At 37.0% G+C, this 144,179-nt stretch overlaps 1 non-coding gene across 1 annotated transcript; it reads left to right on the top strand.

Moving 5' to 3' along the window:
• The first annotated feature begins 55,102 nt into the window (after positions 1–55,102).
• On the top strand, positions 55,103–55,264 carry LOC129406956 (U1 spliceosomal RNA). Its single transcript, XR_008631363.1, has one exon. It is a non-coding gene; the product is annotated as a U1 spliceosomal RNA (small nuclear RNA).
• Positions 55,265–144,179: the final 88,915 nt, after the last annotated feature.

The following is a 144,179-nucleotide window of genomic DNA, read 5'->3' as shown; positions in this document are numbered from 1 at the left end:
CAGCCCGGGAATCACTCCTAGTGGGGCATAAGATGCTAGGGATCAAGTATAGGTCCATACCTGCTGTCCTATCACTCCAGCTCCAATAACTTACAATACTTTTTGCATTTATCTTTATTGATATAACATTTATTTAAAGGATTATAAGTATTATGGTCATAGGTTTATAAACATACCTGGACTGGAGCAATAGCACAGAGGGTAGGGTGTTTGCCTTGCACGCAGCCGACCCGAGTTCCATTCCTCTGTCCCTCTTGGAGAGACCAGCAAGCTACTGATAATATCCCGCCTGCATGAAGAGCCTGGCAAGCTACCCGTGGCATATTCGATATGCCAAAAACAGTAACAACAAGTCTCACAATGGAGACATTACTAGTACCCCGCTCGAGCAAACCAATGTACAACAGGACAACAGTGTTACAGTGCTATAAACATAATTAATATATACCAGTCAGAGGTATAGCACTACCACATCAAAATCCACTATGCACTGGAATAAGCATTTTATGCTAAGAAAATATTCTAGATAACACATGGGAGAGCCTTACAAGCTTCCCATGGTGTATCCATATGCCAAAGCTAGTAACAAGCTGGATCTCATTCCCCTGACTCTGAAAGAGCCTCCAATGCAGCATCGTTGGGAAGACCAAGTAGAGAGAGGCTTCTAAAATCTCAGGGATAGGATGAATGGAGACGTTACTGAGACTGCTCGAGAAATTCGATGATCAATGGGATTTCGTGATTCGTGACACAGGTAGACCAAAGCATCAATGACCAATGTCCTGTCAAAAAGTGACTGTACCTCACAGTGATTCACTAATAAAAAATGTAAAAAATAAAATAATATAAAAAATGGCATGGAGCTGGAACAATAGCACAGCAAGTAGTGCATTTGCCTTGCATGAGGCTCACCCATGTTTGATTCCCAGCATCCTATATGGTCCTGAGCACCACCAGGAGTAATTCCTGAGTACATGAGCCAGGAGTAACCCCTGTGCAATGCTAGGTGTGACCAAAAAAAGAAAAAAACATAATAAAGGCAAGGGGAGATTGAAGGTAAAATAAGGGGAGACATAGGGAATAAGGATAGTAACAGTCAAAGTAAAGATAAACATGAATTATCTGCGGTGGAGATGTTAAGAAGAAGCAAAGCTGGAACTGCTGCTTTGGACTGGCCCAATATATAGATCTTATAGTTAACCACTCCATATTGAAAGGCATGTGATATTTGTTATACATTTTTGTTTGTTTTTTTAGTATTTATATGCTTAATGAAATAATCAGTTAGTTTACCTAACTGCTGTTAAAATTTTATTATAGTTGTAGAATTCTAAGAGCACACTTGGAAGAATAATGGTTTAATGATACATAAATGCAATGAATTACCACTAGATGGGATGGATTGAAGCATCCATTTTATTTTGATCAATTATTTTCTGAGTCAGAAATCTAGGAGTATCCGGGATAAGTAAGTCGTCCAACTAGCTTGATTCAGCTGAACAGTTATTTGGTTTAGGTTTAGATTTCAGGCTCCTCCCTCTCTCTCTCTCTCTCTCTCCCCTCTCTCTCTCTCTCTGTCTCTGTCTCTCTCTCCTCTGTCCTCCCTCTCTCTCTCCTTCCCTCCCTCCCTCCCCCGCCCCCCAGGCAGACTCTCTTATAGGGTTACTTTGGATTTCTCACACATATCAGTTTGGGGATCTCACACAGATCTACCAGCTTCAATCTCGTTCCACAAGTATCCTTACAATGGGTTTTATATTGAGATTTTATTCCTCTTCCTAATTCTTTAAAATTGGCTACTTACCTCATTTTGAATATATTTCTTATTTGTATTTAATTCATCACAAATATGATTTAAAAAATCCCAGACCACTCCCCCACTCCATATACTGCCACAAAATTTTGTTCCTGAGTCTTAATACAAGATATACTTTTAGATTACAACTCTCACCCAGCCTCATCTTCTTCCAGAGACAGGCTTTTATGCAGCATCTTATCAACATAGAGCAGAAAGAATAATGAAAAGAAACCACTAAAATAGAATTTTTCTTTGCACTTCTTCTTTGTAAAACCCAACTCTTCAATGCATGTGTCTATTGAAAATAATATATTTATACTTTTTGCCTTACCACAGAAAGGGGAACTATATATATACATATGTAAATCATTGATATAGATTAGTTTTAATAGGTTTATTATCAATATATTAAGGTTATATTGATTAATATGTACTTTATTTATTAAATGTATTGCAAAAATTAGGGAAAAACTAATATATGTGTTTGATTAACTGACAGCCTAGTAAAACAAGTGAATAGAGGAAAGTCTGTACAAGAGAATTAAATTAATGAGAGAATGAAATGATGGGTATTGGAATTTAATTTTTAGATTATACATCCACAGACTATAAAAGGAAAGCAAATTACTATCTTTGCCCTTTATTTTGTTGAGCTTTATGTTGAAGTATTAACATTCTACTACTTGTAATCTGCACCATTTACAGGGAAAATATACCCCCTGTGTCCAGATAAAATCCTCAGTAGAGTGATAGAATATTTGAAGTGAGATTTGAGTCAGTGACTGGGGAGATAGTTTAAAGATATAATACCTTGCATGTAAAAAAACCTAAGTTTGCTCAGTTGGCAAAGTATCACTGGGTGACCTAAACATGTCTTACAATGCCCCTGCAATGAAGTAATCAATATGAATGTGTGTATAAAATTGTGACTTTCAGATTGTTGTATATAACCCCCAGAGAGCATACACCCACTTTTGAAAACTACTACAAAAGGTTCTGATGTCAATTATCAAAGTATGACTTTATTTGCTTTGATTAGTTATTATCGGAGGAGGACATACCTGGCTGTACTCAAGACTTACTCCTGACTTTGTGCTCAGGGATCACTCCTCATAGGTCAGTGGACTGTATGTATGCAAGACAAACATATAGTACCAGCTGTACTATCACTCTGGTCCCCATCGTATTACTTTAATTGTTTCCATTTTCAATCTTGCTGTGTGAAGCACTATTTGGTTCTCATTATAGACGCTAAGCCAATTCAATATGGTACCCAGATGAGATGTCTCCTGTTTAACAGAAGCATTCTTTCAGTAACTTCCAACCCTAAGTCATTCATATTCCCTGGCTTATGGTCTGGCATCATTATGAAATCAGTTCTCATTCATTTTCAATTTATATTAACTTTCAATAGCAAACCAATGACATTTGGAGACAAGAATCCCAAAGAATATGTTTTTAAAGTTTCTATTTAAGTATTTTGAAAGACTATGTAATTGAATGCATTAACGTTTTAACAGTCTGCATTGCATAGCAAAGCTATCTATAATCAAGTTGCTGGTGAATAAATTCTTGGCACTCCCACGTAGCTTACTGTAACAAATAAAATAGATGTATTTCTGGAATAAACCTTGACCACTCAAGCTAATGGGAATCCAGTTAGGTTTTTGCCAACCTCAGGAAACATCTATTATCTATAGTTGCTGAGAAAATTATATTAGAAATAAGTGTTTTAGAGAGAAAATAGAAAGTACCTCAAAGTTGACAGAAAATAGAATATGTGATGCTATTATGATTGATTTTGCAGAGAAATAGTTGTAGGAGCTTAAATATGTGAATTTTTAAAAAATATTTTAGTTTGTAAAAGGAGATATTATTGACTGGAATGTACAGAGTATCTCGATAACTTGTGATTCACATATAAATACATATTAAGAGTCTGTTTAAAATTCATATTATTGATCTAATTGATTTCAGCAGCTCCAAGGGAATCATTGAACATTTTGTAAATAATATATTTGGTAAAGATTGAGTCGGTGTTCACACATTTGTGAGGCATATATGAATTTCATTCTGGAAGTTATGTGGTATTACATAAAGGATGGATAATACTAGTGATAAGAATCACTGTAAGTACACATGTTTTGCTTGAATAAATATTTCTAATGGGGAGGTTTCTATGGAACATTGAAATCAGTTTTGAAAGCATCCAAAATACACAACGAAATGTTACCTACCTTAATATTTTGTTTAGTATCTCTAGATTGTGGAGAAATGAATTTAGGGTTAGGTTTTTATGCTTACTCATCTTTAATTATATTTTACAACTTGAATAGATGAGGAAACAGTATCTTAATTTGATTATTCAGAATATTATGAAGTTGCTATTACAAAAGAAACACATAAATTGTATTTTTAACTTTTTAAAAATGTTTCTTATGAACTGTGAGTAATTTGCAAACTTTGCATGAAGCAAGATCAATTTAAGAAAGCACAAAACTAAATGTTTCAAATCCCCAAAAAAATTACAGTACCCAGACCATAACTTTACTTCCAGGAACTATTTAACTTCAACAATTAGTAAATTTGTACTTCCAACTTCTGAAAATAAATACAAGAACCATAATCCTATTTTCCCATTCTACCTCTCATAAATGTAGAAATGAATTAAGCAAAGACTGTGCCCACATTATCCTATGCATAAAACCATAATTGGATTTATAAAATCAAATTAATTTAGGGGGACTATTTAACAACTGGCAAAACTTCAGGCTTGAGATTTTCAGTATTAAGTATTTGACTTAATACTATATTGACCTTTAAGTTAAACCTGGAAAAGATGGTTTCCTGGATATGTTATGTGAGAATTATTTTTTCTTTATTGGGAATGATGTGAACCAATCCAATTGTAGAAAATTTTGTAATCTATGTTCACTAAGGAGAATTCACCTCTGTATGATTAAAAAAAAATTAAAGTTTAAGCTTAAATCCAAGCCAGAGAGACTGTATAGGGATTTATGTACTTGCCTTGAACATCATGGACTTCGGTTCAATCCCCAGCACCAAATATTGTCCCCCAAATGTTACCAGGAATGATTCCTGAGCACAGAGCTTGGGGTAAGCCATATGCACTGTTGAGTGTGGCAAGCTAGAAAGAAAGAGGGCGAAAATAAAAGAGAAACTTAAAACCAGTTAAGATTTAACTGATTGGAAGCTTAAGTTCTGACTTCATTTTCAAGACTTCAGTACTGCAGAAATCATTTCCCCTTTCTTATACTGCAATGGTAGAAATGAGAGGTTTGAGTTAGGAAAAACCCGAAATAAACACAGGTGTTTTCTGTTAAGTTGTTTTGTTTATTTAACTGCATACTCTGAGTTCTAGTGACCAGATAGTTATTGCCACATAATTCTGAAGCTGCCTTAATTTTGAGATGTTAAGGTTATGGAACAGAAAATGTTCAATGATACTGAGTCGGTAAAATGGCACGGGTGTGTGTAAAAAACATCTGGGTTTCAGGGGGTCGGTCTCTGGCCGCTCGCCCAGCCAGAGCAGCCCGGACCATGGGGCAGATGGAGGAGGAAACAAGGGCCAAGCTGGTTGATTGATCAGTTTCTGTTTATTCTATTCACTCCGGTCTCTCTCTGCTTCTTCCCATTTCTCCTCTCTCCTTTCTCTCCCCCACCACTCTTCCTCTCCAGCTCCTCAATCCTCCATCCTCACTCTCTTGATTCTCTTCTCTGGATTCTCCTGATGGATTCTCCCCTTCACTAGTCTCTCCTCCTACTTGTCTCTCTCCACCTGGCCCTCTAGGCAACACACCATCAGGTACAAAATCAACATAAGAAAACCCTTCCTGAGGGCCTGGCATTCCAAGCCCTTCCTGACTGCCAGCAGGCAAAATACCTCTTATGGTTTTTTTCCTTTCCTTAGTCCAAGAACTCATTAACATCCTAATACTAGTTATTTTGTATGGACAAAAGAAATACATTCTTACACAGTAAGAAAAACATTGAAGCTTGTAGGGCAGCTCTCCTGGCAACATCTTGCCACAGACTCAGACTGCAGCACTCAGGCCAGATGAATCATTCCTCACCCTAGACGGGTCTGAATCTAGTTATTACTTTTTGGATCATGACCAAAGCATTTGTCCATGACCAAGCTCTTAACTTAGAGTTAAGCATTAGGCACTTTGGCCAGGCCCATCTCGATGCCAGGGTAGCACATAACTTACCGCTTGCCCAGGGTCTGTCCCTCCCTCATGGGGACCCTGCTTTTAGGGGTGCTAGGAAGTAATGGCAGCTGAGGCTTAGGTCCAGAGAACAGATGCCCAGGAGGAAAATATCATGTAGAGTCAAATGACTCCCAGGTTATAATAGCATTTGCTATTGTAACAATAGCATTTGCTACAGTAGCATTTGCTACAGTCTTCCTGTGCCCATACAAAAGGACTTGGCTCTGAATAAACTACGCAAAGGACTCAAGGAGAAGAGAAAAACAATATTTACAAGTCAACAGCACTCAAAGAAAGAAGTTACAAATAAATACAGAGGAAAGGGAGCACTGTGATGGGAGTAACCCAATAAACCTAACCTACCTGAGGCTATGTTTTCCTACGGTGTGATATTTAAATATCATTCCTTTTCTTTTGAATATTCTACAATGAGTCAACAAATTCCCTTGAAAAGTTTTGTTTATTTTAAATCCAAATAGTCTTAATTTTAAAAAGTCAGATAAGTTCATTGAATAAGTTGCTCAGAACAATTTTGAGTATTTATTTCTCATGATCAGAACAATATTACAAGACAACTACTGAGGCTCTGTTCTTTGTATAGGAGAATGCGATATAATTCTTGCAATTTCTTATACCACTCCTGGGAATATATCCCGGAGAGGCAAAAAGGTATAGTAGAGATGACATCTGCATTTCCATGTTCATTGCCGCTCTGTTCACAATAGCCACAGTATGGAAAAAACCAGAGTGCCCGAAAACATATGATTGGCTAAAGAAACTCTGGTATATTTACACAATGGAATACTATGTAGCTGTCAGGAAACATGAAGTCATGAAATTTGTATACAAGTGGATCAACATGGAAAGTATCATGTTGAGTGAAATGAGTCAGAAAGAAAGAGACAGACATAGAAAGATTGCACTCATATGTGGAATATAATGTAACTGAGAAGTACAAGTTAGCAACGATGCAACTTCTGGCAGATATCTCTCTGGACTTAGTTACTAAAATACTAAATTACAGAAACCCAAAACTGAGAGGCTGATAAGTGTGGTCACTCGACCTCATACCTCTTCATCCTCAGCAATGGAAAACAAATTATCTAATGCTTCCTTTTCAGCAGGTCTGACTTTAGGGGAGAGTCTCTCCAAACAATAATAGTGAGTTTTGTTGAAATATTGTATGCAATCAAAGTGAAAGTAAAGTGAAATTTATTAGTTACACAGGCGGGGGGGGCTCAGGGTGGGGGGGCTAGGGGCGTGGGGGGGGTTGGGGTGTGAGGGGGCGGGGTGGAGCTATACTGGGATTCTTGGTGGTGGAATATGAGCACTGGTGAAGGGATGGGTATTCGAGAATTGTATAACTGAGATTTAAACCTGAAAACTTTGTAACTTTCCACATGGTGACTCAATAAAAAATTTTAAAAAAATAGTATATTCAATAACAATAAACTGACTTGTTTTAATATGTGGCAAAGGTGTTTGTCCATTTGGAACAACACAGGACTGGAGGAGCTCATACTGAGTATTGTAAGTCAAAAAGAGAAAGGAGAATTATGGTTTGTGAAATGTAAATAAACAAAGCAAAAACACCCAAAATAATATAAAAGAAGCTTTAGTCTCAGAAAACCAAAAGAAGGTTATGCTTAGCATGGAGCCTGATGCTGATATAGGGTGTCAGTTGGTGGTGGTGAATGATGATTGGGCATATTTGAACATTGTATTGGTTTTTACATGTGCAGCTTCTCACATGAGCAACTGTATATATCATACTACCGCACTACCCTCTTCTTAATAAAATATTATTTTAAACATAAAAAAATTTTTCCTTACATAACACCATATATTTATATGACAAATTAAGGTATAATAAAATGGTAACTATTCTACAGTAATCACATTAGAATAAGTGAATTTCAGGGACAAATAACAACTACAACAGCTAAATATGTACTCAGTAGTAGCTTGGCTAATTACAACAGAAACCTGTCAACCATTCCTGTGTGGGTAAGGTCATGTCACATTATTCCAGATCATATATGATTCTACCATTTACTAGTTATGAGATTGAATGAAATCCTGATATATCAAGATACGAATAATCGTAGTATTTAAACCAAACCAGGGAAATAGTAGAGGGTTTTATGCACTTACTTTGAACATAGTAGACTCCTGTTCAATCAGTGATGCTTTTCATTAGGCTTTTGTACATAGAAAAATTATCTAAGAATTTAAGAAACATTCCTGTCAAAAAGTAACTTTAAATATTGAATGCCATTGATATTAGGATTTGTATTATTACTGCTAAAACTTACTATTGCATATTAGAGAGAATGCAGTAGAAATAATTTACATTTTCCCGGTAATACGGATACTAAAATAAGAAACACAGGGGATAGCTAGTATATGTATTATGATGTTAATAATAAAAGGAAGACATTGCTTTGTGCTTTTCTCCTTGTAACTTTTCTGAGATTTTGAGAATTACTCCAAGTAAAAAAATTACAAGTGGAACAAATGAAATTATTTGTAATGCAGTTGTGCCCTGAGATCAAAAGTATATTTCTGTCATCGTTTTGCATATTAAAAACATAAAAGTTAATAGCACTGTAACCATGTTACCTAAACGACAACAGAAATGAAAAAAAGAATAATTTCTACTGAGAGTATCCTGCCCACACAGCAGAGCCTGGCAACCTCCCGGTGGCGTATTCAATATGCCAAAACAGTAATAATAACAGGTCTCATTCCCCTGACACTGAAAGAGCTTCCAATTGTTGGGAAGGACGAGTAAGGAGAGGTTGCTAAAATCTCAGGACTGCGACAAATAAAGACAATACTGGCACCTGCTTGAATAAATCAATGAACAACGGGATGGCAGTGATACAGTGATACAGTTAAAAATGCTATCACAGGGCAGGGATATGGCTAAATAGTACATTATGTGCCTTATATGTATGAAGGCTCTGCTTCAATTTCCATCACTTTAGAAAACAAAAGCTATCACACTGGATATGTGTATGAGCTTGATTCTATTAATCATGTCACAATATACACACACAGACTGAAACACCAAATTGTGCAAGCTAAATATATTTTTAAATCCCTATGACTCAGTTAAATGAGTAAAATTAATCATCTAATTGAAAAAATCACTAATATGCAGCGAAAATATTCTTGTTAGGCAGTGTGCTATAATTATGTTTATATTCAGTGCCTCATATGATGCTCACACTACAGCAAGGAGATATCGACTGGAAGTTTACAAGCCTTGCACAGTCTAGCTTCATATATGCAGTGAAATTTTTCACAACACTGATGACTTAGACTGATTGAAATTTTATTTAAAATCAAGAAATCTGAAATATTAGGTGTGATTTGAAATCTACTAGGTTTCTCAATTTCTACTCTTGAATTGACTCATTCTGTGACATTATCCGCTTCCTGTGTAAGAACAGAAATGGTCTGTTTTGTAGTTTACGAGGATCTAATGATTATCTGCTGAGTACCTTGCTTGTTTCCTATTCTTTGCCTTCCTGAAGCAGTGCAAGGTTTCCTAATTCACTGGGGACTTTTTCCAGCTCTTATCTCTCCCACCAACTATTAGTCCCCTTTCTCATTCCTCTACTTCTGGAATTCCTGCGATTCTGGTATCGTATCTCTTGCTATTGTCCATTAAATATCCTAAATTTTCTTCTGTTTTCAAACTCATTTTCTATCCTCTCTTCTTTATTGAGATGTAGTGTGCCTTGTCTTCAAGGTCACTGATTTGATTTTTGGCTTCTGCCATTTGGCTGCAGAATCCCCATATCCCTAGCTCCTTTTGTATGTAAAGAATCTCATTTGTCGGGCTGGAGCAATAGCACAGCAGGTAGGGCATTTGCCTTGCATGTGGCTCGACCTGGGTTCCATTCCCAGCATCCCATATGGTCCCCTGAGCACCGCCAGGAGTCATTCCTGAGTGCAAAGCCAGGAGTGACCCCTGTGCATCGCCAGGTGTGACCCAAAAAGCAAAAAAAAAAAAAAAAAAAAAAAAAAAAAAAAAAACAAACCTCATTTGTTTCTCTGAAGAAATCATCAGGCAGTGTCAAAGAGCTGAGCCAGCCTTTGACCCAGCTTGATCTCTTTCGTGAAGTTCTCAGTTCCAGGCAGTCTGAGCACTGATTCCGTACTCTCTCATTCCTAATACCAGGCTTGGTGCCTGTGACTCGGCTGTTTTCTTTTTTTCTTTTTTAAATCGGTAGTTTACCATGTGATTTATAATCATCCCAACACCATACCCAGATTTCTGATAGTCATGGATGCCTTATAAATTTTCTACGTAGGACCAGCAGGGGTACAGCAGATTACAGCTTTCTCTTGGAGTAGGGTCAGCGGGAGACCTTGCAGGGCTCACCGCGTGGGACTCATAGGGGTGGAGCTAGGTCTGGATTTCTTTCCATGTGACCTGTGTCTTAGCACCTCCTCTGAAGAGTCACCTTGTGGGGCTGCTGGAATGCTGGGTTAGTTCTGGCACTTGCCTCTCTGTGTGTGTGATGGAGAGTAGGTGGGGAAGAATAAGGTTAGGAGAACGGACTAGCTGGTTCCTCATAGATTCCTCCAGGAACTCACCTGATAAGGTTGAGGAGGCACAAAATGAGAGTTTGCTATATGACATCATTAATTTCTACCTTATATTGAGATAGCGTCAAAAGCACCTAAAAGGTGCACCTAAAAAGCACCTTTACTTTCTTGCTTTATTGTAATATGAAACAGAATGATACAAAATCAGAGTTATACACATAATATATATTTTATATATATTTTGTTTGTTTCCCATTCTTTGACCTTTCTTTATAAAAGTCATATGTATATGAGACCTAGTATGCAAATTACTCAGATAATTGATTTGAATATCAGTATTAGACTGAGAGCATCAGATTTTTACAGCCTTATTTTAAAAGCATATACTTTTAGAGAGAGATAAAAATAAGCAGGTAGGCAGAATTCTTTCAAATCTATAAGGGGGTCATAGAAACTGCAACATTTTTGAGATGATTTGAAATTGGCTGTTTTTGTGAAAAAAATTCACCTACCACTCCTGAAGGAAAAAAAAAATGTTTTGGACAACTACTGAATGATCTTACTGGTATTTGGATATATAGACACACAGAAAAAGGAATAATAGCCAAAGACAACGTCCCTCAGATTCTGCTTAGAGAAATGAATCTGCTAAGAGTGGCAGTAAGGCAAGGGATACTAGGAACCTAAAGATAGTGGTGGAGGGATGATGACGTTCTGGTTGTGGGTGTGGTATAGTGAAGCTGTATGTCAAAGCAATTTATGAATTATAAACGCAGTGCCAAAATAATATTTTAAAGTTTTAAGGTCAAGATAGAACAAGGATAAGGTGCTTGCCTTGCAAGTTGCTGACTGCAGTTCAATTCCCAGTTCTTTATTTGGTGTCCTGAACAACCAAAACAGGGCCCTGAGTACAGCTGGGTGTCACTCATATTCCAACCTACTTTTTAAAACTTTCGAAGAATTTTATTTAATTACTGCAGCGAGTTCTTATTTCTCTCTGGAAAACTCCTTATCTTCTTACTGTGAGGCTTCAACAAGGAATTGGTAAGTTATTCAAGTATTTTCAAACTTACAATCTTTATCACGTGTTTCTAAGTATAATCTAAAGAGTAAACATTTTCTGATTTATTTTTCCTTTTAAAGATATTCAGGTAAGAACCTTCAGAATAATATCTCAGAATTGGAAGGTATCCTATGGAGAGAAAACCATCCATCTCCTGTATAAATTAGATTGCATTCAAGAAATGCACTTGTATCTCTGGCTTCCAGAATCTCTCTGGTACAGTTATCGTGAAGCGAACAGACATGTTAAGTATAAAACTCTTCCTAATCAGGAATAATTCCTGGGTGATCATTGTCAGTGGGTTTGATGCCTACATCGATATTAATTGCACAAATTTCAGGCAGGATTAGGCAGAATGTAAGAAAAAAATCAGATAGACCAAGAGGAAAAGGTTTCATAAGCTATTTTAGCAGCTTAGAAGTAAATCATAAAATGTCAAGCTACAAAAATTGGCTCCGATAAATATGATTTTTCCCCTGAATTAGTTCACTAAGCTTTTATCCTTTCTGAACATTTTCAATCAATCCTAAATACTTTAAATGCCAAGCTTAATATTGAACAGTTATGCTACAGCACATATAGAAGATTGAAAGCAGTAGTTATTCTAGATGAGAATGAGTTATTGCATCTTCATTTAGACACCCAAATGAAATAACCATCATGCAAAGAATGTTGTAAGGAACTCAATACTTCTAAAGAAGCCAAGGTGTGGCTACCAAACAGGAAAATACATGTTATAAAGAAGGTATAATTGTTTCAACCAAGTTTTGTCTATAGGTTTCTGCTCCACACTCCCACACCCACCCTGAGAATGATTGTCTGACATCCTGTGAGAGAATATATGATTCTAATTGTAATTTAATCTTACATTTTATCTCGGGGAATTTAATCCTGACAGTGACTATAAAACCTACATGCCAGCTGTCATTTGGCTCACATTCCAGTGTGGTCTTTGCTTGATACACATGAGTATGTCACAATAACACTTACAATTTCCAATAACACTTAGGAAATTTATTTTGCATTCCTAAAACTCTTTAATTTTGAATATATATATATATATGCATGATCTATTTTCCAAGCTTTCAAAAAAATATTCTTATCATTTAAATTGTTATTTGAAAATTAGAAAACAATCTTGTGAGACCTTAGAAATGTTGCAAATTTGGAAGTCGGAGGCATGGATTCAAGGACCAGATGTGGTAACTGTATAACTGTAGATGACTCTGGTAATATTTTAGGAATTTTTCTAAAATTTTTATTTATTTTAGGAATTTTTCTGAAGTTTTTCTAAAAACTAAATTTTCTGAGATCAGTAACCAGGTCAGGCTTATTGTTCTATTCATAGAACTTAATACAAAGTTGGTAAATATTTCTTGAAAAATTGAATATTGGTACTACAGTGTATCAGAGAAATTTACAACTTCTTATCCAACTGAACAGGAATGTTTAGAATATGACAAAATTCCAGTGCACATTCTATTAAAGGACTCCCTCCATTAATTTTAGTGGCATGGAATACAGCCTAGGCAGGAATTCAAACTTGGTTTAGAAATATGATGAAATCAAATAGATTATTCTTTGTTTAATGTTCATAAATGTCTAGCAAATGTGCTATTTGTAATCAAGCAGCTGTTGTTTTATCCCAAGTGACAGTATAATGTTTCAATGGTTTGTTAGGAAAGGGCCCATTGATAGCAAAGTTGCATAGTTTTCCAGAATTTGTGTCAATATGTATAAGTAAAGTGAGGAATCAGGGAATCATTGTGGCTTACCCAATGAAACATAGCTTCCAAAAATGTCTGAGTCATGTTTTTCTTTTAATTTCCCAGTCTAATCTTGGTATCTGAGGCACACTAGGGGCTAAAGAGTATCAGTGCCTTAAATTAATACCATGAAAACAAAATGAGTTTTTAAAGAAAACTTAAGATCTGGATATAACTCAGCTATAGAATAACTACTTGGCATGTGTGTCACCCTGGACTTTGCATTTGGCACCATATACACAGACAATTACAGTAAAAATAAAAGTCATTCATAAATATTAGCAGTGTTAACATTAGATAGTAGACAAATACTACATAATGTTAATTCAGAATTTTTTTAAATTATATTTTAAAAGTTTTAAGAACTGAAAAATGTGAAATAATGATGACTATTCATGTATATGTTGCTCAACGAGGTAGGATCACATAGTTGAATGTCTAATCATTATAAATTTCTTTTCCCATTAATGAATGTAATCTCTCATTTACCTTCTTAGAAATTATTGAAGTATTACTGATTACATTTAAATTCATCTAAGCCCCCCTATCTATAAAAGTCATAGAAGTAAAGGTAAATAATTAAAATCACCAAGCAAGTCAATAAATTATGAGCACAGATTTTCTGATTTGGGCATGTATTTTATTCAACTAGTAACCTTATTCTGTAAAGGTTTTTTAAAAATATCCAATAATGTTTTCTAGGTCAGCACCATCTCTGGCCTTCTTAAACTTAAGGTCCCTTCTAAAGAAAAATATTAAATGTCTAAAAATTTTCATTTTTTTTAGGAAGAAAGTAAGATTTATCTTTGTAAGAATACCTTATGTTATCATTGGGGGGATTAGTTAAACTAAATATTGGGCATTCTTTTTTAAATCACTTTCTCTATCTTGATTTGAATATGAAGTAAATATCATACGGCTCTTTAATAAAATAATTTAGAATTTTTAATAATTTTAATTCAAATTTTAAATAAATTTTCCTAGCAAAATTTTTAAATGCAGTTCATTTCTCAGATTTATATGAGACATAATCCTTATTGAACAACTGTGAGCAATTTTTAACAAAAGCTCAGCTGTTGATGGTTTTATTGAGAGAAGAATTATTTAATATACTTCAGAATTCTTGACTTCCATATTAGACTTGTTTTCCCTAAAGCATTTCTCAAGGTAAAACCTGCTTGCATTCTCATTATTCCCACCTCACCTTATTACAGTAAGAAAGCAAATATTATTAAGTTGGAAAGAGGGACCCAAAATAAATAGTGAGAACATATTTGTTTTTCCAGATGTTTTCTTTTTTTAGACACACAACGTTCCCCCATTCTTCTCCATTACATATTTAAAGTTTGGTGTTCTCTAAGTCAATAAATCTCTTCAATAAATTAGATTTAAAGAGCAAGTGGAATATTCAAGTGTTAGAACCCAACTAAATAAAGTGGTATTGGAAAACAAGAGTGTTCCACATCCCAGTGTGAAATTGGCCTCTCCTGATTGGCTGGAATCATAAGCTAGTTGCACTAGTGTAAAGTAACACTCAACCCGGAGATTCTTCTTGCAACGATTTATTAAGAAACCTTCTCATGCAAACATAAAAGAAGACGAACGAAGGAAGAGGGACCAGGGGAGAACCCACTAGCTAGGCAGCTTCCCTCCTTATATACCTCTCGCTGTTTGTTTACGCCCAAGTATCTGCAGCTGATAGGCTAGTTACACCTTGTGGGCGTGACAGGACATCCTGTTTTCTTACACCTTGTGGGCGTGACAGGACATCCTGTTTTTCAAAGTACGGTGAAATTAACAAGAACAGGTGTTGTTTATGAAGCACCCGGTCCTGTGGAGGCTCTCCACACACTAGGGCAGTCTTGGTTGAAATATGCACTGTAACACTGTAGCACTGTCATTCTGTTGTTCATCGATTTGCTAGAGCAGGTACCAGTAACGTCTTCATTGTGAGATTTGTTACTGTTTTTTGCATATCGAACACGCCACGAGTAGTAAGAAATTGTGGTTAGCCAAGCCAAACTTTGTAAAGGAAAACCAACGTCCACGTATGGGGTTCTTTCAGGCTAATGGACCATGAGCCATCTTAGTCTGATATTTTGTTTGCTTGCTTGTTTGGTAGCCTACATCTTGTAGTTTCCAAGGGTTGTTCCTGGCAGTGCTATGGATGAAACCCAGGCTTCCTATATTCGGGGAATGCACTCAGCCTTGTGAGCTATTTCCCTGGCAGTCTATCTTTGCTTGAGACTGGGAGCGTTATCTGCATGAAAGGTTTCCTTTAAAAACCAGGACAGCGATTTGAGGACATCAATGGTCATGATCCAGAGACTCACAAATGAATCTTGGAACTGAGCAGCCTGCTGCAGAGATGCCTCCGACCCCAATTATTTAAAATTTTAGAATTTCATCTCATGCTATTCATAACGAGCAATACAAAATAAATTACCGAGAGTATCCCACCCACATGGCAGAGCCTGGCAAGCTACCCGTGGCATATTTGATATGCCAAAACCAGTAACAAGTCTCACAATGGAAACGTTACTGGTGCCCGCTCGAGCAAATCAATGAACAACAGGACGACAGTGCCAACAGTGCTGCCTGTTGGGCAGGCTTGAATGGTGGTGGGAAGGTGTAATGGTGTTGGGATTCGTGTTGAAATATTGATTGTAATCCATTATTGTGAACAACTTTTTGAGAGTAGGCAAGAAGCCTTATCTTGGTGTAACTATGCAACCCATAATGTCAAAATACTCTTCTCTTTGGGACCTCGCATTTATCAGACCCTGGTATCCCATATACACTGATCACTGCCTAGTGTGGTCCAAAACCCCAAAGCAAACAAAAAAAAGTTTCCACTATTGTCTCTTACAATTATTGTTTCTTACAATTTTCTCTTACAATTGTCTCTTACTATTGTCTCTTACAATTGCTAAAAAAAAGGGGGGAGGATATAAAGAAACTTCCTGGTTGATTAGGTTTTTCAGTCATTTAAAAAAATTATTATTATTGGGGGGCCACAGAAGAGCCTGGCAAGCTCCTCGTGGCATATCTGATATGCCAAATACAGTAAAAATAACAGGTCTCATTCCCCTGACCCTGAAAAGAGCCTCCAATCATTGGGAAAAATGAGTAAGGAGAGGCTGCTAAAATCTCAGGGCTGGGACGAAGGGAGATGTTACTGGCGCCCACTCGAGTAAATTGATGAAAAATGGTATGACAGTGATACAATGACATTTACTTAGTTAAAATGTTGATGGTGTACATAATTTCTAAACTAATACCCAGCAGTTGTCTTTAGAGTTTCTATTATAATACCTATTAAAGTCTTTAGATATCCTGAAATTCTTAAGCAAATTAAATGAAAAAGTAAATGCTGCAGAACATACCGAGCTTCTTGTGGACATTAGAGATGCCCAGGCAAGTAAATATAGTTCTTCAATTTGAGAAATTTATTCCATTATATATTGTAAAAGAGTCCTCATTTTCCTTTTGGAGCTGTTCATATTTTAGAGAAAAAATGCAAACATTGATCTTTAAAGCATTTTCAGACATATGCTACCAATTAAAAGAGTAAAGCAGGTGATAATTGATTGCTTTCTGACCTATGATAACTAATTTGGGGCATAAACATGACTTTCATTAAATATCACATCCCAAAGACTCAAATAAAGCATTTTGTTAAAAATCACCCATTTTCATAAAATTTAGAAGAAACTTAATCTGGGAATTAGGGAGAGGAATTTTGCTTCTAGAGGTAAAAGGAAATTCTGAAACTTTTTCTTTCCACAATGCTCAATGTTTTTTCCTGGCTCTGCACTCAGGAATTACTTCTGGTGATGCTTGGGGGACCATATGTGATGCCAGGGATTGACCCCATATTGGCCCAAGACAAACACCCTACCTGCTGTATTATTGTTTCTGCCCTGACTTTGTTCATTTAAAAATATATGTATTGTAGATGGTAAAAATAAGACTCTGATCAGATAAATGTTATTTCCTAAGCCATTTATGCATTTTCTTTAAGTTTTACTGTAGGATAACATAGCCTCACGTAGTTTAGGTTTATTTGGTTACTCCCATTACAGTGCTCCTGTTCCTCTTTGTTTATTTGTAGCTTCTTTCTTAGTGTTCTGTTGACTTGTAAATAATGTTTTTCTCTTCTCCTTGAGTCCTTTGCATAGTTTATTCAGAGCAAGTCCTTTTTGTATGGACACAGGAAGACTTAACAAATGTTATGCTTTTGTAACCTGGGAGTCATTTGACTCTACATGATATTTTCCTGCAGGGCATCTGTTCTCTTGACCTAAGCCTCAGCTGCCCTTACTTCCTAGCATCCCCAAAGCAGGGTCCCGATGACGTGGGACCAGAAGGACCCAGGGCAAGCGGTGAGTTGTGTGCTACCCTGGCATCGAGATGGGCCTGGCCAAAGTGCCTAATGCTTAACTATAAGTTAAGAGCTTGATCATGCCTAAAATTCATATGGAATAACAAACGTCCAAGGATAGCTAAAACAATTCTTGGGAAAAAGATGATGGGAGGCATCACCATCCCCAACCTCAAACTTTACTACAAAGCAGTAACAATTAAAACAGCATGGTACTGGAACAAAGGCAGAGCCGTAGACCAATGGAACAGGGTGGAATATCCCTACACACAACCCCAAATGTATGACCATCTAATCTTTGATAAGGGAGCAAGAGAAGTGAAGTGGAGCAAGGAAAGCCTCTTTAACAAATGGTGCTGGCACAACTGGACAACCACATGCAAAAAAATGGGTTTAGACCTTGACCTGACACCATGCACAAAAGTCAGATCAAAATGGATTAAAGACCTCAACATTAGACCACAAACCATAAGGTACATTGAAGACAAGGTCGGCGAAACCCTCCACGATATTGAAGATAAGGGTATCTTCAAAGGTGACACGGAACTAAGCAATCTAGTAAAAACAGAGATCAACAAATGGGACTACATTAAACTAAAAAGCTTCTGCACCGCAAGAGATACAGTGACCAGAATACAAAGACTATCCACAGAATGGGAAAGGATATTTACACAATACCCATCAGATAAGGGGTTGATATCAATGGTATATAAAGCACTGGTTGAGCTCTACAAGAAGAAAACATCCAACCCCATCAAAAAATGGGGCAAAGAAATGAACAGAAACTTTACCAAGGAAGAAATACGAATGGCCAAAAGGCACATGAAAAAGTGCTCTACATCACTAATCATCAGAGAGATGCAGATCAAAACAACCATGAGATACCACCTCACACCACAGAGACTAGCACACATCCAAAAGAACAAAAGCAACCGCTGTTGGAGAGGATGTGGGGAGAAAGGGACCCTTCTTCACTGCTGGTGGGAATGCCGACTGGTTCAGCCCTTCTGGAAAACAATTTGGACGACTCTCAAAAAATTAGATATTGAATTCCCATTTGACCCAGCAATACCACTGCTGGGAATATATCCCAGAGAGGCAAAAAAGTACAATCGAAACAACATCTGCACATGTATGTTCATCGCAGCACTGTTTACAATAGCCAGAATCTGGAAAAAACCCGAATGCCCCAGAACGGATGACTGGTTGAGGAAACTTTGGTACATCTATACAATGGAATACTATGCAGCTGTCAGAAAAAAGGAGGTCAAGAATTTTGTAGTCAAGTGGATGGGCATGAAAAGTTTCATGCTGAGTGAAATGAGTCAGAAAGAGAGAGACAGACATAGAAAGATTGCACTCATCTATGGTATATAGAATAACAGAGTGGGAGACTAACACCCAAGAACTGTAGAAATAAGTACCAGGAGGTTGACTCCATGGCTTCGAGGCTGGCCTCACGTTCCGGGGAAAGGTCAACTCAGAGAAGCGATCACCAACTACATTGTAGTCGAAGGCCATGTGGGGGAAGGGAGTTGCGGGCTGAATGAGGGCTAGAGACTGAGCACAGCGGCCACTCAACACCTTTATTGCAAACCACAACAGCTAATTAGAGAGAGAAAGCAGAAGGGAATGCCTTGCCACAGTGGCAGGGTGGGGTGGGGGGGAGATGGGATTGGGGAGGGTGGGAGGGACACTGGGTTTACGGGTGGTGGAGAATGGGCACTGGTGAAGGGATGGGTTCCCAAACTTTGTATGAGGGAAGTGTGAGCACAGAAGTGTATAAATCTGTAACTGTACCCTCACGGTGATTCTCTAATTAAAAATAAATAAATTAAAAAAAAAAATAAATAAAAAAAAAAAAAAAAAAAAAAAAAAAAGAGCTTGATCATGGACAAATGCTGTCATGATCCAAACTGTGATACTAGATTTGGACCCTGCTAGGGTGAGGAATGATTAATCTGGCCTGAGTGCTGTGGTCTGAGCCTGTGGCAAGATGTTGCCAGGAGAGCTGCCTTGCAAGCCTCAATGTATCCCTTGCTATGTCCATACAAAAATAACTAGTATTAAGATGTTAATGAGTTCCTGGACTAAGGAAAAGAAAAAAACCTTAAGAGTGAGGAAGGGCTTTGGAGTGCCCTGCCCTCAGGAAGGGCTTTCTTATGTTGATTTGGCTACCTGGCTGGTGGTAGCCTAGAGGGCAAGATGGGAGAGACAAGTGGGAGGAGAGAGAGAAGCGAGAGAGAGGCAGCTGTTGAGCAGTAGATCCAGAGAGGCCGGAGCTGGGAGTGCGGGAGATGAGAAAGTTTGAAGATTGAATAAACGGTAACTAATCAGCAACCACCTTGGTCCTCGTTCTTCCTTCGCCTGCCCTTGACTACCGGCCATCCCGATCCAGTCCACACACTGCGGTTCCAGAGCACCGAACGCAGGTGGTGAGACAGAGCCGCCCGGAGAGCCTGCGAGTGCACTCGCCCCTCAGCGAGCTTTAGTTTTTTACATTTTACAATTTGTAAAACAGTTTATTTTTTTTAAAATCGTATTGGGGAAGATGCTATTCTTCAAACATGAACATGATCTTGTATTGTATTACTTTGACTAACAAACATAATAATTAGATCTCCTCAGAATGAAAGACATATATGCTTTGTTTCATCCATTGGAAGCAAAGAAAACTAATTGAGTTTACAAATAATTTTCTATTCAAAGCTGATATTTCTCGGTGGGAAATAGTGTCATATAGGAGCTAGAAAGAGTGAGTAGGGCGCTTGCCTTGCATGAGGTGAAAGCACCTTCAATCCCTGGTATCCCAGAAGTCCTTCAACACCGCAGAGAGTGATCCTTGAGCTCAGAGCACTGCGGAGTGTGACCCCAAAATCAAAAAAATAATGCTATGTAAATTACTAAAGAAGAAATAATTATTTCAGCAAAGATTTAAGATTATAAATAAGGTGTGTGTGTGTGTGTGTGTGTATGTGTGTTGAAAGACGCACATTCCAACCAGAAATTTCTATTTGTACCCAATTGTTGAGGTTACGAATTGCTTTTCAGATGGCTACTAACTTGACCTGGAAAAATTGGTTGAAGCAGTAAACCATTGATATCTTAAAAGCAAATAAATAAATGAATATGAACTACTGAAAGTGAAATTAAAAGAAAACGATAAAAAATCATGGACAACTTTTGACTTCATAACATGTTAAATATAGATAAAAATTTTATGAAATTACTGATTATAGGTCAGAGAGACAATACAAGGTTCAAGATTTTCCTTGCAGTCCTCTAATCTCAGTTAGATACCCAACACAATAAATGGTGACTTGAGTGCCACTGAAAGTGATTCCTAAGCACCGAGCCAGGAGTAAGCTCTGAGCACAGCCTAGTAAGCCCCAAAAGTGAGAAAGCAAGGAATTATTTATTACTTGTCACACTGACCTAAATTACCAATTAACACTTGAAAGCAAAAAAAAAAAATAGTCTATTAATCCCAACATCTTCATTACTGAAATTTTATGTGCAAGGGTCACAATTGATGAACAGGAAGAGACATTCAGTCCGATTTTAGGATCCCCAATTCTATCCTCATCTCGTCTTATGTCTATATGATTATTTCCATTCTCTTCTCATCATCAATTCTTGCTATCAGTCTACATTATGATGGCTAATTTGAAGGACAAAAGGTGTTCCTGAACCTCTGGAACCAAATCCTTCTTACTATACCTTTCCAGGCTCACTGCTTCTTGTGCATACTTCCTTGTGATCTATCTCAGACTCACTAAATAGTTCCACTCAACCCATTCTTGTGTTCTGTTCCTGCCAATTCCCCTACTGAAAGTATCATTCAACATGCATCAAGTTAATCTGTAACTCATGGCTCAACTGTCACTTTTTAATACTTCTCTAAGTAAATATAAGGGTAAGTTAATTCCTTGTGATAGAGCCATGGGATTTTATAGTCATGAAAACACTCTGTAATTTTCCTAATGTAATCGGTAAGCATGAATATTTTGGTCTTCTCAAAGCCTGATTGCCTTGAGGATGATGACCAGAATCATAAACCTATCTGCAGGCTGTTCCATGGTATTTTTCATAGAATTTAGCTTTATATATATATATATTTCTTGGCTTGAAAGTTAGTTAAGCAGTCCTGAGCAGATCTCCCAGTATAGGAGAGGAAAATATATGGCATTTGAAAATTTGCACTCTATTAATGTTTTATGCCAAGAATGTTATCCTAGTTTTGAAAAGAAAACAATAAAAGTCATACTTCACTTGATCACTTCTGAGAGTACAAAGCAAATCTATTATATATTGTTAAGATTGAAAGCCATTCTTTGGGATACTGAATGTTAACATTCCTTTGCAGAAATGCTATTTTTAACATATTTTAGGCAAATAAAAACTAAGGTCACTCTGATGTGTATTAAGCAGAGGAATTTAAAGCCACGTATGATTTAAAATATTGTCTTCTATAAAAATTGATGGAATATTTGAAGAACTTTACTTAATTGTCGGTTAAATTAAGATATGTTTTCCTCTTTCTCTATTAAATGATATTTTGTCCTTGTAACATTTTTCTATAAGGCATTAGCTTGCAGCAGTTGTCTCTTATCAAACTAGACAAAGCTTTCAGCATAATTGAATTTGAAAAGTACAAAGATTGAGCTGACTTAACCAAAATGCATGCGGTAGCTTTAAACACATAAACAAAATGGGTGAAATTGGCACGTTGGCTTCAGTATACCAGTTGAGTTGAAGGAAAGGTATAGTAAAAGAAAAATTTAATTAAAGATAGAACAGTCAATAAAAATGAGATTATATAGTCAATGACATTTTGGATAATGAGCTTAATTTAGATCTTAAAAAAATATCAAGTTACATATACCATCTCTGAAAGTTTTTAATATATGTACATTGGAATTCATCAATAAATATCATTATGTAGAAGCACTTGTTAAAACAATAGTTCCCCAAACCATTAGAAATTCACATAAGCACAGAAAAAGTAATTTAATTTAAGGGAGATAAAGAGAAAAATAATCATCAGGCATGGAACTTGAAAAAGCCTGTTATCTACACAATAATTATACTTCAACATGTGTGAGCTTAGCAAAATTGCTAAAAATTTTAGATCCCAATATTGTTTAGCACCTGAATTGAATGTCTTTCTTGTTGAAAGTAGATATCCTCTAGCTAAATTAATCTTATGGAAGTTAATAAAAGCCTATGAAAAAAAGCTGTGTACTTTTTCTCAGAAAATTTCTTATGATAAAGAATTTCTTTATCTGCTATATCTCTGATTTATAGGTAAGGAAAATAGGATGTAAAAAAATAGATGTTGCCAGAAATTCAAGAAGAGTTATGATACACATTTATGTATAAGAAGCATACAGCTTATATATTAATCTATCACTGTCATCCTGTTGCTCATTGATTTGCTCAAGTGGGCACCAGTAACGTCTTCATTGTGAGACTTCTTGTTACTGTTTTTGGCATATGAATACACCACGGGTAGCTTGCCAGGCTCTGCTGTGTGGGCGGGATAATCTCGGTAGCTTGCTGGGTTCTCCGAGAGGGACTGAAGAATTGAACCCAGGTCAGTCACGTGCAAGGCAAATGCCCTACCCACTGTGCTATCTTTCCAGTCTATCAATCTATCTATTGTGTTATCAATCTATATTATAGGTAATACACAAGTAAATATTACACATGCTATATACTGTAATATGGTTGCTACATTTCTGTAGAGGTCTTTGTATTGACATATGCCTTTATCTTGTGAAAAGGTTATATTTTATGATGGAGTACATTAACTTTTAAAGTACAAAATGTTTATGTTATTTCACATGTTCAGTAACATTTAAAATTTATAGTTGTTTTGCACACTGTAAGCATTTAGTATGGTCATGATTTAAAAATTTAATAGTAACTAGTACTTTGTTATGATTTTAATTTTTTGCCATAATGAGTAATATATTGGATATCATTTTATATACAACTTGTCACTATATATCTTTCATTCATACCAAAATTTTGACAATTTTAAATGTAATTTTGTCTAGTTGATTTGTACACATTATTTTTACCTCCTATATTTTAGTTCAATCATGAATAAGTGTTTGAAAAATATTTTATCCTGTACTGATGTTTGCACTTCATGTTTTTAATGTTTCCTTTAAAGAGTCAAAGGTTTTAATTTTTAAGTTCAATTACTTGCACATCTATTTTCATTATTCCTGTTTATTTACTACTTCTAAAATCTTTGCCTAGGCAAATGTCACATTATATTTTTCTAGCTTGTAATTTCCTGTAAGTTTAGGGCATAAAGGAATGATCAGGCTTCTGTTTATTATACTGCTAATTGTTCAGCAACATTTATTTAAGTTCATCATCATCCCTTATTAAATTATATTGGCATCTTGGGCAAAAATTAATTTTAATGTATGTCTAAGTATAGCTCAGATTAGTTTATTCTATTTTATTGATGATTATGAATAATTTTCAGTAATACATAAGTGTTCAGATTAGTTTGAACGTATAATATTAAATAAATGGTGTTATTCTAAGACATTTCTTCCTTTCAAAGATCTATTGTTTTTATTAGTTTCCTAGTGTTTACTTCATGGCAGATTATCAGAAACTTAGTGGCTTTTAAAAGCCATTTATAATTTCATAGTATTCCTTTGTCAAAATATTAGCTAGATGTTAAATTTCTGTTCTCAATGCCAAATCAAGTGCTCTCCTAGGACTGTTTTCTCATTTGGATTTTTAAGTCCCTTTCCATGATCATTCAGATTTTTAGCAGGATTTTATTTCTTATGGTTTTAGGGCTTAATTATCTCTGTTCTTGCTGACTGGTTGGCCAAAGACCACATTAAACTCTTATTTTTTTAATTGAATCACCATGAGATATAGTTACACGCTTTCATGTTTGAATTACAATCACACAATGATCAAACACCCATCTCTCCACCAGAGCACATTCCCCACCACCAATATCCCCAGTATACCCCCCCTTTTCCATCCTCCCACTGCCTCCATGGCAGACAGTATTTCCCATAATCTCTCTCTACTTTTGGGCATTATGGTTTGCAATACAGATACTGAGAGGTTATCATGTTTGGTCCTTTATCTACTTCAGCACACATCTCCCCTCCCGACTGATTCTTCCAACCCTAATTTTCTTAGTGATCCTTGTTTTATTCCTGCTGCCTTCTCCAATAGCCAAAATCTTGAAACAACCCAAGTGCTCAAGAACAGATGACTGGTTAAAGAAACATTGGTACATCTACACAATGGAATACTATGCAGTTGTTAGGAGAGATGAAATCACAAAATTTGCTTTTAAGTGGATAGACATTGATAGTATAATGATAAGTGAAATGAGTCAGAAAGAGAGGGACATATATAGAAGGACTACACTCATTTGTGGACTATAAAATAACATAACATGAAACTGACACCCAAAGACGGTAGATACTTGAGCCAGGAAGATTGCTCCATAGTTGGAAGCCCGCCTCATGAGTGGTGGGGAGAATAGGTTCAACTCTTAATGATCATTGTCAGGTTGTTTCCATATAGCCACTTCCATAGATCATCATACATGCTTCAGATGTATTACTTCATGAAAGTCCGTTCTCTGTTAGGGGTATTTCATACTAGATAAGATCCATCCAAGATCATTACCTTTTTGATTAACTCAAAGCCAACTACCACAGGATAATTGAGATTATTACAGTTATCCAATCTTGTTACCTTTGCCATGTAATGCAATCTAATCCAAACATTAAATTGATAATTGTATTAACCCTATCCACAATCAAGAGTTAGGAATTATGTATGGGAGATACAAGTATGGAAATTTGGGCAACTTCGAATTTTCTTGTAATCATTAATTACTTTCATTTATTGTTCAAAATGTTAGAATCATATTTTTAGTTCCTGAAGAAAAAAAGTGTGTTATCTCTTCAGACATTAATTTAATCTATAGGGCAATTTGGAGAGAAATAATCTGTTAAGAAAATCAAGTCTTTGAATCCATGGGCGGTGATTTCCTATTAATATTTATTTAATTTATTTAAAAAATTTTAATTTTTATTATAGTGGTTATATATTCCCTTTAACCCATTTATTTGCCACTTTAATGATTTAACAAATTCTTAGTTGTTACTCATGGTGGCATTTTTTAAATTAATTTTGTTTTATAGGGTAACATAGAATGGTGTTCAAGAGTACTTCTTGAGGAATGCTCAGGAATCATGGGGTACTTAGTATAGATATAACCAGGGATTCTATATTCAAAGATTGTCTTCTAACACTTGGGATGTCTTCCTGAGTCCTGTATTGCAAAATTAATGCAGACTACTTTAGAAAGTTTTTTTTTACTTTGTTTTATTTTTATCCAAAAATTTATTAAAACACTATCTGCTGCAAAGTTAATCATAGTTTTTGACATACAATTTCCCATTGTCAATCCCACCACCACTGTCAACTTCCTTCCACCAGTATTCTCAGGTTTTCTCTCTTATACCTGTCCCCCCTACCTCTCCGAACTCAGATGACACCCCCCTCCAATCTGCATCTTGATAAAGACCTTTTATGTTTGGTTATTAAAGTTTGGGTCTCACAAAATCAGTGTTGCTGACTATGTGGTTTGGACATGTAGCTCAATTATTCTTTAACATCACCAATGTACCTAAATCCCCTTGGCTCCTGATCTTTGTGGCTTTTCCGTCTACCTCTTTTCCACTTCCTCTTCATGCTCTGAGATCAATGGTGATGCAGACATTTTCCCTCTAAACTGTTGTAGTTCCCCATCCAGTTGTTGTAAATACTATGTATAAGTGATATTGTCCTGTGTCTTAATACTACTCAAAGAAGAGGCACAAATAAGAGAACTTAGGTATTACTAAAGTAATAAATCCCCTGCAGAGAAATTTGTCATTATTGTTTTCTGTGGTGACTGAATATATTTTGTTATATCCCTGTTATATTTTGATATATCTATGATGGGTATATATTCAAAGATCCTAAAGAAAACATTACCAAACTTAATATAGCATACAATGAATATAAAAGATCATATGTATCAAAAAGGTCATACACCACGGTGACCACATGGAATTAATTTCTGGGACACAAGTATTGTTTAATGTATCCAATTAGCATAATACACCAAATAATGAAAAATAAAAATCACATAATATGCAGAGAAATTCACAAGACCCAACCACTATTCATGATTAAGACTCTCAATAAAATGGAGATTCTAGGAATTTTCCTTAATATAGATAAATTAAGGAAATTATCTATATTAATCTATATTAATTTGCCTTAATATAGATAAAAAACATTTCCCATGTGCCCATGTGAATGTTATACTCAGTGGTGAAAAACTAAAATCCTTCCCTCTGAGATCAGGAGCAAGACAGGGCTGCACACCTTATACAACTCATTCATTTTAGAATTAGAAGTCCTTGCCATAGCAATTAGACAAGAAAGAGATATTTAGGACATCCCTATTGAAAAAGTATAAGTCAAACTCTCACTATTTACAGATGGCATGATGGCATGCTATTCTTAGAAAACTCCAAAGACTACAAAAAATGATTATAAAATAATAAACTTGTAGTGTAAAGTGGCTGGTTACAAAACCAACATGCAGAACTATGACATTCTTATATGAAAGCAGAAAATAGAAGAGAGAAATAAAAGAAACAATAATCCCATTCACAATTGCACTTTACAATTTCAAGTACCTCCAGTGCAACAATGCAGTACGTAGGGCACTTACCTTACACACAGTTGACCCAGGTTCAAGTCCTAACACTTGATATGGTCCTTCATATCCTGCCAAAGTGATCCCTGAGCAGAGTCAAGAGTAAGCCTTGAGCACAGTTGGTTGTGCCCTACTCCCAATTCTTTTTCAAGTACCTGGGGATCAGTGTAACAGATGAGGTGAAAGACATATATAAAGATAACGATATCTAACTGACTAAAGTAATAAAACGTAAGGAGACAGAAGCACATATCTTGATCATGATTTAAAAGAATTAATATTTTCGAGATGACAATCCTTTCCAAAGCAATATACAGATGCAATGCAGTTTTCATAAAAATACCCCTGACATTTTTTAAAGACAGACCATATGCTGCTGAAATTTACATGGAATAATAAAAGCCCTTAAAAAGCCAAAGCAATCCTAGGGTAAAAGAAGATTGGTTACATTTCCGAACTTTAAATTATACCATGAAGCCAGGGTAATCAAGGCAATGTGGTACTTGAACAAAGACAGACTCTCTGAGCAAAGGATTAAAATCCAAATTCCTCTGAACTGAGATAGAGTCTGAAGTATATAGTACTTGACAAAAGAATTGCAAGTTTGAACTAGAGAAAGGAATGCCTTTTCAAGAAATAATTTGGGAATTGCACACACACACAAACACACACAAAAAATGAATTCAGACCCATTTCTCATTTCATATACAAAAGTCAATTCAAAATGGATTAAATGATTTTGATATCAAATTGGATATCAAACCTGAATCCCAAAGCATATCAATGAATATATAGGCAAAGCCCTTCATGATGCCAAATCTAGAAACATATTCAACAATTTGTTGCCATTTAAAAGAGAAGCCAAGATAAACAAATGATTCTGTATCAAATTAAGAAGTTTCTTTGTTGTAAGAGAAATGATGACCAGAATAAAAAGACACCCTAGGAGTTGGAGAGGATATTTGCTTATGACTCTTCTGAAAAAGGGTTAATTACCAAGATATATAAGTGACTTTTAAAAAATTAGCAAGGAAACAAAAACAGTCAACACATTAAAATTTAGGAAATGTGCAGAAAGATATATAGTGAGGTGAGTGAGGTGCTTGCCTTGAATATTGCTGATCCACAGTTGAACCCTGGCATCCCATATGGTTCCCAAAGGCTGCCAGAAGTGATTCCTGAGAGCAGATCCAGAAATAACACCATTGCTACAACACCAGGTGTGGCCCCCAAAGGAAAAATAAATAAATAAATAAATTAATTAACTTGCACTAATCTGAACAGAACACATCAAAGACATACAAATGGGTGTTACATATATGAATAAGTGTTTTATATCACTTGTCAGAGAAATTCATATCAAAACAACAATGAGATGCCATCTCAGACCACTGAGACCAGCACACATCAAAAAGAATAGAAACAACCGTTGTTGGCATGGATTTAGCTAAACAGGAACTCTCATTCCCTACTACTATGAATGTTGACTGGTTCAACCTTTTTGGAAAACAACATGGACAGATGAAAAAACAGTAACAGTCAATCTTCCATATGACCCACTTCAGGATGTTTCACTTCTGGACATCTACTCTAATATCTCAAAAGTTCTATTCAGAAAGGACATTTGAGCTTCTGAACTCATTGTGCACTTTACACAGTAGGCAAATATTGGAAACAACTAATTATTCATAAACAGATGACTTAGAAAGAAATTATAATATATGTCATCACTGTTACTCTCATCCCATTGCTCATCGATTTGCTTGAGTGGGCACCAGTAATGTCTCCATTTCGAGACTTGTTACTATTTTTGGCTTATCGAATATGCTATGGGTAGCTTGCCATGTGGGCGGGATACTCTTGGTACCTTGCCAGGCTCTCTGAGAGGGGTGGAGGAATTGAACCTGGGTCGGCCGCGTGCAAAGCAAACGCCCTACCTGCTGTGCTATTGCTCTATATAGTAATATTCCAAATATATAAATATATTTGAACCTATATGATATATACATATATACTCGTATATATTTCAAACACTACTTGACTATAAAAAAAGACAAAAGCATGTGATTTGCTGCTACATGGACAGAATTAGAAGGTATCATGATGATTGAAGTCAATCAGGAGAAAGAGACAGGTACAGAATTATCTCTCTCATGCAGAATGATTTTTAAAAAATGCATACTGGGGAATAATAAAATGCCCAAAGCTAAAACATTTAAAAACTGGTCTACAGAACTGTATTTACCATGGCAGTGAGATGAGTGCTGGGGGTGTAGTTGGTGAGGGGGAGTCTTTCGGGGGGCTGGAGGATTCAGTGTGTTGAGGCTGGGTTGGTGATGAGAGAAACGCCATGGCAGTGGTGGAGAGCAATGTAGTAGAGAGAGACATGGTACTCAGTTGAGGGGAAGGGTGGTGTTGAAATGTTGCATGTATGAAACACTGTCTTTGACAGTATCATAAATACTATCAAGTATGGTGACAAAAGCAAAACAAAGAAACAAATAGTAGAGGGATAGAGAGATATTACAGTTGGTAAAGCGTTTGCTTTGCACACAGAGGATCCGTGCTTGATCCCGGGGACCTCCAGGAGTGAGCCCTGAGTGCTGCCAGATGTGGCATGTGGAACAGAGTTTTAAACTACACATAGACAAAGCTATAGATCCAAACTATTGACTCATGAAGTTTTTAGAGAGGCCTTCCAATTGATGACCCGAATCTTTTTCCCTTTTTAGTGTTCACTCCAGAATGCTTGTCCCTAGGTAAAAAAAAAAAAAAAGTCATCACAGCAGGAAAGCAGGAATACAGCCTGACAATCCAAGTATCAATAAAAACAATTCAGCAGAACAAAAAGAGTAATTTTCTTCTATTTTTCTCATCAGTGTTACATATTTTACATTTTTTGACACATTGACTCAGAACAAGAGATAATAGAGGTGATGGAAATAGTGAGAGCTTCCTAGGATAAATCAAGGTCAAAATGAACAGAAGTACAATTTTAAAGCTGAAGTCAGAGAAGGAAACAAGGTGAGGATATTGAACGCATATAAAAACAGGAATAACCTGAAACCAAAGCAGGGCTAGTGAAGGTAGGTGTCAGGCTAAGGAACTTTTAAGGCAAATGGAGAAAATGTAGTGCTTACAGTTCATAGGCATCTTGAAATTACAAGCTGAGCACAAACTTTGAGCAGTTTTCTGCTGGAGTGAAAATGTTATAAACTTCTGCCTACCAGAAGTACTTAATGCTTTCCACACTAAAATGTCGGGCAGAGGTTGTGAGGGCAGGTAAGATATTGATGGTGGGAAATGTTCATTGGTGTTGAAACACTCTATAATTAAACTCAGTCATGAACAACTTTGTAACTGTATATCTCATAGTGATTCAAATTTGTAAAAATGAATGTGGTTCTCATATCGGGTATCCATGATACTTTCTCACATATTTGTGTGTGTATGTGTGAGGAGGGGAGACCAGTGTCTTGGGCCACACTTAGCAGTGCTCAGGGATTACTTCTTGCTCTTTACTCAGGAATCACTCCTAGCAGACACTGGGAAATATATGTGGTGCTGCCAGGGATTGAGCCTATGTCACTGACATAAAGAATCCTACCCACTGAACTATCTCTGTGGCCCCCAAGTTTCTTCTCTTTCTCACATGTTTTGCAATGGCATAGCCTTATGTATTTTGTTGGTATTTACTGACAACAGACTTCAGAATAATTTCTTTCTTTTTTCTTTTTTCTTTTATTGAATCACCGTGGGAACAGTTAAAAAGCTTTCAGGTTTAAGTCTCAGTTATACAATGATCAAACACCCACCCCTTCACCAGTGCACATGTTCCACCACGAAGAACCCCAGTATACCTACCTCCCACTCCCCACCTTTCCTGTGTGCAGATGATTTTCACTTTACTCTCACTTTACTTTGATTACACTCAATTTTCGACAGGAAACCCACTATTATTATTTGGAATTTTCCCCCAACAATCAGACCTGCCGAAAAAGCATCATTAGTTAATTTATTTTCTGTTGCTGATAATGAAGAGCATATGATGTCACACGGCCACAACAGCAGCCACGCGGTTTTGGAATTCTGGTATTTTAGTAATTAAGTCCAGGGATATTTCTGCCAGCAGCCGCTGCATTTGAGATTGGTTTATGTGCCTCTGGGATCATGGCCATTCAGGAGTGGAGGAGCCATTCATGGACAGCCGCTTAGGGTCCTGTCTGCCACCACCTGCACCACCACCACCACACCCCCCATTGCAAGATTTCCCACTGCAAACTCCTACCTTTGTGTCCAATTGGCTCTGAAAGGTGGCAGTAACCATGCTGCCGCAAAGTGGAAAAGGCTGAGGGACAAAAGTCCTTCCTTTCCCTGGGCTGTAGCTTAGTTCACGGTCCAGGAGCATTTGTGCAAGCAGATGCTGTGTTTCCAAGATTGGTTTGTGTGCCTCTGGGATCATGGCCATTCAGGGACAGAGGAGCTGATCCTGAGCGTTTTGTTTGTTTGTTTGTTTGTTTGTTTGTTTTTCTGTATATCAGGAAAAGTTGCTTCTCTTCACAGCTGAGTGTGGCAAGATCTTCAGAGTAATTTCTTCTAAGTTTGTATATCCCCAGGTCTTTCTGTGTACTTGACAGTTTGTCTTTCGCTACATGTCTTCATGTCCTTAAACCTGAGTTCTCTCATTCACAAAAAGCCTTTTATTGTCCTGAGAATCAAAGAAGACATCATATCACATTTAACCAATTTAAATTGCACATAAATACATACTAATTGCTTTCCACAAAAGATGTTGTTGTCCTAATTTTTAAACCTAGAGTATGATATTACCATTTATCAAAATAAATATCAGATCTTGTTATATGTCAAATAAAGTATTATCTGCAGACCAGGTATGAAACCTGGAAGCAAAATACCTTGATTTTATGAAAATTACATTCCAGTAAGGAGAGATTGATATCACTCATGTAATTGACACTGTGGGGAGTTTCTGAGAAAAATTCATAAGAATACTAGAGATTAACAGGTGGGGCCTAATATAGATAATATACCCAGCGAAATACCATCTCTCTGAAAATTAAACCCCTTAGAATTTTTTTCCTAAATAAGCAACATATTCAGGAGTTTTAGTAATCTTTTTTGAAAACAGAAACTTGCCAAGGGAAAATTAAATGGTAATAGCAATTCCCACCAACACTGACTATAGAACAACATAGATTGGGATTCTGGTCAGCAAGTTAAAGGTAGATCTTGATCATTTTTTAAGACTTAAAGCTTTTGACCCAAAGCTGACACATTGTAGATTCTTCAAAAATGCTTAATTGCTTTTTAATGCAAGTGAAGAAGAGAAGGGTAACACTAGACATGTTATAATATTATCAGTTTATTAGATTGACCCAGTGGAGTTGCCGTAACACATACACTTGGGAGAATCCACAAAATCCCGTTGAATTAAAGGATTCCAAAAGGTTTAGTATACTTTCGTATATCAGAAGCTTTCTTCATCCTAATATAAAAACAAACAAGCAATTCGTTCCATTTTGCTACCTTTATCACTGACCACTGGCAACCAGAGTATTGCAGAAATACTCATTACTAGACAAACCCATGTTTTCTTTCAGAAACACATTTTCAAAAAACAGGACACAATGTATAGAGTATTATACATACCCAGTTAGAAAAGTGATTTCTTTGTGATAATTGTAACCTCCTGAGAACTTTATACATATTCTCAGGAAGTTAGAACTGTTGATGTATGATTGTGAAAGAAAAGAAACACAGAAAATAAGATTCTTATTATACATTAATTGTTATCATTAATATTTGTGTGTTTGTCTATATATCTTAATTAGGTTTAAAATAATGCTTAAGGTTAGAAAAGACAAAATTCTATTACTATCAATTTAGAGGGTTTTTTTTTAATGTTAAGCATATTCTTAGTTAAAGATGCTGCGACTGCCATATTTTGTACCTTGTATATAATTTTATAAACTCTGAGATAAAACATGGAAACTAAATTAAAATATCTCTTTTAGGAGATGTAAGGCTTTTGTTAAAATGGCCATCGTATTCAAATTAATTTATGGATTTTATACGCATAAAAATTCTTTACTCATGGAAATAGGCCAACATTGATGAAAATTGCATAAACCATAAAAGACTCTGAATACACTCAACCATGTGAGAGAAAAGTCTATGGGAGATATCAAAATCCCAAATATTAAACAATAGTATAAATCAATAGTGATGTAGCATTAAAATAGAAATACGTAACCAAATAGAATTGAGAACCATAAATAACCCCACCCACATATTGGCACTTAATTTATGACAAAGGAATCAAGAATATACAATGGATAAAGGAAAGTCTTTAAACTAATGGTGCTTTGGATCTATATCCATGTGTCAAAAAATAAAACATCATCATTTTTATATGGTATGAGAGGATAAAATTTAAAAATTAACTCAAGATGGTTTAGATTCTTGGATGCTAAATCCAAGTCCATAGAACTCATAGAGAGAAAAACAGACAAACCCCTCCATGATATTGACTTCAGTCATGTCTTTCACAACTTGACACCAAAGAACACAGAAATTGTGTTTGTTATTCACAAATCAACAGAAAAAAATATGGGGACTTCCTCTAAGACCTTCAGGTGGCCAATAAGTGTCTTAAGAAATGTTCTGCGTTAGTTACCATAGGGGAAATACAAATAAAAACAACAATGAGATATCACTGGTACACATTCAAAAATATAAAGAAACCATGTTGGTATGAATATGTGTAAAAATATACTCATTTTTAAAAAATAATATTAATGTTTCTCAAAAAACTAAGAAATCAACTTCCATGTGACTCTGCAGTTGAACTTCTCTATGACTCAGCAATTCCACTTCTTTGCATCTACTCCACAGGCCACAAAACTATTCCAAAAAGACATTTGTACTCCCATGTTCACTGCAGCAAAATAGCCAAAATCTGGAAACAACTGGTGTTCAAAAGCAGATAGGTAGATAATTAAACTATGGTATATAAACGATTGGAGCGATAGCACAATGAGTAGGGCATTTGCCTTGCACACGGCCAACCTGGGTTCGATTCCTCCATTCCTCTCGGAGAGCCTGACAAGCTACGGAGAGTATCCTGCCTACACGGCAGAGACTGGAAAGCTATCCGTGGTGTATTCAATATGCCAAAAAACAGAAACAACAAATGTCACAATGAAATGTTACTGGTGCCCGCTTGAGCAGAATTGATGAATAACAGGACAACAGTGCTATATAAACACAATAGAATACTACGCAACTATAAGAGAAAAATCAAATCATAATTTGGTGCCACATGGATGATCTGGAGAGAATCGTGTTGAGTGAAGTTTGATGGAAGAAGAACAGACAAAAAAATGATGTCTTTCATATATGAGACAAAGAGACATATGAAGAGAATAATAAATGGCCAAATGCAATAGAACTTGAGACCTGTTCTACAGATCTGTGCTTACCCTGGAAGTGAGTGAGCTGGGGAAGGGAAGAATTGAGTTCAGGGCCCCCTGTACATGTTAAAGGTAAGTGGAGGGTGTGATATTAAAATATTGTAGGCATGATATCCTATCATTTACTGTACTGTAATTTATGGTGCCAAAATTAAAAAAAAATAAAACAAAAATAATTTAAAGCTCCTACATAGTGAAAGGAGTTGTCAGTAAAGCACACTTTACTAAATGGGAGGAAATATTTGTACATTCTATTTTTGACAGGAGGCTGATACTCAAGGTGTATAACAGATTCATAAAACAACAATAATGAACAGAAAAGGTTAATAGACATTTCTCCATTAAAGACTTACACATATCCCACAGGCACATGAAAAGTGCATATCATTACTTTCTATCAAGAAAATGCAGATAGAAATTAAAATCACTTCATACCATTGAACAGGACTATATCACAAAAACTTGAAGCTGGGGGCTGGAGAAATAGCACAGTGGGTAGGGCATTTGCCTTAATTTGTCAAATGGCTGACCCGGTTCAATTCCCAGCATCCCATATGGTCCCCTGAGCACCACCATGGTAAATTCCTGAGTGCAGAGTCAGGCGTAACCCCTGTGCATCGCCAGGTGTTACCCAAAAAGAAAAAAAAATCTTTGAAGCGAGGAGTATTGGTAAAGGCATGGAGAGAAATGAATACTCATATGTCATTAGAGAATGTAAAAATGTCCATTATTTTTAAATCAGTATTTACATTTTTTATGAGGCTACAATAGTTACCATATAATCAGCAACTCCACGTCTATATATCTCTTTGAAGAATATTAAAGCACAAACTCAAAGGGACATCTGTATTTTTGTATTCAGCATAGCACTGCTTATAGTAACCAAGAAATTGACTTTGTCTTCATGTTTTTTGTTTTTGTTCGAAGGCATGCTCTATAAGCTCAGTGTTTACTCTTGTTTCTGAGTTCAGGGATCACTCCTGGTGATGAGTAGGAGTTCATATGTGGCGTGGAGCCCTCACCTTAGTCAGTAGCAGGCAGGATGGGCACCTTACCCTCTAGACTATCTCTTCAGCCTGAGAAAGGCTCTAAAATCTTTCACTTAACAAACATTAGATAGGGTTGTATAATATAACCAGATGTTAACTAAGTGGGTGAAGAACTTACTACTTAAATTTGTTAGATATGCATAAACAAGAGTATAATTGGGACCACTTTAGTTAATGATAAGTGACACTGAGAAAATAAAACAACTGGTTGTGGTAGTGACTGTGATTATATTGGCAGAAAACAATTCAATGAAGCAGGGAAAAATGAGTCGAATCTTAGGAAGTAAGACCAGGGCCAGCATGGAAAGTTTTAAAATGAGCTGCCCCACGTGACTCCTTCTCCTCTCTCCTCTCCCCCTGACTCCTATGTCAAGTTCTGTGTCTTCTCCTCCCTTACTACTTTTGACCTTGATATCAATGTTTTGAGTCCAAGGAAGTGGTCCCTGGGATGAAAGTTGGCATGATGAGTGCTCTTGTTGGCATCTACATTTGTAGGATAGAAAGAAGAGGAAGGGAAAGTGGGCAGAGGAAAACTTTGAGCAGAGATGCAATCTCAACAAAAGCTGCTGTGGCTTTGGCTGCCACGGTCATTTTGGAAATAAGATGGCCCTTCTGCCTAATTGGATCCAGACTACCCAGGGAAGGACACGGTATCTAGAGCAGAGCAATTACTGAAGAGGGTATAAGGCCAAGACTGCCTACCAGCAGCAAGTAAAATAAACTCTTCTCCTAAATGGGAATCTGGGTGGCACATTGAAACCTTTACTACAGTCCACATTGCTTTGTCTAAATTCCGTAAGTGTCAGAGGCTCCCCAACTTATGTCACTAACCACTTTAGATTCCTCATGTGGTAGGCAGTTAATCAGTCTAGCAAAAATGTTGTTCATCTCTTAATCTTAAGAACCTGTGAATACATTACATTAATTAGCAGAAGGGATACTTCAAGTGTGACTAAAATAAGGGTCTTAAAACAGTGAGATTAACCTGGTGAGACTAATGTGTTCCAAAATTCCTTGTAAATAAGAGAGCAGGGGCAGAGGATTTAGAATTAGAATAAAAGCTGTAACAGAGAAGTAAAGACAGAATTATATGATGTGCTTTGGGGGCTCGGAACCAAAAGGGGGCCATGAGCTAGGAATTTACTCAGCTTCTGAAGCTAAAAATGGTTAGGACCATGGATTATGCCCTTATGACTCCAAAAAGAAATGCAGCTGAGCCAGCACCTCACTTTCAGCTACAAGACAACCATATGTGTTTAAGTGTGGGCGGGACAAGTGGAAACTGGGGAAATTGGGTGACACCTGCTTACAAAGGGGACTATTTGATGCCAGTATCAAACCAGGGTTAGCTGTATGCAAGACAAGCACTTTAACCCCTATACTAGTATAACAGAAGATTTTGGACTTTGCAACCATAATACTCTGAATTTTTGTTGTTTTAAGCTATTGGTTTGTGATAATTTCCTGTAATAGCAATAGGTATTAATATACTCTTCAAGTCAGTCTTTTCCTGTCTTGTGAGACAGGTCTGGTGAGAAGGCTCTAGTTCCCCATGGTCTCTGACCTCTACTTGTCACTCTCATTTTGAAATCCTCTTAGTCTAACTCTATTCATTCATATTAGCAAGATATTCAACTTGGTTCTCAAACTTTGGGAGAAATAACAGGTGAAGAGAGAATAACTTATTTGTTAAGAAGATTTGTCAAAAATCTCATAACACCCACATAGGTATTTTGCTTTAATGAACTGCATCCACCATGTAATACTGCTGGGAGGAGGATATAATGGAATTATTATTTAATGCATCCATCCATTCAAAATAAATTTACCACACTTATATAATGTACCAGTTACATTATACTCACTGAGGGTAACTCACTAGGCAATACAAGTCACAGTATAGCTCTAATATTATAGGACAAACCATGCGTCTTTCAAATAAATGGTGCATTTCAAGAATAATGCATTTATTAGGTAGAAGCTAGTTGTTATATGAATATAAATGTCAAGGAAATTTTTTTTTAGAAAGAGGAAGACAATTTGGAACTGAGGATGAAGTAGAACTAAAGAAAAATGTTAAGTAGTTAGTAGGGACATAAAGGAATTTTCTCAAATGGGGCATGATACTGATTATGTTCTTTATTCTAATGCCACTAGGAAAAAAGCTGTGTATTTTAAATAAAGGAGGATATCCAATTGTACATGCATTTTGAGACACTTGATCTAAGTAGAGCTGGCAGTACCAAAGTAATTAAAGATTAAATTGGAAACAATTTTAAAATTAATATATATATATATACACAATGATAATTGAAGTCAAATAATGGTATTAAGTGGTTTTTTGTTGTTGTTGTTGTTTTGTTTTGACAAAATTTGGTAAAGGGAGAACTCCACTTTCTCATTTTGTTCCATCTTTTGTCTTCTCTCAATCCTTTTTCACGTGAATGCCTCACCTGGATAGACCATGTTCTTTCTCCCTTTGGCTTCTGACTGAGTCCAGTTTATGAACAGAAACAAAGGAAAACTTAGAGTCTAGGACAACATAAAAATATTTCATCTACTGCCTGTCTCCCTTCAAAGTCACACAAAAAAGTCACAATGGATAACTGTATTTCAATAATACCTCCTGTGTCTATCAGACAGCGGAAGTCTATCAGAATCTTTAGTTATGGATTCCTATGCCCTGTTTTGTAGAAGAATCTCCAAACACTGCATTGTTCCTTATGATAGGCCTACACTGTTCACACTTCATAAAGAGTTCCATAATTAAAGTATTGTATAATTTTTCTTATGAGTGTGCCATCTGTTTCCTGTAGGTCCTGTGACTGATAGAGTGGGTGAAAGAGATTAATATCAAGGATGAGTCATGGGATTTGGGGGTACATAAGAGGTTCAATCATGGTGTCATTCACTGAAATTAAAAATCCAAGAGGACAAGTGTTAAAAAGAAAAATAATGTCTAGATGAATGAATTTGGGTCATGTTGAGTTATGACTTCCTTTAACACAGACATATAGTTATATCAAATAATTATTTAATGTAACCACTATTTACTGAAATTATTTAACTAATGCACCTATATATGACTAAAGTTAGGCAAGGACACAGCATATAATTTCCTGCTAGACATCCACCACACATAAAGGGGTCTTGGAAGGCAATGGAATCAGAGTGCTTCGAGAAATTTAGGATTTGGAGTTGAGGAAGAAAAATAATCTTGGGGGAAGTGGTTCTGCCCTCTCCCCAAATAAAGTTGAAGTTTCTTATGGGACAGGAATATGTGTTTATCTTTGTGCTCCTCTTTCAATAGTATATGTTGATTTTATTTATATTGCTTATGGTGTAGAAGCAATCCCCTAACACCATGTCTAACATAAACTAGTTGCAGTGTAAGTGTCGTCTGAGTAAATGAATTTTGTATTATATGTGGATTTTAATTATCCGCAATACAAGTGAACATGGAAAACACAGAGAAAGCATTCCAAATAACACCCCACAGACTTAGCTACAACTTTAAAAGTGCCTTTAGTGTTCTGTTAGAGAACATTAACTTGCTTTTCTGCCTACACTGCCATTCCAGCCGGAGCAATCTTGTAAAGTCATAGAGTCTTCGTCCAAGTTTTCAGTCCTCAGCTGGAAGTTGTAAGTCTTTAAAGTTTAAACTGACTCGTTTTATATTAAGAAATTAAATATTAGAGCCGTCAAATAACTTGCTCCTGGAAACTAAGTGAAGCATCAGAATAGGCACTTCTATTCTGTGGGGACCAGGGGAATTGGGTCACACCTGACTACAGAGGGGACTATTTGGTGGCAGTATCAAACCAGGGACTGTTGTATGCGAGACAAGTACCTTAACCATTATATTATCCAAGAGAAGATATCCATTTTGGACTTTGGAGCCATAATATAGTGAATTTTTGTTGTTTTAAGCGATTGCTTTAAGCTATTTTGACTAGGAAGGACTAGTAAAGCTAGACAGAGTAGCGAGTGCATTTTCTTCAAGTGGATTTCTTTCTCTCCTTTTTTCTTTTCTTTCACTTACATAACAAAGAAAATCATGTATTTTTTAGAAAGTGAAAATACCAAAAAATACATAAATTTAAAAAATTCAATCTGGGTATAAATAAGTGGTAAATGAAAGCATTTGATAAATAAATAAATAAGTTATCCTTAAAGATATTAAGAAATTTTATTAACTGTGAAAGTTAAATGATGTTCCCTTAAGTGTGTTCATGCCCTAATCTCAGAACCTTTGTTTATGTTCCCTGAGGCAAAGTAACTTTTCAGAGGTGATTAAAATCCAGAATGTGGTTCTGGAAAGATTCAGCATCATCATTATCATCCCATTGATAATCGAATTTCTCGAGTGGTCTCAGTAATGCCTTCCATTCGTCCTAGCCCTGAGATTTTAGCAGCCTCTCTTTACTCGTCCTTGCCAATGGTGCAGCAATGGAGGCTTTTTCAGGGTCAGGGAATGAGACCTATTATTGTTACTGGTTTGGGCATATGAGTACTCCATAAGGAGTATTCTCTTATGTGAACAGGAAACTCTCGGTAGCTTGCCAGGTTCTCCCAGTGGGAGAACTAGGCTAAAAGATGTCACACAGCCACTTTGCGGTCTCGAACTTCCAGGAGCTTGGTTTTATAGTCTCTGGATATTGGCCTTTGGTGGTATTACACGGCACCAGGGGCAGTCTCTGGGTGTGACCGCTTAGCTACTGGAAAATGGGGAATCTGGGCAGAAGAGGCCCAGTCTCCATCTGAGCAGGCTTGGAGGTCTTAGCCCCAGGTTCCACACACCTGGGTTTCTCTGCCGGTTCCTTCATGTGTGAGGCTCATCTGAACGTGTAAAGTGGGGCCTCGAGCATGGCTGTGGCTAGACTCCGGATGCCTTTGGGAACTCTGCTCGGGCAAAGAGGGAAACTGGAGCCCCACTCCCTCTCAAGGGCCCTGGGGAAGACAGCCAGGTGAGGGGGCAAGAGACTCTCTGCCTGGAAAGATTAGTGTGGCCTCAATGTAATAGGGAGGATCCTGTAAGTGAATGAAGGATGAAGAAATGGAAATTATAAGGCAATTTGAAGATGATGTTCTTCAGGGTTAGGTGATTTCTTCCACTTTCCATTGACCGAGGAAGCAGAAGATATTTAGAAACTGCAGAAGGCAAGAGAACAGACTCCCCCTTAAAGCTTTCAGGCATGCAGGCCTGCAGACACCTTGAATAGCCATTTTAGACTCACCTCCAGAACTGTATGATAATACTTATTTTAATTTATTCATAATCATTTATTTTGACAGCAACCGACAACCAACTCATTTTTTCTAATCATGTGGCTTCTTAAAAGTGGTGAATATTTCCTGACTGTCTTAAACACAGAAGAATAACACGGGGGACCCAAAGAAAAAAAATTTAAAAAGAGGGAAGGTAACAAACAACTACATTCTAATATTTTATATGTAGTTTATTCGTTTGTTACTCTAGAAAGAACATCATATTTATAAAGATAGGTGATTTTTACAAGGATTATTTTTAGGGTGCCAGAGGGAGAGTAAAGCAGTTAACGCACTTGCTTTGTGCACGGCTGACATGGGTTGGATCCCAAGCACCCCTCATGGTCCCACAAACACCTCCAGGAGTGATCCCTATACCTTGACCCCAATGTAAATAATGAACACCACTGGATATGGCCACCCAAAAACAACCCCAAAAATATTTTTAGGTTCATTTATATAATGTTTCTAACTGATTTATCATTAATATATTTTTGTCCTATGAGGTATGGGCATATTTGAATTTTTACTGGGAGAGGCGCACCCAGGATTGCACAAGACATACTTCTTGCACTGCTCTCAAGAATCACTCCTAGGATGACTCAGGGGACTATGTGAGGTGCCGGTTTCAAGCCTGGGTCAGCCTTGTGCTAAGCAAGCACCCACCAGCTTCCCTGTCACTGCAGCCCCGCAATTCTTTATACCAACAAATGCTATTTGTATAATTTCTTAATTTTTTGAAAACCATTTTTTTTTTCTTTTTGGGTCACACCTGGCAATGCACAGGGGTTACTCCTGACTCTGCACTCAGGAATTACTCCTGGCGGTGCTCAGAGGACCATATGGGATGCTGGGAATCGAACCTGGGTCTGCCATGTGCCAAGGCAAACGCCCTACCTGCTGTGCTATTGATCCAGCCCTTGAACCATTTTTAATGAAACTGAAGATCAAGGTGTTATGTACTGTAACAGTTTTTTGTTTATATATATTTTATTTTTAATTCAATGCTTAAAATAATTATAGGTACAATAATTGCTAGTTAATCCATATTTTTAAAAAACTTTTATAACTTTCTGAACCACTCATTTCTTCTTTTTGCATTTGCAACCTAAAAACATTTACTTAATTTTTTTTAAAAAATACACTTTTCTCCAATAAGTCTTTTCAAATTTTAGACATTATTGTACATAATCAACATATTTTAATATCTAACAATACATTTACTCTTTAAGGTTTTTTTTCAATTATTTCTATCCTTTCATATATTTACATACCCAAATAGTTACAAAAACAGTATCTAATAGCAACAAATTCTCAAGGAGTGAAAGGATGTTTAGGAATGAATACACTTTTTACACAACTTTTTTTTTTTCTTTTTGGGTCACACCCAGCGATGCTCAGAGGTTACTCCTGGCTTTGCACTCAGGAATTGCTCCTGGCAGTGCTTGGGGGACCATATGGGATGCCGAGGATCGAACCCGGGTCGGCCACGTGCAAGGCAAACGCCCTACCTGCTGTGCTATTGCTCTGGCCCCGGAATTAATACACTTTTTAAAAAATATATTGGACCACACATTGCTGTTCTCAGGGTTTATTTATAGCTCTGTGCCCAGAGATCACTGCTGGCAAGACCCAAATTAAAATTTTTCAGACCCCAAATTTAAAAATTTTAACTTAATTTAAAATATTGCCATTTTCTATGTCATTTTCTTATTCAAGAGCTCAAAGTGCTTTTCTATTTGTCTTCTATAAATATCCACTAATAATGCTTTGTACTTTTTTTTATAAGAACTGAAGCAATAGCACAGCAGATAGGTCCTTTGCCTTGCACGTGGCCGACACGTGGCCGACCTGGGTTCGATTCCTCCATCCCTCTCGGAAAGCCTGGTAAGCTACCGAAAGTATCCCACCTGCACGACAGAGCCTGGCAAGCTACCTGTGGCATATTCGATATGCCAAAAACAGTAACAAGAAGTCTCACAATGGAGACTATACTGGTGCCTGCTCCAGCAAATCGATGAACAATAAGATGACAGTGCTACTTTTTTATAAAAGGGACTTACCCATTCAATAAGGATTAAATTTTCAGTAGATATATGTTTTTAATACTATGGAGCTTCCATGAATGCATGATGTATACTTCACTAGTGAATCACATCCCTGGTTTCAGTATTTTATTTTCATATCTGTGATGAACATTAATATTATCTATTCATTTCTTGCCTCAATTGAATTTGCTGTATTTTAATAATTCCTTAAATCCTTATGCAAATATATATATAACTCATTTTACCTGAATTTTTTATGCAGACAAATGAATGCTATTTATATATAATTTCTTAATCTTTTTCAAAAAGTTTCTAATGTAACTGAAGACCAATGTGTTATGTATAGTAACAGTTCTTTAAGTGTCTGTATATTTTTCATTTTTAATTCAGTGCATACTTTCAAACTTTTTCTTTTCTGGTCATAAGACTAAAGTTAATATCCAGCTATAGAATTTTTCAGATACTCAGAATATATTTATAATGAAAAAAATGTATTTAATGTATATTATATTCCAAGGTTACTTTTTGTGTTCTGGTAGAGAAAGTAATTTCTAAAGTGGAAGTTGTTTTTGAATTTTTGTTTAAATGTAGAAGCAAAGGTTTAATAAACAGCAATTTTGATTCATATCAACATATTTTATCTGTTGATTTATTTGTCAGTTCTATAAAATGAGGTTCAATCAAACTTAATGCTTGTACAAGTAATAGTAATAATCATGTATCTAGAACTAAAGTCATAAATAGCAACAAATCATCCAGGATTGCTAGTATTCTTTTTTTTTAATTGAAATTGATAGCAGTTTCTTCTAACTGACTTGTACAGAGGAGCAATATTAGCAAGATGAAATTTTCCTGAAGTTCTTTTGTTGTTTTAAGCACAGATATCTTAAGTATTAACAATCCAATTGCTAAGTCTACTTCTTGCAACAATTTTATCAAGAGCAAATGTATAGTAATTTACCTATACCTATATCATTTCACTCAGAGAAATATTCTTGTAGTTTCATATATACCATATAAATAATTCAAGACAGTTTCACTATATCACTGTCATCATCACTGTCATCCCATTGTTCATCGATTTGCTCAAGTGGGTGCCAGTAGCGTCTCCATTCGTCCCAGCCCTGAGATTTTTGCAGCCTCTCCTTACTCATCCTTCCCAACGTTGCCATATTGGAGACTCTTTCAGGGTCGGGGGAATGAAACCTGTTATTGTTATTGTTTTTAGCATATCAAATATGCCAAGGGAGCTTGCTAGGCTCTGCCGTGAGGGCAGGATACTCTTGGTAGCTTGCTGCGCTTTCTGAAAGGGAGAATGTATATAAGAGAATGCAAGCAAGTATATTAAAACCAAACACAGGTGTGCTGCTTTAGGCACATCAGTGGGCTAGACTATAAGAGGTAGCCGAATGTTTCCCGGAGCTTTGTTTTGTAGTCTCTGGATCTTGGCTGTTGATGGGATTACATGGCACGGTGGCAGTTTGTGGGTGTGACTGTCAAGCTACTGGAAAATGGAGGATCTGGGTGGAGGCAGCCCAGTCCCAATTTGAGCAGACTTGGAGATCTCAGCTCTGGATGTCACTGATTTTATAAAAATTAGGTTTTGTTCATTTTATTTTGTATTGAGGGTGAGCACTGGGTCTCAACTGGCTGTTCCAAAGACTGGTCCTGTTGGCGGAACTGTATGTAGTGGGGTCTGAATCAAATCAGGGTAGGCTGTGTGCAAGGCAAGTGTTTCTGGTAGTTCTCTTTATGTCTGACTCTGTGTCTAAAAGTTAGGTTTCAATACTGTTGAAATTATAATCATATATTTAGTAACATTTATCTACCAAGTGTGATGCCCTTGTTGGTATATCTTGAGCATCTTTTCAGGTTTACCATTTGTGCCTTGCTCTTCTCTCTCAGCTCCAAGAACATCAACAGTACCTTTGCTTACAGTAAACAAACTTTAGTGCACAGGATTTAGTTTTCTGAGAGGCTGTTGAGTGGACAGGAGCCCTAACCCTCTCTGCACCCATGCTTGAAACCCCGAATCAGGGAAAATGAGAGAGAGAGGGAGCTTATTGCTTTTGTGTTTAGTTTTGGTTTTGTTTGAGGTTCATACCAAGCAACTCTCAGAAGCTATTCCTGGCTTTTTATCTTGAAGTGACTCTTAGTGGTTCTTCGGAAGGAAGGTGCCATATGCTATGTGAGGGACCAAACCAGGGTTAGCCACATGCAAGGCGAGCACTCTCTCTGACCTAGAAAGGATTTTATTGGATTTCCTATTATTTGGATTGCAGCATGATGACATGTTTCATACATCTCTTCCAGGAACCCTTCAGGTGTGAGCCAAGTGACCTGCTCTCAAAATTAACCAACATGAGAATGCAAAACTCCACATTTGCTTTCTTCTTTGCTTACCACAGGAGTGGCCTACTCAGCTCTGAGTATTGTCAGACATGGTCCAAAATCTAAAAAATAAAAAAAAAACATTTTAAAGAGTTTTTAGAAAATAACCTAAGAACATTAACATAAGTAAGTCAGGGGAGGAAAATAAAGTGAAATTATTAAGGACAGAGACAGACTGGACAGGGTAACATAATGCATAACATGTTTTAAATCTTTTAAAATGTGCAACATAATTTATATACATCTATAACATTTGAGCAACACAGTAAAATAATGTCGATTGTAATGATATGTTACATAATACAAAATCATTGTAAAACTAAGGAGAAGAAGGGGAGAGAAGTAAAAGTTACAGAAGAAGGAAAAAGAAGGTTAAAGTGAAGAACTATCAGTTTGTTTGAAATAGAATTCTATGTCATGGAGACAGAGCAAAGAAAAATATTTATGGTAGAAGAATTACATGACAATATTCTAGAGACCTGGGTTTGATTCCTCCGTCCCTCTCACAGAGCCCGGCAAGCTACTGAGAGTATCCTGCCTGCACTGCATAGCCTGGCAAGCTACCCGTGGCATATTCGATATGCGAAAAACAGTAACAAGTCTCACAATGAGATGTTACTGGTGCCCACTCGAGCAAATCGATGAACAATGGAATGACATTGCAGTGCACTGCTACATTCTAGAGTCTACCCAATCTTCCCTCTATATCTTAAAGTTGTCATAAATCTTTGTCCTTCTCTCAAGGATATAATATTATTGATTTGTGATTTCTACAATCTTATCCGTTGGTCCAATTAATTTGCTTGAACTGTTTACAGAACTCATAGAAACATTTTACTTACTAGATCACCAGGTTATTACCAAATGCCATCAATAAGGAAGAGACAAATGAAAGAGCTTTGTAAGGCAATGTTTGAGTACGTTACTCTTCCCACATCTTACTGCCTTAGCAGCCTGAAAACTCTCAATCCTATCATTTGTGGTTTTTATAGAGGTTTCATTATGTAAGCAGAATTGATTAATTCATTGATTACTGGGGATTGATTCAGTTTCCATTCCTTCTTTCCTCAAGGATGCCAGAGAGATTTGACCTAAAAGTTATAATCCTCTAATCAGAAGGCAGTTTCTCCTGGCAACCATCCGGAAGTGTAGTCCATATGTCACTATATTAATACAATAATGGACATCTTAATGGATCTCATCACTTAGAAAATTCCATGGTGTAAAGTGCTCTTTGCCAGAAACATAAGACTAAAGCCAAACCTGTATGTCCTATAAGTCACATTATCACAGGGATCACTACATTTTTTTATGGTAACAATTAGCCCTCAGCCTCTTATCATTTGACTTGATCTTTCTTTTATTTTATAGCTCAGAAGTTTCCAAACTTATTTGGCTTTCACATCCCTTTTCATAAAAAAACAATAATAATAAAGAATATCACTCCACATTGATGTGTATATATACCCTGTTAAAACAAATGAGCATAGACACCCCCATTGTACCCTGGGCTACTGATACCATTCTAGGAGGCAGTACAGCTTTCTTGGGGAAACACTGGCATGGATTAAGCAGTGCCCTTTTATCTGCCCATCTGTTTTTACTTCTATAGCTTTTGTATTCTATTACATGCTCCTTACACTCTGTGAATATGGTGCTGGCTTGGGCCTTTTTCACATTATAATAACCGGGCATTTCAGTCTCAATAATGTAGAATACCCTTTCTAGTTCATTCATTCTCCCAATGCAAAAGTGCCTTCTGAGGAATTAAGTCCGGTACCTGGTAGAATCCGTTGCCTTATAATATCTGAGCTCTTGTACATGGAGTTCTCAAGTCTTTGGGTATATTTTTATAGTTGGTCACAATGTTCTGGGAACATTCTTTCTAGAGGATAACAGGAATCATGTGGGCCATGTACTAGCATCATCTTTGAGGGCATAATTTGTGGCATTCCATTTGGAAATCCTTAAGTATTAACAACTTTTACCGCACTATAATCCTCAAGATCTAGTCCTAAGTCTCATACTATTTTATAGTCTCCCAGTAGCATGAATTAAAGGGTCCTAAGTCTCTCACAAGTCACTCACTCTCTCTCTCTCTCTCACACACACACACATAAACAAAAATACTCAGATCTGGCCTATGTTGACCATTCAGTTTAGTAACTTGTCTGATGGCCAGAAAAGATGACAGGGATCTTAATCATGTGATTAATTGAGTAATTGTCATGTGAGTAATTGTCATAATGTAAGGCAGATTTGTTTCCTCATCCCCAAGCAATGGAAGGAAGACAAAGCTTCAAGAGTAAGGTTAAATGGCCTCTAGATGGGCCGATGAAGCTGGATGCACTGACTTGGGCATCACCTTTCCAAATCTCAGAACCTAAAAAATTCCCAGCTGGGTCCCTGACCTCAGCATCACAGATCTGCTAGTACTGAGAATTTGCCTTCTCAGAAGCTCTATTCATCTGGTAACTGACATTCATATCCACCCTCTGCACTTTTATAACACTCTGGATGTAGAAAAAGGAGTGTGTTCATTTATGTACAGCATTCTAGATTTTATACTTACTTAAACTTTCATTGATATTTTTTCTCCTCTTTAGGCTCTTCTTGTGTTTTTTTTCCTCCAGTGATTTGACTACCCACCCCCAAATACTTCATTTGTTTTCATAGGCCTCATAATTCTCATTTCATTTGGCAAAAAAATCAGAACCACTATGACTACCATTATCCTGGCATTCTGCCTAAATAAACCCTTGTTAATGGGTTGACTACGCTCACACTTCAGTTGTTACAGTATTGCTTCTACCCACCAGCAGTGATGGGTGATGTCAGAAAGCAGGTTGGCAGTCTTTTAAATATCTCTTTAGGACTGAAGCAATAGTGTAGCAGATACAGCACTTGCCATGCACACAGCCAACCAGGGTTGAATCTCCTACACCTCATACAGTCCCCTTGAACCCTGCCAGGAGTAAGCCCTGAACTCTGCTGGGTGTGATCAAAACAAAATAAAAAGAAACAAATTAATTTTTAAGGCATTGCTTCCTGGATCTATCATGCAAAAAAAAGAAAAAATAGGAAGAAAGGGGTCCAAGATTTTAAAAAATGTATGTGCAGGAATTATTTTAGGATTTGGTTTTAGCATAAGTATCTGAGGTGGGGTAAAGAGGATTGTACGTAGAGAAATGGCGAATCATGTTGTAATTGTACAAAAGGTCTCATCTGAATCCATAAGCTGTGAATGGAAATGACCATTAGAGCATTCCAAATCAAGAAAGGTTTTCAGACCATTTTTCATAAACTAAAGATTAATCATTTCACGTGAATTGTCTTTAAGAAGGAGTCCTGATTTGGGAGAAGCACATGTTAATTAAGAAGAATTCCTAGGGAAGGCTTAACTAAGATATTTTAGTCATCAATAATACCAGAAGATTAGAAAATTGAATGTAATCTGAGGAGTACTGAGCAAGTAGAGAAGTGTATCTGAGTATTACCTTACTTATCAACTTATAGTAGATGACAAAAGTACTGTCAGAAATCATGAAGTCATGAAATTTGCGTATAAGTGGATCAACATGGAGAGTGTCATGTTGAGTGAAATGAGTCAGAAAGAAAGAGACAGAGAAAGATTGCACTCATATGTGGAATATAAAGTAGCTGAGAGGTACAAGTTTGCAATGGTGCAATTCCTGGCAGTTATTTATCCGGACTTAGTTACTAAAATACTAAAATACAGAAATCCAAAACCTTGTGGCTGCTAGTGTGGCCGCTTGACCTCATATCTCTTCATTCTCAGCAACGGAAAACAAATTATCCAGTGCTTCCTTTTCAGCAGGTCCGACTTTTGGGGGGAGAAACTCCAAATAATAATAGTGAGGGTTTTTTTGTTGAAATATTGAATGTAATCAAAGTAAAGTGAAAGTAAAGTGAAATTTATCAGTTACACAGGCTGGGTGGGGGGCTTGGGAGGTGGGGGGTGGGGGAGGTATACTGTGAATCTTGGTGGTGGAATATGTGCACTGGTGAAGGGATGGGTGTTCAAGCATTGTATAACTGGGACTTAAACCTGAAAGCTTTATAACTTTCCACATGGTGATTCAATAAAAGAATAAATTAAAAAAATAATGAAATTGCCAACATATATGCTAAAAAATGTACTGCTTTTGTGAATTTATCTTATTTTTATAAGAAATACCTACTTATTAATTTAATTTAATTATTTAATTTTAAATTAATTATATAAAACGTGATATTAGATTAATGCACTGTAGCACTGTCGCAATGTCATCCTGTTGTTCATTGATTTGCTTGAATGGGCAACAGTAACATCTCCATTCTGAAACTTGTTGTTACTCTTTTTGTCATAGAGAATATGCCACGGGTAGCTTGCTAGGCTCTTCTGTGCGGGTAGGATACTCTTGGTAGCTTGCTGGGCTCTCTGAGAGGGAAGGAGGAATTGAACCCAGGTCGGCCACGTGCAAGGCAAACACCCTACCTACTGTGCTATCGCTCCAGTCCATTAGATCAACAACTAAATTAATATTTAATTTTATTGGTTATTATTTTAAATTAATTTTTAATGATTTCTATAAAAAATAAGATAAATTCACTAAAGCAGTACTTTTGTAATTGGGGTCACACCCAGTGGAGCAGGGATAAATATGGGCTTTCAATGCTGGTCATCAAATTCAGGCTTCATTTTTATAGGCTTTTAAAAATGATATTTAATTCAAATAAATATATTATTTCTCCCATTATTTTCTGGTGGGTCACAGTTTATTTCTCTAAGATGTCTATTAGCCTGCACAGATTGCAGACTATGACAATCACTAAGAAAATTAATATTATTTATGAGTCAAAGCACATCAGTGACCAGCTATTCCAGGCTTTCAGATCTGAGAGTGATTTCATCTACAAAAGACAATTTTCAGTTACCCAAGGTGTCTTCACTAAATAAAAGGTTGAGTTTCATATCAGTATCACTGTATCACTGTCATCTCATTGTTTGATGATTTACTCGAGCGGGCACCAGTAATGTCTCTATTCCTCCCAGCCCTGAGATTTTAGCAGCCTCTCCTTACTCATCTTTCATAACGATTGGAGGCTCTTTCAGGGTCAAGGCAATGAGACCTATCGTTACTGTTTTTGGCATATCGATTATTGGCACATCGGTAGCTTGCCAGGCTCTGCCCGGGTGGGCAGGATACTCACCGTAGCTTGCCGGGCTGTCTATGATTTGTTGTCTACTATCTGAACTCCATCAAATATGGTGTGGTAATTATGGAAAAATGGGTAGGAAGTGTCTTATAATGTGTCCGGGAAGCGGCCTGGAGTGTGGGGGCAGTTGGGTAGTGGAGGTTGGCTGCCGGGGCTGGGTGCTTTGGGTCGGGGATGGTTCTCATCCACCCCTCTCTGGGGTGCCCCAAGTGAAAACAGCCTGGAGTGGAGTCCGCTTCCTATTAGTATAGTTATATAAATATATTGACAATGTTTCAAGTTAAGAGCTATTGGCTTAAGCTCAGTGCCAACCCCATTTAAAGTCATTAATTAAAATATTCTATAAAGAGGACATAACTCTCAACTGACTGGCTTTACCTTGCATAATTTTTTATTACTTCAAACTGTGTGTATCCAACTAGCCAGTAAGTTTTAGTTTTTGTCAGAGTAGCTTATGACTTTTCTATAAACTAGAAAAGCAAACTTTAAGAACTATATTTCCTATGATTTGGTACATTTTTTCACACAATATATGTTTGACTATATTCACTACCAAGTATAGGTTGAAGGAAAAACAAGTATATAAGAATATAAGTAACTCCAAACTCCTAAATACTAATATATACATGTTGAGTTTGCCTCGAATCTTGCATGTAACATATTTTCCCCCACTATATTAGCATCAGAACAGAGACCAGGAAAAAAATTTAATCTGTCAATAACTTTTATGATTTTAGAGTTATTTCAGATATAATATATTAAAATTACAAAGACTTGTTTTATGTATCAGAACTCCTGATATATTTTATTATTTGAGGAAACTAAGCACTAATCTAGTAGTAAATTTAGGCTTAAAAGGAAAATCGAAATAAATGAAGTTTTTAGTGTTCCTTTCTGTCTTTGCAAACAGACAGCTTGTCTCAAACTGCTATTTCGAATTTACTACACCTTAAGTTGTGGTGGAAATGTTTGGATGATTTTTGAATCCTCTAAACTGATTATATTCTGTCTAATTTCAAATGTAGTTAAAATAATTTTCATTTCAAATTGAGACTGGGTCTTCTTACTTGAAAACATTCTAAGTTGCACAAAAAAATGTAAAGTAAATTTTTCCAGAAACTGGGTGTCAGACAAGAGAGCCTAGTGACCTGAAATATGAACAAGGTGGCATCAATGATCTCTTCAACCTTTTCCGTTCAGTGAGCTTTTCAGACCAGGTCAAAGGCTGTGAAGCTTCATGCAGAATTAGGTCAAAACTAAGAGTACAAACATAGGAAATTTTCTTGAGTTGGGAGAACAGAGGAGAGAGATATGTGGAAACATTTTTTTGTGATTTTTGTTCAGAGGAAAGACTTGGGAAAGACTTAATATTTAAAAGGAATTAGAGGTCTCACACAGGATCAAAATTAATGCTTGTCTTAACCACCTAAATTAGATAAACTCATGATTCATATAGCATTCGAATATAAAAAGAAACTTGCCTGGCTAATGTGAGAAAATGTGCCCTAGACTAAATGCCACTCTGGTCCTGACTAAATTATCTTAAAAGCAAGACAACTAAGTATAAGACTGTTCCCAAGTGATTTAATTGAATTGCAAAACAAAGCTTGAGACTATTTAGAGTAATAAAAGAAAAATCCAGCATTCAACTGGGTAAAACTTAATGTGTCTGGTAACCTTTCTAAAGTTACTAGGCTTGAAAAGAAGCAGAAAAATAATGAGGGAGAAAAGACAATCTAAACCAATGGACCCCCAAAGATGTTAGAATTATCAGAAAAAAAATGTAAAACTACACTCTATTATAACTGTATCCTAAAAGTTAAGTGGATTTAAACAGGATAGAGAGATGAATAGGTAGACAGCTATCTTAATTTAAAATTCTAGAGAAGAAAACCATAGTGAGAATATATATTCGCTGAAGGTAATAAACCATTAGACTCTGCAGATTAAAATAATAGTGAGCTAGTAGACAGCATTAGAAGGCTAATGAAGTTGATCACAAGGTAGGAGGAAAATGAAAAAAATAAAAGGAGCATGGGGAATTATGACACTACTTCAGGTTGCCAAGATATGTCTAAACACATTTTCCAAAAGGCTAAAATGAAGAGAGGGAAAAATATTTGAATAAGTAATGAGCATTATTTTTAAGCTGAAGAAAACAATTATATATTTAAGAGGCTTAAGGAATTCAATAAACAAGACAAACATTTCACAGATATACCATAATCCAGTTGTTCAGAAACAATGAGGAAAAAGAAAAGTTTAAGGAATCAGGGAAGGAAAATTCATTAGATACAAAGGAATACAGATGAAAGATGATGCTTTCTTTTTGGAAACCAAACAAGTGAGAAGATAAAGTAAAGTATTAAAATATTCCTCAGATGAGTAAGGAACAAGGGAAGGACAGGTGCTCCCACCTTTCTCTGAAATTGATGATGGAGATTCTGCTTTGCACAATAAGAAAAAAAAATAAAAACAAATAAATAAAAGAGAAAATTATAAAAGTACTTCCCTGTCAGGAAGAGTGAATGAGGACTCTCTTTGTTCTCAGGCTATCTGATTACCTATGTAGGAACTGCAACGAAATCTCTATAAGATGCCAATAGATCTGAAAACTGGTTATACACAAAAAATTGATATAATATTGGCCAGATTTCTGTGACTTTCAATAAAAAACTTGAACTGGCATCTAAAGATACTATTTTTGATACCACAGAATTTAAAATGTTGGATATATTTTTGGTAAAATCTGTAAAATATATATTTTTGCTTGATTATATAGAATATTTTTTAGATAAATCAAATGTTCCTGAATAAATACAGAGATATATCCTAGGGTTAAAAGACTAAATGTTATTAAAATATAAATACTACCCAAACTCATCTGTAGCTTAAGTCAATTTTAATCCAAATCCAAGAGCAGAAGTTGATAAACTGATTCTATAATTAATATGGAAATGCAATTGATTTAGAGTAGCAAAACAAATTTGATAAAATCTAAATTGTAGGGCTACTGCTATCTAATTTCAATATTATTATGAGTAAAGTAATAGAAAAGTTTAGGGAAGGAAATATAGGATTAAAGCAAAAGGAAACAAAAACATAGGGAAACCTAAGAGTCTCTTCAGAAATAGTGCCATTTTGATATTAATAAATAGCTTATTCTTATAAAGCTGCAAAAACAGTTCAGTAAAGAAAAACTACATTTTTTAGTAATTTGTATAGTAAAAATGAATATGCATGTAAACGTCAGATTGTGTTTCATTTATCGCATTATGTCCAAAATTGAACTAAAAACTGATCAACAATTTACATGTAAATCATAAAAGTATAGCTTCTAGAAGAAAACATTGGTGAGAATGGCGACCTAGAAACAGAGATTTCTTAGGCGTGACAATAGGTCTCATATGCATCTTTTGTTGTTGTTATTGTTGTAGCATCACACGTGGCCATGCTCAGGATTTACTCCTCGTTCTGTGTTCCAGAATCACTCTTGCCAGAGCTCAGAAACCTGGGTTCCCCACATGCAAGACAAATAAGTGCCCTACGCACTGTACTATTGTTTCTCCCACACCCCACAAACATACACTTGCCTCTTAAACTCAAATTAGGAAAACAAAATCTATCGAACTATAATCTTACAGTTTTTAAAAGCCATTGTTAGGAGATCCAGAGAGAGTATGGGTATATGGCGGCGGGGGGGTTGCTTTTACACATGTTGGATCCCTCGCACCACTTATGGTCCCCACCCAATACAATAAATTAATGCTTGAGCATAGAACCAGAAGTCAGACCTGAGCACAGCTGAGTGTGAACCGAAAACAAAACAACACTCTTAAGAGAAGCAAAATATGAGTACAAGTTACAAGAAACTAATTTAACACGTGTAGCTGTTAAAAGTACTTATTTTCAGAATATATAGAATTTCAAACTCTAGTAATAAAAACAAAAGTACATAAAAATGGATGATACTATAAATATTTTTGCAAAAGGACTTTGGATAACATGTAGGCCTGCAAAAAGGTGCATGGCATTATTCATAATTAAGAATACTCACCTAGCAGGGAACATACCATGATCGCATAGTTGGTTTTCCCAGGATGAGGCTTATCTATTGCACTTGGGATGTGCTGACTCCTGCGGTTTCCCCAAATGTGGGAAACTCAACTGCATAATTTGTGCTAGTAGGGAACTGTTTCACACTGTCCACTGTTAAATATTAATAATTAAATACATAGATACAAGCTATAGTCTTGAGATAAACCTCAGAATAACTTTAGTAAAAGTGAAGAATATAAAGGCAATCTGTATCACTATTGTGATAAAATCATCACAGAAAATATCCTTATGTTTTTCTTAATGACAAACATAACCCTAGATAGTTTTAATAAGCAAAAACTTGGAACAACTCAAATGCCCATTAAAATCTGACTAGACAGAAAACCTTGACTATTTCTATCAAAGACTGGAGAGATAGGGACTTTTACTCTGTATTTATTGATATTTTCATGACTAAGCAAGTAAAGAAAAGCTTTCTGTATTTCTTAAATGAATACATTTTACTCTATATCAATTATACCATCACAGAGATATCAAATACAAAATGAGCATTAAAACCTTCATGATAATGCATTTGAAAATATAAACAAAGGCACTAGAGAGATATTTTTGCCTTGCACATGACCAAGCCAGGTTCTATTCTAGGTACTGCACGCAGTACCCAGAACAACACTAGAAGTAACCCCTGAGCAAGAGCCAGGAATAAGCCTTTAGCACAGCAGGGGGTTGCCCCAAAACAAAAATATAATATGAACAGATTCATGTGCGTAGAAAAAAAACAACTGTCGCTGCATAATTTGTGCTAGTAGGGAACTGTTTTCACACTTTCCCCCGACAAATATTAATAATTAAATACATAGATGCAGAGAGTCTCTTGCCCACACCCCTGGCTGTCTTCCCCAGGGCCCCTCGGAGGGGATGGGCTCCAGCTTCCCTCCCCACCCCAAGCAGAGCTCCCGGTGGCCAAAGACCACCGGAACCTAGCTGTAGCCATGCTGGAGGATCCTCTCAACACATTCGGACAGGCCTCATGCATGAAGGTACCTGCAGAGGAACCCAGGTGTGTGTAATCCCATCAACGGCCAACATCCAGAGACTTAAAAGCAAGCTCCCAGAAGATATCTTATAACCTACTTCTCCCTCTGGGAGAAACTAGCAAGCTACTGAGAGTTTTCTGCCCACATGGGACAGCCTTGCAAGCTTGCCATGGTGTATTTATATGCAAAATGTCATTCCCGTGACCCTGAGGAGCCCCCAGTGCAACATCGTTGAAAGGGCCAGTCCAGATGGACTTCTAAGATCTCAGGGAAAGGATGAAATGAGATGTTACTGGGCCCGCCCAAGAAATCAGTGATTAATGGGCTATCGTGATTGTGATCGTGAAATACATAGATATAAGCTAATGTAAACATGACTTAATAGCAATATATACATATGCACTTTGGTACATATTTATAATAATTCTAAAAGCTACTAAGTTTTTATTTTAATTTTTCCATATTTCTTGTTATTGACAATTTTTTTAAACACACCACTTGATTTGATACAGGCATACATGGTGAAAGATAATCTTGATCCTCTTTTACTGTTTTTTATAACTAGTATGAAACTGAATCTGTGCAATGGTAGTTATGCAGCCAGATAATTTTAAAAATACAAAAATAAAGAAGAAAGCTAGTTTTATGTGATTTTTCTCTTTCTTGTTTCTGATCAAAATGAAAAGAAATTGGTTTTCTTTTGTTATTTATTTTGGCATTTTAGAATAAGACCTTTCTTTGATAAAATATTTCATAGGTTATTTTTCTCTCTTCTCACCAAAACTTTGCCTAAAAAAATTGCAACAGAAAAAAAATAACATTAACAAAAAAACCTCTTTATTGTCATGTTTACTAGTGCCTCTCTACTCGAGTTCATCAATAAAAAGGACCACTTTCCTGAGGCAGAAAAAGAGTAACAGGAAAATAATGTTCCTGAATCAATAATAACAGGATGAAAGAAAAATATATAACTAAAATTCAGATTGAAAAAAGTAAAAACTGGAAACACCAGGGTTGTGTTTCTCTTGTGCTAATTATGTCTTGATGTCCAGCAAACTCCTGCAAATATTAACATCTGCAAACTAATCCTTCCCCTAAAAACTTTTCCATTAACAGAGGTTCTATTCAGTTATGTAACCAATAGCATGCAATTTAGCTCATCTTTACTCTCCCTACTTACTCATGTATATAAAATTGATTCTTCTAAACATCGCTAACAAATATATTAAACAGGTATATTTGTGGAAAGTAATCAAAATTGAAGTTTATTTTTTTTTTGTATCCCACTGTCCCTTAAAGTGTATTTGGTACAGGAAATTAAATTTTCCCTCTGTTATTGCATGATAACTCCTGCAGACTCTGTCACTTCTCTGTTCACTTTAGATAATAAAATGTCCTCTATGTTCAATTTCTGCTGTCAAAGTCTTGATTCAGAAGTCAGACAGTCCTATACTGATTAACATTTTAATCTTCTACTACAGTGGAGACTTCTCCACCCTCCTCTCTAACTAGGACTAGCTTTGTGTTGGCTACTCCCATTAGACAAAATAATAGAGCAAAGTAGGTCTCTCTTGTGGACTTCTGTTCCACCAGCTTACTGATATCATTGATCTCTCTAATGCTGGAATATGTGGGGAAAAAAAAAAGAGGAGGAGGAAATGACTCAACTGACATGTTTATGTTACTCAGGGTTCTGCAAAGAACAAGAATGAATAAAGCGTGTGTGCTTGTGTGTGCGCATACTCATGTGTGGGCATGTATGCATGCTGCGATAAAGAATCGCCTCATATAGAGAGTGTTAGTTCAATGGCTGTAGTGTGGTCCAGTGTACTAGAACCCCAGCAGAAGCAAAGGGGCAGCTAAGTTCAAAATAAGTCTTCTGGAAAAGTCTCTCTTGTTTTGTGGGATCTGGTCTTTTGATTCTGTTCAAATGTTCAGACTAGTTGGTTAAAGCTGGCTTTTCTAGGAAGGATAATCTGCTTTACACATAATTTCCTGTTTTAAATGTTCACTGTCATTCGAAACACCAATAAAACTCTTCTAACTTAACACAGAAAATCAACTGTTATACAATTAAATGGTATTTTTACTCCCGCTGTGCTTAGCAGATATTTAAAACTCTTCCATGAAACTTATTTGGACTCTCCATATGATAACATGTTCTGTGTTACTTTTTTCATGCTAAGCATTCAGCCCATCAGATTGTACAGATTCTCACTTCTCTCTTGACTGTATACCATTTTCATCCCAAGGAATGCAACCGGGGAAGGAACCAAACAGCACTAGGGTACCTGTTATTGCCATGTGATTCACTTCTACTGCCCACCTAAATGTACTGTGCCATGTACCTTTCTCTTAGCTATTCATAAACTCTAGCAATCCCAAGATTGAGTGATATATCTGATAATAAGTGTTAAATTAAAAAAGTTGAAGGGAAAAACGGAAAGTCACAAAGGAAGATAGGAACAAAGAAGTACAAATCTAATTTCTAAGTTGGTGAAATTGAGGGAAAAAATAACTGGTGCTAATAATATGTTATTAGGATAAATTATTTTGTTAGACCATCAAAATACAACAATTTTCATTCCCTGTGCACAAGAACATAAACAGTTTTTCACCCAGCCAGAAAAACAGTGTTAGGAAATAAATAGTTTAACTTGCAAGAAATGCTATAATTACTTAAGGTAGTATAGTGAAATAAATGTGGTATTTAGTCCTAATAGAAACATTGGGCTACCTGGAATTTTAGGGAGATAAAAAACATCAATCTGTATAATGTTTCTAATGTGTATGGCAATGAATTGTCTATGGTGACACTAGGTAGATTAGGAAAAATATCCAAAAAAAAGCAGACTCATATATACGAAATCAATTTAGACCCCCAATACTGAGTATTTTGAAACCAGAAGGGATACATCAATAAACAAAGTCATCTGACATATTTGCTTTGCCGTTTTGCTAAATAGCTATTGTATATTTTTAATCGGGCTTTTTAAGGTGATTTTACTGGAATATAGAATATAAAAAGAAACCCAGCTTAAAAGCCATGACCTAAGCACAACAAAGACACACACACATGCACGCACACATCCTCATGCACACATCCTCACACAAAAACACATTTCCCAAATTGCAACACTGTGTATACATAAAATAATATTCCCATGGAGATAATGCAAAACAATATTTTGCCTGTATTTACGCTATGTATTTGAACAGTGGCTCTTAGCTTGAGTAATACACTAAAATCTTTACAGAGAAATAGTACAGTGGGTAAGAAACGGGCCTTGAAATAAGACCTCCTGAGTTTGATTCCCAATACCACTCATAGTACATTGAGAAATTCCAGGAATGATCTCTGAGCACAGAACCGGAATTAAGCCCTGAACACAGCTAAATGTTTCCTTACCTCCCCCCAATTTTTTTTAGAAAAAAAACTGTATATTTTATTATCCAAGTAATCCTTGCAATCATACAGTATAATCCATGAGAAAACTTGGTCTCCTCAAGAACAAACTGTGAGATATCGACTAGTATGCATCTTTTCACGCAATATGGGTCTTGGGATTTAAAACTTGGAAAGAAGACATAAGCTCTTGGAAGGGAGGTTGATGGGTGACACATGGCAAATCAGGACCACTAGCAAACTCACCAAGATAGCCACAGTCAGAATAGTTCTTCTTAGTCTGTGTTTATACCAAGATGTGACTATCTTAATATCACATGACAAAGAGTAACTGTATGTGGCCCAGCTGTGAAACGAAAATGAGCTTGGTGAGGCCCTTTGATTTCTAGAAAAGGCAGTCTCAGAAGAAACCAACAGGCAATGGTCACAACCTTCTAACTTCCAAGTCTCTGGGACAAAAGTCTTCTATTGAATGGAATCTTGGTCGTGTGACAGAACATGCTAAGAGTCTCACTGCTGAGCCACTTGAACTACTTTGTAGATAAATAAATTCTGGCCATAAGAGTTCCAGGTTGCTGGCTGGTATTATTGAGGAACACTTAAGAAAATAAATTGACAGGAAGTACTCATTGTGGTTTTAGAGCCATGACAAATTTTCAGCAGCATCTTCTTTATTTCTTTCACCTTTAACTCACACTTATGTTGAGACTTGGGACTTGTATAGAGATAGAAGCACACTTATGTCCTTCATCAAGCAGGCATTACTGGGATGATTTATTTCCATCAGAATTAAATGTAGTAGCTAGGAGTGAGCCTGAGCACTTCTGTATATAGCCCCCAGACACGAAATACCTGCAAGGGATACCTCTTTGGGACATATGGATACCAAGCATATTTCTTCCCTCCACACTGTAATATTAGCCAAAGCTCTTTCTTATAACACACTGTTCACTGCAGTTTCCAAAACACCTGAAATGATCTCTATTCTAGCTGCTTAATCATCGAGAACAAGGATGCTATAGTGGGGCCTACAGGGCTCCCTGTAACAATATTACACAAACTGTATGACTTGAACAATAGAAATTTTATTTTTATTTATTTATTTATTTATTTATTTATTTATTTATTTATTTATTTATTTTGCTTTTTGGGTCACACCCAGCGATGCTCAGGGGTTACTCCTGGCTCTGCACTCAGGAATTACTCCTGGCGGTGCTTGGGGGACCATATGGGATGCCGGGGATCGAACCTGGGTCGGCCGCGTGCAAGGCAAACGCCCTACCCGCTGTGCTATCGCTCCGGCCCCAACAATAGAAATTTTAATCTCATAGTTTTGGAAGCTAAAGGTCTAAGACCAAGGTACTGGCAGGGCTGATTTCTTCTGATTGCTTCTGATTTTTTTTGTTGACAATCGCTGATGTTCCTGGCATCTGATTTCAGCTTCTTCCAGTGTCCCATTTTTTTTCCATCTTTATCAGAATGTACAGTCACATTGAACTCTAATGGCTTTATCTTAACTTGAATGACCTCATCTTAACTATTTCATAAAGATCATAGTTCTAATTAAGGGCACATTATAGATCACTGAAGTTTATTTTCGTACTTCAAGATATGAATCTGAAGGTGAGGATAATTTTACCCATAATATGATCCAAAGTGCTGAGGGACTACACATACAAAATTTTTCTTTACCCTGTAGCATATGTATTATAAATTATAAAGCTTGTCACAGATTGTCAAGGAAAGGAAAGGACAATTTTTAATGGCAGAAGTGGACTCATTTTAAATGATAACAAGAAGGATTCAATCATTTGAATCTAGAACCAAAAATTCTTCTTAATATGGGTAGGGCAAAGATAAATTTGTTGCTTCCTATGTATAGTATACCCTTGAAGTGATTACAGTCTTGAGCTGATTGGGAGTTAAGCCTGGGATTTAATGAGTTATTCAGATTGTAACTGGTTATGGATGGTGTTTAATATAATGAATCCTAGGAGAAATGGTCCACAGCCATAGCTTCTTTTTTGTTATTAGTCTCATGTTCTATTGTATTTTGTGCTGGGAATGAATCACTTTGTAGGACTTAGATGCAAGTGCCTTCTGAGATTCTTCAAGAAGGGAAGATAAACTGGTACTCAGGATAGATATCTATTTCTGTCAGAACTAAACAATAACCATGACTATTCAAAACGGAGCATATACAATGTAGACAACTAGCCAGGAATTTCCTGAGTGGGGGGGTGCAGTAATGGAGTTCACCAATGATCATATTGTTGGCATTTAGGCAAACTATTGTATATCAACAGTAGTCATGTTAGTCCTGTTATTAAGAACAATGATGTTTCAATCACATCTATCCACCATTGTAGTTACTACATTCCTGAAACTATTACTTGAGCAGACACTAGTAACATCTCCATTGTAAGACTTGTTTTTGGTATATCGAATGCGCCACGGGTAGCTTGCCAGGCTCTGCTGTGTGGGCAAGATATTCTTGGTAGCTTGCTGGGTTCTCCAGAAGGGGCAGAGGAATCAAACCGGGTCGGCTGTGTGCAAGGCAAACGCCTTACCAGCAGTGCTGGTTGCAACCCCCAAAATAAAGAGAAGAACAGGGAGGTGGAGAAAGAGAATAAGAGCACATGACTGCATGATTTTCTTGACTTCCTCCAACATCCATCTTTCTTATGCTTGATCCATCTTCTAGTGAATTGTTGAATTCACCGACCTCATGACATTATATTTCCTAGAATATGAGGAATGAAAAACAGCTGTAGCAGCATAGGCACTTTGGTATCCCATGGTCAGACATTCTATATCTATCAGGATCCAGTAACATGCTGTGCCTCATTTGTTAACCTGTGAATAAACTCAGATTCATAAGGAGTCACTTTAATCCCAGGTTCTATACTGTGATTCTTTCTGCAACTTTCTATACCATATAATCATGTTTTCCCAGGACTACTACACCTAATAATGTAGAGTTTTCAGGCTCATCTAGTGAAAGGGTAACTTGTACCACAACCTCGACTTAATTTTTTTATTTTTGGGTTGCATCGGGTGATGCACAGGGGTTACTCCTGGCTCTGCACTCAGGAATTATCCCTGGTGGTGCTCAGGGACCATATAGGATGCCGAGGATAGAACCCGGGTTTGATTCCTCTGTCCCTCTTGGAGAGCCGGGCAAGCTACCAAGAATATCTTGCCCACACGGCAGAGCCTGGCAAGCTACCCTTGGCGTATTTGATATGCCAAAAACAAGTCTCGCAGTGGAGATGTTACTGGTGTCCATTCAAACAAATTGATGAACAACGGGATGACAGTGCTACAGTGCAATGCTACTAATAATTACTTTTTACCTTTTCTATTTTAATGATTAGTCTTTCCTTGGTGATATCAGTTGTCCTTAAGTAAATATTTGGGGTGTTAATGAGTATTTTGAAATGAAATTCTGACCCCATTGCTTTGGTTTATACTCTAATTCATGTAAATATTTACAAATTTTAAGTATGTATATATATGTGTACTTTTATAACATACTTGTTATACATGATTGTTTTTATTTGTATGTAACAACTAATTAAGGATCTGAACCATGAGCCAGTCATTTTCTTTCTTCTCCACATATCATCTTAGTTGTTCTTCATCACCCATGAACTTAACTACGTGAATCATAATGACATAAATTATGGTTCACTGCGTTTTTACTTTGAATAATGTTTACAATTTAATTCAGTAAGGATGTTTGAGTTCTACTCTAATATAGTTTTAATGCTTCCAATAAGCCCTAGCCCATCATGTTTCTTAAGTTGAAGAGGGCAAGTTTTTCTCCTTGATGATAAAAATGCTATTATATTCTGGTGAGAGAGACAAATGAGTAAATCACTGATAATAATTCACTGTGATTAGTGCTATGGGTTTATAAAATCTCTTGTCATTTATACTCTCATAAAGCAAAGTGCCCAATACCAAATTCATGACATTAAACAAGCAATTAAAGATTCTCTAATTTTAAAATATTTTTAATTGCCTGAAATCATATTCTAATTTTATTCATAATTCCTTGAGGGGAGGCACAGCTGGCAGTGCACAAGGACTATTCATAACTCGATATGCAGGAGTCATCCTGAAAGTGCCAGGTATTGAACTAGAGTCGGCCTATCTCTCTGACCCCAAAATACATAATTTTAGAGGAAAAGCTGGTTAAGAAAAAAACTCAGAAAAATTATTCTCAATTTTTAATGTTCCCCATTCAAAACTGTTTAAATGCTACTTAAATACCATGCTTATATATGATATAAATAACCTATATTGGTTATAAACTATTAATATTATTAATAATAAAGTAAAGCTTACATATATTATTTAAAATATTGAGTGCTACAAATTCACATACAATTTTATATATAACTTTTATTTCCATTATACGTGATTTTCCATTCCAATTTTTTTTGTTTTTGAGGCCACCTGTTGCAGTATAATTGTTTTAATAATTTCTTGAAAAGTATGTAATGCAGAATCTTTCCTAAAATTTTGGAAAGACTGTGGATGATGCAGAGTTTTTCCTGAAATTTTTGGTAAGGATATTTCTTATATTGAATTATCCAGGCTATCAGCAGCATTTTGTCTGTTTATTTTATATGCATTTGTTTTTATAATGTCTATGTGTATTAATTTAAAAATATGTAAATGTTCTAATATGTATGTTGAGCATTTATGTCACAGTATAGAAAATAAATGAAATGTAGAATTAACAATTAAAACTTTTTCCATGAGAATTTAAGCTACTTATTTGTAGACATAAACAACAACAACAACAACAACTAATTTTGAAATTGTGGTTGAAAACAACTGGTTGAAGCTATTCTCAAAAGATTTTCTACAAATTTCACTAACAAATATGACTTAAAATAATTTGCAGTCCAAATTCTCTAATTTACTTGCTTTAAAGTAAACACAGTTTGTTTACTCTTAAGTAAACATACATTGCCAATGGGATTCTCTGGTAGAGATAAAAATTGTAGGAAACAAACTGAGTATTATCTTGACTTATTTGACTAAGAAATCTTCAGCTTATCACCTGGAAGTATATTCAATTGTGTCAACATACCCAATGCCACATAATTTTAACTAAAATCTAAGAAAATTCTGTAAAACTAATAATCTTTATTAATCTTACTGTTGGTCAATGGATAAGAATTTCAGTTGACTTTTACTTTGTTAGAAAATAAATTTAAGTTGGACTTTTAATTTTGACAACCATTCCACCACTTAGATGAATTCTTATACAACCTTTCTTTTTTAAAAAATAATAACAGTAAATGCATTTTAAGTAGAAATACAAAGAACTCCTCTACAAATAAACATTACTACTTCCTTAAAAGACCAGACATTTTCTAGCTATAGATTCTCCAGCTCAAGTAGTTCCCAGTTTCTTCAATAGTCTCAGTATCTCTAAAATATATTTTTTAGTTCAGTCTCTCATAAATTCTCTCGGGCAAAACCACCAAACTATCTCCTTTGCCTTGCTTTAGTGGATTCTTCATTTGGCAGTAAAATCAGATCAGACGTTACTATGCATACCTTTCTGAAATCCCCGTAATTCACAGGACAGCACTTCATGCTAATTTATAGCTTGAGTGGATGGAGGCACAGAGATACAACCTCACTTTTGCATGATAACATAACAGATGAGTGGGGAGGTATGGTCAAATTTCAGGGTGTAGACTACAAAATATGGCTCATATTTTGTTGTTTTAAAAAAGTTGTTGGAAGTGAAACAAATCATGAAAAAGCTATAAATTAACATGAGGGTTCTGTCCTGTGAATTATGGGGATTTATAAATATTATCTGACTCCTAGAGTTTTAAAGGAGAGTAAATTGGGAAAATTCTAAACATAAGGATGATGATAGTGGTGGTAGCAAATAGTAAGCCACAACTTAGTCATGCTGACATTTTTAAGTTTTATCTTTTCCCAAAGTTCCCCAAATATCCTCTTGTCTCTCACTTCCTGTTGTTATCCTCTTCCTTTAGTCAATTTTCTAGCCTTACCTATTTGGAGAATTCCAGTACATTCCTCACAAACAACTCTAGACTCTCTTCCTCCTTCCTCAGCTTTCCATGATATCTTGTGAGGCAGAGTGAGAAGTGCTTTTTCTTTCATCCCATCGCATTTCTTTTTTTTCTGTTTTTACCCAACATTGTGTGGAAGGTACTTTGTGTGGGGTCCCCCCTGCGGGCATCATCCTGTCCCGCAGGGAGGACCCTTCGTGGGGCTAAGGAGGGGATGCAACCAAATGAAGAGACGCAGAGCCAGAAGGAGGAGGAGGAGAGAGAGAGTTTATTCACAGCAGTTACAATACTTATACCTCTTGGTGGGAGGGGGTGGTATGCATGCTTGGACCCCCACAGGAACAATAGTAAAATGTTGATCAGGCATGGCCGTTGGCTAGTGAGACAAGTGGTGAAATGATAAGATCACAGGAATCCCAAGCAGCCTCCGCTTGACTAGACCATAATAGCCAAGCTCTGTAAGATGGCTCCCTACACTTTGTTCAGGAAACAAGTTTGATGTTTCTGAGAAAAACATTCTTTCACTTCTGTATTCCTAGTGCCTAGTTCAGTGCTTAGCACAAGAATAGAGCATCTGCAATGTAGTATGTATGAATTATTAACTGCATGAATAAATAAATGATACCAACCAAGCCCACATATTCAGCAACGATTGTAAATATTTCTTGAATTTATTTTTGTTGAAATCAAGACAAAGCTCAATTTTGAACAGCAGCTGTGCACTAAGCTTTATTTGAAAAAGAAATCCTGAGTTATGCCATATTATTATGTTTGTTGTCTACTTTTCACAAAGTAATATTTCAGGAAATATTTCTGACACACTACAGTAAACAGGTATTTTTATTTTCATCTTGAACAAAAAAAAGATGAAGTAAGTTTGCACATAATCATAACTTCAATTCCTCTTATATATTTTCCATGCTAAATAAGGCTCAGTATGACTTCACTTCTATGGTTTAATATTATTTTACTTTGATATAAAATTAAAATTGGACTAGAGCGATAGCACAGTGGGTAAGGTGTTTGCTTGCACGTGGCCAACCCAGGTTCTATTCCTCCCACCCTCTCGGGGAGGCCGGCAAGCTACCGAGAGTATCCCACCCACACGGCAAAGCCTGGCAAGCTACCTGTGGTGTATTCAGCTTGCCAAAAACAGTAGCAACAAATCTCACAATGGTGTACACTCAAGCAAATCAATGAGCAACAGGATGACAATGATATAGTGATACAGTGGTCAGATTAAAATTACAGAGATCAGAACTTTATGCTCCATAAAGTATGAGTTCATGACTTTGGGGGTGGGGGTTGTTCCTGTTCTCCAAAACGTATCTAGATATTGGGAAAGGAATTTTCATAGTTGTCCATACATTGCAGCAGGAATGAGTTTATTGCTTTTAGAAAAAAAAAGAAATATGAAACTTGGAGATATCAAAGTTTTTTAAACATCCTTAGCCATTTACTACCCAAATTCATTGCTAGAAATCTATGTTATTGGAGTACAATGTGAGCAATATTGTCACATAGGATATGTTTATGTGAGTTGTCTGATGAAACCATCTGAGACCACTTAAATGTATATGAGATCAAGGCAGTTTAATCAAGGATTCTTTTCTTTTGTTGCTGTTTTTCTGTTTATTGTTCTCACCCCTTAGGAAATATATTCTGTGCAAGCCCTTACTTTAGCAATAAAATCCATGCAGGAAATAGACCCAAGGATAAACAACCCAGGAAGAGGAAGTTTTTATCCACTTAAAAACTATAATCCCCACTCTACAGAAGCATGGCAGAACTTTCTCGTTTTGGAGCTAAGGTTGAAGTCTTCCAAGAGGAAGCATGACTTACACCAAGTTCTGATTAGTGACTCCCTTGCCTCTTCCTTGGAACCTGAGGTATAATCTAGTCGTAATGGAGGAGCATAAGACTCCTTTTCTTTTATCATTTGGAAAATATGGGGCTGGAGCGATAGCACAGTGGTAGGGTGTTCGTCTTTCACGCTGCCAACCCATGTTCGATTCCTCCACCCCTCTCAGAGAGCCCAGAGCTACAGAGAGTTTTGTGCCCACTCGGCAGAGCCTGGCAAGATACCCGAGGTATTGGATATGCTAAAAACAGTAACAATGTCTCACAATGAGAGACGTTACTGGCACCCACTCGAACAAATCGATTTGGAAAATACAGCATTTGTCTTTGATGGCTATATGTTAATTCCCTAGCATCCAAACTGAATAAGAAAACAGGGGTGGGGGTGGGGTGTTGAACTCAAGATTGTTATCTCTGGCACAGAACCCACTCTTGGTGTGGCTGAGAAATAGATAAAAAACAATTGTTTTTAACCAGTAACTCGAGGGTAAGAACCCGCACCTAGCCTAGATGAGGTCCTGAGTTTGATTCCTTGCGCTCTAGAGCCACCGGCCAGCCTCATACCCCATTGCCTGAGCCCCTCCTCCAGCGTTGCCTGCGTGACTCTGGTCTTTCCAGCTGCTCTGCATGGTTCCTTCCAGCTGTTCCAGGACTCACGGGGAAAGCAGATTAAATTGAAAACCCCTGGCAAGGCTCTTTGCAGCTGAAAGCAAGGGTTTCGATTTACTTTACTCCATGCCTCACTCAAAACCTCTACCAATTCTCTCTGCCTCAAATTGTGAAATGTCTTCCACATTCCTCCATGAAGCTTAAAGAAATCAAAGGACCTTTGCCTCTGTCATCTTTTTTAGAATATTCCAGGACAAGATCCCTAATGAGCAGGAAGCAGCCATAGGCACACAGCATTTTATCAAACGGCAGAGGAGGAAAAACAGTCTGAAAACTCTAAAGAAGTGCTATACTGAAATTTTCAAGTGGGAGCTGTGGAGTGGGAAGCGAGAAAGTTTCCCCACTCAACCCAAAAGCTCTGCCCTCCGTTTCTGCATCTAATTAATGCCCAGGGTATACAATGAAAATACTGCTTCTTCAGAGAAAAACAGGAAGGGTAAATGGTGATGGTGAATCTAAATTCTTGAGTGAGTACAGTGCCCTTAACATGATCAGTGTTAGCATATAGTTGTTGGTTCATGGTTAGCATGAACTTCAGACTCCTTTTCAACATGATGAATTTTCATTCTTACTGAAGAAAAAAAATGTAATGGGAGAATAGACAACTCCTAAGAAGTAAATTCTACTTAATTTATATTTTTCACCATTAATTTCTCTAACAAATCTGGGGCTGGAGCGATAGCACACCGAGTAGGGCATTTGCCTTACACGTGGCCGACCCAGATTCAATTCCCAGCATCCCATATGGTCCCCTGAGCACCGCCAGGAGTAATTCCTGAGTGCAAAGCCAGGAGTAACCCCTGTGCATCTCCAGGTGTGACCCAAAAAGCAAAAAGAAAAAAACTTCTCTAACAAATCACTTCAGTAACCCTTTATTTCCAGAATGCTCTGCAGGCAGGAACTCTACCGAAAGTTAAGACTTCGATAGAATTTTGACAACCACAGACCATCAGAACAATATTAATTCTGAAATAATGAGACACACTTGTATGAAATATTTACTTTAACAAGTACAAATGAGAGACATCATTCACTAGCAATGGAGAAGTATCTGGAAATAATTCATACATTTGAAGGCTAGATATAAAAATATAAGATGATTCAAGCAAACCTCCACCACATTTAACGATAGAATATCTTCACAATACCTTTTGGGTTATTATATTTCATACAAAATCTTAATGTTTTCAAAAATTATTATGAACAGTGCTAATTCTGCTTTTTTCTGGGATGTACTCCAAATTCATGTTATTCTCATTGCTTGAGAAATGCTATATTCACTTAGCCATCCTCTATCTCACTAGACTCCACCAACAACAAACATTTAAAAGAGGAAAGAAATATAAACTGTTGTAGTAATTTTGGATTGTTACATATCCAACTCACAATGGAGACATTACTGGTGCCCGCTTGAGCAACTTGAACAATGGGACAACAGTGCTACAGTGCTACATATTAAAGAAAATGCATTTAAAAATATTTTAATGAGCTTAAAGGCTTAAATATTTGCAGTTAAATAAATTAAAATGAGATAAACCTTAAGCCTTTCTGAAAACTTTATTTGTAAGCTTATATACCCCATTAAGAAGATGAACACTCACCAAGAGTGAATGAAGCCTTTAATGATACTACAAAAATTAATGGCATAGATTAAGTTTGGAGGATACAAGATGTGGAGAAAAACTGCTTTAACTTTCTCAATTCTTATTTCCAGATATTTTAATACGTGCCTAACAGCAAGTTTTGATGAAATTAACATAATATCTAGAATTAAACCAAGTAAATGTTCTGTACACATATTTGTGTAAAAACACAAAAAAGAAAAAGGAAGGGGGCGAGGAGTACCTCACTGCACCACACCAGGCACTGGGCACAGGGCAAGGCGCTGACTCTCCCGCCACCCTCATTCGGTAGTCTCCAGCCACTTCCTCCACCCTGGGGAGGTTGATGGCGATGACGAGGCAGGCAAAGGAAGGAACAGAGGCAAGATGGTTGGTCTCAATTGCAGTTTATTCCAATCTCTCTATATACTCCTGTCTCTCTCTGCTTCTTCCCCAACCCCCTCATACAGCCCCCCTAAATCCGCCTCCCCCCCCCCCCCCCCGGCATGCTGGGGCTTATGCATAGGTGTGGTTACAATCAACAGGGGGTAAAGTTCTATCCCTTAGGGGATGCTTTCACTGGGACAGAATCTCTTTCAGCAGGACATCTGCCCAAGAGCGGAATCCAATGGGTGTGTTTCTCCTCTCTTTGTCCAACTAACATATAAGTATTCATATTATAAATCATTTTGTATGGGCATAGCAAGAGATGCATTGAGCTTATAGAATTGCTCTCCTGGGGTCACCTCAATCTCAGACTACAGCGCTCAGGACAGATTCGTCTTTCCTAGCCCTAGCAGGGTCCTAGTCTCTTCGTTGCTTTTGGATCATGACTTGACATATCCATGACCAAGCTCTTAACATATAGTTAAGCATTAGGCGCTTTGGCCAGGCCCATCTCGATGCCATGGTAGCACATAACTCACCAATTGCCCTGGGTCTGTCCCGTCCCTCGTCGGGACCCTGCTTTTGGGGGTGCTAGGAAGTAAGGGCAGCTGAGGCTTAAGCTGAGAAAGCAGATGCCCAGGAGTGAATAATATTTGAAGCCAATTAAATCCCATGTTACCAAAGCATATTAATAAATGTCTTTCTTTGTGCATACAAAAAGGATATTGTTTTAAAGTAAACTATTCAAAAGACATGAGAGAGGACAAAGACAATATTAACTTACAATACAACTTCACTGTCCTAGAAGGTCTGACCTTACAAATTAACAGAGTTTGACTAGAGGAAGAGCAGATAAACTGGTAGAAGTGGTTACAGATAAACAAAGGAATGGGAGTGACTTGGGAACACTCTGATGGGCATGACTGATATACGTAAGCTCCTAGTGGCAAGGGGAGCAGGACATACCAATGAAGTCTAGAATTATTTAGAGATTATTACCAGACAAACCCAAACTCTGTGGCAAGGGAGAAAGGACAAACCAATGATATCCAACACATATTTAAAGGTTTTTTTTTTTTTTTCCAAAGCAAAATGCATGGGATATTGGAGAAAAATAACAGAAAAGAGTGGGCATTACACACTCAATACCTCTATTGCACACTACAACATCCAACAGGAGAGAGAACAAAAGGGAATGCCCTGCCTCAGAGGCAGGGTGGGGTGGCGGGCGTTGGGCTGGGGATGGTGAGAGAGATACTGGGAACATTGGTGGAGGAGAATGGTCACTATTGGAAGGATGTAAACAAAATGCAAACATGAAATTTCATAAGTTTGTAACTGTACTTCATGGTGACTCACTAATAAAAATTAAAAAAAGAAAGAGTGGGCATTACAATAGGAGAATTAGGTTCAGATTTCTGAGTCCATCATTTTCTTATTTGCTCATTGTATGACAATGAATGACATTAAGTAAAAGCAGTTTTTTCTCTGCACATGTTATTTATATCAGAATGAAAGTGTAGTTGGATGCCTGATTCAGTCTGACAACTGTAGAGGCTTATCAATGGTGGTTTCTTCTTTCAAATAGATGGACTCAATTTATATCAATGTTCTTTTTTTCAGTATTTCAAAAATATTTTAGTATTCAATAATCTAACAAATCCAGGTTTGTGTTTGTTTTGGTGTCACACCTAGCAGTGTTCAGGGGTTACTCTTGGGTCAACACCCAGGAATTGCTCCTGGTGGTGCTGAGGGCACTATATGAAGTGCCAGAAATCAAAGCCAGAATGATCGTGTGCAAAGAAAATGGCGAACCCACTATACAACCCAGCACAGCTGGATTTTTAAACAGATTTTTGATATTTGTCTTAAGTTCAAGATCTGTTTTCATCTATAAACCTAATTTTACCCTTTAGTAGTGAGTGGTTCCATAGTGAATAACACAGTCACTTTTTAATGCGTAGTTTAGAACAATATCCCTGCAATACTACATGTTCACTGATTCATAACTTAGCAATTATAATTAAAATACCATTAAGTAAATGTATCACAAAATTTACCTGGATGACTTCAATGGACATTTCTACAATTGAAAACGTAGAAAATTCTGTACTATTTGCTCTGAATATGTACCTTTGAGTATATCCCAGAAATACTTAAAGGTCTTCAACTTTCAAGTACTGGTTAAAAGAACTAGAGATAACTTACAACAGGTAGGGTACTTGCCTTGCATATTACTATATAGCCAGGTTCAGTCTTTGGCATCACATATGGTCTCCTGACACCAGCAAGATAGACCACTAAGCACAAATCCAGTGTAAGGCCTGAGAACAAACAGGGATGACCCAAACACCAAAACAAAACAAAACAAAACAGAAAAATAAAGTATTGGAAAGTAAATTGAATTACTGTGTTAGGTAGATCATAAGTATGCTAATTACAATTAATTGGTAGAAGGTAATTGATATCTGCTTCATTGATTTCTAGTTCTAAAACCCACCAAAGTTAATTGAGACTGACATATGCTAAAATTGTGTATTCCTGTTTATTAAATACCAAAATCCAAAGTAAGTCTATTAAGGCATCCTATTAGAATTGAACATCCATCCCTAAGGAACTTGAAGTCATTATGATAAATTAAATAAATCAACAAGTGAAAGACAATGGTTGCGCTGGAACATTGAACATATATAAGAAAAGAAAACTAACAATATTCAATATAATATCTCTTATAATGTTGAAATATATGGTCACTCGCAGGTGGCAGTTGTGCCAGGAACGGGTGGAGTTGTCAATTTGATAGTATGAATGGTACTGAACCACTGGTAGTGTGTGCAGTAAGATTATGAAGAATGATTATGAAGCTATACTCCTGGAACTTACATAGCCTTGTAAAATAATGGAACAAAAATAAATTCTAATTTTATTAAAAAATAGATTAATTCTCCATGACATTTTCATAAAACAGCTTGCATGACTTATACATGCATGTGATGCTATACAAAGGAGTCATTAAAAAATGTATGTACATTTTAAAATGTACATTATAAAATGTATGTGCTAATTTCAAATTATTTAAAATGTACATTATAAAATGTATGTGCTAATTTCAAATTATTTAAATATGGAGATTCTTTTTTTTTTGTTTTTTTTGTTTTTTTTGTTTTGCTTTTTGGGTCACACCCAGCGATGCTCAGGGGTTACTCCTAGCTTTGCACTCAGGAATTGCTCCTGGCAGTGCTTGGGGGACCATATGGGATGCCGGGGATCGAACCCGGGTCAGCTGCGTGCAAGGCAAACGCCCTACCCGCTGTGCTATCGCTCCAGCCCCTTAAATATGAAGATTCTTTAGAAAATAAAAAGTGGCAACCTGGTAGAAATATTATTTGGACCATTCCTGTTGATTTTGGGGAAAAAATAACTGTAATGACAGACTTTGAAAACTAACACCCAAGAATAGTAGAAATAAGTACCAGGAGGTTGGCTCCATGGCTTGGAAGCCGGCCTCACATGCTGGGGGAAAAGGCAGCTCAGAGAGAGAAGGGAACATCAAGTAAATCGTGGTTGGAGAACCCGCTTGGGAAGGGGGATGCGTACCGAAAGTAGACTCTAGATTGAACATGATGGCCACCCAATACCACTATTGCAAACCACAACACTCAAAGAGAGAGAGAGAGAACAAAAGGGAACGCCCTACCACAGAGGAAGGATGGGGTAGGGGGAGATGGGATTGGGGAGTGGACGGGATACTGGGTTCATTGGTGGTGGAGAATGGGCACTGGTGGAGGGATGGGTGCTCGAACATTGTGTATGTTTATGATGGAAACACAAGCACGAAAATGTGTAAATCTGTAACTTTACCCTCACGGTTATTCACTAATTAAAAAATTAAAATTAAAATTAAAAATTAAAAAAAAGAAACAAATATCTAGGAATAAGTCTAACAAAGGAGGTGGATGATCTATTCCATGAACACCATAATTCACTTCTAAAAGAAGTAAAAGAAGACAAAAAATGTAAACATTCCTTGTTTATGGATTGGAAGAATCAACATTATTAAAGTCGCACTGTATCACTGTCGTCCTGTTGTTCATCGACCTGCTGGAGCGGACACAAGTAACGTCTTCATTGTGAGACTGTTTTGGGCATATCGAATGCACCATGGGTAGCTTGCCAGGCTCTGCCATTCGGGTGGGATACTCTTGGCAGCTTGCCGGGCTCTCTGAGAGGGGCAGAGGAATTGAACCCTGGTAGGCTGCATGCAAGGCAAACACCCTACCTGTTGTTCTATCGCTCCAGTCCAGGATTTTTTAAAATTTTCTTCTGTTTATTTAAAAATCATCTATTCCTTTATATTTATATTCTACTAAGAAGCAGGGTTCTGTTTGTCTTTTTAATTGAATGTTATATTGTCACATTTGACTATATCTCTGCCTGAGATATTATCTACTTTCTTTTACCTTAAGACATTTTTGTCTGTATCCCTGCTTGGGATGTGTACTTGCTTTTTTACACTCTGCATAGTCCCTCCCTGTTCTCTCCTAAAAAAGTATCTTTCACTCGTTCTATTTTTTTCTCCCAAATAAACTTATTTTACTTAAAAAAAAACATATTTTAGTCAACTTGGAAATCAAGGCTCTTCCTTTTGATAAATCTATTTGAAAAATCAGTTTGCAGCTAGAAATATTTAAATTCAAACCAGTTTTAATTTTATATGCTACGTTTAGTGCTTTCAATAATTCTTGCCAGTTATTTGATAAAGAACTGAATTTTCTATTGACTAGTGATTTTTCCATAAGACAATTTGAGATACTTTATATCTATAAACTCTAAGTATCATGTAATGTGTTTAGTATCATCACTTGTAAATTTTATGTTTAATGTTTTCATGGAATTATGAGTACTTTATTATTCTAAATATCATGGTTTTATCATATTAGAAATAAAGTATAAATGTCTTGTGTTTTTCCTTTAGATAGTACTATACTTACTTTGTTTTGTCATATATTGAGACTTTCATATATTAGAAGATATATGATACATAATATATTAGAAGATAATGTGTAGATACATGATTACATTTGTGTGTGTGTCTATGTACGTTCAGCTCTCATTGGTATACTGAGGGGTGAAATAAAAGTTATGATCCTAAATTTCTTCCATAAACTATTTTCAATAAACTACTCCTACACCTGTAAATATGTCAACTGGTGTCGATAGAGATAAATCTTTGACTTAGCTTCAAAAATGCATGCTTCATAGCTTAATTTAAAAAAGAAAGTATTCTCATCCCCTACATCTATTTCTATATTTGCCTTTGAAATTGCTATGAGTATTTTGTAACTTGTCTGGACAAAATTATGAAAAAAAATATTGAGACATGACCAGCAGTTTTCCAACTGGTAATGTGATAATATTTTCACCATTATACATGTATAAATAAATAAAATAATAAGAAATTTATAGGTAAAATGGTAGGTTTAGAATTGATAGATAAAGGCCTGATTTAGGAATACAGGAATTATTTTCTTCTTCTTATTCTATAGATGGGTGGTTTGACTTTGACATTGTCATGTCTCTATTTTGCCTCAGTTTCCTCATATATAAAAAGCAAAAATTTAAAATATACACCTATGAAGAGAAGAAGAATTTTCCAAGTCAATGAGTTATGATTGTTTACTAATTATATTTAAGGGGAACAAGGGTGCATTATTTGTCTGCAACCACTTAATACCTATGAGTCAGTTGCCTGAGCCTGGATTGATTCTGAAAGGTAATCGATAATAGAAGTTGCTAATGAATCTACCATACATACTATTAAGTATTTTGCTGACATAACACTTTTAAATTGTTAATAATATTATTTTATTAGTAAGTATAATGAAGTTAACAATACTGAGTCTCAATAACCATCAAATGAGTAACTCTAATTCCATCTACAAACACATACGCATGTATGTGTTTATATATGTTGGGGAGAAATCACAGTGCCTTTTTTTCTTCACATTCTGCTTTCTTTATTTGGAAGCAAATAAGTTTCTTCCTGTCCAGCACCACATTGCCATTCCATACATATTTTAATGTGATACAAAGCAGAAATTGTGAGCACGGTAGTAAGAAAAGGTCCCTTGTTTTTTGTTTTGTTTTGTTTTGCTGAGTTTAATAATATGACTTTTTCTGGAGAAAGTGATATACAAGGATTAATTCAGCAGCAGGGTTGAAGTAAAGTTTTTTATTTTTTAAATTTTTTATTAGTGAATCACTGTAAGGTACAGTTACAGACTTACAAACTTTCATGCTTGTGTTTCAGTCATACAATGATCGAGTACTCATCCTTCCACCAGTGCCCACTTTCTACCACCAGTGCCCATTTCCCACCACCAATGGTCCCAGCATCCCTCTCACCACCCCCATACCATCCCCTCCACCCCTGCCTCTGTGGCAAGGCATTCCCTTTTGTTCTCTTTCCTTTTGGATGTTGTGGTTTGCAACAGAGGTATTAAGTGGCCATCATGTTCTGTCTATAGTCTACTTTCAGCCCACAAGTAAGGGTGCTAGGAGGGCCCATCCAGAATTTGACCTAGTAATCATTTTTTTCTGAATCCTGTCACAATTTTATTATAAACCATATACCAGATTAGCGTAATCATAAAAGATTTTTGTATTTCTAGGCCAGAGAGATAGCCCAGCAGGTAAGGCAGTTGCCTTGCATGCAGCCTACTGGGAATTGATCCCTGGCACCAATCTGGACCCCTGAGCACCGCCAGGACTAATCTCTAAGCACAGTCAAGTATGGCCCTCAAAAATTAAAAAAAAAGAATGATAATTACCCCCAAATTTGACAAACTTCTAACACAGATAGCTAGAATCATGTCATACATGCTCAAGAATTAGATGACTGATTTGGATTCAGTCGATTGCTCTGAGTTTTTTTTTTTCTATGTATTTTCTTAATAAGTGGAAAAATTACCAAATTTAAGTTTATAGAAAAATGAAATTATTTAAGATGAAATTGTTCAGAATTTGTAACATAATAAACTGCCCGGTGAATACGCAGAAATAGTGAGGGAGAGCACAGTGAGGAAACAGAACTGATTTCCCTAAACACCTCTAAGAACCCAAATTAATCATTAAAATCCTTCCAAAAACATTACTATATCCGTCATTCCCAGTTACCTCTGCAAACATCAAGAACTCAGATATTATAATATTGAAAAGGAACTGTCAGAGGATTCCCTTAGAGAAAATTATGAGAGCGCTCTCTTTTATATCTGGGATCACTGATTTGATGTCATTTTTCTCGGCTGGTTCTAGTGATATTGTTTCATTAGGCTGGATTTTAGACTATTTTACCTAAATTAATTTCTTGTTGGTGGTCGATTTTGTGCTGTCTATGTTTAGGCTATGCAGTTTTTTTCCTTCTCTTTATTTTTTCTTCTAACCACTCTTTTTTTTCTCTTTTCATCTCTATTTTTAATGCTCATTGAGGCATGCAATTTTCACTTAGTGAACTTAAAAGAAATAAGATTTTTAACTGTTTCATAGTTTTTAAAAGCAAGTTTTATATTACAAATCCATTAGATAGATTATTCTATAAGACATTATTTTAGATTCCTGATCATAGATGTCATAAAAAAAAACGCTAGCGAAAAGATGAAAAGTTGGGTCTCTTTTATAAATGATAAGAAACTAAAGAGATGCAGCAACTTAATGTAGTATGTGACACATGATAGGATATTGTGCTAAAGGGGAATAAAGAAAATGAACAGAAGGTCTCTGGAGGGATAAAATGGAAGGTGAAATTATAGAATAATTAATTATCACATATCTTGTGCCATTATGGTTTGGTATGAGAATGTTCTTAGATGATGTCTGTTAAAATATAGTTAATAATTAATTATTGTAACATCACCATCATTTTAAGTGATCTAGAAGAAAATCAGAAACAGAGAAATCAGAGAATTTGAATGCTATTTATCTATACTATTTTTATGGGTATTAATTTTTCTCTTTCTTCAAAATTTTTGGACTTTGCAAGAAAAAAATTACAGAGAAAATCCTTTCTATAGCAATGACACAGAGGGAATACTGTAGAGATTGAGCATCCATTAAAAATATTCCATAAAAATTAGTATTCTACCATAGTCTTAAATTAAATATAAATTGGAAGCCTATCTACTGAAGATAATTAAACATTGCTATATCTTGAAGTAGAAAAAAGTATTTAATTGGCAAAAAACTAATTTGAGTGGAATAAATGTAAAAGTATATTCCTCTTAAGAAATGACTTAATTATCTGTGACACTGAATGAAGAGATACTGTCTTTTTAGCTTCTTTACTATGCACTCCTAGACGTGATCTCCCAGGTCACCTCTTCCTGTCTCCAAGTTTCTCTGAAGTAAACAGTATTTGGAACAACCCCCCTCAAATAATTAGACTTTTAGACTTTATTTATAACAGTTTCATTTGCTCTCTGTGCTAGGAAAAGTTCTTTATCCTCTTCCTTTGCCCCCCTGTCATGTACCCCTCCCTTCACCACCCCCCCACCCCCCGACACACAAATACAACCACTGTTCCCTCTGCTTAGGACCCAGGCAGGAGTCAGGCTTAAATCACAGATTCACTTTGCCCTCTGGCTTTCTGGTGGATTGAGGTGAAGAAGAAGGTCAGGAGATCTGATAGAAGAATAAAATTCAAGTATTGATTTCCACAGCTGCCTTCTAGACTGACAATCACCTCAGTGTATCTTATCTGGAATTTTCTCTTTCTGATTTCTTTGTATTCCACCTGTAGGACTAAGTACCACAGAGGCGTTCCTTGGTCACATATCTGTTAATCAGCCCCCTTACTACCGCTTGGGGTTTTCTTCGTTTTTACTCACACTGTTGTAAATGGCTTCTTTGTGAAACTGTGGAATCCTTATTAGCATAGGGACAATTTCCAGAATATTGGTACTCGGTCTAAAAAACAGCAAACATCCAGGGGCTGAAGAGAGAGTAAAGTGTTTAAGGCATTTGCCGTGCATTCAGTTCACTGGAGTTCAATTCTTGGCATCACGTGTGGTCCCCAGAGTACTGCCAGAAGTCATTCCTGAGCACAGAGGCAGGCGTAATCCCTCAGCAACACAGGGTTGCCAAGAAAACAAAAAAAATAAGCAAAAACTGAAACGTATACCAGGAAAAAAATTATTTTTATGACTGAAACACTACATTAACTTTTATGTTATACTAATACACTTATGTACTAAAAATCAACAGCCACCACAATGTGAATATAATAGACTTAAAGTTCATCTAAAATCATTTTTTACTTGCTCATTCTGTCTTGTAATAATGAAAATCAGTATTCCTTAATATGTTTAATATCATTATGTTTAAAATAGAAAAATAGACATTTTGAAATATATGGAGATAAAAAAATATATACATATTAAAAATATGTGTATGTACTTTATATACTTGCAAATATTAAAGCATATTTTTAAAATTAAGGGGATAAAGTAAGTGTAAAACATTATTAGTAGTTATTTTATATGTTATAATTATATTTGAGCTTTACATTTTATATTTCTAATATTTTAGCAACATGTATATTCATATATATGTATATTCTCCCTATCCTCTTCGAAAGAAATACTATTATCATTGTCCCATTCTTGGCTTTATAAATAGATTTACTAGTCCGTGATTTCTCTCTCCTTTGTCTAAAGAGGTGTAATTTCTTCTTATATATATATTTTTTATTTTCATAAAAGTAGTTCACAATAGTTCATTACAAATAATATTCAAACACCAATCCCACCACCGAGCACCTTCCCACCACAATAAGAGGGAAGTGTGCAAAGGTTGTTGCATTTCATTCTGGAGCCATTTAAGCCCAAAGATAAGATAATATAAACAAGCATGTTAAAACCAAACAAATGTGTTACTTTTGATAAGTAAGTGCGATAGAGTGCAAGAGGTTGTGTGGCCACAAATGTGGCCATGCGCACCAGGGAATTCTGTGGTGCTCCCCTCTGGGAGCTTTAGTTTATAGTCTCTGGGTCTTGACCAAGATAAGATTGGCCATTGATAAGATTACATAACGTCAGGCCAGTTTGTGGGTGTGACTGCCAAGCTACTGGAAAACTGGGGATCTAGGGGGAGGAGCCCCAGTCCCAATCTGAGCAGGCTTGGAGATCTCAGTCACGGGTTCCCACATACCTGGGTTTTCCTGCCGGTTCCCTCTTTAGTGAGGTTCATCCTTTCTTGGGCAAGGCTCATCAGAGAGTGTCAAGAATGGCCTTGAGCATGGCGGCGGTTGGGTTCTGGAGCTTCTTGGCTGCTGGGGTTCTGCTTGTGGTGGGGAGGGTATAAAGGTATGATTTCTGGTTACAGAGAAAACTTGTTGTGCTATTTCAGATTCTCACTTAGTTGCTACTCAAGGTCATTTAGGCATACAGCTACCCTACTATATTCATAGTGGCCCCAGTGCATACTAGTAGTAAATATGGAGAGCTATCACTTTTCTTTGATCAAGCAACCTTTATTCCATCACCCAAATTTGAACAGTTGTGATATCTAACCATTACTTGCTCTCATTAGTAATCTGGCTCCATCAGAACTATATCCTTCTGCTAGTAGATCACCCTCTTCAAAAAGCGCACAGTTATGAGTAAAAGCACAGCTGTGTACCAAACCCTGCCTTAAGGCTGCCTCTGTATGATTTATAGATTGAGGATTTAGCCAGGCCTAGAAAGCAAGATTCCTCTTCTAGTCATTTTAATTAGTAGATGGTGATTCTTATTCTTCCTGATCTGTCAAAAATACAAAATGGATGTATTTCAGGTATATTTTCTTCCTTCCCCCACCTTAGAAAAGTTAGAATGACAGACTTCTCTCCAGTTTTCCTTGTCCTTACAACTGGTTTCCTCTGTCTAGAACTTTTTTTTCTATTTCTGAGGGATCCTATTCATTCCGTAGGGCTCCATCCATCATACCTACCTAGATGTTTCTAAAATTCACATCTCTAACTTTCCTTATTCTATCTTCTGGATGCTATACTTTCACAATTGTGTTTATTGCTACTCCAATTCATTTTTTTCGAATGAAAATGTGGATCTATCTGCTCCTTTAAGCGACCTCTTCCTCTGAGTTTATAATTTTCTCTCATTCTTTCTAAGAATACAGAAATCCATAATATACTTCAAAATTATGTACTTAAAGACATTTTTTTAAACAACCATAGGAATAATTTTCCTAAAGGAGCCAATTGGGAGGTTCCCAGTGGGCTGAATCACTCAGAATAAATTAAACATATTCTCTTTGTTTCCTGTTCTATATATTTTGTGATTGTGGCTCGATTCCACAACCTGACCCCAAAGTTTTGATTCAGACTCAACTTTTAGAATAATTCAAATGAAGAAAGCATACTTCACAATTTATTAAATACATTTGCAATGTGTGCTCATTAGTTATTATTTCTAAATAATGTCCAGTTCTGTCCACACAGGTAGGTATACAGGTAGCACAGCGGGTAGGGCATTTGCCTTGCATGCGGCCAGCCCGGGTTTGATTCCTCTGTCCCTCTTGGAGAGCCCGGCAAGCTACCGAGAGTGTCCCGCCCGCATGGCAGAGCCTGGCAAGATACTCATTGCATACCCAATGTCCCAAAAAAAGTAATAACAAGTCTTACAATGGAGATGTCACTGGTGCCCTCTTGAGCAAATCGATGAAAAACAGGACGACAGTGCTACAGTGAGACAGTGGTACAGTGCTTCTAAATAATGAAAATTTGTATGAATATTTACACTAATATCATAATAATAACTATAACACTATTTTTTCTGGTTTGTACTCTGTGGTCCACCCACATTTACTTTTCCAATTAATAATATACATCCCTATTAATCTACATGTTTATTAATACATATTCATGTATTTAATAAACTATAATATTTAGGAGTAAGGATATGAATTTTCATGTTTGATAGGTATATCTGTTCGTTCCTGTGCCCATTAAAGTTTGAGAACAGTTATCCTAAAGTGTATAATAAATATAAATAAATTTTATATTAAATTATATTTATATTTATGTAATATAAATATAATTTATATTATACGCCACTCTCCGTAGCTTGCCGGGCTCTCTAAGAGGGACAGAGGAATCAAACCCGGGTCGGCCACATGCAAGGCAAATGCCCTACTTGCTGTGCTACCTGTATACCTACCTGTGTGGACAGAACTGGACATTCTTTAGAAATAATTATTATTTCTAATAATAATATGAATTTATTAAATTTATATTATATAATTTATATAAATATAAATATGTTATATTTATAAATATAAATAAATAAAATTAAATTTCCTTACCCAAATACATATAAATGTTTATTCTCAGGATCTCTAAATCTCTATATGTAAGACCAAGCCTTTACACAACTCTAAGTAACCTTTACTTTTCTGTAACTATTTTCTTGATGGATAATGCACACAGATATCCAAATAATTGCTATTATTCCAGTCATATAAGCTTTGCAGTTAATTAGCAGTATTCCTCCAATAGGGAGTAATTTCAACCATTCACACATTTCCATACATTAAAACCCAAGTCAAATATATATATTTTTTTACATTTTGGGTCACACCCAGCGATGCACAGGGGTTACTCCTGGCTCATGAACTCAGAAATCAACTCCTGGCATTGCTCAGGGGACCATATGGGATGCTGGGAATCGAACCCAGGTTGGCCACATGCAAGGCAAACAACTTACCCGCTGTTCTATTGCTGCAGCCCCCAAATATTTATGTCAAGTCAGATTTCCAGTCAAATTTCAGTTTTTTTATTTTAATTTGATGACATAGTACATTCATCACTGTTAGTTTTTTCAAAATTAAATTCCCTTCGTAATCATTTTCTGATTTCTCAAATGCCATTATTTCTGATTCATCTGAACAGTTTTCACAATGCTTCTTATACTGCCTTACAAAAATAGTACTTGCTAAATAAGTGTTTATGAAATGAAGTAGTGGTATGAAATCACTAATTTATATTCTCATTCTAATTATCAAGGCCATATACAGGTGTGGCTTATTTATGTGATCAACTGATTATCATTAGGAAAATGAACTTTTCCATGCATCTTTTTCTGCTATATCCTATAATTGTATCGATATAAGATATCATGTTTTTAGACATGACCCAAATACTTCCAAGTGTACATCTGAGCATCCTGTAGTTCTAATATAATTAATGTCCTTTTACTTAATAATTTTGCATATTTCCTTGATTGATGCTAATTGAACTATTTTCCCACATTTGACCTAATTGCTGTATCTAATGAGATGTGATGATGTGATTAGATAAAATTGGGTTTACCATATTTTGAGCCCTATGAGTAAAATTTGACCCTTGCCAGTTATGAGAACTCAGAATTGAAAAAGGAGAAATTAAGAAATTCAAAACTAGAACCAGAGTGATAGTACCGTGACTTGCACACAATTGACTTGATTTCTATCTCCAGCATCTCATATGGTATCATGTGCACTGCCAGTAGTAATTCATGAGTACAGAGACAGGAGTAATCCCTGAGCATTTCTGGGTATGGCCACCAACCTGCCCTGCAAATAAAAATAAAAAAGGAAAAGAAAAAAGAAATTCAAAACTCCAGAATTGGAAATGAAGCTACATTATGAACTTAGTAGGAGACTAATACCCAAGGACAGTAGAAACATGGGCCAGGAAGACTGATCCACTGTTGGAATCAGAAGGTGGTAGTGGGCAGAGGGAGGGGGGAGTTAGGATAGAGAAGGGGCCACTAATCGAATGGTAGTTGGAAGTGATCACTCTGAACAAGAGCTGAGTGCTGGAAGTGGGTAAAGGGACAAACCAATATTGCAAACCATCTTGCCCCAAAGGAAAGAGAAAGAGCATGAGAGAGAAAAGGAAGAGAAGTACTTGTCACAGAGGCAAGCTGGGGCAAGGTCAGGGGGTCGGGAGGTAAAAGGGGAACAAGGGTGATGGGTAATGTACACTGGTGAAGGGATGGGTATCCCAACACTGTATGACTGAAAACCCAATCATGAACAACTTTGTAACTGTGCCTGTCATGGTGATTTCAATAAAAATTTTCAAAAAGAGTAAAACAGGGAAGTTCAAAACTCAGTTACAACTGGAAGAGATAGATTAAGAAATTAAAAATGTTGCAGAAAGACAGATATGGGATGTTTGCACTATCTGTGAGGTATGAGACACAAGACAAGAAAACGGAACAAAGTCATGCACTCTGTACTCAGATCACAGAGCTAGATTAGCAGAGGTGGGGAGAGGATGTGGGATCAAACTAGAGAGAAGTCCAACGAGGGGTGGGAGAGGGATATTGGTTCACTGGTGGTGGTAGCAATGCACTTTAAAGAGGCATGAAATCATACCCTTCAAACATACTTTATACTTAAAGGGAGAATTGTTTGCATAGTAGACATTTATTAACAAAATCCAAGATACAAAAAAACATTCACAAAGCCCCAAATCCACTAGCCACATTAAAAAAAATTGAGAAAGGAGCTGAATAGACATTCCCTCCAAGAAGACACACAGAGAACCTAGAAGCATATAAACTGTTTCCTGGTCACTAGGAAATGTCACCTCACACAAGTGAGAATGAATATATCAAAAAGAATGAGATAATCAAAAGATCTCAAAATGAAAAATAGAATATAGCAAAAAGAATGAAATGGAGTTGTTGTGATGGAAAAAGGAGATCTTCACTCATTATTGCTGGCAATGTAGTTGGTTCAGCCTCTATGAAGACATTATGAATATTTCTTTAAAAAATTAAAAATAAAATGACCTATGGCCCGACAATTTTACGTCTTGCCATCTATCCTCAAAGCACTAAGTCATCAATATGAAAAGATATCTGCACATCTCTACTCATTGCAGAACTATTTATAATAGCCAACATCTTTGTTGAGCCAAAGGAAGGACCCGGATGTCCAACAGATGAAAAGAATTGTGCTATCTGTACATAATAGAGAACTACTCAGCTGTAATAAAAGATTAAATTGTGCCTCATAATTCAGAATGAGTGGTCATAGAGGAAGTTTAATTAAGCAAAATAAGTCAGGGAAGAGAAACAAATACCAGATGATCTAACTCATACATGGGTTATAGAGAAAAAAAAGGAATGAACAATATCCAGTGATAACAAGTCTTTGAACTCTGACTACAATATTGGGCAGCTGGGAAAGATGAGGCCAATTAAAGAGGCATGAAGATAGTATTGAAAAGTCTTTGGCACTCAGCTATGGTGGTTGTATAGTAACATTACACACTGCAAACAATATTATTACTGCTGTAACCATGATAAAATTCTAATATGGTAAAAAGAAATAATGGGATATTAGTACTGAGATGGGGGGAAACAATGTATACCATCATGTGAATTTATGTTGTCTCAATGAAAATAAATAAAATATATCCATTTATAACATTAAAAAATCTAAAATGAGTTAAAATTCTTAGTCAAACAGTAGATGTCTCCAAAGAGTAGCTCTGATGTTTTACTGTCACTATATCACTGTCATCCCCTTGCTCATTGATTTGCTCCAGTGGGCACCAGTAATGTTTCCATTGTGAGACTTGTTACTGTTTTTGGCATATCAATTACACCACAGGGAGCTTGCCAGGCTCTGCTGTGCGGGCGAGATACTCTATATAGCTTGCCAGGCTCTCCGAGGGGGCGGAGGAATCAAACTCGGGTCAGCTGTGTGCAAGGCAAATGCCCTACCTGCTGTGCTATTGCTCCAGCCCTGTTTGGAAAAGTACATTTTTGTTAAAGGTATCATATGACAAATTAGGAATTGTGAATGAGTGTATCACATCAAGATAGATCTCTGAGCACCTTCTGGATGTGATCCCAAAACAAAAAACTTAACAATAAAAGATCATTTAGTTCTTGTTAGAATATTCCTTTCTCGGAGTAGTAGAACGGAAATTTTCATTCTTTCAATATGTTAGTCAGGGACCATTGTCCTCTGTATGAGACAGTTCCCTACTATATGATTTGCTACATTCCTCTTTAAATGTACATGATTCTACGACAAAATATCACTTTAAGGTTTTTACTGGTGTAGGTCAGACATACCAAGAATAATTTACCTTGTTGTTAACTCAAAATCAAATGATTTGCATCAGAATATTCTATTGGCTAGAAGCAGGTCAAGGGTTCAATGTATACTCAATTGGAGACAATTATAAAAAAAATATGTGAATCATTAGTTAAGGCCAACTCAGACCAGAGAGATAATACAGTGGGCAAGGCACTTGCCTTGCATGCAGTCAATTTATATTCATTCTCTGGCACTACAAATGATCTCCAGGACAGTGACAAGATGATGCTGAGCACAGAACCAGGAGTAAGCCCTGAACACAGGCAGGTATAGCACCTAAAATATTTTTAAAGAAAAAAATAGAATCAACTGTACAATGTTAACCGTATACTGAAATAGCATAGTAACATTTTCTGAGCAGTCCTTTCATTGACATTTTCTATTAAACCTTTTATCCCTCTAAAAAAAAAGGATGACAGGTTTTCATCATCTCCCTTCCAAGACAGTTTTATTAATCTGAAAACCTGCCAAAGTAGGTATAGACTCTGTAATCTCATTCTGCATTGGAGTGAGATTAATGTCATTTAGGTTAGATTCCCCAACAGCAAATAAACGCTCTTTCTCAAATAATTGTTGCTGTACTCTGCCCTTTCTTTAAATACTCATTGTAAAACCTTTTATTCTATTTAAAAAGTATATGTTTAATGTGATTTGATAAAAATTGTTTTATTAAAAGCCCAGCTATTTTTCCTTAGCTCTCCCAATCAGTAGGTGATTTTCTGAATGTTTTATCATAAATTAAAATAATCAGCATTTCAAACAACCAAATGAAATTTGTGGTAATTGTTATGTCCCAAAAGATTACATCTCAGGGAACTTACCATTTCCCCCACTTTTTATTCTGCATTCACAGCTGAGCTTATTGCAATTAGCAGTATGGGTCAAACAAATGAAAACTACTAATGAGGAAAGAGACAAAAATCTTTGTCCTGTTTTGTGGACTTTGTTGATTATATCCCCTTCATAATTGTAGTTTCTTCATATCTTTAAATATTTTCATTAAAAATGTCTATTGAAATCTAAGATCACTCTGCCAACATTGTTTTTCCGAGTTGAAGTTCTTGAATATTAAACTTTGTGACAATGAAAAATCATTGAAATTTATTCTTGTAGGGGGGATAAATAAAGGGTTAGTTTAAGTTCATGCCTTGCCTGTGGCTAAACATTGTTCTAGACTTAGAACAACATAGTCCCGAGAACATTTCTGAGTGCAGTCCTGGGGAACCCTAGAAATGTTGGAGTGTTCCAGATAATCTCCAGTACCACAGGATCTGCCCAACAGAACTGCATTCTCAGACCCTTGCATTTAATTGATGTCCAGGTTGATTGGCAGTTGTCTGGATGAAACCCTAAGATTTCTTAGCACTTCTTGGGAGACCCTTCCCCGCCAAAGAAATACATACATATATACACATGCATAATTATATATACACATATGTACATACATATGTATAATTATATACACACAAAAATATGTATATAGTATAGAATAAAATATATAACAATTATATATCATTAATATTAGGGCTATGACAATGTACGAAAATCACTTACTTTGCACTACATAAATTCCTGGAATAATAGTAACTGTCTTAGATACTCATTCTCTTGGTAAATTAAATGCTTCAATATTTCTAGATAAAATTCTAGGACAGTCTTGCCTCAGAGAGAACATTTGACCAAATAAAATATATTAAGTGTTGATTCCATTATTTTAAAAATGTGTATTTACAATGTATTCAAGTTTGAAAAAACAATTTAGCTAAAATGCAGACTAAATGATGACTTAAAAGTATATATACTAATTATATACTTTTATATATATAATTGTTTCAAAAAAACTTGGAAGACTATTGATTGTCTTAAAATTGGGAGTATAGGCTACCTCTTCATAATATTTTTGTTGCTGGTGTCTAAAATGTCTATTACCTAGGGTCATAGTACAACCGGTAGGGAGTTTGTCTTGCATACTGATGACCCGGAATTGATTCCTGGCATCCCATATGATCCACCAAGCATCACAAAGAGTAATTCCTGAATGCAGAGCCAGAAGTAACCCCTGAGCATTGCTGGATGTGACCTAAAAAACTTCTCCACACCAAAAATTAAAGACTCAATTACCTAAATATTGGAATATTTTCATAATTTCCCAATGTTTTCTTTTTATAGTTTTCTTACCTAACCATAATTTCCTTTACTATGTTCTTTAGCACCTTGAAATGTTTTGGTAGCTTACCAAAATAACATGATATAAAAAATAACATGATATTCTTTAAAAATTAAAAATATATATCTTTACACCAGAAAGGAAGGACAATCTCCAGAGCTGAGATTATTAGGTTCATATCAGTACCCAACTTGTTACTATCTTCATAAACTGAACAAGTTTGTAGTGTATATGTATTGAAAATCCTCTAAAGCACACCATGCTCTTGAAATACACACCAAGCCATACTATTTGTCTTAAAGTTTTCAGCAACAAAAATAAATATATCTCTATTTAACCTAAAGATCCACAGATCTAATTGTCTGCAAAAGAGATAACTTAGCCCTGCTTCCGTGAACACTATCAAGACGCTCCCTGATTCTCTCCAATAGGCCATCCTTGTGTCTTCCACATTCTCTACTTGACTTTTCTAGAAGACTCCTCTCTGATTAAAGTGAAGAGGTTACCCCTAGTGATGAGGTGAAACAAACTCATATAAGCTGGTGAAGCCAGTGGTGTATTTCTTTGCTCAATATCCAGTGATGAAATGTCTTGGTAGCTTGAGATTCATCAGGAGAAGCACTAGTCATGTGAAATTGGCAAAGTCTATAAATCAGGCCCACTGAGCATAGGTTGTTAAACATCTGCCTACCTAAATAAGCACTGATTACATCTGTATCCAGTGACTAGGGAGGGAGAGGTCAGGGGTGCAAAGATCCAACTTTCTTGCCGCAGATTGTGTATGCTTTGTGACTTCAGAGTTTCTTATAACATCAGGCTGAAGCCATTACATTTTCCTTTGCCCCATGCCTTTCCCTATTTTCCTTATTTCGATTGTGTACAGAATTGCCCTGAAATCACTGTCCCAGAAAATCTTTTCCTCAAAAACCCTACCTGATCATATGCTTCTATAGAATTGGTCTAATACAGTCTACTGTTGGAACTAATGTCTCACAAAGTGCTTTGATTTTTGAAAATCCAAAGTGGTAAAAATGAGGTTCTAAATTTATAGCACCCCGTTCTCCTGAATGTGACTTACTCTAATCATATCTTTATTGATTTGAATGAAAGTTGAGTGTTATGTATATCACATTTGCCTGCAGATATCTTGAATGATGGTACTTTGCCCCATTCATTGTTTTTCTGTATTCTTTAAGGCTGTTGTGAGCGTTTGTGCATACACAAAATGTTTCCTTAAACTGTTTTGACAATGCCTAGCAAGGCTTTTCTCTTAGGCAGTACAGCCCATTATCTAAGAGCATAGACTCCGGTTCATAAAATCTAGTTCCAGATTCTATTTCATCATTTATGTGACCTGGAGCAAGCACATTTGCCTGTTTGCAAAACAGATATTAATGTACTCGCTTCATATCTGTTTTGAAGATTGCACTTCTTTGCAAAATGAGCAAATTTCATTCATCTTGAATATTTTTATGGGCATTCTATATGATGAATACTATTTAACTTGGTAAGGGGCTACTATGATTCTTAATATTTATCAGACTTTACTAGCTAGCACAATGTCTGGCACATTGTGAGCATTTAATAATGGTTCTTTGGAACAAACAGTGTTGAATATTTAGATAAACTAACTTCAGTATCTTTCAAAGAGACAATAATTCACCTAGAGTAGAATTATTTTCCTTTTTTAAATAACCCAAAGGCCACTTTAAATCCTCTGTGGAAAAAGGCAAAGCATTGAATAACAATAAACAGATTTCCACAGGCAATATTATTGGTGATTTAGTCAGTCTAAGAAATAGTGAAAAGAATGCATACAGAATACAAACACAGGAGCCCATTCCTAAGAAAGAATGTTATTTTCATGCAAATATCAGATGAAAAATGATGATAGTCTTATGATTACTATATTATCAGGGAATATAAATTTTTTTGTTGGTTTACAAGATACACCTATGGAAATGCAACCGGGCAATGAGAAATTGAACCATAAACAGACACTACACACACACACACACATACACACACACACACACACACACACACACGTCTTTGTCTCTTTTTGCTTTGGGGGCTACCACCTGGCTTTATTTGGGACTTATTCCTGGCTCCGTGTTGAGTTCACTCTCCTAAGGTTTTGTGGACTATGTGGGGTGCTGGAGATTAACTTTGGGTTGATCAAGTTCAAGAAGTTCAAGTCAAGTACCTGCTGTACTGTCTCTCCAGCCCAATACATACTTTTTTGTTGTATTCATAGATGTTTTGAAATGCTGAAAGCAGGTTAATATGTCAAGTCATGTAGAGAGAAGGTTGTTTTTACCCCTCCAGACTTTGAGAAACATACCTTTGCCTTTCACATCAACCTCATGCCAACCGGTGTTTGGTGGGAGCCATTTTTTTTCTTTATTTTTGGTTTGGGGACTATATCCCAGTGCTCAGGTGATGTTGCTGTGCTGGGACCCGTATTCATATGCCGAACATGTACTCCTGCGCTCAGCTGCCACTCCCCATTCTTTTCCCTTCTCATTGTTTCCATATATGGCTTTCTACAAGTACAGAAGAGAAAGTGGGGAGAAGGGAACAAGAGTGAGAGGAGAAGAGAAAGAATATCATCCTGGGCGTGGAGTGATAGTACAATGGGTAGGGTGGTTGCCCCGTCAAGGTTCCATCTCTGGCATCCCATATGGTCTGAGCATCCCCAGGGGTAATTTCTGAGTGCAGAATCAGGAGTAAGCCCTGAGCATCGCCGGGTATGACCCACTCCCCTCCCCAAATTTAAGAAATATTATCCTGTTCACTGCTTTTAAGTTCCAAATTTCTCCTCATTGGAAAGCCCACCAGATTGTCCTCATTCCTATCAGGGTGATTGACACTTAGTTCTCCTTTCAGAGAACCAGACCTCCCATTTCTCCAACATTCCTCTTCTCTTTGTCCTCATTTCTGTAAATGCCCCATTCTTAACTGCCACCTGTCTGAAGAGTTTCCACGTGTGAAGCTTCCCCAGTTTACTCTGTCTGACTGTGCTGTACGGATCTAAGTTAATGACTATGCAAATAGTTGTGGCACTTGATCCTGGAGTGACAGAAGACAGTGTCCCCTCCTCTTACAGCAGCAGAGCTTAGGTTGTGGCCTGTATTTTTCTCCTTTGTCTAAGTGGTGCACTCAAATTCTGGTCACTCTACTAAATCTATAATATCCAATAAGTTGGGTACAGACTAATTGTGTATTCAAGACAGCTTCACAAAAGGGACAACATACATTGCATGCATCTATCCAATTGAGGTCTCCTCCTATCTCTCTGTTTCTCCCCCTTGTCCCTGTCCGTTTCTTTCTCTCCTCCTTCTCATTCACAATCACTTCCTACAATGATTCTCTCCTCAAAATTGCACTTCCCTCCTAAAAGTTGCCTGACTTTCTCCTTTTTTTCTCTGTTATCTGAATTAATGAGTATAAAAATATAAAGCAGCATCATTTGGGGCTTGGGGAGGTGGCTGAAGAGGAGGTTGCGTGTTTTGCACCATTGAGGTCCTGGGTTTTATCCCTGACATTGCTATAAATACATGAAACAAGTACAAGTCAATGAAAGTGTCCTTCTTTTGAGGGGAAATGTGATGTTTTCTCACAAGCTCACATAGAAGGGAGTTTTCCTGAGCCTTGCTTGTTCAGATGAAGAACTAAAGTATAGAAAGCTTGAATAACTTGGCCATCAATGACACAAAGGAGAAGGCCTAGGAGTTTCTTTCAAACTCTTCTGCTGCTCTTTTGGCTAATTGTTGCAGTGGAGGATGTTTCTCTCAGTTATCTTATAGTTCCCCCACCCCCACGCCCCCAGGGAAACTTATCACCCAGTAATCTTGTCACCCTGATGGATTATCTAGGTAGAATTTATGCAGATTTTGTAAACTTAATATGAAAAGATAGTGCTGTTCTTTGAAGAAGAAATTATTGAGTCAGTAATTTAAAATTTTATTAGCTGGTATCAAAGATATAATAACAGAAATTTTCAGGCTAAAGAAAAATCATGAAGGCAATAACCATGTCGTTGTTCAAAAGAGAACGATATTTCAGAAGCCCTAAACCACATGCACTTTACTCTGGATCACAGAAACATAAAATTAGTCTTATATTACTTTCCTGTACATTATTTTTTGCCTCAAACCTGAATTCTTTGCTCCCTCAATTCTTACCCTGCTTTTATTTGACACTAGAATTTAGTAATATTTAACTTTTTAATAAACAGATTCCTTTGTTTCTGTTTTAGAGGTCCTATCCAGATCATCAAAGTCCGACTTACTTGCTCATTAGAAAAACAACTCTCTTTTTAATAGAGAGTACTTTAGGGAACCGGAAAAGTAGTATAGAAGTTAAGCCACTTGCATAAGACTGATCCCAGTTTCATCTGTTACATGACACAGTCCCCAATTTTATATATGATGCCCCTTCATTTGGTGCTAATGTTGTATCACTGTATCATTATATCACTGTCATCCTGTTGCTCATCCATTTGTACAAGCCTGGACCAGTAACGTCTCCATTGTGAGACTTATTGTTACTGTTTTGGGCATATCAAACACACCATGAGTAGCTTGCCAGGCGCTAAAATCTTTCAGTGATGATGTTAATGAATATTAAATCCTTTTTTTTTTAAGTTTTGAGACATTTTAATTGAGACATAAAATTTTGAGAAATTTTATTTTTATTTATTTTTTTAATAATTTATTTATTTTTAATTAGAGAATCACCGTGAGGGTACAGTTACAGATTTATACACTTTTGTGCTTATACTTCCCTCATACAAAGTTCAGAAACCCATTCCTTCACCAGTGCCCATTCTCCACCACCCGTAAACCCAGCGTCCCTCCCACCCTCCCCAATCCCATCTCCCCCCAACCCACCATGCCACTGTGGCAGGGCATTCCCTTCTGTTCTCTCTCTCTAATTAGCTCTTGTGGTTTGCAATAAAGGTGTTGAGTGGCCGCTGTGCTCAGTCTCTAGCCCTCATTCAGCCCGCAACTCCCTTCCCCCACATGGCCTTCAACTACAATGTAGTTGGTGATCGCTTCTCTGAGTTGCCCTTTCCCCGGAACGTGAGGCCAGCCTCGAAGCCATGGGGTCAACCTCCTGGTACTTATTTCTACAGTTCTTGGGTATTAGTCTCCCACTCTGATATTCTATATACCATAGATGAGTGCAGTCTTTCTATGTCTGTCTCTCTCTTTCTGACTCATTTCACTCAGCATGAAACTTTTCATGCCCATCCACTTAACTACAAAATTCTTGACTTCCTTTTTTCTAACAGCTGCATAGTATTCCATTGTATAGATGTACCAAAGTTTCCTCAACCAGTCATCCGTTTTGGGGCATTCGGGTTTTTTCCAGATTCTGGCTATTGTAAACAGTGCTGCGATGAACATACATGTGCAGATGTTGTTTCGATTGTACTTTTTTGCCTCTCTGGGATATATTCCCAGCAGTGGTATTGCTGGGTCAAATGGGAATTCAATATCTAATTTTTTGAGAATCGTCCAAATTGTTTTCCAGAAGGACTGAACCAGTCGGCATTCCCACCAGCAGTGAAGAAGGGTCCCTTTCTCCCCACATCCTCTCCAACAGCGGTTGCTTTTGTTCTTTTGGATGTGTGCTAATCTCTGTGGTGTGAGGTGGTATCTCATGGTTGTTTTGATCTGCATCTCTCTGATGATTAGTGATGCAGAGCACTTTTTCATGTGCCTTTTGGCCATTCGTATTTCTTCCTTGGTAAAGTTTCTGTTCATTTCTTCGCCCCATTTTTTGATGGGGTTGGATGTTTTCTTCTTGTAGAGTTCAACCAGTGCTTTATATACCATTGATATCAACCCCTTATCTGATGGGTATTGTGTAAATATCCTTTCCCATTCTGTGGATAGTCTTTGTATTCTGGTCACTGTATCTCTTGCGGTGCAGAAGCTTTTTAGTTTAATGTAGTCCCATTTGTTGATCTCTGTTTTTACTAGATTGCTTAGTTCCATGTCACCTTTGAAGATACCTTTATCTTCAATATCGTGGAGGGTTTCGCCGACCTTGTCTTCAATGTACCTTATGGTTTGTGGTCTAATGTTGAGGTCTTTAATCCATTTTGATCTGACTTTTGTGCATGGTGTCAGGTCAAGGTCTAAACCCATTTTTTTGCATGTGGTTGTCCAGTATCCTTTTAAAGTATTTGCACCTTATTTTTCATCCTGTCTCTTATTACTGTTTTTAATTTGAATTATAGTTCTGTTGTGCCTACATTTTTAGGCCATATGCATGTAAGATTGATTTCCAACCTTTCTACCTTGAGCCTGTGTTTAGCAGCCTCTTTCAAGTAAGTCTTTTGTAAACAACTGAAGGTTGGGATCAGAGGAAACAGTATAGTGTAAAAGGCACTTGCCTTGCATATGGTGAACACAGGTTCGATTCCTAAAATCACATATGGTCTGAGTACTGCAGAAATGATCCCTGAGTGCAGAGCCAGAAGTGAGCCTTGAGCACTGTTTGGATAGAGAAAATCACTGTCACTGTCATCCCATTGCTCATTGATTTCTTCGAGCGGGCACCAGTAACGTCTCTCATTGAGAGACTTACTGTTACTGTTTTTGGCATATCCCATACACATGGGTAGCTTGCCAGGCTCTGCCATGCAGGCTCCATACTCTCAGTAGCTTGCCAGGCTCTCGAGAGGGGCAAAGAAATCAAACTCAGTTCAGCCATGTGAAAGGCGAAAGCCCAACTGCTGTGCTATCGCTCCAGCCCTGAGTTTTGTTTTCCTGATTGGTCTAGTTACTCTGTACCTTTGGGTTGTTTGGTTTAGGCAGTTTATGTTTAGTAAATTGTTTTCTAAAGGAATGTATTGCAATTTTTCTATGTAGATTCTGAATCTTTATAAGGATTGTCTTTTTGTTTAATTGTTTTGCCTTATTTTATGCCTGTGTTTTTGATATCTCCTTATCCAGAAATAATAAGCTTACCTTTGCCTCTTGATTTTTTTTCAAGTATTTTTTCTTTAACTTACTATGAAGTTTATATGTAGGGTTCTAATATGCTTTCCTCTATTGATTTTTTTTAACTTGGGGTTTATGGTGGGCCATGCCTGGTGATACTCAGGGGCTGCTCCTGACTCTGTGTTTAAGGGTCATTACTGGTTGTGCTTAGGGGACTATAGCTTGTACTGAGCCATGGTTGCTGCATCCAAGGCATGTGTCTTAATCCCTGTGATATTTTTCTGGTACCTATCCCTTTTTGAATTTAAAACAAATGCACATCAATTTAATTTTAAATGATCCATATTTTATGGTGTTTATGAATTTTTTTTCCCAACTGGGATTTCTCTACCTTCTATAGAAGTGGATTTAGAGTTTCTTGGGTAGCTGAATTTCTGGCCATGAACTTCTTCCTTCCATCCTTCCTTCCTTCCTTCCTTCCTTCCTTCCTTCCTTCCTTCCTTCCTTCCTTCCTTCCTTCCTTCCTTCCTTCCTTCCTTCCTTTCTTTCTTTCTTTCTTTCTTTCTTTCTTTCTTTCTTTCTTTCTCTCTCTCTTTCTTTCTTTCTTTCCTTTTTTCCTTCTTTCTATTTTATTTTTATAAAGTGATTCATACTAATTAATCACATTCAATATTTCAACACTAATCCCACCACCATTAAACCTTCCCACCTCCATTATTTCAAATTTTGCTACCACCACTCAAGTCTGCCCCAAAGGCAGATGCTAAATAATTTATTTTGTATTGCTTGCTATGAAAATCTGCTCAAAATGATCCAAAAACATTTCCTTAGAGGAAAGTGTGTAAAAATTATTGTATCACACCTTGAAACCACTAAGTCATTAAATATGACATGTCACATTGCTGAATATTCCTGAAATTCTAAAATTTTAAATAAGATGATACAGCTAGAGTTAAATTTTTAACAGGACCATGACCTTGGGGTGCGGAGGCATCTCTGCGGTATGTTGCTCACTTCCAAGATTGATTTGTGACTCTGGAACATGGCTGTTAATGAGCTTATATGGCACTCAGAGGCAGTTTGAGGGTGTGACTACCAAGCACCCAGAAGCACAGGGAGATGGGGGGAGGTGCCCAATTACGACCCCATGTGAGCCTGGAGATTTCAGTCACTAAACCCTTATACCTGGGTTTTTCAGTGGATTCATTCTTGTGTGTGAGAGGCTTATTCTGAGTCTGTGAAGATCGACCATGAGCATGGCAGTGATTGGAGGTTTTTTAGCTGTCAGGGCCCTACTGGGGTAGACAGAGGGACTCACCTGCCCCCTGGGAGACCCTAGATGAAGTCTGACTGGGGTGAGGAGGCATCTCTTCAAAGTGTTGCTCTCTTCCAAGATTTATTTGTGAGTCTAAGCCATGAATTTCTTTGACTTCATTTTGTCTGATAAAAAACATTTTCATTTACCTTTGATTTTTAGTAATATCCTTGGTAAATAGAGCATTTATATTTAAATGCCTTTTTCACTAACATGTATACTATGCCTGTCATATCATTCCATCTTCCTATAGTTTTATTTAATAAATAAAGTCTTAAAGTTGTTCCCTTTTAGGTGTTTTTGATTTTGTCTTGTAATTTTAGGATGTTACTTATTTATTTTTGTTCATTTATAATTTTTTGTTTGTCTTATAATTTTTAGAATATTATTTATTTGTTTTTGCCATTTTAATTATAAGATATCTCACTCTATACCTATTTGGGTTTATTTTCTTGAAATTCTTTTACTTCCCTAGGTCTGAGCATATACTTAAATCCTCAGGTTGGAAAAATTCTTGGCTATTGCTTCTTCAAGAGTGAATTCTTGTCTTCCAACCAGTAGTAATGTGCTATATAACTCCTCTGATAAGGAATTTAGAATGGAGCTGTTAAGATGCATAAAGAGCTCAAAGAAACAATGGGACACCCATCAATAAAATACAAGAGGATATGAGAGCAGAAATGAGGAAATTCAAACTAAAATATAAACAAAAACGATAGAATGAAAAGCCTGGTACGTGAAATAAGTCTCGCTGGAAGGTCTTAGCAACAGAGGAATAACTGCAGAGGACAGAGCCAGTGAGCTCCGAGATGAAGCACAGAGAATCTCCAGACAAAAGCAGAAGATGGAAAAGAGCCTCAAGCTAAGGCAAAATTGACAAGAGAACATTTGGATGAATTTAAGAAGAACAACATAAGAATATTTGGAGTAGCAGAAGGTCAGGAAGAAAACTCTCATGAAGAAGCAATTGTGAAAGCCGTCATTGCTGAGAAGTTCCTCAGAACTGACTAGTGCATGCACCCCAGATCTAGGAGGCCTGAAGTACCAGCTAAATGAAATCCAAATAAAAATACTGCAAGACACATCCTAATCAGAATGGCAAAAACCATACCCAGAGATAGAATACTGAAAGCAGTGAGATCAAAGGACACTGCTTATAAATCAACATCCTTAATATTTACAGAAGACTTATCTAATGAAAACCTCTGGGCCCAAAGATAGTGGTGGAATATACTGAAAAAACTCAATGAAATGAATACCTCACCAAGAATACTTTACTAAGCTAGATTCTCATTCATACTTGAAGAAACAATACACAGCTTCATAGACAAATAACAACTCAGGAACTTCATAGACTCAAAACCGTGGTTACAAGAAGAATAAAATGGGCTACTTTAAGACAAAACAAGCACTCAGACAAACCGAAATCCTGCAGAAAGATGGGACAAGACCCATGAAAATAATCTTTCTGAATGTCAATGAGCTAAACACTCAAATTAAGAGACACGGAGTGGCACAATGGATAAAAAAATTGAACCCAACTTGCTTCTGCCTTCAAGAAACACATCTAAGCAGTCAGAGCAAACATACAATCAAAGATAAAGTCTATAAATCAATTCTTCAAAAAAACAACCCCCTCAAAAAATCTGGGTTGCACTACCCAGAGGTACGAGCTTGCAGTGACATGGCGCACAGGAGATCGTGGGATGGGGATGTTACTTGCACAGTCTCCACCCAGACAAGATCCGGAGCAGCTGCACACGAAACAGCTCCTCTACTCCTTAAAGACTATGATTCTAGAGGGCTACTAACCACTTTTGGCACCCAGCAGCTTCTTATAGAAATGCATATAGACTGTGAACTGAGCTACAAATCCCATGCCGCCCCGGGAGGGGAAAGGTTTTTCTCTCTCGACCTTTTCTTTCGGCAGTGGGGTGGCAGCAGCGGCAGTGGCGGAACCCACGTGGCGACCACCATCTTCTAGAATCCACTACCCAGAGGTACTAGCTTGCAGTGATGTGGCGTGCAGGAGATCTTGGGATGGGGGTGTTACTGGCACACTCTCTGCCCAGACAAGATCCGGAGCAGCCACACACGAAACTGTGAACTGAACTAAGATATCAGAAATTGCAGCCATGCAAGCTCATATATTCTTCATTCTCAGCAATGGAAAACAAATTATCAAATGATATCTTTTCAGCAGGTTTGATTGTTGGGGGAAAATTCTAAATAATAATAGTTTTCTGTTGAAATATTGAATGTATTTAAAGTATAGAGAGAATAAAGTGAAAATCATTAGCCACACAGGTGGGGGGTGGGAGGGGGGTATACTGGGGTTCTTGGTGGTGGAACATGTGCACTGGTGAAGGGATGGGGGTCTGATCATTGAGTGACTGAGACTTGAACCTGAAAGCTTTGTAATTTTTTTTCATGGTCATTCAATAAAAAAATAAATAAATAAAAATGGGTTTACCAAACTAGTATCAGATAACATAGGCTTTAGACTAAGGAAGCTTATAAGAGACAGTGAAGGTCTTAATGATCAAGGGATCTGTACATCAAGAAGAAATCACACTCTAAGTGTATATGCACCTAATGAGGGACCACCGAAAATATTTAAAGCAACTGCTAATAGATGAATAAAGACATCAATAATAACACAGAAATAGTTGAATATTCCAATACACTAACCTACTATTTCTTTGTGGCCCTTTGGCTAAGATCAGGTGTAGAGATTTCAATGCCACTTTGTTACCTTTCAATAGATCAAGTAGATCATCAAGTAGCTCAGCAAGGACATACTTATTTGAGGGAAGAAAAAGAGGATAGAAGCTTAGTGTGTGTGTGTGTGTGTGTGTGTGTGTGTGTGTGTGTTTATGAATGATCATTCATTTGCCAAAAGTAAAATACACATTCTATTCCAGTGCATATGAGACATTCTCCAAGATAGACCACATGCTGGTTACAAACATACCTCCATAAAATTAAGAGGATATAAATTGTATCAACTATCTTTTCAAACCATGATGAACTGAAAATAGAAGTAAATCAGACCCAGAAATGTAGAATCAAATCAAACACCTGGAAATTAAACAGATTGCTACTGAACAAGTGGCTTAGAGAGGAAATCAAAGAAGAAATCAAAAGATTCCTGGAAATAAATGATACTGAACAAATGAGCTACCAAAAATTGTGGGACAAAGAAAGAACAGTGTAAAGAAGAAAGTTTATGTTCTGCAATCATTCCATCGAAAGGAAGAAAGAGCCACATAAATAATTAACCTCAAAACTTAAGATCTTGTGAAATGACCAACAAAAGGAGCCCAATCTAGGCAGGAGGAAGGAAATAATAAACTTAGAGAAAAAATTAAAGAGATGGAAACCCCCAAAACAACCCAAAAGATCAACAAAACCAATAATTGATTCTTTGAAAAAATAAACAAGATTGATAAACCAAGTCAATCAACATAACACATATCAATAAAAGAGAAGATAAAAACCAAACCAAGTGCAGAAATCATTTGCTAAGATCCAGCACCCATTTATGATTTAAAAAAACCCTCTCAATAAAATGGAAGTTGAAGAAACTTTCCTTAACATAGCCAAAGCCATCTACCACAAGCCTATAGCAAGCACTATTCTCAATGGGGAAAAATTAAAAGTCTTCCCCAGAATATCTGGGAAAATACAAGGTTGCCCATTCTCTTCCACTTCTGTTTAATATAGTAAGGAAGTATTTGCCATAGCAGTTAGGCAAGAAAAAGATATCAAGTGCATCTAGATAGAAAAGGAGTAGATTAAGCTATGAGTATATGCAGATGACAAGATACTAAGAAAATCCTAAAGATTTTCTACACAAAAAAATCTCCTAGAAACAATAGATTTGTATAGTAAGGAGGCAGTTTACAAAATCAATACCCAAAAGTCCATGGTTTTCCTATATACAAATTATGAAAGAGAAGAGATATTTTAAAAAATCAATCCCAAGCACAATTGTACCTCAGAAAATCAAGTACCTTGGAATCAGATTAACAAAAATGGTGATGTGCCTATATGAAGAAAACTATGAAACACCACTTTAAGAAGTAAATAGAGGATACAAGGAAATAGAGACACATCCCCTGTGCATGAATCAGGAGGATTAATATTGTCAAAATCACAATATCCCCAAAGCATTATACAGATTCAATGCAGTCCCTATAAGGATACCCACATTTTTCATATAAATATGTAAAACATTCCTGAAATTCATATGGAACAATAAACCTCCACAAATAGCTAAAGCAATCCTTAAGGAAAAAGAAATGGGAGGCATCACCTTTCCCAACTTCAAGTTGTATGACACAACAGTAATAATTAAAACAGCATGGTGCTGTTATAGAGACAGACTTGAATACCAATAAAATAGAGTTGAGTATCTTGACACACGCCCTCAAATATATGATCACTTAATCTTTTATAAAGGAGCAAAAATGTGAAGTGGAACAAGCAAAGCCTATTCAACAATCGGTGAACAACTACATGCAAAAAAATGAACTCAGACCTTTCTCTAGTGCTGGGGACAAAACTCAGATAAAAATGGATTGAAGAGCTCAACATCAAACCTGAATTCATAAGTTACTTGGAGAAAAACATAAGCAGAACCCTCCATGACACTGAGTTAAAAACATCTTTAAAGATAAAACACCACTGACCAAGCAAGTGGAAGCAAAGATAAACAAATGGGACTACAATAAGCTAAGAAGCACCTCCAAAGAAATGGTGACCAAGATGCAGACACAGACCATAGAATGGGAAAAATTATTTACCTAGTACCTATCAGATAAGGGATTGATATCCAATATGTATATGGCACTTATAGAAGAAAAAAAAAGAAAAAACACCCAGCCCCATCAAAAAATGGGGAGAAAAAGTGAAAAGAAATTTCCTCCAAAAAAAAAATACAGATGACCAAAGGACACATGAAAAGATTCTCTATATCACTAACCATCAGGAAGATGCAAATCAAAACAATGAGAAAAATCTTACACCCCAGAGACTAGCACACATCAAGAAGAACAGGAGCAACCAGTGTTGGCATGGATGCAGAAAGAGACTCACATTCATTGTTGGTGGGAATACCAACTGGTCCAGTCTTTTTGGAAAACAATATAGGCATTCCTCCAAAAACTAAAAATTGAGCTTCCATATGACCCAGCAATACCACTTCTGGGAGTATACCCTGGGGTGCAAGAACACATAGCAGATATGATATCTGCACTTGTATGTTCTTCGCAGCATTGTTCACAATAGACAGAATCTGGAAATAACTCCAAAAGCAGATGACTGGTTAAAGAAATTATGATATATTCCACTGTATCACTGTTATCCCATTGTTCATCGATTTACTTGACGGGCACCAGTAATGTCTCTATTCCTCCCAGCCCTGAGATTTTAGAAGCCTCTCCTTACTCATCTTTCCCAATGATTGCAAGCTCTTTCAGCGTCAGGGGAATGAGACCTACTGTTACTGTTTTGGGCATATTGAATACTCCATGGGTAGCTTGCCAGGCTCTGCCTGTGCTGGCGGGATAATCTGGGTAGCTTGCCAGGTCTCCAAGAGGATATATATATATATATATATATATATATATATATATATATATACATATATAATATGTTACTCTCTATGATTTGTTGCCTAGTTGCCTACTCTCTGAACTCTATCAAATACAGTGTGGTAGTTAGGGAAAATGTGTAGGAAGTATCCTATAATGTGTATAATGTGTCTGGAAAGTGGCCTGAAGCGTGGTGGCAGTTGGGTAGTGGAGGTCGGCTGCCAGGGTGGGTTCCTTGGGGTGGGGAAGTTTCTCACCCGCCCCCTCTGAGGTGCCCCAAGTGAAAACAGCCTGGGGCGGAGTCCCTATGATATATTTACATAATGGAATACTATACAGCTGTTAGAAACAAATGAAGTGATGAAATTGACTTATAAATGGATGGACATGGAGAGCATCTTGCTGAATAAAATGAGTCAGAAGTAGAGGGACAAACAGATTAACTGAAAATTAATTCATTTGGGGGATATAAAAATCATAGTGTATCACTAACTCAAAGACAGTGGGAACAAGGGGCAGGAATATTGGTCCATAATTGGAAGCCTGCCGCAAGTGCTGGTGGAGAGGACAGTCGAGATAAAGAATGGAAGACTGTAACAATGATGTTTGAAAGTGATCGCTCTGGATTGGAGGTGTGTGCTGAACGTGGGTAAATGACTCAAAATGATGTCCTCTCAGTATCTACATTGTAAACCATAATGCCAAAAGGAGATAGAGATACAGAGAGAGAGAGAAGAGAGAGGAGAGAGGAAGAAAGAGAGAGAGAGAGAGAAAGTCCTGCCATAATGACAAGAGGGAAACTGGAACATTGATAATAGGAAATGTACAGTGATGGAGGGATGAGTGTCCTAACATTGTATGACTGAATCCCAGAAAGCCTTACAACTGTACCTCATGGTACATATACACATACACACAGAGAAGTCTTGTCTTTATCTTTTCTTTTTCTAGGACCCCTTTTATGTCTATGCTATTTTCTATAGTGCTGCAATCATAAGTCTCTAATGTTTTCTTAATTTTTTAAAAAAAATCCCTATTCTATTATTTTAAATTGTCTCCTCTACCTATTCTTCAGCTCACTTTTTGATCTTCTGATACTATGCTTTTGAGCTGCAATTCTGTTTCTAGATTCAACTATTATATTCATTAGCTCAGAGATTAAAGTTTGGATTTTTCTTATACTCTGATAGATTATCTATTCTTGATTCTGTTTAATTAAATTTTCTCATTTTCAAGAGCATATTTAGAATTACTGCTTATAAGTCTACATCAGGGAGTTTAAGAAACTTGCTCTAAAGTGCTTGGGCTCCTACCTAGATTTTGTCTTCATCCATTAATGCAGGTAAATTCCAATAATTCTTCAATGTTCCTTGTAGTATGTGTTTGAGTAGGATCTAACTCCAGCAATAATCTGGGGTTCACCCTTGTTAATTCCAGGCAGAAACTGGTTCTAAACTTGTATAGATCTAGATTACCACTATGAGTTTTCAATCATTATCCCCTGCAGAGACACTGCAACACTGAGATCAAGCAGGTATGTTCTGTGACCTAGCTCGCAGTTCCTCACTGGTTTTTCACTGTGATGATAGTATCAGTATTCAGCAGGATTGAGCAAGAATGGGAAATTGAGTTATGAGTGTCCAAGAGTAGCTTTAGTATTGAAGACCTGCATAGCTACCATGGTATTTTTGTTTATCTTTGGCTGATACCAACTTTAGTGCTAGGATCACACAGACCTAAGTGGGGATCTCTCGTGTGGGTATTGAGCAAGGTCTGTGTTACCAAGTCTGAGCAGGCTAGGTTGCAACCAATATTTAAAATCTCAGTGTGCAGGTGTACACCATCTTTGATCAGGTCTGAGCAATTCCCAGGAGAAAATGATCACACGTGGTAGATGTGTGCTAAGCTCAAATAGGCTTGTGAGTTGTCCTGATCTTCAAGACTGCAGGTTTCCAAGGTACCTGTATACAGCTATCAGTGTTCTGAGAGGCACCAAGAGGTTCAAGGTAATCAGTGCCTGACAGTCCCAAGATGTTCTGCTGTGGTCACACAGCCCTGTGGTTAGATTAGCAATCTACATTTGTAGGAGGTTGAGTGTTTATTAAGTGTTTAAATTTAAGTTTATTAAGTGTTTAATAAGTGTAATTGGCTTAAGAAAAGACTGGGGTTTCCAGTCAGGGAGCATGATTGTGTGGCTGATTTGAGGTAGAGGTATTGGGGGGAACCTTAGTAGCTGGTTATGTTTTGGGAGGTGAACAGATACTTTTAAACTGTAGGTGTTCCATGCTAGAAGACTGATGCTGTCTGGAAAAATCTGGATTTTCCATTAATAGTAAGTGAATGTCACAGCCTCCAGTACTGGAGCCTTCGAGGAGATGAGCAGATTTGTTTCTCAAACTCTGCTTCTTTTTGTTTGTTTTCTTATGTTTTCTTGAGCCACAACTGATTGTGCTCAGGGATTCCTTCAGTTCTGTGGTCAGGAATCATTCCTGATTGTGCTCAGGGTGATGGAGTTTGAACCTGAGTCATCCACACATAAGGCAAGTTCCTTATATACGGTACTGTTGGTACTGTCTCTCCATCCCCTGGTTCAGTTTCTAAGTGTGATTGAAGAGATTCTCCCAGAAAGGTTGCACGAGGCTCCTGAGGTAAAGCCTGCCTCTAGTTTCAGGCCTTGCTGATCTTAGACTATCTTGATAGCCTTTTCAGAGTTGTAAGAATTGTAAAGCTACTATACTAGGATTCACTAATTCCCCTGATCCCCAGGCTGGGATCATGCTCCCTAAATCATTGGAGATCACTCCCTGACTGTTGGCCATTGGTCCTGCTCCTGCCCATTTCCCAAGAGGTCATGGTTGTTTCCGGGTTTCAGCCCTTTGCTTCTAGAAGAGTTCAGTTCTTAGTAGAGGAAATCTGGGATCCTATGTCCTGTTCATATATACATAATTCTTATTTATGTGCTGTTTTTGATGTAGAATATGGGCTGGAGCGATAGCACAGAGGGTAGGACATTTGCCCCGCATGAGGCCAACCCAGGTTCCATTTCTCTGCTCCTCTCAGAAAGCCTGGCAAGCTACTGAGAGTATATTGCCCACTACGCCTGAGCCTGGCAAGCTATCCGTGGTGTATTCAATATGCCAAAAACAGTAACAAGGCAGATGGAGTAGAGAAGGGATCACTAAGAAAATGATGGCTGGAGGAACCAGTTGGGATGGGAGATGCATGACAAAAGTAGATGATGGAACAAACATGATGACCTCTCAATGTCTGTGTTACAAGCCATAGTGCCCAAAAATAGAGAGAGAGTATGGGGAATATTGTCTGCCATCGAGGCAGGGGGAGGGTGATAAAGGGCGGGTAAACCCGGGATATTGGTGGTGGGGAATGTGCACTGGTAGAGGGATGGGTGTTTGATCATTGTGAGATTGTAACCCAAACATGATGGCTTGTAACTATCTCAGGGTGATTCAATAAAATTAAAATAAAAAAATCTCACAACGGAGATGTTACTGGTGCCTGCTCAAGCAAATCAATGAACAACGGGACGACTGTGCTGTGCTACTGATATAGAATATGTGTGGTCACAGATTCTCCCTTTGCCTTTCTTGACCCCATCTAGCCTATGTCAGTATCTAAAATTTCTTAGATGTTGCATGATGATGTCTCAACTCAAAGAATATATTAAATCACAAAGTTACTGCTTTGAAGTAAGACATCTAGAAGTTGTCATGATGCAGAGGTTTTTTTTAAAAAAAATATTTGGATTCTGTGGTTATTGTATGGACTCTGGTACCTATAAATTTCTAATAGGAATACAAAGAATTCCTGAGATCCATGAGATAAGCAAAATATTTCCAAGGCCTCCAAATATTTTTCCCAGTTCCAAACACCAAATGCCACAAATAAGGAACGATTCCTTACTGAATATTACACTGAAGGAGCCACTTAGCTTCTCAATTTGTCCCAGTTTAAAGAATTGTGATCAATGGCAGGATCTACGCCTCTCATTGAAACAGGAAATGGCTCTCTTCTAATTGACCGTCTTAGACAAATTCTGATTCACAGGCAGAAGCTGGGACAGTGGTTGGGACTGCCGCTCCTGAGTAGTCTGATATAGACTATTGATTAACTGTAGCTCTTAAAACAAGAAAGAAGGGCATGAAAGAGTAGGAAGTGCGGATACTGTTTGGTTTTATTCTCCAAAGTTTAGTTATGATGAGAAGTTTTATGTAAATTCTTCTCCGGTCAGGCCAGACAGAATTAATGATTTCCTTGTCTGCCCTTTATCTGAACCTTGTACCTGCCTTTGCTGGTGCAATTATTCTATTACATTTCACAAAATATAATTAAATGGGATCTCCCTTACAGGTAGTGAACTCCCTATTGCAAAAGAGGTATTCTATTCATCTCCATAACTGTAAGGTCTTACAATGACTGGCACAAAATTGGTCTCAATAAGTGTTTATTAAGTGTAATTGGAAAGAAAATTCTATTCATAAATGTAATTATTTACAAATGCAATGCATCATTTATGATCAGATTTAAAAGAAAATTTCACTTCACTTATTAAGAGCCACTATTATGCAAACATTATAAATGATAGTTAAGAAATTAGAACCACACAGAAAAGTACTAAAATGGGAGAAGAAAAATAAAGACATAGATTTAACTATGGAGAGTAATATATACATTATGAAACAAATACAGAAAGAAACAATAGTAGTAACTAGGTGGTAGGTTCACTATAAATTTTCTAAACTAGGATCAGAGAGATAATTACGTGGGCAGGGCTCTGGCTTTGCAAGTGGCTGACCCAAAATAATCCTTGGCACCCCAGTAGGTCCCCTGAAAGTAGCCAAGCACTGCCTGGTGTGGTCCAAATCACGCCCCCTGATTTTTTCTTTCAAATGTTTTACATTTTTAATTCTTCAAAACATTGAAACCTGTTCCTTGGTTGTGACTGTATTTTGAAAATATATACAGTGAAATAAGTCTATGTGAGAAAATAATAACGGTGGTGAGATTATTGGGCTTCTGTGTTTTTCTTTTCAATTTTAATGATTACCCCCAAGTGGGTTAGCCTGGTAATTTTTTTCAAAAAGAAGGGACATTGAAAGCTATTTAAATGGAGCCAAGGGGAGTGTTTGTTTTTCAAGATTGTTTGGGGGTAAATAATTATTTATAGAGAAAAAAACCCCTCACTTTATGAAGCAAGCTTAGGCTGAGAGAACAATCTAGCTGGGGTTTCTAACTCCCTTTTGATCACCAGAGTTGATTCAGGTGGCTCAGAAGCATCACCCTTCCTCCTTGCTGACTCCATAGCATTCGAAAGGCCAGTGGCTCCCGTGTCCAAGAGGGCCACCTTCTCTTGATAGAGACAAACAGAGGCAGCTCATCTTCTCTCTCGAGAGCTGTGTAGCTGCATGCCTCAACTAGGACCTTGAAACAAGGTCTCAAAAATATCCTTGTCAGTAGATAAAATGGAACACTAATGATTGCAGTAGAGTAGAGTCGAATTGCATTTATGAACTAAAGCCTGGAGACAGAGCAATAGTACGGCAGATAGGGTACCTACCCTGCATGCAGCTGACCCAAGTTAAATCCCTGGCAACCCAGGTGGTTCCCCAAACTGGTCAGGAGTGATCCCTGAGTCTGGAGTCAGGGATAATCCCTAAGAAGACCCAGACATGCCACCCCCACAATAACCCTAAAAGCTAACATCCAAATGTAAATGTTTTTACAGTAAGTAAAATATGAAATATAGAAACCAAATGAGAATAGATATTTCATTATATCTCATGTTTTATTTTTTCTAATTCAGGATTATGATATAATAGAATCAAAATGCATCAGTCTAATAAACATATTTTTTATTGTGTAGTGTATTTCTGCCTTTATGACCTTAAAACTTTGAGTTCTGTTGAAAACTATCTACCCACAGGTAGCCAAAGAAAGAATGCAATCATTTGGCAATGGGAAACTGTGTAAAATCCCAGCTACTATTATTCTTTCTTTCTTTCTTTTTTAAATATGAGACTAACATGTAGCCAATATCAATTCTATTTAATTCTCTTCGGTCTATTTATTCACTGATGGCAAGTGTAACTTTGCACCTGAGAGCCAAGTATAGAATTTACTGACACCTGGAAAGCAGATGTGTCCAGCTAATGGAGTCTCCCTTCAGTTGACCATGACCTCTCCAGGATGAAGGGTACATTTCTGCAGCTGAGACTCACCTCTGAGGTGAAAGCAAGCCCCTTATGGTAGAGGAAATGAGATTGATAATGGGAAAGTGATCCCACCATAAAATTAGCACTACAATTAACAGATTAATGACAATTATATAGGATTTGGCATACTGAGGAGATATAGAACAAAGGAGAAGCTAAATTGATTCTAAATCTCCCTTTTCTCCAATGCTAGAGAAAATAATTCTTTTTTTTTTTTTTAGGTATTACAAGTCAAGTGTTTCTTTTTTCTTGGATTTGTGTGTTTTGTCATTTATGAATTTGTCTCATAAATATGAAATTATACATTGAATGACCTATAATTGCAGACATGTATGTATGGGAGGGAGAGAAGGGGGCTATTATTGCTAACATTATTAATTGTTGCATTAGTTTCCTGATGCTCCTGGAAAAAAAAGACCCCACAAACTTACAAGTTTTATAAAATGCAAATTAGGAGCTCAAGAGATAGTATTGAAAGTAAGACTCTTGTCTTGCATGTGCCGACTCAGAGTTGATCCCTGGCCCCACATATGCTCCTGAGTACTGGCAGGTCACTCCTGACCACAGAGCCTGGGACATCTCTATAGTACTGGGTGTGACTCAAAGACAAAAAAGCTTTTAAAAATTAAAAATGCAAATGTATTATTTTACAGTTTAGAGATTAGAAGAATGAAATGAGTCTAAAGGTAAAATGGGTGGACAGACTTACAGAACAGTTTCCTGTTTTCTTTATCTAGAAGAGAGAGCACATTTTTACTTTTTCTGGGTGGAAGAGGCTGCCTGCCTTCTTAGGAACTACTTTTCATGTTCAAAAACAACAATGGTTAGGGTCTTTCACACATTGTATCACTGTGACCTTTCTCTTCCACAGATAAAGGGTGATTTTATTTGCACACCATCCATATGATAAGAGATTGATAACTAAAACATAGAGAGAACTCACAGAAACTGAGAATAGGAAAACATCACCTCAATGAAAAAAAATGACACAGGATGTTAAGAGATATTTATTGAAAGAAGACATACAGATGACCTAAGGCAAACAAAAATGCCCAATGTCACATTTAGGAAATGCCTATTTAAAATATAATGAGACATTACCTCAAATCTATGAGAATGTCCTATAGCAAAAAGATTGAAATCAGTATTGGCAAGGACATAAAGAAAAACAATGGATATACTGTGGAAAGAATGTAAATTGGTAAATTCTATGGAAAATGAGATAAATATTCTTTAAAAAATAAAGAGATTTATCATCTTATCATCCAGCAATACTATTTTTAGGATTTATCTGAAGGGTGTGAAAATGTATCTGCACCCTTATCTTCATAGAAGCATTATTCACAATAGCTAAAGCATGTAAACAACATGTTCATCAACCATCATGGCAATCAACAAATGATGATAAAAATAAGTGGTATGAATATAGTCAGTGGAGTAGTACTCGACATTAAAAATATTAAACCATGCCATGCCTTTGGTGAAAAAAATCAATGGAACTTGAAATGATTATGCTAAATGGATTAAGAAAAGGAAATAGAATTGCATGGTTCTATCCGTATGTGAAATATATTAATGGAAACAGACTGGTGAGCAACAACATATTCCTCTATCTAGGGAAAGCCGTTGTGATTACCAGAGGCAAAGAGTGGGTGAGGGAGGAGAGGAAAGAGCAGAGGGGTCTGTAGGATAGGAAGATGGCACTGAAATTTTGGTGACAAGTATTGTAAAAATTGTACACATAAAAAGAGCAATATGAAGCTAAACCCCAGAAATTCACTAAAATTTTAAACCAATAGCAAACCAATGGAAAATAGCACTATAGTACTGTCCTCCCATTGTTCATCAATTTGCTTGAGCGGGCATCAGTAACATCTCCATTGTGAGACAGACTTGTTGCTACTGTTTTTGGCATATCAAATTCGCCATGGGTAGCTTGCCAGGCTCTGCTGTGTGGGTGGGATACTCTCGATAGTTTGCTGGGCTCTCCGAGAGGGATGGAGGAATCGAACCCAGGTCGACCCTACCCACAGAACCATCTGATTCTACTATGACTAGTCCTGACAACATAATCTCATTTTTTCAAAGACATTCATTAGCATCCTACCATGAAATACAGCATAATCAGTGGTTCCATGCATTAGAATGTGTACATGGTCAGGTTTGGGTTATTCTTTCTGAGACAATAATTAACACAATGCATTAGTTTCTAACTTACTTTTCTTTCTCTTAAGCAGAAAATTTGGTTTACTGAACACTGAGTGTGTATCACATACTTTCAAAAATATTAGATCTGTTGTCACTTATTTCTAGTATTTCCTCTTGAGATAAATAATTTTGAAGTATCATTTCCTCCCTAATGGATAAGAAAACTGGCATTCTGAGAACTAAAGTGTTTGCTGTGGGAGGATGACTATTTTTATCTAAATTCCCAAATATAAAACCATCGCTAATGCTTGTGCCACCACAGTATACAACCCATGAATATAGTGGGAGAAATAAGATTTTTCAAGCCACTTGAACATTGAGATTTGAAGGGAATAAGAAAAAAGCAGTGTGAACAAATTCTAAACAACCTCACTAGTCGTAGATAAATAAAAATCCTTGGAAGACATTTCTATGAAAGATGCAAATGCTGAGAGTGGCGAGCCTTGCTGTGAACGCCTTTTGTTTCCTTGAATACTTTTGGCAGAATGTTCCAGTGGTGCTAGTATCCTGATTGTCATTTCACTAATCCATTCAGCATGCTTCTAGTAAGCCTTAACCAGATGTCAAGCAGAAGTTCAGTTGTATGCACAAAATCGTGGGCCAACACTCTTCTGGTGGAAACCGGGATGGCAATTAGATAACAAACAAAAAAAATAATCAAATTGCCAAATGAACATATGTTAACTTGTGACCCTGGTAAGTGCTAAAAGGTCCAGATAGGAAAGTACATCAAAAGAATTCAGGATAGGGGGCTGGAGCGATAGCACAGCGGGTAGGGCATTTGCCTTGCACGTGGCCGACCTGGGTTAGAGTCCCAGCATCCCATATGGTCCCCCGAACACCACCAGGAGTAGTTCTTGAGTGCAGGAGCCAGGAGTAACCGCTGTGCATCTCGGGTGTGGTCCCCCTCCCCCCAAAAAAAGGAATTCAAGATTGATCACAACTGGGGTGGTAGTAAAATAAGACTTTCCTGAGGTAAAATTAAAATACTGAATGGGAAGGAGCCAGTGGGTGGAGCTTATCATTGAGGAGATGATAGAGTGAGGAAAAGGCACTGATGGGTGAGTGGTTGGAACTTTTCAGTGCAAAAGATGAGTGTGGGTGGAGGATTTGAAGAAGTGGGAGAAGGGGAGCAAGGTAATCTGGAAAAGGTAAGCACGGGAAGTACTATGTATGCTTCCCTGGACGACAGATGTCCTCACAGGGCCAGTAGGTTCACAGTCAGCATAAATGTGTTCAAGGAGTCAAGGACCGTTACACTTCTAAGACCAAGCGTTGGAGGAAGGTCTAGGTTGCTCTGTGTGCCAGGTGAGCCCCACACTCTGCACCGGTAGCCATCTGGCACCCGAGATTCAGAGCAAGGCTCTCATCGTTTTGGATTGTTCTATTAAGTTGCGTCTGGAAAACATGTGCCCCATCCCATGATGTTGAGCTTGGTGTCTGACATCATTGCTCCCCAGAGAGAACAGGCCTCCAGGGGCACCCGAAGAGGCCAGATTAATCACTTTGGTACTTTACAGCTGTTGTAACATAATGGAACCCCAGAGTCTTACCGAGTGAGCTTTCACCACATTTAAAGAGGGAAATGATGGTAATTAAAAATGGCATTTCTAATTAGTGAGAGGTTAATTAGTGAGAGGCTGGAAGGACCGAGGAGCCCGGGTCTCGCATTTTCCAGTGTGCTGCTCCCTTGCAACTGGCTACAGTGCTCTCTACTCTTCTCCTGTCTGCAGGGCGGCTGTCCACTGAGAGGCAAGTTCCTTAAGAAAGGTGTCAGCTTCCATATACCCTTGGAGGAGGAGATCAGCTGATGGCATCTTGCTATCTGTCTCGGGGTGTGAAAAAGACACAGGATTATCCCTAACGGAACACATTTGCAAGACCCAACAGAGTATGGGAAACAGGTTTCTGAAGATCCAAATTGCCAAATGCCCTTTGCTCCTAGGAGAGTTTCCAGCTTCTCTCAGAGTCTGTTTATTCTTGTTTCACAGACAGTCAAAACTATTGTGATTATTTATTTTTTTGTTGCAATGTGAAAGTAAGAGATGCCAGATTAACTAGGGAGATGTGACTACTCACAGGTATTCTGAGAGTAAGGGGAAGTGGGAGTGGAAAGACACAGTAATGCTGAGTAAGCACATACACAGGCAAAGGCAGGATAAATTTGGGCTGTCTGGAGTTACACCCATTGGTGCACAGTGGCTATTTCTGTCCTCATTTCTGTGCTCAGAAGTGACCCCTAGTGTCGCTTGGGAAGTGTATGAGGGGCTGGGGTGAACACAGAGCTAAGCTTCTTGCAACAAGAACACTTTTACCTCCCATAATATCTCTCTGACCTGGAAATATTTTTTAAAGCATTGGACAGCAATACAATATGCAAAAAAATTGAATTGGGGTACCAACCCTGTTTCCTAGGCAGTTGTGCATCTCATGGACCCCTAGACTCTGAAAATCTAGACTTTTATTTTGCTTTCTCCAGACAGAATTATCATTTATTTTGAATTTATTTTGAATTCTAAAGAAAACAGTTAAGACATTTTTCTACACTGAGTTATACACTCAATTGTCTTTTATATCATTAGCAGTATAATACGGCAAAAGACTGTAGGTGTGTGTACAAAAAAAAAACAAACATCACTGCTTGTACCTTTACTAATAATTTTAAAAATCACAATTAAAACTAATCTCCATGTCTCTCTTTCAGGGAGCAAAATTTAAATAGCATGTGTTGTCTTATAATTGAAAGATATCTTTATAGTCTCCAAAAGTGTGCACCAAAAATCTAATAAAACATATTATAGGTCAGTGTATCTTTGCTTTTTAGTAGTCTCCTTACTGTTTTAACTACAAAGAACACAAGAAGTTTAGAGGAAGAAGCATCTCCCTGTGAACACAAACATCTCCCTGTGAACACAAACATTCCAGCTCTCATCTTTCATTATAATGTCCCCTATTTAAGACCAGTTGGGGAAAGAGATTCAGTCAATGAAGTATTTTAGTCATTGCTTAAGAGAAAAGGATTTTTCCCTAAAGATTAAGGACATGCTTTGGGTTAGCTACTTTATAGCCATTGCCTTTGTAATCATCACTACAACCCTTACCAGCCACAGAAAACAATTTCACAAATGAAAAAGTGAAGGCCCAGAGATTCAGTATTTTGTTGCAAGATAGTTTTCTCTTATAGTAAATAGAGTTCATGATGTATGTACTCTTGAACCCAAGATCATTCTTAAGGTCCATGTTTGTAATACCTTCAAAAATATTTAGTAAACAACATTACATTTGTCCTCTGACTTTCAACTATATTAATGTTATTCTCTAGGATTTGTTTTGTTTGCTTAGTGCAAGTATCACTCTAAGGCTTTTATTTAAGGTCTAATATCTTTATAGTTTTGGGAAATTTTCTTTCTAAAAGTATTGATATTTGCTCTAGATTTCTTTTTCCCTGAGAAGAATGATGCTTATGTTTCCAATTCTGAAAATAATTATCTGATTTTGGAGATTCATTGATCCTCCTCTCTAAGCATAATCCTGGTGTATTTTTCTTCTAAGTAAAATGATAAAATATTGGTAATTATAGTGTTCCATTTGTTGCTGTACCAGGTCACCATAATGCAAGTGGCTTAAACCAACAAAACTATGTTATTTGATGAGTTTTTAGGTTAGAAATTCCAAACCCAGACAGTCACCTGCTTCTGAATTCCAAGTAATCACAGAGTTGTACTTCTTCTGATGAGAAACGATTTCCTTTTTTTTTTTTTCCCTGCTACTAGAACTTGCACACTGCTGATCTGGGTTTGATTCCTCTGCCCCTCTCAGAGAGCTACCGAGAGTTATCTCGCCTGCACGGCAGAGCCTGGCAAGCGACCCGTGGCATATTCTATATGCCAAAAACAGTAACAACAAATCTCACAATTGAGTCGTTACTGGTGCCCACTCGAGCAAATCGATGAGCAACGGGATGGCAATGATACAGTGATACTAGAAGTTGCTCATGGCCCCTGACTCCTGGACTCCTCCTTCCATGTTTGAAACCATTGGTGCTGCATTTCTGACACTTGTTTTTCTTTCTTTCACAGGGCTGACACTCAGCACTGCTCGTGGGCCATCATGGCAACACCTGGTGATGCCAAAAGTGGGGAAGGCCTGCAGTAGTAAGGCTCAAACCCTAAAACCTTCCACATACAAAGCATCTATTCTACCATTTGCGGCATATGCTGGACAATCTCAGTCCTGGCTCTTCCCTCCTGCCTCAACACATTTTTTATAGTAGATTTCAGGAATACAACATTCCAAACTTGAATCCTACCATCCTGTGACCCTATCCCTCCCTCAGCCCCCATCTAAATATTTGTCAGATTTTTTAAAAAAATTAATTATTGTTGTTTGGGTTTTATACTTTTGTTGTAGCACTTGTAGCACTGTCATCCCTTTGTTTATCGATTTGCTTGAGCGGGCACCAGTAACATCGACTGTGAGACTTCTTGTTACTGTTTTTGGCATATTGAATACACCACAGAGAGTTTGCCAGGCTCTGCTATGCAGGTGGGATACTCTGGGTAGCTTGCTGGGCTCTCTGAGTGGGACAGAGGAATACTTTCATTAATATTGTATATAGTGGTTTATACATAAAGAGATAACTCACCCCTATACCACAGATGAGCCCAAGACCTTTATTTCTTTTCCCTGTGTTACTTACAGATTTCTTCAGTTTTACTTCCTCATTATGGTCTTTGATCATCCTTCTTTAACTATATTACTCTCAGATAAATGACTGTGGAGAATTCTTTGATTTTTAAGGAGGTATGATTAATTTGGGTCCTCCTGGACAATCTTAGAAACTCTGTCAAGATTCTAAACTTAGCAATATCTTACAAAGCTCCATTTGACTTGTAGAATTGTAGCTTCCTTGGTTCTGAGGATTAGGTAATGGGAATTGAGCTATATTGTTCTTTTTCCCATAGTTAGACTGAGTATCTTAGATGTGTTCTACCTGTAATAGCAAGAGAGGTATAAAAAAAATGAATGAATCCAGAAGTACAATGAATGTTACCATACATCAAGAAGGAAAGAGGTGAATCCAAACTGCGTTCAGTGGTTTAGTGTACTTAATTATCCTGAGGATTATCCACCTTGGTACCTTGTCATAATCATGTATGTGTCATGCTTAGGCTCTTGACTAAAATCCTTGCCTACAATTGCCTAAGGATGCTACCTGATCGAAACTATCAGGTTGATCAACCTCAAACAAATGTGAAAAAAGAGAACTACTGCATGGCTTGTTCTTGTGCAAGTGTGTTGCCTGAGAAACTGTAGCACTGTAGCTCTGCCACCCTGTTGTTCATCGATTTGCTCTAGCAGGCACCAGTAATGTCTCCATCGTGAGACCTGTTATTATCCCAGAAATTCTCATGAAAGTTAGTATCGTCTTTATATTGCACCACATTATCTATCATTAAGCTATAATTATCCACAAAAAGAATGCCAACAGAGATTGCTACATGAACCGTGACTCATACTTAGCCTCATTGAACATATTTTCTAACTGGTATCTGGTTCACAAATTTCTGTTGACAAGAAATAAGAAAGGAATGGCTTTTGAATAAGCAACCAACAACATCTGCCATGAAGACATATTATGTATTAAGCTTATATTTTCCAAGGTTATTGCAGCAGTAAAGTGAATATATCTATGTTACTTATAATAAGTTACTGAAAAAAGGCAGATATTCACTGAACAATTAATACAATTCTAATTTGCCACCTAATATGGTGTCCTGTTGTTCTGGAAGAGTTAGCTACAATAACATAAAACATTCCAATATAATGTTTTGTCATATGATATACTATAATGCAATGTGTTACAATAATGATTATTATAAAACTTATTAAACCATTTAATCATGTAGACATATATATAGGAAGAGATGATACACTGATATATGCTTTTCACCTTGCCCTCCGTAGTACAATAAAGATCTTCCTTTCTTACATAACCAGATCTCATATAATTGAACTAAAGCTTGAAATAAAACTGATATACTCACTAGAACTTAATAGACTCCTAAATTTCTTAGGTAGAAACACAGAGCTAGTTGTATCTATTGTCCTAAATTAGTTCATTCTTACCATTCTAGAGGAAGGCCGTCTAGAGTAACTGCTCAATAGTATGGCAGGATCCCAGCCTTGGAGCCACTATCAATTAACGGCTATAACATCAGCAAGCTATTTCTTCACTCACTAAGCCTTAGATTTTCATATCTAGATTTTAAATACTGTTAATACTCAGACTTGTATTTTATGCTGATCAAGTGAAATAAACCTAAATGTTCCTACTGAAATGTCACTGTAAGAAGTAAGATTTTATTGTGTATTAGTTGCATTTCATAGAACATAAAATAATTTTGGTTATAATATGATCAATGAATGTTGATGTTAGGTGGGTGCAGTACAGTAAAGTAGTTATGAGCATAAACCTTGAAGTTGTAGATAAATTTTAACTCTGTGTGACTTTATTAAGTCAGTAGCCTTCATTTATTTGCTCATATTTGTAAAATATCAGTTTTCACATTTGGAGAATGGGTTTAATTAACTCATTTTGTTCATAAGTTTGCTATAATTGAGTAAGTCTTTTATTTAGTATGTCCATCACTGTCATCCCGTTGCTCACCGATTTGTTCGAGCAGGCACCAGTAACATCTCTCTTTGAGAGACTTATTGTTACTGTTTTTGGCATATCCAATATGCACGGTAGCTTGCCAGGCTCTGCCACGTGGGCTCAATACTCAGGGTAGCTTGCCGGGCTCTCCGAGAGGGGTGAAGGAATCAAACTCGGGTCAGCCACGTGAAAGGCAAACGCCCAACCTCTGTGCTATCGCTCCAGCTCAGTATGTCCATGTCAGGTCCAATATAGATAAATCACACAGTATTAAATCATAGTATTTATATTAAAAATGATAGAAGCTAGAGAGGATATTTTAACAGAAATTCATCAGTGTCTCCTCTATGTCAACTGAACAGATCTTCATGGAACAACTTGATTGGAATTGGGGATGCAAATGACGACATCTCAAATATCTGTGGGGATAAAAAGTATTAATGAGAATTTCTGTCACTGTCATCCCATTGCTCATCAATTTGTCCGATCGGGCACCAGTAATGTCTCTCATTGTGAGACTTATTGTTACTGGTTTTTGGCATATCCAGTACGCCATGGGTAGCTTGCCAGACTCTGCCGTGCGGGCGTGATACTCTCGGTATCTTGCCAGGCTCTCTGAGAGGAGCGAGGAATCAAACACGTGTCAGCCACGTGAAAGGCAAACGCCCTACCGCTGTGCTATCGCCCCAGCCTATGAGCTCCATAGGTGTGCTATCGCTCCAGCCACTTGAGCCTATTGCTCAATGAGAATTTAAAATATTATAAATAGATATGGAAAAAATATGGGGCCTGAGAGATAGTATAGCAGGTAGGGCATTTGCCTCACGTGCAGCTGACCTGGGTTTGATTCCCGGCATCTCATATGGTCCCACGAGCACTGCATGGGCTCCTGAGTGCAAAGTGAGGAGTAACCCCTAAGCATCACTGGGTGGAACCACAAAAAAAAAAAAGAAAAAGAAAATAAAATATAAAAGATCCAGTGAGAATAAGCTTTACCAACCATGCTTCGTTTGAGGTGGGGTTTGCATAAGCCAAGGCAGTTTCACCTTGAAATGCACCAGATAACATAAGCGATATAGTATCGCTGGAGTGACTCAGCATGAGACATTATGTGGCTTTAGTACACACCCTCTGAAGAATTAGAGTGAGAGTTCTGAAGATGACCTCAGGGATTGCTAAGGAATCTTAAACCCATTTACCTTAAAGAGAACTAAATATTAGAATGTTTGTAAACTGATGTTCCCAAGATAAATTACAACGGCTTATGTAAGAATGTTTTGATGTTCTCCTTTCTCTCAGCTCTGAACAACAAGTAATCAAGAAGTAATAAACTGCAGGAAAGAAGACAGGGGATATGGGGGTTGAAGATAAAATATTTGAGAAAGAAAGTGAAAAAGAAAGAAAGAGAGAAGGAAACTATAGGGTTACCTACTCGGAGCTTCTCCAAGCTGACTATCTGGCTTTGTAGTTAAATTTGAAAAATTTAGAAAAATAGATTGGTGATTAATTCTATGAGGTCTTAATTTTTTAAGACTTATTGGCCAAAATTAGTGTTTTGGGTATTGAGTTGCCAACTTTGAGTAGATCAACAAAGTAGGTCATTTAAACCCATGGGGTTACATCCAGAGTTCACAGGGTTGAAACTTCTGGATTAATATTTTAGGTCCTGTGCTGACTTCAAGTTGCAGAGGGGCACAAACCTTTCTTTGTTTGCAAACTTTTTGTTGTTAAACCAGTGGCTTTGTGATTGTGGGAGATTCTAACAGGCGTAAATAGAATAGAAGGGCACAAGGGTTATGCTCCTTCTCTGTTACAGTATCATACATATGCTGAATTATACTGTAATTTGAAAAGCTGTTCTAAAATTTAATAGGCAGTAGGACTATTTGCTTGATTTATCTTTTAAAAATTGCAGTGGCATTTTTACTCTTTAGCAGAACCATTTTGCTTTGCCCTTGGGTGCCAACACAATGTGTCCTTTAGATATATAAATTTGATGAACTGGTTGAATAGAACATTTCTTTCTCCATAAAATAATGACTTCTATATAAACCACTTAAGCCTCCAGGCAAGTAACAGATCTTCATTTCTTTATTGATGTGGGGTTTCCCTATGGCAGATGGATATCATGTATCAAACATTCATAGCGAGCAAATGTTCTCATGGTAGAGAAGTGAGATGGCCAATAGTGGTACCATTCTCACTACTCGGAAATCAGGAAAACTTTACTCTGCAAAGGGAGAAGACGTTTGCAACCATCATAAATGTTTCCTGATGTTACCACAGCACAAATAGGTTAGCTAAGAGAATGATGACTTAGGAGTCATCCAGCTTGAATCTGAATTTGGTTTAGAAATGCTATGTGAATCTTGGTAAGTCACTTCTCTTCTATTAATTTGAAGCTATGAAAGTATATGGGGATAATTTCTATCCCTAAAATGTTGTCTGAATTTTACTCATTGACTTGTATCTATAGTAATTTTTAAAATTCCTCTTCTTTTATATTTAACTCATGTCATATAAAAAGTATTATCATGCATTCTGAATATAGACTATAGACCGAAAAAGATGGCCACTCTACACCTCTATTGCAAACCACAACACCCAAAATGAGAGAGGGAGAGAGAGAGAGAGAGAGAGAGAGAGAGAGAGAGAGAGAGAGAGAGAGAGAGAGAGAGAGAGGGAAGGAGGGAGAAAAAGGGTATACCCTGCCACAGAAGTGAGGCGGGGTGGGTGGATGAGGTGGGGGTGGGGGGAGGCAGACTGGAATCATTTGTGGTTGAGAATGGGCACTGGTGGAGGGATGGGTACTCCAACATTGTATGATTTAAATGTAACCATGAAAGTTTCTAAGTCTGTAACTGTACCTCACTGGGATCCATTACAAAAAATACACTGTATCACTGTAGCACTGTCATCCCCATTGTTCATCAATTTGCTTGAGCGGGTACCAGTAATGTCTCCATTGGGAGACTTGTTACTGTTTTTGGCATATTGAGCAAACCATGGGTAGCTTTCCAGGCTCTGCTGTGTAGGCAGGATACTCTTGGTAGCTTGCCAGGCTCTCCAAGAGGGGTGGAGGAATTGATACCGGGTCGGATGTGTGCAAGGCAAATGCTCTACCGGATAGCTGTATTATTGATCCAGTCCATAAAAAATATAAATTAGTTAATTATTTTTTTTAAAAAAGTATCATCAAACTTTTCAGAAAATTAAGATAGAGTTTCTCTTTGATCTAGCAATCCCACTTGTAGCTGTTTACCACCCCCCATGCCTCCCAAAAAACAGTATGAAGAACATATGCACATCTATGTTTATTGCAGCATTATGTACAATAGCCAATATTTGGGGAAAAAACAGATCATCCAACAGCAGATTAATAACTTAAGAAATTATTGTACATGAGCACAGTGGAAAAGTACTCAGCTCTGAGAAAAGATGAAATCATGCAGTTGTTACAACTTTTATGGTTTTGGAGGAATTCATGCTAAGTAAAGTGAGTCGAGAAGGAAAAGGTAAAATGCAAGATTATCGAGCTAATTGAATAGTATATGGATATAAAATGGTGATGTAGATATTTGTCTCTGGACCTACCCAGAAGTAAGATCAACAGCAAAAAAATATTTATGACCTAAGGTTTCTAAACAAGGGGGTGAAAGTGGGATCTTGAATAAGGTAAAGAGTTCTGGAAACTCTGGTGGTGGGTATGGTTTAGCACCTTTTTGTGTAGCTCACATCAAAACCATAATAATGGTTCTATTTTAAAATATTTTTAAAATGAAGTTTTAAATATCCATCATATATAACTTTTAAAAGATAATAGCTGCAATTCTTGTATGTACTATTTGACATATCCCTTTTCCTACCTCTTGAGTTTACTCATTGCCATAGTTCCTTTGTTATTCGGAGGCGGTGGCAGGGCTGGGGAGGTTCCCATCCTTTAGTATTAAAGGGCAGGGATCCTGTCACATCCTTCAGTACTCAAGGGCTATTTGTGGTTCCATGCTCTAGACAGAATCTTGGTATTACTCACAAGATCATGGTGGTACTGAGGTATCGTGGGATCTGTCACATGTAAGAAAAGCACATCATTTTCTACACTATCTCTCTGGCCTGGGATCATTCATTCTTAAAAAGTTCAAACCACATCATAGGTGAGCAGGATTAATATAAGTCTCACATTGGTATTCAGATGTGTAAGCAATAGCAAATGCTTCTATTTTGAATTCATTGTTTCCTGATTTATAGTATGAAAGTAAATATAGCAGCAATATTTTTATAAAGATACACTAGGATGGTTAGAACAAAGTAGATATGGACTATAGAACTTACACTTAGTGATGATGACTTCTATTTATGGTTTTTTTTTTTTTTTGCTTTTTGGGTCACACCTGGCGTACACAGGGGTTGCTCCTGGCTCTGCACTCAGGAATCACTCCTGGCGGTGCTCAGGGGACCATATGGAATGCTGGGAATCGAACCCGGGTCGGCCGAGTGCAAGGCAAACGCCCTACCCGCTGTGCTATGATGACTTCTACTTATGAACTGCTACTAGGTCATGTTATAATTTAGACATAAATGGGTATTCAGTTTGGTACTTGGTAATTAGAAGTTAAATCAAAAATAAGATTATTAGAAAGAGCATTAGCACAAAGAATTGTAGCTTTGCAGTTGATAACTGAGTGGAAATCATACTCTACGTTGTTCATTGTTCCTGTTTTTGGAGTTCCTGATTCCTCACGTATCAAAATGAAGGATTCTTCTTTAGGTGCTATGTAACAATATCTGTCCACATATAATAAAGCAGTTTTAAGTGGTAGGTATTAGTGGTCACATTATATATATAGCCACAACTCTTATTTTCCTAATAAGCTGAACAACTTACTGCTATATTAGAAGGAAATCTCTTTTCCTTAAAAATCCTTTTCTTTGAACTTTTCCCAATCCCTCAAAATTTGTTATCTTCAAAGTTGGATTCCATTCTCTTCCAACAGCAGGTTATAGAGAAAACCCAAGTCTGCTCAGTTAATTACTGTCAACATTGTTTGCTATTACACGGGGTCACAATTGAATGATGGTCCTGCATGCTCTGATAGATGATGCTTGTCTATTTACTGGCCCAGATGTCTGTGCAGACCATGATGAATTCCCAAGAGAAGATGATAGCATGCCCTCAGTACTCACTCAGACCAAATGTGTCCCAAAACACTTGGCATATCAAGGTCATAGCTCTAAGCAACCCATTTTTTGTAGTTGTTCATATAAATAGCAACACTCCAGAACCACTGGATCAGGGCAAGAACTACTATTTCTTCCTATTCCTTCCAGCAATTTCCCACTTCCAAGGAATAAGAGAGGTACTGAAAACACAACAGAATTTACTATATATTGATAGCTTACTTTATAAAAATTTTGTTACCCCAGTGATAGACTACTTGTTCTAATTTTGTCCATATTGGAAGGAAAGAAAGAAACCAACAAAAAACATTTCTTTCAGTTGAGGTACTCACATATTTTCCCTATAGTTACATATGAGAAACTGTCCTTTTAGAGGCTCAAAGAAGTATATCTGGCTTAACTTTACTTTGGCTCTCTATGAAATGGAAATCATTATAACATACATATCACATTTCAAAAAGTGATCATGACTGGAACAATAGCATAGCATGTAGGATGCTTGCTTTGTCTTCAGTCAATCTGGGTTCAACTGGCACCTCACGCTCCACTGGGAGTGATCCCTCAACACAGAGCCAGAAGCAAGCCTTTAGCACCACTAGGTATGGCCCCAAACCAACAACAAACAAACCTTGGTCATAGATAATTTCTAAAAAGGAAGCTTAGTGCAAGAAAAAAATGTTTGTTTCTCATTGTGAAGGCAATATTGCACAGTTATTAAGAATATAGCTTTGTTGGGCACTAAGCATTTGAAGTCAGTTCTACTAAATCAGTTACTGTATGATCAAGATGGAGTTAGAAGTCCAGATAAGAGTGTTCATGGATAGAGTGGGTAGGGCATTTGCCTTGCATATGGCCAACCGGGGTTTAATTCCTACCACCATATATGGTTCCCCAAGCCTGGCCAGGAATGATTTCTGCAGACAGAGCCAGGAGTATGTCCTGAGCGTCACTGGGTCTGACCCCAAAATAAAAACAAAGCAACAAAAATAGTGAAGTCCTAAGTGTTATAGGTACAGGGACCAATAAATGTAACAGACATTGCTGAATGCTCTTAGTGACTTTTGTCCTATTCTCATTAGCGATATTATTTAGAATAAAGACTTTCCATTTCCACCAAAAGTAAATCCACTGTACAGCATTGATGAGAACAGTTCATTCCTATATGAAGGAGAAGCTTTACAAATCAGTCACTTAGTAAAGATCCTCCAGCTGGCCAGGGGGATTGCCCCATAGCTGGAAGCCTGCTTCATGAGCAGAGGGGAGAAGACAGATGGAATAGAGAAGGGATCACTAAGAAAATGATGGCTGGGGGAACCAGTTGGGATGGGAGATGCATGCCCAAAGTAGATAATGGACCAAACATGATGACCTCTCAGTGTTTGTGTTGCAAGCTATAATGCCCAAAAGTAGAAAGAGAGTATGGGGAATATTGTCTGCCATCGAGGCAGGGGGAGTTTGGGAAAGAGGGAGTATACCCGGTATATTGGTGGTGGGGAATGTGCACTGGTGGAAGGATGGGTGTTTGATCATTGTGAGATTTACCCCAAACATAAAAGCTTGTAACTATCTCATGGTGATTCAATAAAATTTAAAAAAATAAAAAAAAATCCTCCAGCTGCATATGTCTCTCAAGTTTTGTCACTATTCTTAAAACTTCACAAAACTTCCAGTAACAAAACATTCATTTCACATTTATTTCTTTTCCCCAAGGCTGAATTGATGGAACTAAGGTTGTCGTTCTACATATGCACCCAAGTAGAAACTAGACAGCTTGACTGTCCTTTCCATGTGCCATGTTTATCTTTCTATAAAATGTGTGTGTGTGTGTGTGCGTGCGTGTGTGCGCGAGCTTGTATGCGTGCGTGCGTAGTGCAGGAGGTAGGGGAAGGAAGTACTCTGACACTGTTATGGCCTTACTCTTGACTCTGTGTTGACTCCTGTCAACTCTCAGACGTGCTTAGAAGCCATATGTAGTACCAGGGAATGAATCAGAGTTGATCAAAGGCAAGAGAAGCACGTTAACCCCTGTACTATTTCTCCTGCCCTTTCTGTGAAGGTTACAACCCCTAACTGCTGATTAAGCTCTTTATTAAGAAAAAAGACACATCTGTGAATTGATAGAGTGTTGGATATATTCTACTCTAATGGACTGCAGTGTTTTTATCCATTTTGGTACAGAGGTATTTTAGAAACTGCTCTGTATGTAGAGGAGCTCCTTCACAAAATTCTCCAGTGGTAGAGAATATAAATATGCTAGATGACCATAATAATATACTGAAATAAATTATAAGAAAGGAATAATATAAAATGCAATGAGTATTTTGTATATATTTATATTTATTGCATGTATGGTTAACATTTAAATATTAGGTATTTATAAAATTATAAGGGCACCGGGGGTTAGTTCCTGGTTGTGACCGCCTAGCTACTGGAAGATGGGAAATCTTGGCGGGAGAGGCCCAGTTCCTATCTGAGCAGGCTTGGAGGTCTCAGCCTCAGGTCCCACATATCTGGATTCCTCTTCCGGTACCTTCATGAGTGAGGCTCATCCGAACATGTGGAGAGGGGCCTTCAGCATGGCTGGAGCTAAGGCTCTGGAGGCCGGAGCTCTGCCCCGGCGCCCTATAATTCCATCAACGGCCAACATCCAGAGACTTAAAAGTAAGCTCCTGGAAGGGAGCGACACAGAGAGTCTCTGGCCTGCATGCGTGGCTGTCTTCCCTAAGGCCCCTCGGAGGGGATGGGCTCCAGCTTCCCTCCCTGCCCTGAGCAGAGGTCTCGTCCCCGTACCCTGTAATCTCATCAATGGCAGAGACTTAAAACCAAGCTCCCCGAAGAGATCTTATAGCCTACTTCTCCCTCTGGGAGAACCAGCAGGCTACCGAGGGTTTCCTGCCCACATGGGAGAGCCTCACAAACTCCCTGTGGCATATTCATATACCAAAACCAGTAACAATGCTTGGTCTCATTCCTCTGATGCTGAGAGAACCTCCAATTCGGCATCGTTGGGAAGGACGAGTAAGGAGAGGCTTCTAAAATCTCAGGGCTAGGACGAATGAAGACGTTACTGAGACTGCTCAAGAAATTAGACGATCAACAGGATGATGATGATGATCATGATGATGATGATCATGATGATGATAAAAACTATGAGAGATTTTGTGAAAATCTTTTGTGAACTCAAAAGCCTCTGTCCCTCTCAGAGAGGCTGGCAAGCTACCAAGAGTATCCCGCCCACAGAGCAGAGCCTGGAAAGCTACCTGTGGTGTACTCAATATGCCCAAAACAGTAGCAATGACAGTCCTCATTGCCCTGAACCTGAAAGAACTCCCAACATGCCATCGGGCTACACTAGCATGCGACAGAGATGAATGGAGACATTACTGGCACCCATCTGAGCAAATAAATGAACAACAGAATGACAGTGAAACAGTGATTTTTGAATATGTGTATAATAGGAAATTACAAAGATTTAATTTTTCAAATATTTTAATGCAATGATATTTCAAGATCAGTTTTCTTTTCCAATATATTTTGATTTCAGAGGGGATGCTATCTCTCAAATTCTCAGTAGAGAAATAAACAACTAAATTTGAATTCTTAACCTAAAGAACACTGTGTTTCTATGTTCACTCAGAGGTATATATGGTTTACTATCTTGCTGCTATCACAGGCAATTTTCCTTCTATAGCCAATTGTAAAAATGCCCAGAGAGATCAATAATACATTAACATTTTAGTAATTTAGCCCTTTTTTTCCCTCAGTATGAATTACATTGCTGCTGTCTCTCCAATCACACTTAACTGGTTTTTTGGTCTTTAGAAGGGGGATAAAGTAACAGGTGCACTTGAAGTATTATATAAGTTCATGCTTTGATTTTGGTAAGGGCTTTGAAATATATTTCCAACATGAATTTAAGCTATAAGTCAGTGAATCTAACTGTCAGTATCATTCTTTGCTCTACTATATCATGAAATCTAAATGCAAATAAAGCAAATAATCATTTATGAGCATTGCAAATGTGAATTTTGAATTTCAGGATAGTCTAGTTAATAATTAGAAAGACAAAGCAGCAATAGTTGGTAGATAATACAAAGGCAATGATTCGCAATCCACTGTCCCTTTGATGATACTTACAAAAATATTCCAGTTTTTTAAATTTATGTACTGAATAAATCATAAAAATATCAAGAATAATGTGCTGCATGTCCAGGACTCTATTTTCCCAGGCCTAACTGGGTTGCATTTCTGAACATTGTAGTTTCTGTATTGACATCTTGTTATAAGTCTTGTTCAAGTCACAAAATTTCTGGAACATAAACACAACTTAAAAAAATTAAGATAAAAAAATAAAGAAATAAATGACATTTTACTTTAATCTGACTTGGCTTAGCGATAGTTTAATCTGTAGGAATTCCAATTTTTAAAAACTTCTAACTCCTCAAGCCAGATGTGTGAAAGAAAAACAGCCGTTATTAAGACAGGTGATTTTTGTTGTCATTTTCTAAAATTTGACTACTTGTCTAATTTATCTCTTAGATAAACTGTTCAATAACTTTGAAAAAACTCAGCAGAAGGAGAGGGCCAGTATAGAATTACTGCATACATACATACATACATATACATATATGGAAAACAGGGGCTAGGAGAACTGGTCAGTGGTTGGAATCAACTACAATGTATGTGGGGTGGAAGGTGGGTAAGATGAAGAAAGGACCACTATGACAATAGTACCTGGGAATGATCATGCTGAACAAAATCTGAGTGTTAAAAGTAGGTAAAGGAATATACCTGATAATCATTCAGTATCTGTATTGCAAACCACAATGTGCAAAAGCAGATAGAGTGAGCAGAAGGAAGAGAGAGAGAGAGACAGAGAGAGAGAGAGAGAAAGAGAGAAAGAGAGAGAGAGTGAGAGAAGTGCCTGTCATATAGGTAGACTAGAGTAGGGTGGGGGATGATTATGGGAGGGAAACAGGGGACATTGGCTCTGGGAACTGGTAGAGGGATGGGTGTTGGAATACTGTGTGACTGAAAGACTGAAATCTAATCGTGAACAGAGTTACAAGGGTCTATCTCACAGGAATTCAATAAAAACAATGTTTAAAAAGAAAAGAGAGGGGCTGGAGCGATAGCACAGCGGGTAGGGCGTTTGCCTTGCATGCGGCCGACCCGGGTTCTAATCCCAGCATCCCATATGGTCCCCTGAGCACCGCCAGGAGTAATTCCTGAGTGAAGAGCCAGGAGTAACCCCTGTGCATCACCGGGTGTGACCCAAATAAACAAAAAAAACAAACAAAAAAATAAAAAGAAAAGAGAAAAAGAAAAAACTCAAAAGAAAATTCAAAATTTTATTAGGTGAAAAATTTTATGAAATTTTGATTAATCTTGGAAGGAATGGCACATTTGTAATGCATTGTTTCATACTGAAATCATAACAAGGTCTCCCCATTTTATATAATTGGCCTTTTATATTTTTCCATATTTTACTTTTTAGAAGCAGATCATTAATTTTAATTTATTACTGGGCTTTTTATCACTTATCTGTATAATGGAAATAAGTGAAAATTAATTTCAAATTAAATAACATGTAGTATATAAAATTTTGTATTTATTTTAGTATATAATATATATATTTTAAGCAGAGTTAGTATTTTAAAATTTTTCTCAGTAGAATGTGTTTAACTTAGAAACACTCATATAATTAGCAAACTATCTGACTGTAGTTTTTGTCGTCCCAGTCTCTGCATTAGTTCTCCAGTCAATCATGAAACAAACTTTAGTAAGTTTCGTTTCTCAAGAATGCTATGTCTTTTAATTATTCCAAAATAATAACTCTGAAATACAAGTTATGTAGACTTTTTCTGTCCAAATCTCCTCAACCAGATTTATACTGATAGCACTTTTGCTATAAATTTAACACCTTCTGAAAATTTTGCCACATTGTAAGATATCTTCTACCTATTTGTGCAGGACAGTAAGATTAAATCTTTTCCAAGGAAGGCTAGTTGTCTAAAGTAATTCTCATTGAATCAAGAACATATTGAAAGATATCCATTCAACTGTTTGTAGACAAGGTACTGTGTTAGCAATATAACAGGTATTTGGTACACAGCAGCAAAGACAAAATGTCTTACAAATCTGCATTTTGCTTATACATGTGATCTTTTGAATGCCACTCTAGAAGGCTGGTCTGTGATAGGATTTCTCAATAAGGCATCTCGAAAAAATAACACACACAGCTGTGTGTTACCTCACTGACACAGGGGTTGCCTTAAGAAGATATTATTTTAATGTCTTTGAATTGGGGATTGTATACCCCAAGTTTCTTTAGTCTTTAAAATAATTATTCAGAGTATTTATTGGGGGGAATATGGTTTAGGTTATGAGTTGAAAAAAGACATGGAAAATACACAAGGTTATCACATATTTACAAACACTTTACCCTGCCACTGAGCATGTCTCAGGGGACAGTGGTCAAGATAAAATTTGAGCTTGTTAATTTAGAAGTAAAAATCTCAGTAAGATCCTTCTTATTCAATGTAAAAATATTGGAAAACATAATTTTTGAGGCCAATGTCATCTGTTTATATCTTGCTAATGTTCTCAAACCCTCAGAATTTTTTAATTTCCTCCTTCCACAGCAAATATGGAAGAAAATACATCAAGTTACTGGCAAGTGCTTAGAATTTACAATCTATTAACAAGATTTTGATATTGTTGTCCTTACCGCCCCCCCCCTTTTTTTGGACCATGAATTCTTAAACTGTTGAAAAACACTTGCAGTGCTTGGCCCTTGTGAAAAAAAGGTCCTTACTATTCAAATAGCCTGTGTAAGGTTTGCTTGGGACCAAATGAAGGCCCTCGGATGAAATAGTGACATTCCCAGAATTAAAGATCACCCTGCCCCCGGCACAGAAGGCAGGACTTAGGGCCCACCTGGCTTCAGGAAGCTACCAGGTTTCATTCCAGCCTTTCTCACATTGACTCCCTAGAGATAACAGGAGCCAGACCAAGGGCACCTGTTCCACTAGTCTTTGTTCCCTTTTCCTACCCAAGACAATTTAAAAATCCTGCTTAGTCTCTCCCAGTGTCTGGCTCCACCTCAGCCTCTCCCGAGGTTCACAGAGTTCTGTCCGGGAGTGGACTCCAGTAGACTTCTCCTATTTCCTTCACTTCTACTTGCCTCTGTCTCGTCTGTGCCGGCTGAGGTCAGCGATCTATCAACCAGCAACTGCAGTTGAACGGGGCAGACAAGCTTTTTAATCTTCCTTTTAGAACTCCTTCACCAGAGTCTCCACCTTAGAGTGTCTTTGAGTTTTGACCCTACAGCCGTCATCGGAGAATAGTGAAAACGATAGCAATGGCATATGAATTTCATGTAAGGATAAGGAAGTGAAGAGTAGAGAGAACAAAATAAGAATTGTCATTTACCTGGTTGCTTTGATGGGAGAATGACCTTTCTGTTCTTGCATGTCAGACCCACATGCTGACTTGCCTTAACTTTAGGACCGGAAGTATGATTTTCCGGGAATATGTTTGTGAGTGCCTTGGGGCTGCTGTACATTAACACAAATTAGGTGATGTAAACATAAGCAATTACTCTCTTGCAATTCTGGAAAGTAGACTTCTTAGACGGAGGTATCTTCAGTGGTATGCTCTCTCTGAAGGCTCTAGGGAAGTATCTGGTCCACATCATAGCATCTGGTGTTCCTGGCGATTCTTGGCTAACACAGAATCCCAGGAATCTCTGTCCTCACTGTGGAATGGCATGGCATTCTCTATGTGGATGCCTGTTTCATCTTTTCTGTGCTTCTTAACAAAGCACCAGTGAGACCTTGCCTTAACTCATTATACTTTTCCAACCATTTCCTCAGTAACATCATATTCTGAAATTCCAAGAAGGATATGAAATGGGGGCAGGGGAAGCCTAAGTCTCCCATAAACATAAAAACAGTGTTCTAGGTATATCTAAAATATTTTAAAAATAAATATTGACTATCCCAGAAAGATAAGTATTGAATAGTCAATTAAATATTGATAAAACTAGTATGTATTTCCACAAAGAGAAATAGTGGGCACTAAAGAAATGGTATATTGCAAGCTAGCTGTCACATTATAATTATAATAATGCTAATTTTCTCCCCTAATTATGGAGATGATGTAAATATTTGTATTGTTTTATTTTGCATCAAGTGTAATCTTTTTTTTTTTCTTTTTTCATCCTATACCCACATATACATCAAAAGGCAACTTGTTAACAGTCTTAGTTCCTTAATTTCAGAACTGGGGTTTCCAGTCTGGAAATAGTCAATAGTACCCCAAAGCTTGCAGGTTTATGTTTCAGAGGTAGATTGATGATAATTACCCCAAGGTAATTTTCATATTTCATTTGTTAAAACCTTGCTCCAAAAAACTAAGATTTATTTTATTCCTCAGTACTTCCTATACTTTGCTAAATTCATGACTTTTATTTTGTCCTACCTTATACCTGTTGCTCACTCAAGCAAATCAGTGAATGACAGGACGGCATTGCTACAGTGCTACAATTCTACCTTCCATCTGAATGCTTCACTTCGTGAGATTTCTATTATACCTCACTATAAAATCAACATGGGAGAAAGCAACTCCTCTTCTTCTCTGCAGCTTCAGAAGTGCAGGTGATTAAACGAGGACTTGAAAGACAATGCTGTAGTGTCAGGACAGAGGAAGGGTAAAATTCTGAGAGTCAAACTAGAGCCTTCCAACCAAGACTTTTCGGAAATTATATTTGATTTCTGATCTCCATTAGAAGGACATAGTGGGATATTGAAAAACATGACTTGTAGGTTAAGAGATAGTCAACTATCTCACAAAACAGGAAAAAATTGTTTTAACTAGAGCACAGAATTTAGAAAATTAAATGCAGATCTGTCTTAAATGATGAGGTTAGAAAGTAAATGAGCAACAAGATTATAAAGGGCATAGTGAAACTACTCCATAGTCTACACCAATTAGAAACAGTTTCTTTCAAATGAGAACATGATCTTATGAAGGCTCTAACTATGAGATACTTTTTTTCCCTCCACCTTTACCTCTGATAACTGTATGTTAATAACTACTCTATAGATGGTGTATTAAAATTGATAAATGGCAGTTATTCTAAGAACAAAGGAGCGCTCAACTCCATTTCCTTTTAGCCAGTCATTGACTATTCTCTAAAGTCCTAGTTGAGAAAAACTTAAGCCATTTCCTCCTCTCAACTAGAACACTCTTCAAAATTTGATGAGTGACTAAATTGAATTGCCTAAATACATTTGTCTATATTCTCATTAAAGGACAGCTAAAAAAAGTTGAAATCCTTAAACATTTCTAGCAACAATTTGGACCAGCTTTGTGCACGCAGCTTCAGTGAAAATTTCCATTTTATAAACGGAAGCACACTATCTGATTTGCAAGAGAGAAAAATCAATAAATCTGTGTGATATGGATTCTGGTGCATCAACTCTAAGAAAATAGCACTTGAGTGCTATTTTGAAAGAGCAAAATGGGGCCTCAATAACAGTTCAAGTGGGAGAATAAACCCAACACCCCCCAAAAAATCCTAGACAAAAGATAATAAATTAGAATTTCACTTTTCTCAGAGAATAGAAAAAAGTTAAATCAAATTAAAAAGAAGTACATGATTGAGGGTTTGTGTTAGAATTAATAAAAGAAAAACACCAATATCCAAAGTTGTATATGCAATCATAAACTTCTTTATATCTATGGTACTTAGATTTTATTTGCTCTCTATGCCTGCATTCTTCCTGAGATATTTTCCCCAAGTTCAGTTATATTGGAAAGTAAGATTATATTGCTATTGAGTTCATTTTCCTAGTATATAATACCAAACTGGGTTGCAATATCTGACAGATTTATGACTATTTGCTGAGACATATTTTATAAAATGGCAGAATTGAAGGCTTTTTTTCAGTCTGCTCTCTGTAGCAAACCTTTATAGAAAAAACAGATTTTAAGAAGGAATATATTACAGTTTTTTTTCTTTTTTGTCTATGGCAAAGGATATTTCTGAATAATATGTTGTAAAATAATGTATTTCAGATGAAACACACAATTCATTGCTTATCCTATAGAGAAAGACTTCTTCCTGTCAATGCTAAATGTGTGAGTTCATGGGTATATAAAAATAGAATGCACTTGGCAATGAAAGTTACAGGCTGATTGATGACACCCCATTGTCAAACAATTGATAGCTAGTGAGGAATTATAGTGACCTTGTAGTAGAGCACAAATAATTCAGCAGCCCCTGAAATATGTTAAGCAGACCACTTTCTCTCATAAGGTACCGGGTCACTTAAGTAGGGAAAATGTATTTCTTTAATTTCTTCTGAAAAAAACTGTAATCACCTCCAGGCAAATAGGGGAGTGAGTCATTTCAAGACAGTTTATAAGATTACCTTGTTAGAATATTCATTTATTAATAATTACTAGTCATCGACCAAATCACTTATAAAACTAATCAGAACATTATAGAACTGAAACTCAGAATTTCTGGATTTTTGTCTTTCTAATTAATTAATGGAGCTAATAAAGCAAAAAAAAATGTCACACCTGCTATTGTTCCCATCAGATCAGACTTCACTCTGGTTAAATTCAGAGATTATCAGCTCAGCTTGTTGAAGGAGCTCAGGTACTCTTCACATTTGTTATTGATAAGGGAATACAACCGTATCTTTCACAATTAATAAGAAAAATGGGGCCATAATAATGTATGAGTGTGAGTGGATAATAAAAGCACTGAAATGGACTTCAGATAGAACTGACAGAACGCAAAACCTGAGGCAGACAGATCAAATGAGGGAAAAAATTAATCTGAGATCATTCAAAAATGTGTGTTTTCACTATTTGTTGCAGTAGCTAATGTTTTCAATAAAACGAAAGGTACATTTTTGCTACCTGTCTGGTTCATGCTGAATTTGAAGGTTTAGAGTTTACATATATGGAGTAGTTACTTAAGAAATAAGTAAACCAAGACAAAAAATACATGAGTCATCAGCTTCCAGATGGAACCAAAAATCACAGAAGTCCTTAAAAATTATCCTGGATGGGGAAACTGAAGAGATAGTACAGCAGGGAGAGAAATTGCCTTACATATGGTGTACCTGGGTTCAATCTTAAGCACCTCATGTGGTCCCCAGAACTCCATCAGAAGTGATCCCTTGATTCAGAACCAGAAGTAAGACCTGGACACCATTGGGTGTGGTCCAAAAAAATACAGAAGAAGGAAGGAAGGAAGGAAGGAAGGAAGGAAGGAAGGAAGGAAGGAAGGAAGGAAGGAAGGAAGGAATGGAAGGAAGGAAGGAAGGAAGGAAGGAAGGAAGGAAGGAAGGAAGGAAGGAAGGAAGGAAGGAAGGAAGGAAGGAAGGAAGGAAGGAAGGAAGGAAGGAAGGAAGGAAGGAAGGAAGATTGATTTTGGGTGGGAATGAAATGTCAGGAGTGGTGGGTTGAGACATCAGTAAAAAGAACTGAGCCCCATAGCTGGAAAACTGCTTCATGAGCAGAGGATAGAAGGCAGATGGAATAGAGAAGGGATCACTAAGAAAATGATGGTTGGAGGAATCAGTCGGGATGGGAGATGCGTGCCAAGAGTAGATAATGGACCAAACATGATGACCTCTCAGTGTCTGTGCTGCAAGCCATAATGCCCAAAATTAGAGAGAGAGTATGGGGAATATTGTCTGCCATGGAGGCAGGAAGAGGGTGGGAAAGGAGGGGTAAACCGGGGATATTGGTGGTGGGGAATGTCCACTGGTGGAGGGATGGGTGCTTGATCATTGTGTGATTGCAACCCAAACATGAAAGCTTGTAACTATCTCTCAGTAATTGGTAATTCAATAAAATAAAAATAAATAAATAAACAGTAACAATAAGTCTCACAATGGAGATGTTACTGGTGTCCACTGGAGCAACTCCATGAACAATGGATGACAGTGACAGTGACAGGAAAAAAAATAACTGAGTCAGAAAGTTCATAATCTTGTACTTGACAATGCCAGGTCCTTGTGAGTTCTTTGAGATTCTCCTTTAAAATAAAAACCTCTAGTATAATATTGTCACTTGGTTACCAGGGGAGAATAGCAGGAATGGGAAGAGATTGAGCCATCTCATCACAGTTGATCAAAGTGAGCCCCTAATAAGGAAAGAAGAATGTTTCTTAAAGAAAACCAAAAGCAATACAGGAATTCTTCATCTTGAAAGCATGTTATTTCTGCTTGTAAATAAGCTGTTTCAGAAATGCACTGACTTTTTATTTTTTTAATTAAGTGGAAGGCAATTTTTACATTCTCAAAAAAGCACATCTTCAAGTAGGTGAATCCAAAACTCATAACAAAATAGACTTTATAAGTTACAGTAACTGAGCATACTCCGCTTGAGGATGAGAAAAAAAGACAAATCCTTAATTGGAGGTCAGTGAAGAACTTTATGGGGTCTTTGGGCATATAATACACTCTATGAATCATGAATTGCAGTTTGGAAAGAGTGCCATTTTGTATTCATCTTCTATCCCATCAAATGGATTTATTAAACATTTATAAGACCTCTGTCAAGTTCTGAAAATGGTAAATAAAACTCTTTAAGTGACTAAAGAAAAATTTAAGGAAAAATCCAGAAAACATGTAAGTGAGACTCAGGTGATTCCAACAAGCATAATATTTTTATCTTTTTATAGAGTGTTGCACAATTTGTCTGGAATGTATTTCAGTATGAGGCAGCTTTGAAAGACCTATGAGATTTCTATTATTCTCTCATGCCCCCTCATTTAGAAAATGGTGTGTATGCTTTCAATAAAACTAAACAAAGATCAGTGCAAACTCTGGCAGCAACACTACCACTGAGGAAATTGAAAGGTAAAAGGCATTTGGCCATAAAAATGTTTGCTGAAAAAAATAAATCCAATTGACATCTCAAAACTACTCTTCAGAGAAAATAGTTTACATGCTCCATATCTACCCCCCACTTTGTTCTATATAGTTTGCTATCTCTTTCACAGATAAAAGGCTGTAGTTTTCTTCTTTTTCAGGTAAATTTTTTTCAAGACTCTTTCCTAATCCTTGCTTCTATAAGAACAAAGTATAGCTAATGATCCTTTAATCAATGAGGGCAAGGTTATTTTCTCTCATTGTAATCTGAAAAGTAGGTCTTGTTGCAAAAGCAGGAGCTAGAAGCCTGAACACGTTTGCTAATAATGTAGCAATTACTTAGCACTTACTAAGCAGTGAAACATTACTGTATCTTTGCTCTATTCCACATGTGTAATGTCTCCTTAAGAGACTATTGTAGGATTGAAGTGGGAGTTATGTACTATCTTTATCTTACCTAGTATAAAACGAGCTAAGAACTACGAATGAATAGGTATCTCTTTTTTTTTCTTTTTGGGTTACACCTGGCCATGCACAGGGGTTAGTCCTGGCTCTGCACTCAGGAATTACTCCTGGCGGTGCTCAGAGGATCATGTGGGAACCTGGGAATCCAACCCAGGTCAGCCTCCTGCAAGGCAAACGCCCTACCCGCTGTGTTATCACTCCGGCCCCTGAATAGGTGTCTTTCTCATCAAATTTTAGCTTATAAGACGTATGTGACTTTTTCCAGAGCCAACGTTCTTTTCATAGCATTTTAGCAACTCTTATTTACAAAGACACTTGCCCAGGTAATTTTTATTTTTAAATCAAATCAAGCATAAACTTTATGAGCATAGTTGTGGGATGAAAGTAACTAGTGTCACACTGATGCTAGTTTTCTCTTTTTTCACCTTAGTATTCCTTATTAAAATGATACACAACTGTGTGGTCTTTATAGGAAATACTGCTTTTCTGCACATTTGGAGATGCTGCCTTGCAGATGGTTTCCTTGCCTCACAGTAGTTAAATTTCCTGCCATATTTTTACTATTCTGCAGTTTGTGAGTAACATTCAATGTTTTTCCTGTATCCCTCCCAGTCAGTGAGACGTGATAGCCGCAATTCCTTGTTTGTCCCCTCCAAATGGAGTATGAAAGAGAAAAGGCTGTTGGTTCCTGCAGTGCCCTATAGTAGAGACCCTTATATCTGATGCCATTTGTACTGATTGATCTGATTGATATTAGGTGGCAAGTGAAACTAGTTAAAATTGGCATCGTTAGCAATGACAGAGGTCAAGCATAGGCACCGTATATTCTCCAGAAGCACCTCCAGGCTGTTGAGCCCTAAAAACACAAACTAAACTGTAAATTATGTAAACCTTTAACTATTGTAGTATATAATATAATATGTATTATTTTGTATATAGTATTATATATAGTATATTATATATTAACTATTATCATATACTTAAAAATGTTCATATTGTGCCAAAGATAGTAGAACAGTTAAGGCACTTGCCTTGTATGCAGCTAGTCTGTGTTCAATTGCTGGCACCCCATAGAGTCCCCTGAGCCCTGACAGGAGTGAGCCCTGAGCACAGAGCCAGGAGTAAGTCTTGAACACTGCCTGGTGTCATCCCCAAACAAAATGAAATTTTTTTAATAAAATGTTTTTAATAAAATATTCATTATTTGACCTGCGTGGAAGAGCCTGGCAAACTCCCCATGGCATATATGATATGCCAAATACAGTAATAACAGATCTCATTCCTCTGACCCTGAAAGAGCCTCCAATCTTTGGGAAAGATGAGTAAGGAGAGGCTGCTAAAATCTCAGGGCTGGGATGAATGGAGACATTACTGGCTCCCAATAGAGTAAATCAATGAACAACGGGATGACAGTGATACAGTGAAATCAAATAAATTTTTTTGTAGCATGCATTTTCCTTTGGCTGCATATTCCTAAAGGCCACTTGTATTCAACGAAATATTTTTCCCATTAAAAACTAATTACCAAATATTTCCCTTTTGTTGTGCCAAATATTATTTTCACAGTAAACAGTTTGTACAAATGAGTAAGTAACTCTCTGGGCTTTGAGAACTTAACAGCTCTGAATCACCAATTCCTCCCTGATCAAAAGGAAATGACAATAGATCCCATTTCATAGTTCTGTAACTGAGATTTAGTGAGTTGACAAATGTTAAGAGAATAACCCCATTTAGGGACATTGCCTATGTCCAATGATGCTGGTTTTTAGAATTTTTTTTTAATGTGGCAAAAGATAAAAGCAACTGTCAAGTAGCTCCATTAATATCAAGTGAATTGTTTACATGTGCAGATTGTTTGATGAGTGTTGAGTATTGAGTGTGTATCACATCCCTTGCTCACAGGGACCAATTTGGATACAAATATAGTCTCATTTTATGAGTTCCTAATTGATTAAGAATATCAATTTGATATTTAATATCAGTTGATAAGATAATTGTTGGTATTAGATTAAGCTCAAATTTCATAACCAGTGTGTTTGTGTACTATAGACAGGAAGTTATATTTTAATCCACAAGCATGTCAGGGAGGATGCTTTTTTCATCAAGTAATAGAAAACTCAAATCAGTATAACAATGCACATCCCAGGAATTCTAGAGGTCAGCTGTTTCATTGTTCATCCAATGCAGATTTTCTCACTACATTCACTGCTCACCTAGTCCAGATAATCTCACACTATTTCCTACTATCAGTAGCAACTCTCCTATTTGGTCAGAAAATATTGGCTATAGTCACTAATGCCTTCTCATTTGGATATGATAAGGAGAACATTTCTTCTAACATTTCAAGATATATTCACTCTCTCCCTGTACCAGGATTCTTTCCAGGAAAATGGGACTTGTTAAAGAGTTTAAGGATTTGAATATACCTTGAAAAGATATATGCTTAACATGCACAAATGCAAAAACAAGAATAAGCAGGCAAAAATTATACAGTATCTCACGCACACCCATGTTCATTGGAGCCAAATTATGTTTATTTCCATACCCAAGATCTGAAAACAATCCATGTGCCCAATGAAAAATGAGTAATGGTGTATCTATACATACACACTTGATATATACATGTATATATATTTATATATACACAATAAAACTTATATATTAATATATAAATAAATTTATATATTACATATCTATATACACACAATAAAATACAACACTACTCAACTCTAAGAAAGGGATGAAGTCCTGTTTTTGTTGCACCATAAGTAAAATGCTAAGAGAAGTCAGAAGGCAAAGATAAGTAAGGAATTATCTCCCTTATATACAGTATTTGAAAAAACTAGACATTGTCTAGTGTAAAGAAACATTCTTTACACTAGACTGTAAAGAGTGCAAAGAACTTTTTACACTCTTTTTTTTTAATTCTTTTATTAATTCACCAGGTGGAAAGTTACAAAGCTTTCAGGTTAAAGTTTCAGTTATACAATGCTCAAACACCCATCCCTTCACCAGTGCACATATTCCACCACCAAGAATACACTCTTTACACTGATTATAGAACTGAACTTTATGGTAGGAGAAGTGGAACAGAGTGAAAGAGAAGGGACTTGTTGATAGAGATGGAAGAATATTTGCTCTTTGGTGGTGGTTATACAATGGTAATATTGTGCTCCTACCACATAAAGTCATCTATACTCTTATTAATTAACGTTATCTCAATTATTTTTTAAAAAATAAAAGAGCTATATATTTTTTTCTAAGAAGAGTTATTTGTCATTCTAAAATGTTCTCATTTAAATAAGAAGGAATTAAATTATCTCACCAAATGTTTTACCTTTGTGAGCTTTTGTAATAGATTCTTGCATTAGAAAAGGAGTATGGCAAGAGAGATCAGTATTTGCAGAATAAATAACATGCTGGATTTTGATTCTCTACACTATTCTTCTGGGTTTTTTTTTTTTTTTGCTTTTTTTTGGGGGGGTACACCTTGTGTGTTCTGGGTTTACTTCTGAATCTGAGCTCAAATATCGATCCTTGTAGGACTCAGGAGACCTGATGTGGTACAGGGGATCAAACCAGGCTTGGGTGCATACAAAGCAAAAGCCTTATCCACTCTACTATTCTCCAGCCCCAAATCTCCATGGTATTTCTGTTGGATGACTTCAGTAAAATGGCTTAAAGCTCTGTACCTTTTTTTTTTTTTATCCATTCAGTATGTTTCCATAAAGATTTATACAGAAAAAGCTGCTCAGCAAATGTACATTAATTATTATCATGTAGCAGAAGTAGAATCCAAAGTAAAGAGACTTTAAATCTACATTCTCACATACTGGCTATTAGGGTACTTGCATAGTCCCAAAATTCAATATTTTACTAATAAAAGACCATTTGAAAAGTAAATAGACAAAATCAATCTCAATTTTACCCTCAATGACACAAACGTACATGCATAGACACACAACTCAAGTTTATTGTGAGCATACTTTCAGATAATACAATAAAAGCCATTTAATCCCATGTTTGGTCCAGAAAATTAATTTCAAAGATAATTTTAATTTGCTACTATTAATGCCAAGGTGCAATTTCTGTCATTTAACATTTTACTGCCCGATAGGAGAGAGGGACGTAAAATTGCAAATAAATGAATGAATGAATGAATAAATAAATAAATAAATAAATAAATAAACAAAGCACATTACAAAAGTGTGAGTTTTAAAATGCCCAATTTTGCAGGTCCCAAGAAACAGTAGTGTTTCCTTGAGTAGTCAAACCCTTCTTAGAGGTGATGAAACTAAATTGTGCAAAGCTTTATTCAAGGTCCCTGTTTTAGAAAGAACCGCATGCAGAAAGCCTTTGGGATATGGAGAAACAAGACAATTAAGTTAGACAAGTCTCTCATGGATGAGAACACAGGCTTTCCTTGAAAGTCTGCACCCTCTTATCCAAAGCAAAGATGTTCTGGTGCAGACCCAGCCTGAGAAAGGAAAAGTGACAGAGAAAACAGATTTCCTCCTTATAATGTGTCAGGAAGCTTGGAGTAGATTAAATCCTTGTAGGAAGGCAATAGAAGGCAATAGAGAGGCTCGGCAGCTATTTTGACAGAGCTGAAACAGAGCCAGAAGTCCATTACTTTAATACTTGGGGAAACCAGACTGATCGGCATCAGAGCCGTTCAGGAAAGGTAGGTAGATTGATGATATGGTCCCAGGGGACATCTTAGAGCAACAGTAGGCTTTCAATCCTGGGAAGACTTCCAGCTGACACCCAAATTATGCCCATGCTACAAAGTATACATACATACACATATCTATCTATCTTTCTATCTATCTATCTATCTATCTATCTATCAATCTATCTACATATGTGTATGTGGTGTGTGCTGTATATTATATATATATAACACATATACATTATATATACATTGTGCATATTGTATATGTGACTTATAGATGTCTATATGCTGACACATATATTGCATCAAGATGTAGATACACTGTCCACATTCAATTTACACTTGTTTGCTAACTGATTTCATAAACAGTGATGCAAGACTGATTTAGTATGCTACAACGAAGAACTGAGAATGGTTTGTGTTACTTCAGTAACAAATTGGAATTTGATGAATGGAGATCATGATAAGCCATTCTGGATAAGGCCTGCAGGGAATTGCAGTTTGTCGGAGGTGTAAACAGTAGTCTCCAAATTTCTTAGACTATTAGAGGGAAAGAATATCATCATCTTTCCTGGGATGATTGATTTTTATCATTTCCTGTGCCAACTTGATGTGCTTGTTAGTAAAGGGCTGAGATTCTTTGGTCGATAAGAATCCTATGGTTGTGACCCATCTCAACTGTGCGGTTATTAATTAGTGATGTCTGAGATGCATTAGTAAGCATTTCTTGGGTATGAGTAAAAGAAACTGGCTAAAGTGGAGTTTGTAGCATTTAGAATTAAGACTAACCTAAAAGCATAGAGGGGAGAATTGGATAATCTGATCAGGAACCAGGATAATTATAAGAACCCAGGTATCAGGAAGTAAATGGAAACATCTTGATTAACAAGTGACATTGTTTTAAAAATGGATGCGGAAAGGCTGGAGCACATGTTCAGGGAGTCCAGGTTCAAGGCCCCACACAGCCTTCTCTCCCAAGATCTGTGGGGAGCAACTCCTGAGCACTCAGCCAGGAGCTGTTCTCGAGCATTGCTGGGTATGACTCCCAAATAAAACAAAAAGAAAATATCAACAACAACAAACAAAATCTTTTGTCCTTAGTTAACTTTCAAGATGCAAACTTCTAGCAGAAGGAGATTGTTGTATTTCCTCTTCTATTTTCTTGAAGAAAACATAAAACTTGCAGAAATTGGGGTGAACGATGCCTCCACTGAATTAGGCACTGTTACCACAGTATAGGCTTCATTATTGCCAGGTCAGAAGGCAGATGCATGTCCTCCTGGTATATTTACTCAAAGTGAAAGAATTCCTTTCTTTATCACCTTCTCCCTCAACTATTTCACAACTCCAATGTGGAAAGTGTGGAGCCCATAAAAAAAGAACTGAATGGCTATTAGTATAAAGTAACCACAGACTCCACCTGGCAAGCTACCCGTGGTGTATTTGATATGCCAAAAAACAGTAACAAGAAGTCTCACAATGGAGACATTACTGGTGCCTGCTCAAGCAAATCTATGAACAACGGGAGGACAGTGCTACAGTGCAGTGCTAACCACAGACTGGCTCCTAATTATTATTTTTGAGGGTTTTTTCCCCCTCTCTGTAAACTTTTGTTTTATTTAGAAGTATTTTATTGGAATGTTGTTTTTTCATTTTTTAAAATTTCTGCTGGCCAGACCAGAGGGTTGGTTAGTACTGCAGGAAGGGCGCTTGCCTTGTATGCATCTGACCCAGGTTCAATCCCTGGTGTCCTAAATGTACCCCTGAGAACCCCCAGGAGTGGTCTCTGAGCACAGATCCAGGAGTAAACTCTGAGAATTTGTGGATAACCCCAAACAAAACAAAAAAATTTATTTGGGGCACTACGGTTTACAAAGTATTTTATACATGAATTATTCCAGCACCACCCCCTCTACCTTGTCCCCAGAGTGGAGTCTCTCCACTCACCCTCCGTAGCCCCACGATAAGCTTCCTACTGAAGACAAACTCTCAATTTCAGTTGCCCTTCAGTACTTGTTATCTCCCTATCCTATTTCTTCATATCCCACACAAGAGAAGGATCATTCTGTGTCCGTCCCTCTCCTTCTAACTGACTTCACTCACACCTGTTTGGGGGACACATTTGAGAGTGTTTAGAGAGCATGCGGTGCCAGGGATGGAACCAGGCCTCTCACATACAAAACCCAAGCACAGACTTTGTCAGCTATCTCCTCCCCATCCCCGTTCACCCTTCTGTTATGAGTCCACAAGCAGGAATTAACATTTCTCTGTCCCAAAGCTCTGATGTCCCAAGAGAACTCGTGATAGGGAAATCTGATTCAATGCACTTAGTTCAGACACTTACAAGGAAGGTTGAAATCAATAAACATTTAAACTCTTGTATCAACTGCTAAGTTTTTTCAATGATATTCTGGCTCAAACGAACTCATGATGAAGAACGTTAAGCCATGCTCAGGCTTAAGTTATCTCACTGGTTAGTATCAGAATCAAAGTCCTAAAAAGGATCCAAGTAGAAATGACATTGCTCATTCTAAAGTTGAGTGAAAAACATTTAGAAATGTTTACCAAAGTCAGGCCCAAACTTAACAATTTTTGTCTCACATTGTATTGAGTTGATACATACAGAAAAGTCTAAAGCCCATATAATTTTAAATGATGAATCCATAGAAAAACACCCACTATCTGTGCTTAGTACCGCTAAAAAAAATAAAATCGTATTAAGCTGAAAAAAATAGGCATTGCTAAATACCATATTTTCTCTTATGGTTTTTATACAGAATACTAATTATGCTCATTTCAAATACAAGGTCTTCAATAAAATCTGAGTTGTATATAATGCAGAGATTTCAGTAAAAAAAAAAATTCTCAATACTAGAAAGCAATAGCTTTCCTAGTAGCCTCACTCTCCTGAATTTTTTTTTATTTTCTATTCATTCAAGTTATGCTTTAAGATATACATGCGTGTCTCTGTGTGTATGTGTGTGTGTTTGTATGTGTGAGTGTGTGTGTGTGTGTGTGTGCATATTATTTGGGATTAACGAGAAAACTTTGAGTCTACCAGTTGGCCTGAAAAGTTTTAAGAAATACAAATACAAAAGTACATTTTTCAGTTCATAAAAACCTCTCTAATGAGACAGATGAAAATATGAATTGCTTCTAATGAGCTCAGAATTGCATAGACTTCCCTTGGTTTAATTTTCTAAGTGTTCATAGATATTTTTTGTTTTGCTTATTATAAAACAAGAAGTGGCCACTAGGCTGTGATAAACCAATTTGGGAGATTAAAGTGCTGAACTTGAACGGTTTCATTAAATTCTAAGTCATGAGTTGAAATCAGAATTTTAAAAGCCTCTTTTTCTTATTTACACAAGATCCATAGCATTTATGCCAGCAGAAAGTAGCACCAATTAATACGAACTCGGTGTTGATGAGGCCGAGAAGTGCCCTTGGGAGTGTTGTCTTTCCACCAGGTCTCCCCTCTGCAGGACTTCTCTTTCCAGTGCAGAATTCAAGCTTTTATGAAATTAAAT

This window comes from Sorex araneus, chromosome 8 (assembly GCF_027595985.1).
Source record: "Sorex araneus isolate mSorAra2 chromosome 8, mSorAra2.pri, whole genome shotgun sequence".
Taxonomy (NCBI): domain Eukaryota; kingdom Metazoa; phylum Chordata; class Mammalia; order Eulipotyphla; family Soricidae; genus Sorex; species Sorex araneus.
Note: the sequence above shows the minus strand (reverse complement) of the source record. Positions and strands in the feature narration are given on the sequence as shown.